This window comes from Diadema antillarum, unplaced genomic scaffold (genome assembly GCF_040938485.1).
Source record: "Diadema antillarum isolate AM-2024a unplaced genomic scaffold, OU_Dant_1.0 seq00001437_RagTag, whole genome shotgun sequence".
Lineage (NCBI taxonomy): Eukaryota > Metazoa > Echinodermata > Echinoidea > Diadematoida > Diadematidae > Diadema > Diadema antillarum.
The window spans coordinates 415,350-537,561 of NW_027272187.1; the positions used below are offsets into that span (position 1 = coordinate 415,350).

The 122,212-nt window shown below is 37.9% G+C and overlaps 1 protein-coding gene and 1 pseudogene across 1 annotated transcript; both read left to right on the forward strand.

Annotated features, from left to right (window-relative positions):
* LOC139709465 (sushi domain-containing protein 2-like) overlaps positions 1 to 9,500 on the forward strand; it is a 20,241-nt pseudogene extending 10,741 nt beyond the window's left edge.
* A 13,687-nt stretch (positions 9,501 to 23,187) lies between these two features.
* On the forward strand, positions 23,188 to 119,528 carry LOC139709466 (TBC1 domain family member 1-like). The gene is made up of 19 exons (XM_071621428.1): positions 23,188 to 24,040; positions 59,247 to 59,921; positions 84,397 to 84,495; positions 89,653 to 89,776; positions 99,040 to 99,131; positions 99,993 to 100,118; positions 101,676 to 101,780; positions 106,670 to 106,747; positions 107,466 to 107,893; positions 109,288 to 109,436; positions 110,210 to 110,398; positions 111,178 to 111,339; positions 111,833 to 111,991; positions 112,703 to 112,854; positions 113,477 to 113,569; positions 114,209 to 114,368; positions 115,087 to 115,256; positions 118,033 to 118,263; positions 118,825 to 119,528. The coding sequence occupies exons 1-19, from the start codon at positions 23,366 to 23,368 to the stop codon at positions 119,260 to 119,262; spliced, it is 4,305 nt and encodes a 1,434-aa protein (XP_071477529.1). The 5' UTR covers positions 23,188 to 23,365; the 3' UTR covers positions 119,263 to 119,528.
* Positions 119,529 to 122,212: the final 2,684 nt, after the last annotated feature.

The following is a 122,212-nucleotide window of genomic DNA, read 5'->3' on the forward strand; positions in this document are numbered from 1 at the left end:
CTACCTCTCTTATATTCTTCTCTCTCTCTCTCTCTCTCTCATCCTGCATACGCTGAAAACATACATGACCAAATATGTTAATCTCTCGTCACCTAATAATTCGTTTATCCTGTCAGTCAACGCAACCGGGTTGACTGCCGTGGCTATTCGAAGCGCCGAGTCGTCGACAATCCATGTGGAGCTGAACGAACGTCGGACCATGGACGCCTGGGTCCGTCCTCCCTCGCCCAACTCTACGTGGGACGCTGTGGACTTTCAGCGGAGCAATTATTGGTTGGACATTGGTACGTCAGCGGGATATTTTAACATATATTTATATATTCATATATTTGTATTTATATTCATATTTATATTTACATTGATATACATCTGTATGAATATATAGATATATGTTTGTTTGATTTTTCTATGGATGTATTTACGTGTAATACATGAATTCAATTACAGTAGAATACAGAGAGAGGAGAAACATATAGCGAGGTACTCAATGGTACACGTCTTGATAACAGAAAGTCAAGTTCGTGGGTCAGGGTGAAATCAGTACAAAGCCGTTACGAAAAATAAAATAAAAAACAGATGAATAAGAAAAAAATGGCTGTCAGAAGCATGTTAAACAATGTTAAAAGTAAAAACAAAAAGAGGAGAGAAAGAGAGAGATGAAGATAGAACGTAGTGATTACCTTACGATGAATCAGCAAAAATAAATCTGTTACGTAATGATTGATTCCTAGCAGTAATAATTTTATCGCATTATTCTTAATGAATCAGTTTGCATGGAAGATCGAGAAGAAGTGCTCTCACTGTAATCACATCATTGTACCGAATCTAGAAACCTGTGACCTGTTAATTCCATCATAATTTATATATGCCTCGATACTTTGTTAATTGAAATGCAAAACAGACAGGCATACAAAAAAAAAACGTATACTTGGGTGACCCGCACCTCGTCATAGTTAATATCTATGCATATTTGAATCACATTTCTTCTCTGAAATGCTATGAAATCCCTCTCACATACAGGAAAAATGCTGAAGATTCCAATAGAATCACAAGTTCACTGATCGATACCGGAAATTTGCAGTTATCGTCGTCAAACGCGAACGCGAATAGTAGTTTGTGCTCTAAGGAAGGGGCCCGCAACTCGTCACCCGCGCTCCCATAGACAAAGCACGTAAAAGACGTGTGCGGGTGACCATGATGCTCCCATAGACATATACGTAAAAGATGCGTGCGGGTGACCGTAATATTACTTAGAACACGTATTCCTAATATAAATTTCATATTTTCGCGAAGGACTCTTCGGTTTTCACCACAATTTGCTTGGTTGTGGTAGTCCTGTCAAGTTTCAAGCGTACAGAACACAGTCCCCGGCATAAATTATTGTTCAGTGCGCTCGTAACAGTTTTAAACAGGATGACGCCGGGTATTCCGGGCCCCTGGCGAGGTGCGGGCACCTCACTATATAATCCATATTCACATGTTAATTCTTCAGGGCTAGTGAAGTTACTTTATCCTGTGTCTTCATTCTACTTTTCATCCTGTATCCACCGAATTTGCTGTTTAAATGAAAATTGATGTCTTCTTTCCTGTCTTTCTCTCTCTTTCCCGATTGGTAAATAAGGTTTCACCATTGAGCTTTCCCAAACCACTGACGGCCGAAAGTCGTTCTCGGTGAACTTTGGCGATGGGATCGCCGTGGAGCTGGAGCAGCCGCCGGAGAGCACGGCGATGGCAGTGCGTGTCCATCTGCCTCCGACACTGAAGGGAAAAGTTGCGGGGCTTCTTGGCACGTGGAACGACCGCCCGAGTGACGACTTCACCGCCCCGTCAGGACGGGGTATATCGGGCTCCTCTCCCAGGACTCTCCACCAGTTCTTTGTAGAGGAGTGTAAGTGTGTCAAACGATCTGCACTGGAAATTTTTTAAAAGAGACAAAGAAAACTGTATGCATTCCCTCATTCATTTTGTCCCCGTTTCAATTCATACTTGCTGAACTTATCATTGTGACAGCTAGGATATCATGCTCAATCAAATTATTATATTTCAATATTCATGCCAGTCATATCAGTATTGAAATTTTCTTCGTTATGACATGACGCAAAGTGATATTTATTCTGTTTAGACGCTTACAATATACCGTCAACATTCCTACGCATACAGGGAATGTGGCCGAAAGCGAAACGCTCTTCCGGTACGAAATCGGCTCCAGTTACTCCATCATCAACCAGCAAGACTTCCAGCCAGTCTACGACCTCCCCAACTTTCAGACCGAGGAGGAACTCGACGACGCATGCGGCGACGACCACTTCTGCCGCTACGACTACCAGAAAACCGGCGACCCTGATTTCGGAAGGGCTTCTGCGTACGCGCACGAGTCGTGGAAACGCGCGCGTGACAACATGCAAGACGGTAGGCCCACGAGACGTCAATCAAATTGTTGTTCCACGCATTTATTTTTTACCCAAACTCAGTGGTATAGTGGTCAATTTCTGTGCTATACATATTGTGGATTCTGTTGAAATATCAGGAAGGAAAAAATACAGACAAATTTGGTTTTGTTTTTTTTTCTCTCTAGAGATACATTGACTAGAGATACATTGACTAGCCAAATGAACATTTTACAACGCATGTATAGATGTTCTGTATTGTCGGGTCGTACATTATTTTCAAAGTAGGTATGAGTATAAAATCGCATGATAAATAAAAAGAGTTCTCTTGTACTCATATAATTCTCTTTTTTTTTTCCTTAGGTGATGGAGAATAATGATAACATACATTCAACCAGAATGTGAAGCACCCTTTTCGATCCCCCCCCCCCTTTATTTCGTCTCTCGTGTATCTCTCTCCCTCTTACTAACAAACCCACCCTGGCGCCCACACTCATGAAAAATATTAGATAAGTATCTATCTGTGTTTCTTCAGTTGGTTGTATGAGCATATAAAATTGTAGTCACGAAGATCCTTTTTACACCAAAGTTACTTTTTTGTCTTCATCTTTTGACAGTGATCAGTTGCGGATACCTGCCACCCCCTGCAGACGGTGCCAAGGAAGGAACAGTGTATCTGTCCGGTTCATTGGTCGTTATGATGTGCGACGCGGGCTATGAATTGGAAGGGACTAAAACTTGGAAGTGCGGGGCAAGCGGGGCCTGGATAGCCAATACGACCCGCTGTGGTAAGTCGGGTAGTTGGAATGAGCAGAGATTGAAAAAGAGAGAGTTATATTCTTCTGGCGTTATTATGTCATCACTCACACAAGATGGAATGGGATGATTAGTCATAGATGAAAACATGTGTGTTCAAGGATGCTGGGATCAACGTAATATATAGTAATCATATTGTTGTATCTTTATCTTTCACCTTTTACTTCGCAGAATCCTCGGGTTAATAAAAACGAACAAGGATATAAAACTGTTGCAACTATCATCACTCGTAGATATTTACAAGTTCTTTATGATCTCTTATAGATCACTTCCTATATTCTTGACTCACATAACGCTATACATTTTAGCAAGGTATTGCAAATTCAGTTGACACTATGAACAGATTAAAACATCACTGACATTAAAAAGCTTCAAGAGAGAGCATAATGGTCTAAGGATGAAGAGGCTAGGAAGAATTGATAGAACTATGAGAGCGGGTTTGAGACTACACTTAACTTTACAGATTTTATATCTCTCTTTTTTCCTCTCTCTGTCTTTCTATGCATCTACATATCTCTATATAGTTATACATCTATCTTTCTCTCTCAACCCTCCCTGTCTCTCGCATACTTTCTGTCTCTCTATAGTTTTTCATCCTCCTTTTTTTCACAAAGAAAGGTTATTCTCATGTCAACATTCAGGTACAAAGGTCACATTATAATCATGATACATAACACAAAATAATCCGATATGACAGGCAGCTACATACAGTCTATACAACATGAATTCGATTCCACTTAATATTGGATACAAAACCTTTAGCTTTTCCTGACATAATTATATTCATCTGCTTTCTTCCCTTGCTTTAAAAAAGAATGACAAAATTGGCAAAAATCTTAATGATTTCTTTTTGTTTCTGGCAGAAAATATGAAATAATTTGCATATCAAAAAACACACACATTGTAACACTTAAGGTTTTCTGTAGAACAAGGAATAGAAATACTTCTAATAATATTGAGTTTTATTCTGTAACATAATTTCCTGTATCTGAGAGACAAATCTTCGTGTAACACCACATCCCCAATGTACAATGTATGGATCCTCCTTGTTTAGTTGAAGTGGAGGACACACGAGATGAACTCATTCTCTACATCGTGACAGCCGTGCTCGCCTTCCTCATCATACTCTCCTGTCTGCTCATCTGTACCGTCTGCATCGTCAAGAGGAGGAGGAAAGATGATAAACATGACGACGAGCTGAGGTATATAAGCTAATCATTTCAGTGATTCCAGACAAGCCTTGAAAGTATTCCAGCGATTCTTCTCTCGAAAATAGATTTTGTTTTGTTTTGTTTTTGTTTTGTTTTTTGGTTTGATTTTGTTTTGTTTTGGTTGTTGTTTGTTTGTTTGTTTGTTTCTTTCTTTCTTTTTAGGGAGGGGTTAGCAATTTCATTTTTGCTGTTTAATAGTGAGTGTGACCTATCACACAAAACATTGTTTTTCAGTCTTAATATCAATGTAGATGAGTATTCCTCTGCAAAGATTTCCCTTTTGAAAGATCTGCTTGGATTATTTTTCAGTTTGACTGAATGACGCTTTTGTGATGATTTGTGGGTGTTTTGGGATTTTTTTTTTTAAATTGCCACCTCTGTGCTTCCTAAACTGCGTATTCGACTTCGAGTATTCTGCAATTCAAATTTTGCAGTTCCGGTATTAAAGCCCATCAGAATCACTTCTCGTATTATCTAAATGGCGAAGTTAATAGTAATTGGTGCCGAAAATATATGCCGAAACATATCATGTGGGTAGATGTGAAATGTTGGGTCTTATTTTTTCCTCATTTCATTTCCCATTCTCCCCACTTTATTTCTTTTTTGGTTGGCCGTACAGGTCTAAATCTAACGCCGGCATACGGGAATACCAGAACGCTGCGTACAGCTCTAATGGTGACGTACACGCCAAAATTGGTTCTAATGGCTCTACACCAACCGCCAATGGCGTCGGAAACGGACAAGTGGACGTCGTACTCACTGTACGCGACGTTGACGAAGCTGACGGACATCGCAGTACTGGAAACGGACACATCTACGACAATCGGAACGCGGCACAGTCAAACGAAAGTCCGTCAAGGGCTGGTAGGAACGGAACTGCCGTTTACGACAACGGAGTTGACGGAGCTGGCGGACATCGTGGTACTGGTAACGGACCCATCTACGACAATTCAAACGCGGCACAGTCAAACGGGAGTGCGTCAAGAGCTGGTAGGAACGAAACTGCCGTTTACGACAATAGACCGGCCGCTGCTCCTGCAGCCATCGAGGCGGGTGAGTCGTCATTAGCGTCCACAGCGAACGATTCCAGCCGTGCCCGTCCTTCGACAAGTCGGGACGACTCACCAAGGATGTCGAGAGATTCCTTCCGGTACAGTGGGAAAGCGCCGCCCGTCTCCAAAAGCCCAAAGAAAAAGGCGAAGGAGAATCCTTACGGTATGCTGCCGGCAAGCTTGAAGACAAAGATGGAGAACTCTGACTACGAGACGCTTTCAAAATACCGGAAACAGATCCCGTCACTCATGACGTAAGTATTTAGCACTTTCAAAACCATTAACAACCCATACGTGTATTTCATTTGCAATTTGAGATAAGTGCTTCTCGTAAAGAGTAAACGAATGTGTTTTTATCTGGATACACCGTTGCTGTATAAAATGTATTATGTGTGTATGAATGTGTGTCTTCTTCTGTGTGTGATGATCTGTGTACGTGTGTTTGTAGCGTCAATACAATACTAGTGTGTACTGGTAATTAATCTTACGATGTAACACTGTATCGTACTCATTGAAGTTCGTTGATGTGACATGATATATATTGGAATTACGACTTTTCAGCAAGAGCTATGGACTCACTAATATTTTCCAGAGTGTAATATTTTCCAATATCGAGTTTGTGCCACTGATCGAGTACCACGTAACCATGTCGTTCTAAAATCTGAAATTTCAAACTATTAATGTTTAAATGAACATTTTAAGAAACGACTGCTCTTTAAAAAAAGAAACTTCCTTAAATCAAGAATAAAGAAGAGAATGGAAGTGCTTAAAGCCTAATTGAATTTAACTTTGCTGCTTCTAAATGTTGTAAAATAAATGTGGGTGTTCCCTTTAACTTTTCATTTTCTCCTTTCCGTATCGATATTCAAAAGGTTTTGTTAAACTGATAGTTATTCCAAAGGCCAAAGGTAAGAATTGCGTAAGTGCAAATTCGCGCGCTTGCATGATTTATTGTTGTACCTTTGTATTCACGTGCACTCTAGTAAGGAACGACAGTTTGTTTTTTACCAGCATATTCATAGCAAAGACTATTTCCTGTAAAGAGAAAAACAAAACAAAACAAAACACTGATACATGTAAAATGCGTGATGTCGAATGCGTTAAACAGTATCATTGTAAAATGGAAGATTTTAATGATAGTCAATCCAAGTACTGTTCTATTAAAGAGAGAGTGAGAAAAAAGTGAGCTGCGGTTGATATGCGCTTTGAATGGCTGTATATAGAGGAGACTTGTGCATGACAGAGCCTGTACTATTCGTTATAGGTGATCAAATGTATAATTCATTTTTTTTGCAAGAATATGTAGTGCATAATTATCATTAATTTAGAATAGCTTTTTTCAGAGCATGCTAACGAAGGCAAAGAATGCCATGTTGTCATAACCGTCCAATGAATATGCATACTCCTATCAAATAACTAACATGAGGACATTGTAAATAGAGTGCACTTTGGTCATTCTATGTCATAAAAGAGATTATGAGCGCTTATATCCATAAGATATGATATTAGAAAAAGCATGTTCCCGTTGCGCAACTTGTATATCGTCAAACATAGTGGAAGGGTACCCACTTGTCATAATGTCAACTATGGTATTTGTATCCAGGGAGGTATCCTCTCACCTCCCTGTGGTATCCTAATTTTAATCTGTGTCCACATTGAAAAGCGCATGATAATGGGTGAATGTGATATTTGATTACGTAGATGATGAATTATTTGAATGCTACACATTCCTAATAATTTAGGACTTTTTAAAGAATTTACAGCAAATTCATACGAGAGAAAAGTGGCTTAGAATGTTTTGTTTGCTTTAATTGAAATCCACGTTAGTCCATGCTATATATTTTGTGATATAAAGTCTGTTTTGCATGGTAACAAATTATAAGTAAGTCATTTTTGTACTCTCTACGGATTAGATGCCCATTTATTGCAATGGACAATGTTGATATTTATTTGCCTGTAATCTTGTAAAGTGTTGATCCCTGTGCGAACTGTATTTTTAGGAATTTTTTTTCCCTTTATGCCACTGTTCCCATGTGTGTCTTGTGCCCTATTCTATGCAGTCTTGTATGGGTGATGTTGACGTCATTGGAAGCTCGCTTTGTCATGATCTGATGATATGAAACATTTCTTCTTCACCTCCTCCATATTCTCGTCTTCTTCTTCCTCCTCCTCCTCCTTCTCCTTCTTCTTCTTCTTCTTCGTCTTCTTCTTCTTCTTCTTCTTCTTTTCTTCTTCTTCTTCTTCTTCTTCTTCTTCTTCTTCTTCTTCTTCAATAAAGGTATCAACCTTTCGGAGAGCAATAATTGGCAAATAACTTGAATTAAAAGTACCGTACAATTTATTCTGCTGATTCCAATTCGTAGTTGTTGATATATTCGTTATTAATGTAATCACTTATGGGCAAGGGGTGGTATAAGTACAAGATTTCGGGTCTGAATATTCACACGATGCAAATAATTTGCTCGAAGATTTAGTGTGAAAGAATATACCAGCTACTTACATGAATTAGAAGATATCGCAACCTTGCAGTCTATACTACGTTTTGATTATTTTGCGAAATTGACTTTTTCCATCGAAGTTTCTTCTCAGAACATTTGAACTCACTCACCTGTTACACATCCTATTCTTCCTACAGGGACCATGAAAGCGATGAAAGTGAGGACGAAATCGCAAATATCAAAGGTAATCCTAATTGCTAGATAAACCATTCAAAGACCTCATAATCATAATCCATTGTCGAAATAAACTCTTATACGACGGACATAAGAATTATGTCTTTTTCCTTACAATACTACCCACACATCTGCAAAACGTATGGGCCACATAATTGTATTTCCCTTTAAAAGATATATTTGAGAATATGTTTAAGTGTAAATCATCTCTTCATACTTATAATACAAGGCAGAAAATATTGTCACAAACCAATAGTACATACGACTCAAGCATTGAAATCATTACGCTACGCAGTAATAAACATATGGAATGATTTAAATGAGAATATAAGAGCATGCTCAACTTTGTCAAGTTTTAAAGTATTATGTAAAGGGAAAATATTTAACAAAATGTGGATTTGGGAAGTGAAATTTATATTGTGTTGTAATCATGCCGCTGATGTTTATACATTTTACTACATTTTTAAATATAATCTGTTTATGTATGATTTTCATTCAGTTGTAAACTGTGTGTGAGTGGGTGGGTATGTCTGTGTAAAACTTTTGAAATGTTTGTGTAATATGAAGTTTGGTTTGTGTCAGAATAAGATTTTGTTACTGGGCTCCATCGATACAAGCCCTGCTTCACAGGGGTCCATGACCTTTCAATGTCTTTCATGTTATGTACACTTTGTATGCTTGCATGTGTATACGTATGTTTTTACAAAATGGTTGAATAAGATATAATATAAAGATAGGATAATAAGATATAATAAGAACTGAATTGAATTGAATTGAATTGAATTGAATTGAATTGAATTTAAAGATCTTGAGGGATGCACGTAACTAATTCAGTTCTCAGGACATTTTGAGTAGAAGATATGAGAAAGTCATAACTCTCTGATGGATGGAATCAAAGTTCTATTTTGAAAATCATTATATGAAGAGTTTGTTCGCAAAAACCGATAAGTCCATATTTGCCAAATGGAGATATTTGCGATTAAAGGTCAAAAAAATAAAGAGAATAATAAGAAAATTTTTGCTTTTTTGACCATAACGTCAAAAATGCACCTTTAATGTAGTGACCAATATATCATATAAAAGGTATTATTTTGTACTTTATGACAGAGACCGTACTTCAAAATCTTCAAAAATCTACTTATCGGTTTTTGCAAACAAACTCTTCATATGTTAACGGCCATTTGGAATGATATAAGTTTAAGCTTGTTCAAATGAAGTTTATTCGCCTATTTTTCAATCGGAGTTGAATTAAACAAATTAATGTGGCATAAGGATATGTATTTCTCGCTTTTTTCTTCTTCTTCTGCATTCCCAACAGCACAAGTAAGACGCGAGATGGAGAAAGAGAATGGACAGTACTAGATGCTTGGGTCTACAGTCATCGTCTTCAAAGACACTTAAGACGTTTTGTTGATGTCAATGATCTGTTCGCAAATTATATATCTTATGTTTCCTTCGCTTCGCTATCTTATGTTTCCTTCGCTTCGCTATCTTATGTTTCCTTCGCTTCCTTTATTATTGTTTCGTTTCTGGCTTTCTGTTCATTCATGCGATTTTACTCTGATGAGTGCATGTCGAAAAGCTTCAGTATGTGTGTGTTGTATGCCATTTTCTAGCAAATCATTATATGAATTTAATATGTTTTACTTCGCTGGTGAAATACAACAAACATCTCAACGTTCTGCGTATTTCTTCTGTAATTATTGTAGTCCTAGGCCCCTATAATGAACTTATCCTTACAATATTGGACCATGATATACTGTCCAATAATTAGTTCAGTTCAATTGTAGCCTATTAATCTCATCTGTCACTATGAAAATTTTCAAGATTTATAACCTGTGAAATCTCAGATTCATTCCATTCTTTCCCTCTCTCCTTGATGTATCTCACTAACAAATGCTGCACATTGTACAAATCGAGCCCACTAGAGGGCGTGTAAGATCTATTCATTTTCCGTGCACTTCTGGTTTCACACCTGTGAATGGACTACCAGGTTAGACCAGTTCAAACCCTATATCTTTTAACACACCAAAGATACTTAATCCTCATTTTGCACTCAAAAGGACTGCATTTCTTTCGGCTTAGATTCAGAAGACACGCATATTTTTAGTGGTAAAATAGTTGTCTTCCACCTCAAAAGGCCTCTAGCTGATCGGATAAGTTTAAAGGGATGAATCCCCATTGCATCATTTTAGTGCAATGAAACAAGGTGATTTATTGACATATCAAACACGAGAGGCATTGAAATTTTCTTGTATTTCATGAAACGTTCATTTTTGTTTTTAGTACGTGTGTCTGGAAATGATTGCTTACAAGTGTGAGATATCTATAGATCATAATCAACATTCTTGCTGTCATTATCATAACCTTCCTTATACAGTGCACCTATTGTTAAAACTTACTCAAAAACAATCACGTGTGATCAAAGTATAGTGTTATCTATGGCTTTATGATTATGCTATTTACAATATTTTCATTATTTTGCTTTATACGCGACTCATTACTTAATTTTAGTTACTTTTGATTGTCATTGTGTATTGGAGGTTACATAATATTGTATCGTTTGAAATGTAGGATGCCAGTGCATCTAATTTTCGTGGTGTGTGTTCATAATTGGAGCACTTTAACGATGTTGGCTGGACCAATCATATGAAAGAATCGATTAATTTATCTCCGTCAGTTTGTTCCTGCAGAGAAATCTGTCGCTCACTTTTTGATTCCATATGGGACCTGCGTCCCAAAATTTATCTATTTTAGAGATGTAATAGGGGTAGGTTTTACATAATCTAGAAATAAAATGGGTATATAGCAAAGTAGACAATTTTGTACTGTTAATTATTAGCTGGATATTCTGCTCTTTGTTCTTTCGCTATTAACAAACCTGTATAACTGAGCAGTAATCAGCTTTCTTCGCGGTAAATCGACTTTAAAACAATGAGCTGAAAAAAAAAATCATGTAGCATCGAATAGTGAGCTCTGCATTATTTTGTTTCATTATACTTAATGATTTGATGCCCTTCCATGAATAGTGCCGTGGTAAAATACTGATCGATCTTTGAAGTGATTTGATTACATTTTTCTTGTTAATACATGTACATCTACTGCATGACAAATTCCCTGGAGGACTATCACAGTTAAATGACTTGAAAAGTGCATAGTGAAATTCAGACCCGTGCAATATGATTGATTCAATTCAATTGAAGTAAAATGCCTTCTTCGATCAGAGTGATTATATGATTATATTATGAATACCTATGAATTGATATACTTGCTTTTTCTTAATCTTATTATTTCATGTCGTGTGAAATGACACATGGTAAACAAAGCTCCCAGTAAATGAAGCAGTGGTCTTTTCGGAGTCAGTATACGTCCATCAAAACTCAGCCTGAAGATTGAACAATATTAGATATCATGACGAGTGGATGTATGGCACAGAAGTATATTTCATATGAGATTTCAGCTCAATTATACTCTCTCAAAAAAATCGAGTGAAAATATTCACTCTTAAAGGAGTGAATACAAAAAAGAGTGAATTTAGAGTGAATTGGAGTGAATTTTGAGTGAAAATGTTCATTTTCACTCGTTTTGGAGTGACCTCAGGGATCACTCCTAAATCTTCGAGTGATCCCTGAGGTCACTCCAAAATGAGTGAAAATGAACATTTTCACTCAAAATTCACTCCAATTTCACTCTAAATTCACTCTTTTTTGTATTCACTCCTTTAAGAGTGAATATTTTCACTCGATTTTTTTAGAGAGTAAGCTGCCCCTGCTGGGAAGGAAATTAAGATATTCTATCACTTGATCTGTGTCTTTTATTTGTTCACAAGTAATATTATATGTCTGTGTGTTTTGCTGTCTGTTAGTCTGTTTGTTTGTTTGTTTGTTTGTTTGTTTTTTGGCGCAAAAGCTCGAGACATCCTCCGGCCTCCCGAAGATAGTTGGTCTACATAGTTAACGAACTGTCTTCTCGGTTAAAAGGAGGTAATGTCTCGTCGAGATCGAGATCTTCTCGATCGTATATTGAAAGATAATGTTTTCTATCATCTTATACCAAAAGGGTCAACTAATGTCCGTAAAAGTAGAATATACAGTCATGATGGTCTATATACTGGCCAAAGCGAGGGAAAGGGATATCATAACATCTTTTGTATCGACGACTGAATTGAAAAGCATGTTGTAAGCGTGTTGCAAAGGCGCATAGACAACGTTTGGAAGAGAGGTAAATGCAAATAGCTTACCATTTTGTATATGGCTCAATTTGACCCCATCATGTCCATTGGAAAAAGTACTGCATCGGCAGTGCTGCTGAGAGCTCCTGATATCCGTGTGTTCCCTGTATGGAATCTGATATAACATGAATACATACACACTTGTCTTTTGATAGAGGTTCGGGGCAACTTATCTCTTCATAATACCTTTTTTGTAAAACTCGACTTTGTCGCTTGTTGACACTATAACTAATTGGTCTCTTGTTGACGGGTTTCTCGTATGCTCTTATACCAACGTATACCATGGCAGTTTAGATGATTATGCTAGGAACACGTTTAGGTGTATTAACTCTTTTTTCCAGTTCATTATGCCAAATATTAGCCTGATGTAATAGTTTGTGATTGATATGGGTGTAGGCAGAACTGAATTTGCCATGAAATATGACACAACGTAGAAAATAAAATATTTTATCATTAAGGAGATGACTGTGTTCTGCGTTTGATGTTGTGTGATGGAATGTCTAGAATTACACCAATTGATCTAAATCGATTTGGTATCCACACGCGCACACACACACCCATGTCTTTGTTCAGCATCACAAAACACCTGAAATTCATAAAAAGTAATCCACTTTTTACAGCCCAAATCTTTTTTTAGGTAATGTACGGGAGATACGTGTCTTGAGAGTCTTGTGTCTTTCTTGTCCAGGCGTTGCTTCACAAGCTTGTCAAAGAGTGTCGTTGTAGAATGGAGATAAAATAATGAGTGAAGCTTTAAAAAAGATTGTGTTTCCACGAAGAAAACTAGCTTTTATTTACTACTGACGTGTGGTATGTCGATGTAAACCATTGCTAACGCTATCGTCGTCTTCGTGGTATTTGTTGTTGTGGAACATTTTTCCGAGAATTGTAATTATCGAGTACTTAACATATGTGGTTATAAACATCGTAATGGAGCTTCACGAAAGAGACAGATATTTATAGGCAAGGCCTTCTGATGTTGATGTGTAGCAAAGCACGGAAGCCGAAGGGCAGCAAATTGGATAATAATAATAATAATAATAATAATGATAATAATAATAATAATAATAACAATAATAATAACAATAATAATAATAAGGTCTTAATTGCCCAGGGTAGCCTCTTCATGATTGTGTTGCCACTGCTCTACCAGAGAGCCCTGCCATTATCAACAACCTATTATAGCATTGCTAGGTACCTATTTATACACCTGGTTCGAGAGGGACATGGTGGGTAAAGACATCTCTTCCAAGGACGTAAGCACTGGGCTGGAAGCGAACTCGGGTCTTCCGATTAGGAAGGAGTCTGGATTCTCACAGCCACCAGAGCCCTATAGGGCTCACACGGGTAAATAATTCCCTATAGAGACGTGTGTTAAAATTCAAATTAAAAAAAAAAAATAAATTGTAAAATAACAGGGAGAAATGAGGTGTTTCAGCTTCACTAACCTGGATAAGTGAGATATACCCTTTCATCCGTTAAATTTCCAGGGTGGGTTCTTCGGCTCAAATTCTGTCCAAGGGTCCGCAAAGCCAGACTGCGAGTTCTTGTCACTCAAAAAATTACCTATTTTCCGTACACGTACCCAATGAAATATAGTACCCTCAAATTCCATCAGAAAAGCTTTCATCTTCCAACCAAAATGCAATATAGTTATTCAGTTTTTTACCAAACTACATCATTGATTTTTAATTAATTTTTTTCTTCATTTATTTTGGTATCTTTGGTACGAATTTGTGAAGGGGTCTGGGACATTCCATTTTATTTACAGGTGTGAGCCCTTTATTGCAGGCATAATAAAGGGATTCATTATCCTTCATGCAACAGCGCCCCCACATGAAGTGTAAGTTTATTAGCTGATGCTTTTGTAAATTCAAGACCCCTGAAATGAATCCTCGTACCAAAGGAAAAAAAGAGGAAATGTTAATGAACAAAGAGCAGGCAACAGCTTGCACATCTCGCTCTATGTTTTATTTGCGTTGTGCTCCATAAGTTTTATTATCTTGCACACATACGCGTATTTAAAAAAGAGGATATAAAACAATGAGATACTTCCTTCAAAATATCGTGTTTCTGCCTTAGCTTTTTATCATATTCTAGCAAGCTTGCAGTATAGTATCACAGAACACTTTTAAAGAGCTTGAAAATAGAAACAATTATCTAAATGAAGACTCAAATACATACACTGAATACAAAATAACTTATCTATCGAAAATACTGTAGTATTTTTAATGTGCACTCTTGTGATTCCTTACTCAGCGCCATCTATAGTTGTGTACAATCCAGGCGGGTCATATCTGGAGGAGATGACCACACACTGCCGATTATGATTAATCTCACATGACACAACTGGTATTTTTATTTTTGATACCAACTAGTGCAAATTTATTTAGGACGCAATTTCCTCAAGAGGAGCCGGGGGAGCTAGAGTCACAGAGAAAGACAAAGAAGGAGGAGGATTTTTGTTCATAAACAAGGAACAAAAAAAGATTATTAAACATGTCTGTATAGAAATAAGATGAAAGCCATATAACTTTGCGTCAAGTGATTGTTGAGAAATGCATAAAAAGAGGTTTTTGGTCAATTGCAATCAATTATCAGATAGCATCGTAATTTCCAAATCATCAAAGACCATTTTACATCAGCTATAACGAGTTATTTGCTCTCACCACAATAAACCATCATGATTTCTTCTTCTTCTCCCTCTTCTCCGTCATAACTTTTTTCTGTTATTCTTTTTTTTCTAATTCGTCAATTTCTTTTCTTTCTTTTATCTTCACAATCCTTCTCTCCTTTTCTCCTATTTTTGTCGCATTCGTCTTATTTCTCTTTTGCGGCAAGACCTTTACAATACCAGAACCAAAACTGTCATCGATGAACACTCTGGAACAGAACCGTATAGGCAACAACAGGTAGCCTAAATATTGCATGACACATGATAAGATGTTCGATGTGCAATTGTTATAGGATATGATTACCTTCAAATCACTGTGTTTTGTGTTTGTATTTTGCTTTTCAAGTATACAACAGAAGACTTTGAATGAAAAGAAAAAACAGATAAACGCCATGTGTACAGTTTTTTTTTTTCAAGTATATCAGGTTATCATCATCAAATAGAGAAAAAAAAATATTTTCGATGACACCGCACTCGTAGATAACGAGAAACTTTTGAATGTTAAGATTATCACTTATATTGTATTATTGTTCTCTGTCTTCCGGCAGTTTTTCAATATCAAATATCTCAAGTTGATAAAAATGGATGTAGGTTTTTGCATGGAAACTCTTCAACTCCATACACTATGTTTCAGTTGTACATATAACGAACAGGATGATAGCAATTTCACCCAAATCAGACATGAACATAACAGTTGTGGCATTTTCAGCTTTCTCAGTGTTTTCACCAAATACATAAAAAATTGGCAATTAATCCCATTCATTCACTCATATCACTTATTTCATTAAAACATTTACTTAGTCTGTTATACATAGTTTTACAGGATCAATTCATTGATTTGTAAAGAAAATTGTATCACAAACATGATCGCTAAGTTAGCATTATAACCTCTTTTTTCACCTTGTATTTGTTGCAAAGTCACTGCAAGACCCGAATAATGTTATGTGCGAATGATAATTTTAAAGGACAAGTTCACCTTCATATATACATGTGAATGGAGAGAATGCAGCAATATTTTGACACATTAGTGAAAGCTTGAAGAAAATTGGAAAATCTGATCAAAAGACGTGAATTTTTGAAGCTTCAGTGCCGCCATCGCTGAATGAGAAGACTACTACAGGTTGGATGTCAAATTCTAAAGAAAATTTACCATGTTTTCACTTTTGCCACACTTTTGGAGCACTTTGACTTACATCTTCCGGAAGACATGGGAATCACTAATTCAACATGCATCAGTGACAAGTGGAGGGAATGTGTACTTCTTAAAAATGACATTTTATGAAATTCTCTTTATAATTATTTTCCTTATATCGTTCTACACAATACATGTTCATCATCAATATAGTCTTCTCAACCAGCAGTTACTGCGCAGAAAATTCAAACATTCATAACTTTTGAACGGATTGTCCGATTTTTCTCAAACTTTCACTGATGTGTTCTACTTATGGTGCTGCATTCACTCAATCCACGTGAATACGAACTAAAGTGAACTTGTCCTTTAAGTCTGATCGATCTCATGTCAAAGAAAAGGAGATTGTCTGTAGCTGTGATGACATCCTCTCGTCAGTTCGAATAATGTGGTTGCATTTCCAAACTTATATCTTGGATTCATGTAAACATGCGGAACTTTACATGTCCTCACGTTTCTTGTTTCTGAGTATGAAGGCTAATGTATGTAGGCTAATATTTAATTTTGATTAAAAAACCTCTTTTACCGGCCTGATTTTACTCCAATAAAAGCCAACTTTATCATGGTGCTGTATCTCACTTCAATTCACAAACCAATAAGTACACAGTTGTTGATAGAGATAAGTGTCAACGCGAGGAAGGGGGGGGGGGCTCCTTTATGGTCCAATAAGAAGGTATTATGTTTCTTTTCTGCTTGTTTCAAGAAAAATACTAAATCCATCAATCATCCAAGTTGCGATGTCTTCACCAAGGCTCGAACGTTGAGATAATTATACCAGTAAGAACGTGGAAACCCTATCACATTTCGATGCACGCTTTCTCGGCATTTAGAACAAGAGGAAACAGGCTGATACGGCTTTCCGGTTTCATTCTGTGGAGATGGCGTTGCACAGGGCGTTCAGTTAACCTGTTTTAAACTGTTCCATACTGAATTCTGAAATATCCATAGACTTTATACGCAGGCCACCAGGTTCCCGTAAGGAACGGGTTAAAGTTTGCCAATGTATCTTACAGTATGCGATGATTATAACTCTATAGCTCGGAGATCATGATTTATCATGTTGCCGCAGCGGCATGTTCATGATAGCTTTTGAGGTCCGTATAGTATTCTTGCATGGACGTACTAACTACCCGAGTAGTAGGTCCATATGATTCTTGTCAATCACAAACAAAACAGAACAGAACAGAATACACACAAACACCTTTTTAATTATCATGAAGTCACAGACATCCTTACCTCTGTGTTATTACAACTTTATTGAGAAAATAGCTCTCTGCTGAAAATTTATCAGTCGAAATCATGTAATTCGTTTTGCTCGTTTATCGAAAGGTATAGAGAATGTGTTATTCCCGCTCTGAAGCAACCATGTTATCGTCTCTTTTTTCTTTTTTCAGACATGCATGGTTGCAAATAGTTTTACGGCCAATATTTTCTTCATCAAAATTTTATCATTAAATGATTGACAGGCAGGTATAGGCACCACTGACACAATATCAAAGTGCTCCTCACTGCGAAAACAAACAAACAAACAAACAAGAGCCGTTAAAGATTCAAAAAGATTATTAAGTTCGCCATTGAGTAAGATATACATGCAGACCATTAAAGGAAACTGTCTATGTTGTGCTTTGCTTTGTTTTGTGTTTCTATAAGTAAGTATAAATCTGTATACTCGTCCAACTGTTTACAAACCATGTGTATATGCGTTTGAACAACTTTCTGTTGTATAATGTCTAGTAAGCATCACTAAGAATGTAATTTCATCATTACTAATTACCTTAATTGTCTGTTATTTTAATACCATCATTATCAATTCATGTCGATGGAATATTACAACCGATGTTCACAGCGGGTTTTTTTTCAACAGAAAACACAAAACAACGTAGAAGCGAAATTTGAAGGCACGTTAATTGAGTCAAAGTGATTAAGGCATGGGTTATTGTTATGTTGGTAAATCTTTCAAGAAGACAATTTATTAATGAGCATTTTGTTCATCAATTTTCAATGTCTAAAACATACCAGGTTCAAAGAATGTCTACACACAAAACACACACAAAAACACACCTAAGCACAAGCAAACAAACATGCCGATGTAAAATGTGGAAAAGCAAAGGAAGTAATGAAAGTCTATATCGTTCGGACGCTTTTATTAGTCAAGAAATTGCAGTGAGATTAAACATCAACAATTTAAAAGAAAATGAAGATAGCAACCCATCACTGAGCTGTCTATTCATCTTAATATAACCTTGTGTATTTTGTCCGCAATGCCCCATATCTCGCCGTCCTTGTTATCCCCAACGTCCTTACTACATTCCACATACATTATTATGGTCTTTCCTCTCAAAAACAAAGTCCCCAAAGGCCATCGCTTTTCACGAAAACAAAAGTGTAAAATGAGCGAAGCGGCCATCATCCGCACTGCCCGCCCGACAGACGATCAAATTTGGGTCACCGAATCACCCGCGTCTATTTTTAAGCGCGACGTAAAGATCAAAAGGTGAGTGACAATAACTATTTCTCGATGCCCACTGCAGTTTTGTCAGCTACAGCAATTGATCATAGAGAGGGACGGTCGTATACATCATTGCAATATAGAGCTCAGACTGCTCAGTAATTGTCTTTCCCACAATAGCCATATGCGTGCCTCGAAAGGTAATAGCGTTTCCAATCCATCACTAAATCACAGTCATTGTGCAAAATAATGATAGAACCATGTGAACCCTGTTAAGTGCGATAAAGCGGTTATTGAGCTATAGTATATAGTGATTTTACATGAAAAAAAAGAAGAAAAGAAAATGATGATATCACCAGTGAGATACAGAGATAAAAGTATTAGAAAAAAACTTTGTATCTACCCCTATACTTTTATCAGTAATCATCAATATTTCATCGGCATAATATTATGTTTCCATCGTGCATTGTTTGAATATCATTTTTATGGGCTCAGGATGCTGCTGAGGTCGCTTCACTCATTAGAACTGACCTAGAACTCCAGCAAACTCATCCAGTGTCAGCTGTCCCAGTCATGTCCAATTAATAATAATATTTTGTTATAGTGGCATGTTGTTATTCAAGCCCCATATTTTCACTTCATGATATACGACACACACATGTAAACTAACAACAAAACAAAACAAGACAAAACAAAACTCTTATACTATATACTGTATCTCCCATTATCTCTTGAGATATTGCTTCGGCTCAATATATCAGACACGATGAAGATGGGAATATAGAATATTAAAAAGTAATAAAAAGTTAGTGTATGGAAAAAAATTGAATTATATCAACTAACGAGACAAAGGCTGTAAAACTTACATTAATCCTAATCCCCGTATGAATGATGGCAATCTTTCTTTCTTCAATTTAATGTTTTATTTCCATCCAACAAAACGTATGTTCAAAGTTTACATTTGACAAATCAAGTTATTTGACAATGAAAGAAGTATATAATATGTACAAATAAATGTATAATGAAAGAATAAATGCATAGTTTGCAAGGATGACAAAAGAAAATAATCAAATACTCAGTAAAATAAAATCATGGAAAAGAGTGATCAACTGAAAAGCAGAGCTTGTAATCACAATCATTATCATAATCCTCCTCTTCATATCCTACTCTCCTCTTCTTCCTATTGCAATCTCCCCTTTCCCAGCGTTAGCTGTATACAAGTTATAGGGAACAATAATACTATAGCAGGGCCCTCTGGTAGAGCAGTGGCAACACTGAAGAGGCTACCCTGGGTAAATAAGACCTTATTATTATTATTATTATTATCATTATTGTTATTATCATCATTATTATTATTATCATCATCATCATCATCATTTATCATACCATAGTTCTCATTTTGTGTCTGATATACAATCATCATCATCATCATCATCATCATCATCATCATCATCATCATCATCATTATCATTATATCATATAGTTCCCATTTTGTGTCTGATATACAATAAATTATTGTACCAATACGATTCTTCATAATTATGTTATAGAAGTAGTGTATAGTGTGTACCAATGATTTTAAGAGAAGTAAGAAGAAAGAACTACGTATAAGAAGACAGAGAAAAGGAGGGGGATGGTGAGGAAAACTGGTGTAAAAGAAAATGTGGTGCAGAAGTGAGAACTAGCGAATTAGTTTCGTTTTAACCCTTTGCATGCTCTGAGTGCCGACTGGCACAGACAACTTCATAGCATTGTACACACTGTCCAAAGTCCCTGGCACACAAAGGGTTAAAAAGAGCTGATGAGGAAGGGAGGGGGGATAAGAGAAGAGATGATTAGGAGTGACGCAGGACGTGAAAGAGGAGGAGGGGATGAGGAAAGAGAATGGAGTACCAGAGGACAGGTGGAATTGAATAAGAAGAAGAGGAAATAGAAGAGTGCATGGTGATTATTATGAAGGACAGAAGGAGCAGACACGGAGAGGGAAAAGGAAGAGCGGGAGAAGCATACCAGGAGGAAAAGGGGAGATGGCAGGAAGAAGAGGAGGGGAATAAAAGAGTGAATGTGATAATGATAATAATTAAACTTCTTTAGTGCATAATCAATGTTCCCTTTGCGCTTTACAATAACTATTATCCATTTTAAACTCATGCACGTTATCACAAAAGCAAGTTGGCAAATTATTAAAAACAAAGAAAATGACACAACATAAAGACTAGTACTCGTCAATTCACGTGACTTACAAAAAAAAGAAGAAGAAGAAACGATTTACTTTACAAATTAATATAATAAGACTTCAATGTAGAGGACTGACGGATATAGATGAGTTCCATAATCCTATATGGGGCAGCAACCAAAAAGTCCTATCACCATAAAATTTTGTAGTAACCTTAGAAAGAATTAAGGCGTGAGAAGGAATAGATGCTTTGTGATCTGCGATGACATGTGGGGACAGGTGGGGTAACTAATTTCCTGAGGTATTGTGAACTGATATTATCATTTTGCACTTTCGATGGGAAGCCAGTGAAGTTGAGTATAAAATTTTAAAGGTAAATACGTGAGATTTCATTATGCCTATAAATGAGGGAGCTTTTCAATGATGCGGGCAGCAGTGTTTTAAAGATGAAGGAGAGGAGATGAAAGAAGGCGAGAAGGACAGACATACCATGGACATACCAAGAAGAGGAGAGGAATGGGAGAGAAACCGACGGAGAAATGCAGAAGGAGGCATGAAGGAGAAAGCCGATAGGAAGCATATAGCCAGAGGATTTATCTTTTGTATATATATACGCTCTATTTACACATTAAAAAGACATGCATGCAAGTATAGGCTATTTGCATCATGGTGTGAGTTAACATAATCATATACATGTTACGATACACCATAGATATCACAAAGGGAAAATCACAGGATTGGTGATAGAGGATGTAGGAAAAGCGTGATGTGTATTAGATAGACGAGATAATAGAAGAGGGCAAACGAGATGAAGGAAATTGTGTATTTTGTTGCACGCTAATATACACGTGTATTTAAGTATAAATACATTAATTACATAATGTAGGCCTATACACACTGATACATGCGTATCCCCCCACCCTTCTAGAAAAAAAAAGAGAGTAAAATGTAGTTCCCCTCATCGTCATTCATAACTTTGCAAGTACATATTTGTTCATCATGTATAATGGTTATGTTATTAGAAAACATTCTGAGAGGTTTTCCTCAAGTTTCAATCATTATTAGCTTCACCTTCACCCCCACCTCCTCCTCCTTCTTCTTCACATCCTCCTCATTCTGTGCCTATTGTCGGGCCTCTTGATTTACTGGAGTATCATTGACTACTACATCGGTCAGAGATAAGTATTGCGCACTAATAAACCAGAATCCAAGAATAGGCGATATAGAAGGTCATACACAGACAGGCGTTTTCATTGTGGAAGGTATAGGTCCTATTGAATCTCTGTAAGGCTCACGACACTGGATGCTCTTGTACAAAGTGATTCATCTTTCCATTGTCTGGACATCAAATTTGACGTTCTTTGGTTCTGAGCCTTAATCATCATGCAAATATCATCATTAAACGTCATTTTCTGACCATGAGTGTTTATAAAATTGTTTTCAGCTGAGGTGTCTTTTTTATTAGTCATATTTTTTCTGTTCATATCCCCCTCCTGCTATTTTAGTAATCCAAATTATGCGATGCATGTAGTTATGAGACTCTTTATAATTTAAATCCAAGAAGACATCTCATGCTGTGTCAATTGTTCACATCATACGCGGTACATAAAATATGCAGAATATTATAGTAAAATGACATCATTATCGAAAGCTGTTTTTAATACGACGCTGAACGTCTGGGTTGTTGGAGGAGGGCTTTACCTACGCACTTAGCTGAGTCACTTCAGTGTTTTTTCATCAGACTGAGAGAGAAGGTGGAAAGGAGACACTGCAATGAGCTTCCATTCGTGCGCTCAAATTGTCCAGATGTGAAATATTTCCCTGTCTCCTCATCAATTTCACTGTCAGGGGGGAATCCCACTGATTTGCCTGTGGTGAGCTGTCCCCTGCCAAATTTGTTGAGTGACTCACCTCATAGCTATTCTTCGGCGCGAGACATTCCGCCCAATCAATTATTAGTCCGTCGAGTTACATTGCTTGGAGAGTCGAACCGACTACTGACACAAAGTTTCTCTACTATTTAATTCGATTTAACTCGGTCAATAAAGGATTGAAATAATTTTTTTCATAAATCATATTGAAATTAAATTTGTTGAATATTATTGCATTAGATGTTGTTTTTTTACCATGAAATCTGACTAACTCACTTCGTAAGCATATCATCTTCTGCCAACAGGCAATATAACAACTACAAGTATCGATACACTTATTATCAGCTGGCGGAAATTTCACGCATGCGTACTGCCTTTAGGAGCTAAGATACGAACCAAACTCGGTCGGTGATGCGATCCGCCGCGGCCGCTGCCAATCAATCCACTATCGTGTTGCACGACTAGCGCCGCGCCTGAGCTGCTCTGGTGCTGCATGTAGATGCCCGCTCGATCCGTAGACGTACTGGTAGCAATGCTATGTTTCTGTGCTGCTCGAGACACTTTTGTTAACCCAACATAAATATTTCCCCTAAATTACTAACTACTCTGTGGTTTGGAGACCTTTTCAACCGTCACTATGAGTTCGAGCAGTGCTGTGGATAGAGACCCGTCAGTTGAAAGTGGAGTTGGAATTGCTGAAAGTGAGCCAGATTCACCCGCACGAGCAGGAGCTCAGCCAACTTCACCGCCCGTTGTTGTCGTCGCTTCGGGAGAGGAGCCCGCGATCGCTCCGTCACCTCGCAGTCGGCCTCCGTCTGCAGCTGGTACCACAGCTACAGCAGAGCAGACTACAACTACTAGATCTAGATCTAGATCTTCTTCCCCTTCTCAGTCTTCGGCATCAGAATCTGGTAAGATGTCAAGTGTTGACGGCAAATCTTTATCCCCTCTCCAGTTTCCAAGACCACGGGCCAGCACTAATTCGAGAGACAACTTAAAGCCAATCGTGTATGAACTGACTTACTACGGGAACGTGGTGTTAGATCGCAGAATCACACAGCCAATGCTACCATGGATTGTTACGGAAAAACGACGAAATGGCGGATTGGGACATGCTCTGGTCTTACAAGTTTCTTCCAAGGGTGCACTTGGTATTTCAGAAAGGAAAGGCTCCATTCTCTTTGAACATCGTCTGCACAATATTTCAAGGTTTGCAAGAGGACATGACAAAAAATGCTTTGGATATTTATGGCGACCAGACAGCAATGAGAACTTCAGATGTTTTGTATTCCGTGCAAGTGATGATGACATGGTGAGTTTCAATTTATATTACTTTTGTTATTCCTCTCTCCTTCTTTAGATTTGATTGTGTTCATTAAAACATGCTTGCGTAACTGTGCCTATCAAGAAACTGCGATCAGCCCGAACGTGAAACACTCCCACAGAATTTCTTACTTACACTACAGATTACAACTGTGGAGTGCCCCGGGGTTAGGATAGAGAGTGCCTGCTGCAATCCATCAAAACCTCAGAAAGTATCTATGAAACAATTTCTGAGCAGACAGAGCAAATATTTCTTAGACAATCCCGGGATCTAGGAGGCTAAATTATACGCTTATAACTTCAACACAGGCACAGCCATACAATACATAGCATCATGTTACCCTAAAAACCCTAAGGTCACACTTTAAACTCTAACCCTAAACCCTGTTTCCAAGTTTAGCTGGGGTACATATGAACTCTTGCCTGGCTTTCCATAGTCTGTATGTATGGCTGTGCTGAAGTTAGAAGCCTAAAATAATTTAGCCCCCTAAAACCCAGGATTGCCTCTGAAGTATAGTTGCAATGACCAGATGAAACTTCTCTGGCAAAACTTTGAGAAGTTTAACTTTGAGAACACTTTCTGAAGTTTGACCCTCTAACTATTTACACTGGCAGCCAAACTTTTAGTTTCCGTTCTTGATAAGGTCTCAAACTTTTGATCACTGGTGCCCATATGCAACAAGAAAGAAAGCATAATTGTGCTGTCTGACAGCTTACTGATGAATGCAGTGACTAGATACTACTCGCAACTAGTCATGTGACAAACTTCACAAAGTTCCAACATTTCAGCTGTGTGCATTCAGACAGCACAAACTTTATGAAGATATAATTATGGTACTACTAGCTAGTATGGGGGTTCAGGAAATTTTCCTGGTTTTAGACTTGGGAAGTTTCTGGAAAAGTTTCTTGAAAAGTTTTTCGAGAAGTTTGTGTTCCGACTGGCAAAACTTTGATTAAGAGTTTTTGTGAGTTTGACTGGGGCTAGTGAGTTTCAGTTGTGCCAGGCAGTAAGGTTTTGTCGCATCATATACCACGTGGTAGGCAATTGAGACCAAGAACTAAAGTGCTGGTAGTGATGTATGCAAGTGAAAACAGACTGAAATGCATGCTCTTGCACTGTTACAATGTTTTTAAGAAAAGTATGTCAGCAACAATAAGCAGTGCAGACCATATCATACAATGTAAGTGGTCATTCCTTGTTAATGATAGTGATAGATAATACGTACAAAAACACATCTTTGCTACATGTTAATTATTGCTGTATTGTAGTTTCAGATTTTCTGTGGATTTTGACTTCACTGTAGTTTGAATGCAACTATGATTCCTTTATTGGTACATGTATCGGTATTCAATTCTTCTTCCTTAATACAGTATAGACTTGGGTACATTTTCCTGTGTATAGGTAAAAGAGCTAAGAGTAATGCGACAGTACAACACTTGTTTTTGTTAAAATTCTAACATGATGATATTATTTGTTTATCAGATTTAAAATGCATTTTATAGACAAAGTAAGCTTTCTCACATACAGTGTATGCAGGCAACTGTATACAATGTGTAAACATTGTAGATGTGTTTGAAGTTCTAAGGCCAAGTAAAAAAAGATAGTAGTTTCTCGTCCGGGTTTTTTGAGCAAGGCGATGAGGGAGGTCCTTACTATTTGATATCTTACTATTTTTTTCAAGGATTGTCAAAATGAAAGTAATATGTGTTTCTCGTCCGGTAATTCTGAGAAAGGTAACGAGAGAGGGCTTTACTATTTTCTATATCCAATTTATGAAATGAAATATCACTCTGGTAGCTGTGTTATAAGAGACCAGGTCCCAAGTGTATATCTTGCCTGCACTCTGTGCATTTTCAAACAAATAGATTATGTATACTTGAAATGAAACTTCATGCATGCAGAAATACATTTGCTTTTTCTTTCCACTACAGATGTCAAGGGAAAATGACCATCTTGATAGTGGTATTTAGTGTTGTAATGGCATTTCTGATACCAGTGTACTTGCAGTTCTGATGTATTGTGCTATTAAATGAAACAGGTATAAAACATGTCTTTCAACAAAGAATGTACGACTGAAATAAATTGCATGATATTCAAAACACTGCTTTATTCATCATTGGTGTTTGTGACTTTTTGTGTCCACACAGCTGGTATATGTATCTGCATTTCTTCACAGTACAGTTGTAGCACATTCAACTGGAAACTGGCTTGTACAATTGCAGATGGATGTCAAAATGATACTGATATGGCATTATAGCATTAAATATTTAAAGATGTGTCTTCATGTTCTAAAAAGACATTTGATAATCACTCATCATTTGGATGATGAATGATTGTATACTACACTACAGATGATACGACTCACGGCCGTGTCCGTGAATTTACATCGTAAAGAAAAGTATCCCGCAGAAATACGAGACAAACCAGAATCCGTGGAAAAGTTATTTATTTTATTTTGTAGATACACCCATTTGATAATTCTACATTTGCTGGAAAAGCGCATTCATTTTCTCTTCAAAATAGAACGTCACCGGTACCATCCCCTGGTCTGTCACGACGTACCGAGTGCGCTGTACATCACAGCTAGCCCAGGCCCGCCCGCGCCCATCCAACTACAGTTCGAGCTCACAGTGTGAAATGCATGCGTTATTACATACGCACTACAGACGCTACCGAGTGCGCTGTACTACAGCTAAGTAGAGGACGCACGCAAGGCGTAATTAGAAATGAGACATCACGATTGGTAGGTGAATTGTCGATTTTTTTTTTTTTCGGCGGCCGAAAAAATAGTAAATATCAAAAAAGTCGATGCGGCAACTGAAAATCGATACGGGCGGGGAGCGGGCTGGGACGAGAATTATGAATTTCTTGGTATTTTCAGCGCCATTTTGAAAATAGTAAATAGTAAAAAAATCGATGCGGCGGCCAAAATCGATGCGCGCGAGGACGAGAAACTGGTTTCTTTTTTTACTTGGCCTAATTGTATATTTCATAATTAATATGCCAAGCCTTCCGTGCAGCAAAATAAATACTAAATGGGATAACATACAACGTGTATACAGTACGTGCATTTATGGCAATGAAAAATGCCATTACTCTGCTGTAACAATCACCTTGATCAACACTATGACGAGTTACAAAGTGTAGCATATGTGTGAATTTGATCAAACAAAACTAACCCTGTAAATGCAGAAATTTCCACTGTACATTGATTTTCGTGTATTTCATACTGCTCATGGGGAGGAATTCTTAAACCACTAAAATGTTGTCACAACTTTCTCTGCATAACCATGGGTTGACAATTAAGCAGTGCGAATTCAAGAGCCTGAGAATATGTTTTTAGCTACTCAGTGAGAAAAATTAATCACACAAAAGTATCAATGTTTACTGTATTCCAGACAAATGTTCAGAGAGTAGAATTTTGGTGGTGATTTATTCAGTGTGTAATTACTGTATGCAGTCATACTCCACACAAATCACCTTCTGATGACTCTATTGTAGGCATCAAAGCAGACATGTAGGTGTCATTTTGTGAATTTGCCGTCATTTTGACTGACAAAATTTTTTTTTTTTTGGTTCAATTTGTTTTTGCTACCACCATCAATTATCTTGAAATAGACTAACAGTTCCAACATGCCATAACGAAACTAGAAACTTAATGCTATGACTCTGCGCATTGCCTGTTTACGTGAATCATTTGTGGGTCAGTTTGGTAAGTGTGTGATATGCCAGTTTGTTTGCCCTGGAAACAGGAACTTACCAGCAGCCCATTTTTTTTTTTTCTTGCTTGGGAGCTGCAAATCCTTCTGTGGGCGTGTTTCTGGTCCAGACAGCCATTCATTGGCACTCTGTTTACCCGCTGGTTTAACATTTACAGGCTATTGGGAGACTTCCTCATACAGTGTTATGGTCTGTAGCAGTCTATTTAATCTTTATGTAGACAACAATGGGCGACATGCTGTGTGGGCACTTTTTTTTTTTCTTTAATTTTTATTTTCCTTATCCAATATTCCCTGGTGTCTTCGTCATTTCTTTTACTTTGTTATTTTCTATTATTATGTGATAAACAATAGTACACAATTCTATGACTGATTGAGGGCTTGAAGGAACCAGTCCTGACCACTTAGGTTACCAAAACAAAGTTTATATTTTTTTTTTCATGTTGTGTATATTACAATTTGTATAGATTGTATTTTCTTTGTATGTTTATACATGTACATAGTAGTTTACCTGATGTCACAAAACAGAGCCAGTGTCAATATGTGAACTTACATCTGTACTACTGGTAAACACAATCTGACACTAAGATACCGTGCCACAGTCTGCCTTTTGGCCAGCTGAATTTGAGATTGAGATTCTTATACACATCTCTCTTACAGTGATATATTGTAGTTGTGCTAATGCAGGCTTATTAGCATTCTTTGTTCGCATCAAGATTAAGTAATCCATGTCAAGCTGTTTTCAGTATTGAAAGCAGTGTGCAGTGCTCTTCATGTTCCTACTGTAGTTCATTCTTCTCACATTCTAAAACGTGACACAGAAGTGCATTTACTTTGAACTTTATCAATGTCTTGTGTGACCAGGAAAGCACTCGTGACAAGTAACAAGTGCCTTGGTACGAATGTATATAGTAAACTTGCATGGATCGATGTGGTTTGGATCTAACACAGAGGAGTACTCTCAAGTTTGCTTCTATTATATTTGTCTGCAGTATACATCTTAGTCACGTATTTAGTTCTAATATAATTTAGAAATCAAATGAAGTACACTTACTGTATAACATTGGGGCTGCAGTTCACATCATTATATGTACATGTAGGTACACTTGTAGAACTTTTTAAAATAGGAAAATAGGTGAACTCCAAAGAGTAAACTCCACTTAATTGGCAAATACACCAAAGTGTAGCAGAAGATGCATAAACTTGATGATTTTCTTGCTGGTTTGCCCAGATATACGGTATATAAGAGGAAAATGCATAAAAATGCTGGCAATTTTTGATGGTTGGATGCCAATTTATGTGTAGGGCACAATTCAAAATAGGAATACAACGTGTATATGGAATGCAATGTACAGTTTCATGAGTTTTCATTTCTTGTGTAACTGGTACTGTACTAAGGAAAAAAAAAGTAAAGAAGAAAAATGGTATTCATGGTCAGAAGGTTTGAATGGATTCTAGTATTTGATCTATAGTGTACAGGTATATTAAGTGCTTAGCAATAGTATCCTAGCGATGTGAATATGACAGAAAGGCATGAATAGAGTACTGTAAGTAGAACAATATGAATTGATACAGAAGAATTATGAAAATGGAAATACATGAAAACTCAATCCAATGAAATTTGTCATGGTATACACAACTGAAGAAATGCATGGCTTGCATTTACAGCACATTGAATGCAAATTCTATACAATATGTACATTGAAAAATCTGCTTTAGGAGTTTTGATAATTGGTTGTCTGATCGAAACATCTGCTACTAGTCTCTTTTATTTCGCCATGCACATCAACTTCAAGGAGATAAACAGAACATTGTGTGTGTGTGCGGTAGCAATACACATGTTGTACATTTTGCATGGTTCCAGGAACATTGTTAATCAACAGCTTTATCCACAGTGTGCTAAGCTGATGCATTTTTTTTTTTAGGTCCTACATTGTATACATGCTACGTGTAGGAGGATGTGATCTGTTACCCATTAATCCAGTGATCAAATATCACATGAACCCAGTTAAAATTAAAGTGACACCATCTGTTTTGGATTTTGTACTTACCAATTAGGAAGTGGAATTTGGGATTTTCAGCTTACCTATTAAAAAGACACAAACAAACTACAGTATGGAATAGAGAATGCTACAGGGACTTGTGCAATGAATGCTGGCATACATATCATATAATGAAATTAATATGTGAATTCTGAATTTTTGTATGAACTTAGGTTGTGGAAAGATGTCTGAATTAGTTATCCATGACATTAGTACTGTGTAGTACTAACTGACATTCAGAGGATTCTTCCTTTTTTCCTTCTTTTGACAGAAACTCAGTTCAGCTCATGCTTTTACTTTTTTGAAAGGACAAAGAGTAGCAATAACAAGAAAATCAGTCCAATTGTCAATGATGGGAAGAAATACAACTGTAGCTTGTAATGTTTGTATAAAAGAGGGGAAAATTAAAGACAAACTATTGTGTTATCATTTAGTCAGATAATCAAATTAACAAGGTACATGATAAAATTTGTATTCATACCAACTCTGATCACAATTTTTGGAGCTTCTATCGCATTTACCAATTCCAGTGCAGATACATTGTACTTCAAGATTTGTGTGATCACTTTATCACCATGTGAGAAGGAATAAACTGAACTGTATTAATTTGGAATAGCCATTTCACTCACTGTCATTAAACTAGTACATTTGTCAATGAAATGCACAGAGTGTACTGTAGCCAACGCATTCTACAAGGTACCTATGGTGTTTGTTTCTGCCACTCTTTCTGGAAATTAATGTAATAACAATGCCCTTTGATACCCTCCTCATGTGTACTTATGTAATACCTATCTATTATCATCTCATGGCGCATGTTGTCTTTTCACAAGCATTGAATACCTTTTCAAATTTATGGCAATCGCATTGACTCCACATGAAGAGCTCATTTGGCAACAATGCATGTCAGTTCCTTCAAACCTTTTGATGTTGTGGGTTTGAAAGAAAAGAAAGAAAAAAATGGAATGAGTCATTGTATACATACATTGTATGCATCATCACCTTTTCCCACAATCATTGATTTGTGTCATTGTTTAATGCAATAATCACTCTAATTTGCACATATGTGGACATGACCCAAACTAAATATGTGACCCTGCACCTCAAAACAAACAAAAAGTCGCCAGACATGAATTTTTAGTTAAGACCATATTCTGAAAGAGCAGACTTTAAGCTTTAAAATGATGTATAACTCAAATCATATGGACTCTCCTAACCTATCTAAATATTGGAAAGAAAGCACAAACTCAGGAAAAGTGTGAACTGAGAAAAGAGGCTCTGAAATACAGTGTCTATTCAAGCGCTTAATCTTTACCAAACCGTGCTGGCTGTGCAATGAATGAGACAAAAAACAGGAAGTAAACCACCAGAGTAACAACAATGAAGGGATTATCAAATTGAACTGAAATTAAGCATGCCTCATTAACACATTCTGTCCATAATCAATGCCAACTTTCAAAGCAGTAGCACTATCCTTTCAAAAGTTATTAGAGTTGAAAGTGAAGAGTGAGGACAAGGTTTTTCAGAAATGAAAAAGGGATTCTAAAGACACACCTAATCACACTATTCTACCAAAAATGTTCGAGATAAACTGCTAAAAAAACACACTTTCCTGCCCGTTTTATGATACCAAATTTTAGCATAATGTAAAAGAAGACCCGCTCTTTCAGAAAATATGAAAAAGTCAAGTTCGGCTAGGTTGACCCATTTCACTTATTTTCAGTCCTCGCGCAAAATCAGTGTGTGCGACTTTATGTTCGTTTTGAGGTGCATGGTCACATATGGTATTATCATAGCCTAAAAGGAGGTTGTGGTTCATACACCGTATCAACATGAATTTTCAAATATGGAATTTTTTAACTTTTTTTTTTTAATAAAAGGAGCAGACTCAATTAAAGAAGACATGGACACTATGGTTACAGCTCGTTATTCCGAAGGTTCGTTATTCCGAAGGCTCTTCAGTCCGAAGATTCGTTATTCCGAAGGTTCGTTATTCCAAATTTCATTTTCGGATCAGCAAATCTTCGGAATAACAAATCTTCGGAATAACGAACCTTCGGAATAACGCCACAAATGTTCTGATTAACGAACCCTTTTTCATTTTCGGATTATTGAACCACTAGGTATAAGGAATTTGTGTGTTTCGGATTAACGAACCTTCGGAATAACGAACCATCGGAATAGCGAACCTTCGGAATAAGGAACAGCACCCGGACACTATATCCCCCAAGCGAGGTCTGCTGTATGTGAAAATTTCAATGAAAGACACCAAAAACATGTTGACAATTCAGTATCTTTCCTGATATCTCATCAGGAAATGACTGCAGCATTGCAAACATTATTTGCATTAGGTTCTAAGGTCTCAGATAAAAATCGGAGATTACTTGATATTCTTTTCTCTCAAGGTCAAAATGTGATCACAATTATATCAAAGATATCAATGACATCATATTATGGGATCCTTCAAGCAAAGCTAAATTGAGCCTATCATTTGATTATAAAAATACAAAACAGATTATACATTAACTTGTTTTGTTTCGTACATCGGATCAAAATTTTACTGCAACAGCTGTGTATAGTGCATTGACTCAAGATCAAAACTGTTGTGTCAATTTGTCTTGAGTACAATGTCATTTTGCATGCATGATATGCCTGTGATATCATACACTCTTAATCATTTGGATTGCTCTTCAATTTGCTCAAATTTTGATTGATCTGTTGCCGTGATTCATTGATATAAATGTCATTCCTATTTTCAAGCAGGGTAACCATATTGAAGATTATGAAAGTACAATGTACAATGTATTTGTGTTGAAAAGGCAATTAATGGATTTGAAAAGTTAAAGATGGTGATAATCTGAATACAAATCAAAGCTTTTGTGCTTCTTTTATCCAATGTTGATGTTGCTGATTCACTTCAGAGAAGAATTTTAAGTATGCTGCTGCAAGATAAAGCAATGTTGAAGCAATGTGGTGTGTGTAGTCGGGGGACCATTGCTGCATACATTTTTCTTTCACTGTTGTACCTATACTTGCATCGTTTGGAACACCCACAGATATTGCAATAAAATGCAGGTTTATGGATCCATGACTATCATATTGTCAAGTGCTATCAGATCCAATTAAATAAGATACTGTGAATGAACTCTCAGATGCATATTACACAATCAATCAAAGGTTATATTGAACAAGTCTGAGAATACAATGTATGTGAGCCATTCAATTCCCTGTTGCAACATATTCTGCTGTGTGTATTGAAAATGCACCACAAGCATTGTGCAGTTGAATGCAGCAAAGAGAACTGGCACAATATATGTGCAGGTGGCACATTTACATTTTCTTAAAGCGTATGATATGCGAGGCCAGGTTTCCTTGGCGATTGCACATCCACTGTGGTTTGAGAAGGGAGAATGTTAAACAGCAAATGTGTGATGGGTGGAGCCATGAAGTTCAATTCGAAGATGGTTCTTCGAAAGTGCTGTCATGACAACGAATTGAGACCCTGTTGATGGAAATGTGTGCCATGTTCCTTCGCACATCCTAACCTTGGGCATAAAGCAGAAAGGCGTTAACTCCACAGACTGCTGGTTAATGCTCTTCAAATTTTCCTCTGATGATATTTCTTGACTCTGCTCTATCCCCAACCCTCATCTGCATTGGAGTAGATATTGTGTATGATTGGAATTGTAATAGCACATGCTTTATCAGTGTGTTTCCTTTGTATAAATGCAGCATGAGTTCAGACAGGAACCCTAGCGAAATAGCAAAAATCTTGCTAATTTGGGGGTAAAGTCATCTCAGCCTGAATGCGTAATCAAATGCTCACTCAAGTATAGCAGGTCATCAATATGAATTTGCAGGGCCTGCTTACATATGGACTTTTGCATTGTAAATATAAGGCGGGGAAGGAGGACCCATATTTTGCACTGTTTACTTGCAGTTTGCAAGCAAACATTTAAATTCATGCACATTTATAGTCAAGCACTCAGCTCACTGTTCATTTATGCATAGTAGACTTTGCTTAAGCCAAGCCATTTATAATGCCCCCCCCCCCAAAAAAAAAAAAAAAAAAAAGAGAAAGAAAAAAAAAATCAGCTTAACGAGTGTGAGACACTTTATGTATTCAGGGAGTGAAGTTATCTAGAGTGATAATGTAACAAAGATGAAATCTAATGTTACTTTTGGGTCTCATACGTACTGCTAGCCTGCATGCAGAATAAACAGGTACATGTTTAATGCATGACATGATTTTCTAAGTCTTTCAGTGCTGTAATATCATTATGCCTTGTCTCATGTTCAGATCAAGATTTGATTCTGACTAGCTACTACTGCTATTGATCCGTCCAAATATTTGATGATTTTGCCAAATAAAGGCAAAAAAGTATATTTTACACCCGTCTCAGTCTGAGCTACAATGATATTAGAATGACACTGTTTTAGCCTCATATGATAGTTACAGAATGTCCATCAGCAACCTTTTAATATAAAAAAAAAACACATATTTTTTGGTTGATGTCATTCCTACCTTCTGCTTTGTAGCAATGTATGTGATTGCCACCCAAGAATAATATAAAGAAAATCATTCCAAATAAGATATCGACAATGTCTGGTTTGTATACCATCTTTAGGTTTCTGGCACACAGTCTCCATTTCACTTTAATTGCTTGTGATTACTTTTTGTCTTTTGCCGAAATGTCAAGTTAGCAGAGTAAGAAAGTTGTACTGGGATGAACATGCATTATTTGCATTTTAAATGTGATTCAGATAATGCTTCTTGCTTCATTAGTGAGCAAGACATGCTTTGCATGCGAGAATATGGTTGTCAGAATAATTTTTTTTTTAATACTTCCTGTAGGGAGAGCAAGGGAATTAGCATTGCTCATGAGTCATAATACTAATAGCTTATAACAGATCTCTAAAAGAGAACAAAGATGTGGCTAGTATGATTCTGGAATTTCTCCATTCTTTGATCAGTGAAGTTCTATAGCTTATCAAAATAATACTGTAAAATGCACCATCAGTTTGTAGAAATTATGAAAGTATTCATTGTCCAGTGCTCCTCTTGGATGTACAGTTTGTAACTCAAATGTTGAATCTTCTTCGAAATATTTGATTTAAAAGACAAAACTACAGGCTTATTCCCTTTTGAAGTACATTGTACTGAAATTGTGGCTACATGTATGTCTTAAGTTGCATGCAGTACATCACATGCATGAGTGGTGTATGTATGTTGTGCTTTTAAGTGTCTTCATGCTTCTACAATTCTAATAGAAATTCAGTCCGTCGCATTAGTACTCTGAGCCAAAAGTCATTGGCCTGCAGTGAATGACGTCAACACTTTCTTTCTTTCTTTCTTCTGTTGTTGTTGTTTTTTCCAGTGAGCCTTAAAATACCTTGTGACCATTTTCATAAGTCAGCTATAAATGTACCTGAGAAAGAGTAACAAACCAGTATAGGAATATGTGCAATGACAGAAATGGCATAAGAAAGCTACATGTATATTAATTTAAAAATAATAATAGTAAAATCATATTTTGATAGCAGCCAACTTTTGCAACTTTTGTGGGATCTGTACATCTTTGAAAGCAGAGTTACATGACATGCACACCTGTTTTCTTCAATTCTTTGATAATTGTTTTCATATTTTGTTCCTAATGCCAAACTCTGCCATTTTGTAATGACAAAGGGCTGTTCTAGTGTCAGTGACATGACAGGTATTTATTGTGATGTAAACATCCAGTTGCAGAATTCTTACACTCTTTGAGTGTCTGAATAATGTACAGTTGCATATTAAATTTTAGATTGGATCATGATTGCCTTTTACTTTCTCACACTGAGAAAGCAACTGAATTTTCCCCACCTGTTTTATATTTAAACCAAATTCATATCTGTGACATATCCTTACCAAAAAAGAAAGAAATTAACAAAGATGACAACTTTAAATCTAGAGGGGAAATATCTTGCCAGAATCACAACTTAATAATGCAGTGAAAGCATTAAAATGCAAGTAATCCAATTATGCAGCTCAGTGTAGGGAGAAAAACCTGCAAATCCAAACATAACTCATTGATTAGATTACCAATCAATTGAAATAGTGTTAGATGAAAAGGAGTGTTTGTGAGAACACCATTAAGAGCAGTGAAAAGATCTGTAGCCTTCAGATCACTTGTGTAGAACATGTGGTTTATCAGCATCACTTCCTTCTTGCCAATGATTTTTCCTGTTCAAAAAGCAGATTGCACATGTGTAGGATCATGCAGATAATCATCTACACTGTGTTGTAGGTAGGCCTATACATTAGGAGAGACGGGGTGCCCAGTATTTGTTCTCGGCATATTGAATTAAACATATTCATGCCAATACATATTTTTCCTGAGGACCTACATAGCAACAGCTATATCATTGGCTTGCTCCTGATGAATGCACACTTTCTGAACTTGGCAACAAGGTGGTGTGTGTTCTACTGGAATCGTAGATAAGGCCAAATGTTGGCAAGTTTGTGATCATCGTAAACAACTTTATTATTCATGATATGCATAAAATTTAAAATGTTTGTGTGATGAGATTGCATTCTTTCTTGTGGTTTTTTTTAAATCATCCTAGGCAAGAATTTTTTGGTCATGTGTGTATCCTTAGGATTTAGCAGAAATTGCGTTGAGCTTGACACTGTAACATTCAAGAAATCGACTTTACAGTCTGGTGTGGACCATGCCCACATGTCAACATAGATGAATTATACCCTGCTGAGCTTGGAAGAATACCGGTATATTTTACACAGATCCTGCATACAGAGCCGTGAAGCCACCATGTTGATATCAAGGTAACGGATGTGGTCGAATTAATAGTGATAGCTGTTGAATGATTATAAATTGATATGTCAGATCATCTGTGATCACTGCCCCAGGGGTTTGAGCTGTCAAGGCAGTATGTACTTCCTCTCTTCTAGAAAACATTGCAAACTCAGTTGTGAGGATGTGTAATGATGTTCTTGTCAACAAAACTAATATCTTTTGTGACAGGTTGGTGTTAGGTCTGAATCCCCCCTCCCCCCCCCCCCCCAAAAAAAAAAAAAAAAAAAGAAATGACTGATAAGGGTAGGGATCTTACTATATACAGTGTAGATGGATGCTTTAGTTTCAGTGTGCATCAGTCATCATACAACTTGTACCTGCATAATACTTGAGCCTTTCCCCTTGTAAAGTCTATTGCTTCGTGATGGATTGGCCCACATGTTAATATGTGGTTGCACAGTGATACATTGAGGTGCTGGGAATGTGAAACAGCATCCTGATCAAATGGTGAAATTTTGCCCTTTGTTTACAAACAACGCACATACCCTCACTTCTGCCTGGCTGTCTCAGAACAAACCGAAATCCTGACTGATTGTGCTCATGTGACTGCATGCAGCCACTCAGTGGTGAACATTCTTGTTCCTCGCTCATGACTAGAGTATTTCTGTGTGACTTCAAAATTAATATCCATACAAGATTGCTTGCAACATGATATCATAATGATGATGATGATGATGATAATGATAATAATAATAATAATAATAATGATAATGATAATGATAATAATAATAATTTACAAAATTGATGTAGTCCATTATTACATTAAATGTCTCAAAGCGCTAGCAAAAACAAAATATTATGGAGTTTGCTGTCTTGCACCAATGTTTTGTATAGGTGCACTCACATTTCTAGAATGGAATTTACATTTATGATATCAAAAGATATGAATTTGATTTGCTTCTCTTTTCTTTGTTTTTAGTTTCTTCTCCTTACAAGTGAGTTTGCCCCCCACTCCCCCCCCCAAAAAAAAAACAAAAAAACAAAACAAAAATTGTCACTCTGTAGCGGTCTCTGTTTATCCACCAAACATTTGCCATCAGTAGGATGAAGTTACAGCTGTAGGCACGAAACAATTTATAACCTGACACATATATGAGTCTGTAGATAGAGCAATGAATAACATCAATTGGCAGGTGAAAAGGTTGATTATTCATGATTCTTGTTAGGGGTGTGCTGGAATCGCCTGATGGGTCATGAGTGCATTTTTGATGAGCGTGTACTCATTTGTGCGAAGTATGAGTCATTCCAGCACATACAGTGGCGTATAATGTTTACAGATTCTTTCTAGCCAGTGGCAATTCAGCGTAAATCATTACCGTATTAAAGGGGATATTTGTGCGAGTAGTTTTTGGCATTCAGCTAGGTAGGATGAATTTCATATGTTTTTAATTCAGCGGAATCAAGACATTATGATGAATAGTGCAACATATGATGGGCAAAATATTCTAGCATGTTTTTATTTTTACACTGGTTTCTGGTCTTGCAAAATGTGTGACAATTTCCACTCTGCAAACATTTCCACTTTTACAGTTTAAGTTCTCTCTGTTCTGAAAGATTTAGGAGCTGTTTCATGAGGTTTTGTAGTCAGATATGTGCATGAAAGGGAAGACTGGGGTACTCTGTGATTAAGTTATCGCTTGTATACAAACGGGATAGTACAAGCTTCAAAATATGCAAGTAGTTGGAAGCAGAATGTTTAAGAAATGGAATATCAAAGTTTGATACTGAAGTGTAATACCCGGTATATTAGGGTGCTGCAAAACCACTTGCCCTGTCATTCAGGGTGACCTAAATTTGTTGTTGGGCGAGTGAAAATGAATGGGTTTTTGCCTGCTCAGAATATGGGGCATTTGCTCAACTGTCCATTTTAGAGCAAGTGGGAAAAATACATTGTGATACCCTGATGAAGAGAAAAGGTGATGTTCTGTACAAGTGATGGCTACAATGCAAAGTAGGGCAATGATGCTGTGAACCCACAACTTTCCAATTTGTTTGTACAGTGGAATATCACATAATCATTTTTCTGGTCAATAAAACAGCAACCTTTGTCACCCCCCCCCCCCCCCATACAGGGTAATAATGGGATAAACAGTGTATATCTGTACCCATTAATTTGTTTTTCCATATCCTGTCTGTAGTTAGTATGTTTTCACTTGTGTTTGCAACAAGTGAGCGAGTTAATTATTGATTGAGTTATTGAGTTAGGACTAGAAGGGCATTCAATTTCAAATTGCATGACGTCAATGACGATCATTGTCCTGCTTTTATGGTGACATGTGACATGGCATGCTGTGCAGTTTGCTGCATCTCACTGTGGAGAAGGCTGATTATGACTTGAATGACTTAATATCACATGTGTATGCCAAAGATATCTCGTAATTTTTCACAATGCCATACAACATATCTCATTTCAAGGAGTTGTTTTGTGAATGGTGTGTATATACACGTACAGTAGCATGTTGAAATGCAATTACCTGATAATTTGCTATGTCGGCAATGAGTGCACTCATTTTTTAATGTTTTTTTTTTCCACTAGCGTCTCTAAAAATTCAAAAGAGAAGGAAAGGAAAGGCGAAAGAATTGGAGAGTCTCTATAACAGTAACTTTCTTTTTTGTGGTGATGTGCTGGGTTCATTGACAATAATGTTTAGAGTTTGCTGTTCTTTATTGTCCCTTGGCAGTATGTCAAAGTACCTTTTGTTCTGTGCCATACTTTTAACAAATCTATGGCTACTACTTGTATGCTCGGCAATTAAGAGTCTCAAGCAGTGGCTTCGTGTGATTCAAGTTTTGTGTACACTACTGTACGAGCTGAAATTTTCACGTACAGATATTTTTGCGAATTGCTACTTGAGGACATTTTCACGTGTTGTTAATTTCGCGGTTGCGAGGGTCTAACTGAACTTACTTGAACTCCTTCGTGCATTTTTGTTTTCACGCATTGTTATTTTCACGTGTTGTTATTTTCGCGGTTCAAAGGCGATTCGCGAAATTTGCGAAAATAAAACCACCGCGAAAATTTCAGCTCGTACAGTATGTACCTCTTTCTATTGAAGAAACAAGCTGGCAGCAGTTACCGTAACCATAATCCTCTCAGAACCATTAGGCTGGACATGTAAAGATGCCACACAGTGGTAATGATCAAGTTAATTATAGATGCCACTTTGAGACCTGAGGAAGATGATAACCATTCATTTCAAAGAGATAATTTGGATATTTTTATGTAATATTAAAAAAAAATCTTGAGTACCAATGACTTGGATGTGTGGCTAGAGGTAATGGTTCTTGTGTGATGATTCATTCCATGAAATTGGGTCGTTCTGCACTATGTCAGCCACAAACACCCACACTATTATGCTTCTTGGTGGGGTTCCATGCACAACTTTACTCCACAGCCCACCTATCAAAAGCTATCATGGTTTGAGATCCCTCCCTCAGGCTTTGTTATGGCAAGATGATTCATCATCTTAAAGGCTTTTCTTTCTTCCAATTCCCAGTCTCCACACCAATAAGTCTCACAGGTTGTGCAATGGCATGAATAAACAAACATTAAGGAACAAGAAATGTTCAATAAACTGTCATAATTGGAATTATTGGTTCTCTGTTGGAGTGATGTTTTGAAAGTATTTTCTCCACAACTTGATGTAATGATTATACAAAGTTTTCATTCAGCATATCCCAGTGTGAACCCATTAAATGTAATAGTTCGGAAGATGTTCCATGGTAAATCTAAATCATGATTATTACAATGTGCATGAGAATAATAGTCATATGTAGTGAATTAGTCCATGTAAAGCATGAACAGGTAATGGGCACATATGCTAGCATTTTCTTACTCATATTTTCAAGATGTATACATGTTTATTACTCATAATGACTCATTCAGCTGTCTGTAGAATGGGCAGTACAATTTTGCATTTGTCTACCTTTCTTTGTTTGTGTGGTTGATCAATTCAGTCAATAGGAGGCTCTTTGTGCATAAGTTCTACAGTGTAGGTGTGCAATACCATGAAGGCTCAGCTGTGTCAGTGTTTGCAGATGATGAGACAAAGCTACATTGTGTACAGTTGTAGGATAATTCCACACAGTATCAGGGACTCCACTATCTAAAGGGGATTTGTAAATTGATAACCTTGTTTGACAGTTTTCCTAAAAGGCCTATCATGTGAAATATATCCAGCCTGTGATGCAGAGTGCTGTAAACAATACAGTCAAAAGTTCATTTGAGATTCAAAACCAAATCAGTGGAGCATTGATCAGCAGAATTAGAGTTGAATAAATTTCAAGATTTTGCATAGATGAAAATATACACTGTATTTTGGAGCTTTTCCAGATTAACTGTAAATTAGCATCACACATTCAGATAAGACTATTATTATTAACGAGTAATGTGTGATCTCTTTAATATTCCACATGGTGTGTGCGTATACAACTGCTTGCCATATGTTAAAATTCCCATGATCTGCAGGCATTTTTTCCTTCTTTCTTCGTCTTTGTTTTTTCCTAATTCCCTCATGAGTAGAATGCTGAGCCCGCCCGTTCAATTAGTCAGTGCCTCATGTTTGATCTCGTCTAGACACCGTGGAATTATCAGATTTGGTCATGTCGCGAACTCCCCTGCAGCTTGCTATGCTGAAATCCTCCGGTCCAGCCTTGCTGCAGCAGTAAGCACAGACGACAGTGCTCTAAGTTGAGCGTGATTTGTGGTGGCAAATATGCCAATCATGAACTCAGCTAGGGATTCATTTCATTTGTCAATAATAGTCAAATCTCATCTACTTCTCTTATTCTAATTCCCTTGAGGGCATAGCCTAGAGGAAAGTTTAGGCCCCTCCCCTCAAAAAAAAAAAAGAAAAAAGAAAAAAGAAAAAATGAAAGCTTGCCTTGACTTTACCTAAATGATCAATCAAAACAACACAGCAACCATCATGCTGAGCTAGTATCCGGGAACAGAAGTTTCTGATCAAAATTCAAAGGCATTTCAACACTGACACACACAGAGAAATTTAATTGATATGACATTAGCCTTTAAACGTACAGAAATTGTATTATTGTATGTGCAACATGCATCTATATGTACTGGTAATTCGATTAGGAGGGAAAGAATTTCATTGACATATTTTGCTCATTTTGAAATAGCAACAAACATTACGCCGAAACTACATAAAACAAATGGGTGAAATTCTGTATTGCACAGTTTGTGCAACTCAAAAAGAAAAAAAAATGCTTTACAACATACAACAATATATTTCTGAATATTTTGAGATTCTACCCACATGGTTCCAGCAAACTAGTGATTTTTGCAATAGCATGTTAATCATTTGAATAGGCCAGTTCACTAGTTCATTAAGGATATTCTCCTTGGGGACTGACCAATGAAATTCTCAGTACACTTGTTCTACAATAATATATATTGTTTTAAATAACATATTTGAGAATCATATTGGCATACATTATGTTTATAGCTATGATTGGCAATCAGTTATTTGGTAGTTGGGGACAGTCTTGCTGTAAAGGTTTCATGCAACTTTCTCAGTATGTAACATGCACATTGCTTGGATCACTTGTTATACAATGTGCATGCATGTATAATGGACAAGCTTGAAAGAAACCTCTACATGGCCAGAAATCGAGCTACGTGACAAGGGAATCCTATTTGATGCAACATCTAAATATACCATCAATGATCTAGTGACATTTCAACTGTGAGCAAGCCTAATATTAAAGGGATACCTCAGTCATGATTCAAGCCCTCATGTGCATGGGGTTTTTTTTCAGTGAAAATACAGTACATCTGTGAAATGTCACTTTGCTGAAGTAGTTGTGAGCAAAGTGAAAATGATTGTGACCCTAATTAGTCGATTGCCCAGGCCTGCTCTTGTCAGTCAAGCTACAGTAATTGAAACCATGTGTTGGCTGATTGTTATGAAATAAGTACTTTTTTATACTAGTGAGTATTAATACCTTTTGATTTTGGTCAGTTGAGCATTGTTCATAGATATGATTGTGAGTGTGATGAGATGTAATTATAGGTCTATAAACTAGACCATAAATGCTGATAGAATTATAGTGAAAAGTAATGACATACAATGTGTATGTTGAAAGGTGATATTACAGATGCAATTCAGTTGATGGACAGTTTATAGACAACTGTAAATATTCTTTAAAGTTCTTAGAAAATAAACTTTCAGGTGTCTTTTGTGACAGTACATGTACATAAACTTTCCATTCATTCATGGCAACCTCCACGAAACAGAAATGATTGAGAATGGTTTCTACAAGTGTACATGTAAATACATACTTTTAAGAGTAGAGTGTTTAATGTGTTGAATTTATGTCTGTTGTTTGTAAGTAGTATGTAAGGTTTATTTCTATGCATTAAAGTGGTATACTACACTTCAAATCTAAAGGAACTTAAGTGACGATAGTTTCTACATATCATATATGCAATTCAAAATACAACTGTATGTTGTTTATTCCTCATAGGGAAGTATTTGTTTGTTTTATGTGCATACATGTGTCGATTTTGCAACAATTACATACTGTTGAGTCTCTTCTTATACTATTACAGACTCAGTTGCTCATATTGAATGTCATGGCTGTGGGTGAGTCGTACTTTAAAGGCACTGTTGCAGATGGAACAAAAACCCAGCTTTAGTGCTTCGAAATAGTTCTAAAATGTGAGTTAGGGATAGAAACAACTAGTGTAAAAAAATGTAATCAGTATAATCAATGTTAAGTATTGTTAAATATACAAAATGTGAACAATAGACTAAACCATCTATAGTTATGGTTTGGAGAGAAAAATAGTGATATCTCCCTATATTTTAGGCTTTATTGCAAAATGTGTATACTGTAAAAGGAGGAATGTTCGCGAGCATTTTAATTTCGCAAATTTCGCGAGCGCCAAGGTTTGCGAAATTAAAATGCACACAAAAGATTTTGTCTACACTATATGCATTGAATGCCAGTGGCTGTTCCCGAAAATTTCATGCCGCGAAAAAGGCCGTCGGCTCCAATTTACGAAAAATTCATGCTGCGAATGTATCAAGTTTTACAGTATATGGTAGGATGTTTTGTAATGCATCTGGCCTCCACATCATGCATCAAATGTGATAACTTGAACATTTTGTAGATAATTGCTCCAAGTGGTAAACAGTACCTTTAAAACAATTTTATTAGAGCCTACACATACAATCTGTACATGTACACTTGCGAAGGCAGCTTCCATTGTTTGATTCCTTTCTCATTTGACCTCAAGATCTGCCAGGATGGCTGATAAGGATAGTTGCTAGTGTAATCAACACAGGGATGCTTCCTTTCAGGTGGAGGCCATTTTAGTCACAATATGTCCAATGACAGCATGGAAACCCATCAACATGTCATTTAGTCTTAGCCCAACAGTAGTGTAAAGTGTTGTCAGTTATATCAGGAATATTGTCATTTGAGAGAAAGTTTGACATACACCTGTACCGCCAAATTTGTTGTGCATGATAAAAGGAAATAAAGAAGTTGAGGAGTGCATGCAGACTTGATGACATAATTACAAGGTTTTAGAATTCCGCTGCTATTATGGCAAAGACTCTAAATTGCTCAAATGATTCAGCACGCTGTACACTGGGGTACCATCGTAACCCGGGGTATGGCATTGTGTAGCGCCATCTCTTGTCCATTATCATACAGTTGTGCGATGTTGTAATGGCAACTATTTTCTCATCATCAGTACCAGCATAAATCGGTGCTGCGATAATGACCCAAATGCCGATTTTCCTTCCATGTCAACTTTTAAACATTGAAGATTACACCAGAGTATGTAAATGAGAAAGAAAGTTATTATTTGCATCTATTTATTGTTGCATTATCACAAACAAGAAAACATTTTTAGTTTTATTATTTTTATACATTTTTTGGTAACCCAGGGACAGGGTACAACGCTGAAAAAAAAAAAAATAAGTGCAGTGTAATTCAACAAAATGGTGAATTTTCATTTGGTACCCCAAGGTGCCAAATATTGCATCAAATGATGACCATGGATAGGAACACACAAATTCCTCACTGAGCAACAAATCAGTTGAACACTGTGTTTAGTGGTTGCTGTCTAAAATGGGAATTAAAAGGCGATCATCTAAAATTTGTTTAGTCTTTTTATACGTATGAATGACAGTATTAGACCCATTGGAGAAACAATATAAAACATAAACTCTACAGCTTTATAGTTGTCATGCCTTCAAATTTTTTTCGTAGAGATTTAAGAAGATTTTAGTTCAGAATTTTAGAAATTTAATAATTTTCCATCATCCACTGGTAGGATAAAAATGTGCTTTATGCTTTCACTATCAGCATTCTTTGATGTGCCAAAAAAGTTAGAACAATGCAGACATCCTCGCTCAGACCTATTTGAGGAGTATTTTCATTTTGTTTTATAATTGTTATTAATATCTCCTGTGACTGAAGAAAGTTTAGACAATTCAGATGCGCTTGCAAAGATGATGTAAGGAGTATAATTTTTTTTTCTTATTTTTTCATTTAGGGAAAACAATTGTTGTTGCATAAGTCCAAGATTTAAATGTATGCAATGTGTGCCCTAAACCTTTTGAACACTCTATCAACTCTCTTGGAGAGAACTTTGAACTCCATAGAGTCCTATTTATTGACTTGCAAATAAGTTTTAGCATTGTGTACATTTGTGTCATGGAAGTGTAAATTTGCTTTCAATGTCTATGGTATATGAAGTTCGTGTAGGAAAAGTTCATTTACTGATGTTTATCAGGGCTGTTTTAAGGGTATACAGATTTTATGATATGTTTTAATGCTTTAGCAGTTTCAACCAAATATTTTCCAATATTGTATCTCACTTCCTCACCAAGCTAGAGCTGATAAAGAGGTCAGCTGAGGGGTGAAAAATTAATGCCACCCAAGCTCTAATCAATCACAGGAAAATACTCATCATGGCAGTGATTATTCACAACTGTTGCACAAGAGATGCTGGTACTGCTCACATATAATGAAAAGAATTATTATATTATTTTTTTTTTTTGTGTACCAAAAGAGTATCTGCAGAGGAAGTTTTGCAAACTGAGTTATTCTAAATTTTAAAATGTAGAAAGAAATTTTTATGCCTTAAGTTGGAATTCAATGAGCAAAGTGAAATCCATTGCATTATGAGCACAATATCAATCACAGTTTGAGTAAAAGTTGGATAATGTCTTGTGAGGTCATGGCGCGATGAATATTTGTACGGTATTGATATGATTGTCCTGAATGTGTACAGAAAATCTTCGTCATGCGACAGACGTTGCTATCATAAGACCTCATACGCCCTTTTCATGATGTGTTGCTCAGTAGAAATGTTTTCTCATTATACTTAACATAGGATTTTTCCATGTAGCTCATCATTTAAGGTGGAAGAGGGTTCTTCTTGTTTAATTTTGGTTAAATTGAATAAAGCAAACGAAGAGTAATTCATTACAGTTATGACATCACCCAAATGGTATCCATGCCATGCTATGGTCAGGTGATGTGCTGCCAAAGAATGATCACACCTGTCCATGGTGATTTAGTGTACCAATCAGTGTTTTGAATTGTCTGCTTCAGTCCCATTAACAGCTATTGAAGTTATCAGATATTTCTTTTTTCTTTCTTTCTTTCTTTTTGAGGGGAGCTTCTATTCATCCTCCTACAAGTAGGGAATGTACACATTGTATTACACCTTTCCATTCATTACAGTCTACGAATGTAATTTTACCACCTCATTGGGAAATAAAGATGGGTGTTTGTCAAAGCTTTGCAAACAATGCGAAGTAGCTAAGTACACAGTTGGAGGTTTAGCTGATTGTAAGCTGCTTTCACTTCAAATGATTGTCATTCTGACTATATAACTTCCAACAAGAGATGGCATTATGCCAATTTGTTGCCAAAGTGAGTTCCCAAAAAGGGCATGGTAGTTCACATCCCATGGAGGATCTGAGTAGCACAGTCACCAGTAGTGTGAATGGGTACACCATTCCTGGGCGTGGGATGATTCTTTTTTTTTCTTCTTCTTTTTTTTTTTTTTCCTGGATAAGTCTTTACCAGTTTATGTTTTCTACTGTAGTATGTCACTGCATTAAGTTTGTCTAATCCAGTGGTTTTGGCTTGACCAAAGTCTATGTGTGAGATAAATCAGTAGTTTGCTGGAGAAAAAAAATGCATGTGTGGATGATACAGCATTGTATTGTGCTATTATTGTCAAAGCAAGGAAAGCCATTTTGTATGAAAAGATTTTTGTACATACTTCAATAGTAACTGTTGATTGGAAATCATAAAAATGCAAAAAAAGTATGCCAAAAGTTTGTGCATTTTTATAACAAATTTTCTTCATACTTCCTGTATAAAGGCCCTATCAATGTGTTTGATATATTTCACTGTTGTTGTTGCTTTTTAGAATTTTGCAACTTGACAAGTACTTGCAAGATTAAAAAACTGTGTTTTGTTTTTCATGTTCAAGGTAGGAAATAAGTAATATTTCTCTGTAAAACATGATAAGACTCTCTCATTCCGTTCATGTGTTTCTTGATCGTGAATGCAACCATTTACATTTTTTACATTTTTACAATTTGCAAAATAATTACACAATATTTGCAAAATATACAATTGTATGCCATTTACTATGAAGTATACCTTTGAATTTCAATGGCAGAGTGCATTGAATAACATAACCTATCAATACTTGTGTCTCTAGGCACTTGAGTTAAAGGGATTGTATAGTTTTGGTTGAGACCCACCTTTTATTAGGATCACTTTATTTTACTTTGTTTTTGGATGTCTCAGCCATTCCAATACTGATTTTCATCAAATAAACTTTGAATTTTTCTTAGAATGGTATGCTCTGTACTATTTCATGAGCGGTTTCTTGGTATCTCGCAAAAAGTTAAAAGCCCAATCCTCGCCTCCACCAATACTGTACCATCCCTTTAACTTTGATACCAAGCTTTTTCAAAATCAGCATTCAATAATCCATTCCAAACTTGACCTAGATGTACAGTTAGCAAGCTCACTCAGGTAGAGCAATGTGTCTCAGTCTCAGGGTGCGTTCGAGCGCTCTCCTAAAGCAAACTGTACCGTACCGTACCGTACCGGCGCCAGAGGAGCGCTCGAACGCTCCTAAAGTGTACCGTACCGTACTGTGCTGAGCCAAAAGTGGACCACTCCCCGATGTGCTCCAAAAGCGTACCAAAGCGTACCAAAAGTTCATTGTAAAGCACGCGCGTATCAAGCGCATACGTCACAATGCAAGGACATCATTCTCTTTGTTCAGGACAGCTGTAAGTAGTTCAAGTGCCAGGTGGATGACATTCTTGCTACAAACAAGTGTGACCTTTTCTAAAAATAACTTGTGAGGTACACTTTCTCCATAGACCGCTCGAATGCTCCAAAACTGGCACAGTTCGGTAGTGTACGCTTTGGTTCAGTTCGCTTTGTTTCGCTTTAGAGCGCTCGAACGCACCCCAACAGGAAGACAGGATGACACAGTAGAGATTAGGTACAGTAATTTGTATTTGCTGACAATTTAGTTTAATGACAAACTTCTTTGCCACTCGATAAAGAAAGGGCATCTCCACCATTCATGTCAGTTGGCAAACAAAGCATGTGAACAGTTAACCGTTTTATATTTTTGTATAGATTTATGTTTTTTAGGTAGTAGTTTCCCGATTGCATTATCATTTCGACACCTGGCTGTTTGAACATACAATGTAGAAAAATTCCAGTAACCAATGAAGCAAGTTGCTGCATATTCAGAAATTTTGTTCGCAGATTGTTATATTTCTTGTTCTGCAATACAAGTTTACTCTAGTACTTGTACCATGGACCTACAACTTTGTTGTACAAATCAGTCAGCCAGTTATAGTACAATGTAAGTGATTTTTCCCCCGTAGTTCATTTGGGCCAAGTAAAGAACAAAAATTATGTAATTAGGGCCTACATACATACATACTTTTCAGTTTCTCATCCCCACCCAGATCATTTTTGTTTGTTTGTTTGTTTGTGTTTTTTTTGTTTTTTTTTGTTGCTGCCACATCAAAGAAGTGTGTATTTTTTTAAATGATAAAAAAAAAATTTTGATTGATTTTTGCTATTTCCAGCAACTGAACCTCAAACATGCACAGCCTACATATCGTACCGTACTTACAAAGAGGCCTAACTGGAAATTTGATTATCCGAATAGCATTGTGTATATGCATCGGCCACTTTTGGAAAAGGCCATAACAAATAGAAAGTGCCCTCTTCCTTTTTTTTTTTCAAAAAATTTGGTCAAGAAACTAATATTTTTTTATTGAGCCTTAAGCCTGAAATGAAGACTAAACAATATATTATGAAACTGATTATGATAATTTCAGAGACCCCATTATTCATTGGTATCTGTAAATAGAATGAAGGCCACCCCACCAGAAAACGTACCTGGATAGATATCCAGGTGTTGGTGTCAGTTCCAACCTTGACATGGCCCTATTGGTCACAGAAAAAACAAACGCATATTGGATATGATATTATACTATAGTCAACATGGTGGTCACAGCATGAGGATACTGGTGTGCTGTCTTGACCAGAGGTTATGGATTGAAAAAGATGACCCCATAACTCACTCAGCCAGGAACTGGTTCACCAATGGCCATGCTCCCTGCCCCCAGGTAATGATAAGAGTAGATCAAATACCAGCCCCAAGCTTAGTCTGGTATCTGGATCGATGGATGGATGGATGAGTGAATGGATGGATGGATGGATGGATGGATGGTTGGATTGATGGATGGATGGCTGGATGGATGGATGAATGGATGAATGAATAAATTACATTCATGTATGTCCTGAGTGGAAATTCATCATTACAGAATATAGTACGTGATTTACACCATAAAAGTATATGACAATATAGCTATCTTATGCAGGGTTCGAAATTGGCGATGGTCCGCTGGCCATTGGCCACCCGAAATCACGTCGGACTAGCTAAAAATCGTAAAATTCTGAAGTTACTAGTCCGTCTGGCTAGCCAAAATATTGCTTCAGTGTCAAAATTGATTCTAAGTAGTCCGCCTGGCTAGTTAAAAAAGAAGTTAAGTGCGACCCCTGCTATGTATTGATACAATTTAGCAAGATTTGTGATACATTTGCACAATCAGTACAAGAGAATACATTGTTTGTTAGTCATGATTCAATCATATTTTCTTGCTAATGTTTATAGCATGCATTTTTCTGTGAATTTGACAGAAATGTTTTTATGAAGAGCATTGCCTAATGACCAACTTTTTTTTTTTTTTTTTTTTTTTTTTGACAGGAGGAGATTTGTAGTGGTTAAGCAATAAATGCCCAATAAATCTACACAGCCATAATCAAGATTCTCTTGCTTGGTTTCTCAGTATTGTCACCAGAAGTTTCTCACAAGTAATGGTATAGTTTTGGTTGAGATGGAGCTTTAGGTTTATGAGAAAACACTGATGAAATATTAAAGAGTGTACAATCCTAGTCCAGAGGAATTTAAACTTTATTTGGTAAGATGTCAATGGCTTTGAAATGGCTGAAATATACAAAAACAAAGTGGTCAAGTGCTCCTAATAAAAGGTGGGTCCCACCTTTCATTAGGACCATATTGTTTAAATATCCAAAAGCAAAGTAGGTCTGAACACATTTCTAAGAGTAGCTGTTGAAAAATAGTTTTCATCACTTTAATATAATGATATATTATATCAGTTCTTGGGTTTTGATTACATTGAAATGCAAATTAACTACCCAAATAATATTGGTACTTATATTTCAAGTGTGAACAGCACTTCAGGTCCCTTGAATGAAAAGAAACTGTTCATTAAAAAAAGTAGATAAATAAAAGCTGTCCAGAATATAAATCATAAGGGAGAAGTGACCTTTTGTACATGCTATATTGCCAAGATCATAGACATAGTTTTTGCATTATGTAAGAACCTTCCAAGGTTCATAACAAAGCACAACAAAGCAAAATAAAGCTGTAAAAGTTTTCTCCTGCTTGAAAAGCACTACAAAGATTTGTGTTTCAGTACTGGAGGCTTGTCAAACATAGATATTGCTATTGTATTCACAAGTTTGTTTGTTAGTGCCGACTTCTCATGTTTATTTCATGATGTGTTGACATACACATTTATATCGTTGAATGGTTTGTTGATGGGACTCATTTGTTTAGCCTAGACTTTGTATGCGCAAATTCTGTGCACAGCCTTGAAATGTTCTTGTGCATGCATGTGTGTGTGTGATGTTCATGTGTATCATGATCATCGCCTACAAATGTGCGGTTCATCAAAAGAAAAAAAAATGATATTGCATCTTTAAAAGATTACAATCCTGTACAGGTATTTGTATGATGAGCTAGGATTAAGGTGCCAGTAAGTTTCATGCATTTCACCTTGACTTTGTAAATACCTGTTGCAGGAAGAGAGAGAGAAAAAAAAGACACATAGATGTGTGTGTGTGTGTGTGTGTGTGTGTGAGTTTGTGCAGAATGTGTTTGAGTGGGTGAATTCACCTACAATATGTACAAGGTGCTGACAGTAATAGCAGGGTGTTAAAGGTGATTGATGCCATGTGGTGTCTGAAGAGGAACAATAAATCAGACATAATTTCCCGTTATGTGATTACGTGGATTAGCTATCATAGTCTAGAAGGATATGAACAAGCTGTATGGATCAAATCCCTGTGATTGATATGAATGTTACCTTTGCTTGAGTTTTCACATATATCCCATAATGCACCATCATCGAGTGTCACCACCTTTCCAACTGTTGTGCTGTCTGTCCACAAAATATCATGGCCACTTCGGTGCACCTTACCTCCTGCTTTATAATTAGGCCTACACTGACCCTAACACAGTTCACACAGTTAACATGAGCAACTGTGTTTGTCATATAATATGTAAGCATAATATTTTGGAAATCTGGACTTGAAAGACAATTTTGTGAGTGGTTGAATGAATGATATTATCTGGATGTGGAAAAGACATGAAATAAAGTGACACAACGACATAGTGAAGAAACATGATATGAATATTCCAAGTCTAATCCAAAGACAAGGATAGTGATTTCCTACCTTTGGCACATTGTAGCATGCACTTTTCAATATGGAAGGCAATCTTCATTTTGTAGTCTGGAGCATTTAATTTTGATAATTTTGCAAAATTTTGGCAATTTTGCAAAATTCTTTTTAAAAAAATGTGCCATTTGCACCAAACTTGATGTAAAGGCAGTCCCTGTGGAGTTCACAGTGTGACACTCAGAAACTTTTGGAAATATAGAGACAGTTCATTTCCCTGTCAATCTCTTGGGTGAGGGTTTTTTTTTGTGATAAAGATAGTAATTGTCAAGTCAGTTGGTTCTGAAGTTATGTGATAATCTAAGTTCATCAGTATGATCATACACTGAACACTGAAAACCGTAAAGGGGGGGGGGGGGGCACAACAAACATTTCTGGTGCTACTTCTGGGTTTCATTTCATATTTTTCTTTTATTTCTTTTGTTTTAGCAAAAAATAAAGAGGGGGCATACATGCGCCTGGTGCCCCCCCCGGATCCGCCGCTGCTGAGCATATAAAAAGAATACTTATTTCAAATTGTGCTGGCCGCTTGATCTTCTAATTGCCATCTTATTGAAAATTAGTAACTTCCTCCCTGTTTTGTATTTCATTTTTTCATTCTTTTTCTGCATAATCCCATGCTATGAGGTAGTCTGCGACTGCCTTTAAGTGGGAAACTGCAGAGGAACTAATGAACTCATGCGCAGAGTCGCATGGTGAAATCACAGTCACGTTGCACCTCAGCTGCACGAAGGCACTCTGGCGTGTAAAATGCATGACAGTCACAGGAAATCAGTTTAATGTGCTCCTTTATTATCTTCCCAGTAAATAGTCTTGCTACAGCTGATTCTTTCGGCCTGCCTTTCTGGTGAAAGATTGAAATCGCTAGGTGGGAAAAAGCTGTCCCAGTGACGTCATCAGAACATTAATGGGGGTAAAAATGGTGTACAAAATACCAATTTTAAGGGTATGTGCATACAGGAAATAAGTTCCAGTGTCGAACAGAGCACTGAATGTAATATTCATGTGATTGTTTGACTGATACAGTGAATTGTAGACCACTCATTTCCTGGTCTGTGCATTTTATTTTCTCACAGAAATGGAACAAAGTCCACATTAAGTTTGGATCTATTTCCACTAGAAAGGAACAAAATACTAACACAGATACCTTGTTTATAATAATGATAATGATAATGATGATGATGATGATGATAATAATAATAATAATAGTAATAATAATGATAATAATAATAGAATTATTGTTATTGTTACTACTAATATTATTATTATTAATGTTAGGAGTAAGGATTTTAGAAAAATGTGGTACACTGGAGCTGCTGAATGTTATGAATTGAAACTGATTATCGAAACTCAATGCAAGGATGTTGTTTCCATGTTCTTGTGTACATGTACATGTGCTCGCAGCTGCTGCCACAAGTTAGTTTTGTACATAATATATTCAAAGAAGAGGTGATTGATAATTACACTGTAATTCTGTCACCATGATGCAGTATCATTGGTTGCATTTGTCATGTGCATTTCTTTGTGGATAAAACAAATATTTATGTATTAAAGTTTGCACATGGTCTCATTCTGTATTTCATCACGTCATTTTCGAAACATGCTTCCTTACCCCATATTCCATTCCCTTTTAATGAATTCAAAACATTTCAACAGCAGCAAAAAAAAATAAAAAATAATAAAATTTTAAAAATAGATGGAAGAAAAATACTATACTCATATATTGTTGTGGTTCATGTGAGTAAATGTCTAGAATGGAATACTCTAACCAGCTTCACTCAAGAAATATACTTAGTTGTCAGTAAAGAATACAAGACAAAGATGTGTCGAGTACATTATTATCATTGCCATTTAGTTCAGTGAAGGTAGTGTGATTAGAGGCTCATGTCTTGGCAGGGCACAGGAAGAGCCAGGAGGTATCACACACCGTATGTGTAATACCTCGGTAGAAGTCAAGTCGACCTACATGTACACAGAATAGTGGTATGAGGGAGCTTTGCAAATAATGAATAGCTTCCCGTACAGCCTTTTAAATAACCAACCGCAAACAAATCAGGATCCAATTAATTCCCATGTGGGATGAGATAAAAGTTATTGGATCAAGGGAAATGCTTTCAAGTACATGCAATAAAGCAACAGCAGGGCATTTAACAAAAATGAAACTGATTGCATAGATATGGAAATTGTAATTGTGATCCGATTAACATGAATATGCATGACATTACAAACTGCCATCAGATTTAATGATAATGATAATGATGTGGAAAATTTGTATAGTGCCTAAATATCACAAAATGTTTTAAAGCACCCTACAAATGCTGAACACCAATGAACATTTACAATTGACAAAAGAAACAAACATCTAAATCTATTACAAGTTCAAATAAGGACAAGGAAGATATCAGCAAAATTAAACTTAAACCAACCATATAACATTAATGATACAGCAAATTCCTAAATGCAAAACTTTCCTGTGATCACCTCATTTCGTTTATTTCTTTGAAATACAAAACAAAATGATTTTTGATCGGTCTACAAAAAAGGGAAATTAGGTATTCGCTTTTTTTTTTCCAGCATTGATTGTGGGCAGTAATGTTATGTTTTACACATAATTTTGTTGTATGGAATTGTTATAACTCAATTTGGAAAAAAAGAGAGAGAAACCGGTAAAGTCATCAGTCAAATATTAAAGGGGATGGCTAGTAACTGATCAGTGGGAATCAGTGGGAATGCTGGGGGATGATTGTTCCGATCCTTGTGGGATTCGTGAGACCATTCTGAAGCAAATAATTTTCACACAACAATAGATATATAATGTACTCTTAAATGAATCCCACAAGGATTGGAACAATCATCCCCCAGCATTCCCACTGATCAGGTATTAGCCATCCCCTTTAAGGTTGATTAAAGCTTAATTTTGTTGTGATACCATCATAGAGTAGCATGACATGACTTTGCAAAGAGCTCTTTTTTTACCATGATCTTATAAGGAGTTCTGTTTTGACACTGGTATGATTGGTATATCAGCTTTCCACAGTAACCTTCAGCAACCTTTCATATGTCAGATTCAATCTTGACCAATGTCCAATGATGACGCTGTTAACCAGCCCATAAGGCATAGGATTGTGTATTTTTGGTGGTCAAGATAATAAATAGGGTAAGGACACTTGACCTACCGCAGGGAGTCAATCACACTTGGCCAAAGTGTCGTATAACAAAACATTCAGCTAAATTTGTCTCAAATGAGAATGTTGAGTGCATGCCTTTTTGTATTTGAGTACATCAGCTTCTTTAGTGTAGATGTTCCAGGGCTGACTCCTGCTGTTGTATTTGGCTCAGTGTTTCAAGGCATGAGAGGTCTTGTTGTGTTAAGATCTTCTCACGTGAAAAGACAGTTCATTTCCATAATATTCACAGAAATCATGCAGTGTGCACTGCAGCGCCTGTACATGTCACGAAATAATTTCAGAAGTTACTCTATGTGAAGACTAGTGATGCTTTCCTTGAATAATGTGGAAGGAAGGATTTGTTTTGAATTAATTCAACACACACATCTGCCTGGGCAAGTAGTGTGATACCTGTTCATTTGTTAAAAGAGGTGAATGATTAGTATGGCCTCTCTTTTCAGTTTGCTTCAGTAATCTAATTGACGATTACTCTGAAATTACTAAGCTTTGTTTCATGATAATGGGGGAATAAAGTGCATGATCATTTGTTTAATGATTGTCATTATTTTAATCATCACTGTTTATTTGAGACTGTGCTTAAGTACGTTCAAGATTAACTCCCATCACCAAAATCCACTTGATCTTTGAGCTTCCATAGGCAGGGCATTTGACATTTGCAGAAGCATATATGATTGTCGCAGCAGTCACAACAGTTTACAATACAGAACTGACTATATAGGCCTACTGTAGAACTCTGCACACACTGAGCACACTGAGCACAGAAGGGAATTCTTGGTTGGAATGTTTGGAACAGGTAGATGAGATTTCCATCTACAGCAGACATGTCTTAAGCTGGAGCAAAGTGAAAGGGGGTACTGTAAAAGTGGATATTTTCGCGCGACTAATTTTTCGCGCTAGGCCGGGTCAGAAGAGTTTCGTGTGTTTTTAATTCCGCGGAATCAAGACATCACGCACAGGAACGTATGGCAAGCAAAAATATTCGCGTGTTTTTATTTTCGCGCTAGTTTCTGGTTGCGCGAAATGCGCGAAAATTTCAACACCGCGAAAATTTCCACTTTTACAGTAGTGTGGGCTGCTCATCCTTGAAGACAGACCCCGTTCACATCGGTAAGTTAAGGATGTTCTTGCGGAGACCAATGCAGCAGATCACATTCATAGCCATTTCACTCATTATCATCATCTTAAGCAATAATAGTTAGTTCTGCTGCAGTGAGAGCTGACACCTGTGCTTTCAGACGAGTTTGTGATTTCATCCCCAGACTAGATGGGGATTCCATGTGCTTCACTTTATTTCTCCTCCCCACCCTCTTCATGCAGTGGCATGAACGAGCATTCCATCATGATATACCCCCTTCTTACATTAAACATGGATCTGTTTCATATTTAATTTTTGTGCAATAGCCATATACTGTAAACGTGGAAATTTTCGCGGTACATTAATTTTCGCGGATTTCGCGCTACGTTCGGCTAGCGCGAATTCAAAAACGCGCGAATATATCTTCACAATTTTCTATGCACATTTTGAACGGGATGAATTGTGTGCGCTTCATCGATGATACTGCTACGTAGTACAATGTACAGGCATTGTTTACGCTACTAGTACTGTGCGAAGAGACGATAGATTGCTGTGTACTGTAGCATGCAGTGTGCACCGCGCGCACCGATGCTACATTCCCCCGTGACTACGGTACTACAGTCACAGCTGTACTATGTATTTGAGTGCTTGTACTCGCAGTCGAGCCGCTCGCTACGTCGCTTGTCGTACGCTGGCATAGCAAGCTATGTAGCAGAGGCTTTGGATGAAAGCAGTGAATGTGTACTACAGTAAAGTAACCTGCTGCGGAGCGCGAATTTAAGAACCCGCGAATACGTTTTCGAGCCGTTCAGCGCGAAAAATTAATCGCGCGAAAATATTGACGTTTACAGTAAGCCAGTAACAGAAGAACAGTTATTTTGAATTTACTAACCAGTGTGGTATTGTGACATTGCTTTCAGCCTCCTCCCAGTATCTTGTATAAGCCACACACTTTTTGTTTTTTTTCCAAAGAGTAATTTTCTAATTTCTCTGCTCAAGGCATACTTCTTCAACTGTTTGTACACATGTTCAAAACTGGAAAAAAGACCCTACATGTTATTCATTTTAGGTTTGAGAAAAAGAACCATTTTACTACTATTGTTTTACTGTTTTCATTTGAGTCCACTCTTTCTCTAGAGCGATCCCTGCGTGAAATAAGAGTCTCTTTTGCTGGGAGGCACTTTCTTTAACTCTTATTACCGTCCACAACCTTTTTTTTGTGTGTATGCACAGCGTCCATGACAACCTGATGTTGTGGTGCTGAAAGGGTTAAATGACATTGGAAAGGCCATGAGTGTGCTCTTGAGTTTGACTTGGGGTCTTCACTCCAGGGACCAGGTGGAGAAGGATTCAGACAGCTCTGCTGACCTGAGCTGCAACCTTGCTTCACGTCTACCATGCCACTTCCTGGTTCTTGAGTTCTCTCCCTAACCACCCCTCCCCCCTTCATTTTTTTTTTCTCTCTTTTCCTATATTCTCTCATTGACTCCCTTGAAAAAACTATATGCGTGGTTGCAATGTGATTGGTTCCAGTGAAGTAAAGTGACCTTTGTTTGTCTCTGTGCCCAAACCTACAATAAAAATGGCAGTGAGAGATAGAGGGATAGAGAGAAAAAGAGAGAGAGAGATTTATAAAGCCCCAAACAAGTCATTATGTCTTGTCACATGATAAAGCAAAATGACCTCATGCACCAATTGTTTAACCATCTCCCCACTTTTTTTTTCATCACAATCGGTGGTTGCAGGCAAGGAGAGATGTGGGTGTTTTGCAAGGGGTTAATTGGTTCACTTTATGACAGGTGCCAGGGCGCTCAGAGTTTACGCTCAGCAGAGTTGGTGCTGGTGTTGGAAGAGCGAACAGTCTGTTTGAACTGTGGTAGCTGGCTGATGGGAGTGAGGGCTCCTGCTCGATCAGGCTCCGGGAGTAACGCTTAATTTGATGCCATTATGGTCGTCTAATAGCAAAATAGAAAATAGGGTAGAATTATATATAGTGCTCCCTGAGAGCATTGACACAGTCACTCCAGGGTTTGACTTCTGCTCGTGAATCTTCTCTGCCTGTGAGACTCACTTTATCCACCATGATGATGGGATACGGATATACATCTACCTCCTTTCGGACTCCATTTTACTATGGACGCATCGATCGAGACTTCAGCGATGTTGTATGTACTTCTATAGAACATTTTGCATATCATCTGGTTGTAGGTAGAATCTATCAAAATGATTTAAGTTGTGTTTTTCTCTCACTGAAACTGCACGAGATTCAGCGAAAGCTGAATGCCATCTGCTTCCCTCTCTTGGCAGCAATACATGGTAAAATGAGCGAAGGAATCTTTCTGTAGGATTCCTGCTCTTTGTGATGGATTCAGTTCCTTTCAAGATGTTGCCACGATCATGTTAAGTCTGTTTGCCACTGTGACATGCAGAATGATAGTGTATGCCACCTGTTGAAAGAGTAAACAGACACTTTTAAGTATTGCCATGATTTACCCCACTTGTTTGTTGTTTATTATATCAAACTGGACATTTTATCTGAACCTCTAGGATTCAGCAGCTTGATGACTTTATCAAGGGGAAGGGGGGAGAGAAAGCAGAAAGCATACTTCTAATCACAGAGGAAAACACTTGCTCTGAAATATCGTCTTTTTAAACTGCACTCAGTTGGGTCATTCTGTATATTTCTCACTTCATTCAAAGATAACATGTCTGATTCAGGTGCAGGGAACTTCTAACCCACTAGGTTTTCCGAATCCTTGGCTCAGCTAACCTAATCTTTGACTTGGTGTTGTGTCAAGTTTTTGTCAGTATTTTCTAGGTCATCATTCGAGTTGTGACTTTGCAGATTGTATGGTGTTTGCCAGATTTGCCAGGACTCCTGAAAAAAAGGTGTCATGGACTTGGTCATATTCTGTATTGAGAGCCGCTTGGTGGGCATGTACACGTACATTTTTTTTTTCTGTGTGTGTACTTCTGTGCAGTAATCTGACACTTGCTCTGTCATCGACCAAGGTAGAGTCATCTTTGAAAGGTTATGTCAAGAATACCAGTGTTAACCCATTGAGGATGGGCTGATTTTTCTACAACACACATTTCCCATCGACACTTGCCCGATTATACTTGGGACTTGTCCTCAATGGGTTAAGAAAGTGACTGTGATTAAATTCACTGTCTTCACACTCCCAGAATACAAAATTCAAAATTTTTGTCTTGTCTTTCTGATTTATCTTGCCAGGTACACGCTGTTGTGACCAGCATTCGAGAGTCAGACAAGGAGAACATCCCCCAGTCCATGCAGCAGGAAGGAGTGAATAACTCAGAGGCAATGGAAAATGTGAAAGAGTCCAACTCTACCATGTTTGAGGTCATGTACTGTGGCCGGATATCTGTCAGTCACAAGCGTGCCCCGCCCACCTTCATCGATGAGTCCATCGAGAAGTTCAAGGAGCACGAGATGGCCATCCAACGCAGGAAGCGCCACTTTTCCTCCGACGACAGGCAGCGCTCTGCCTCCGATGGGGCAGCCAAGGTACCCTTCCACTCTCACTCCCTGGACATTGTCCAGGAGGATGAGGAGAAGTCGCGATCAAACCTGGACCTCCCGACGGCAATCCGCAACCTGCAGAACAACAACTCAAATGACTCCTCTCGGCTTTGTACCGAAACCTCGCCGCTCTCAGCCCTCACCAACCCACAAAGTCACACGGACGTGGAGGCGACCACCACGGGGAGGCAGTTTGGGACGTTGCCGCGCATGGACTCTTACACCAAGCTGATGACCTCGAAGGAGAACACCCATAACAGGACTATGGTGTTTCAGATAGGCAAGAGTGTGCTGACCCTTATCAGTCTGGACAAGAAATCCTTCATGATGACCAAGAAGTTCAGTGAGATCTCATTCTGCTCTCAGGTATGTTATATATTAATTGCTTATGCTATCTGTGGTGTGATATAATCGTGAAAGTGTCTCAGGCTATGCCTGAAGATTTTGCATCCCTGCAGATAAACCTCAGCCTTCTTTCCAAATTCATGATAAGATACCCTGAAAGGGAAAGTTCTGTACAGAAGAATTTTTTTTTAGGTTTTAGAAGATACAGATGATTTCTTTTCACTCCTGCTCCCATGTTACTTTCAAATTTATTCTTATTTTTTCATTTAAAACACTTTTGCTATGAAACAGCTATGATGGGAATGTGAGTAAGATATTTTTTGTGTTGTTTTTTTGTGTGTGTTGATATAGAAGTTTTGATTATGACTATCTTACAGCAGTAAGTTGTGTTTCATGTTTCCTGTAGGCCTTTATGAAATGACCTGAGTACCCTACTGTTGTTGATGAATTGGTAAAGAACTTATGCCCCCCCCCCCCCCCCACATATTCAGTTTAGCTGAACAAATGACAATTATAAAAGGAACTGCCATAAATTTGTATAATAAAAAAATATGGACTATATGGCCATTTTACAGCAAGGGAATAGAGTAGGAGAGAGTGAGCAAGAGAGAGAGATATGGGAGAGCTAACCCCTGGGCGAACTGTGGCTCAGCGTTCATTTCCACTCATGGGCTAAAATCCATGCAGCACCATATCTCATCCAGCGACGATGATGAGGAAGATAGAATTACAGCATCAGATAGGTTGTTGTTCTACCTATGCCCCGGTGTTGACTTACCATTTGGCGATATTTACATTATGCAGTGACATTTCCATGGTCAGTGCCATAGTCCCTTCGCCTCACCCCGACCACTCTCCTCTTTGGTTCAAACTACTAAGTACTCCTTTATCTGCTTTCGCTATTAACCCCTTGAAGACGAACCGGAGCATACTCACGCAAGTGTCTATGGGAAATGTGTGCTGTAGCAAAATCAGCCGGTCCTCAACGGGTTAATGTGTATAGCTACAAGGCACCTTTAAACCTTTCTAATTGCATGAAGGTGATAAAGCGTAGGACTCCAAAAATTTGTCCTAACCTTCTCTGTTCTAGGGACTTTGAACAGTGTATACAATGCTGTTGGGTTTTCTGTGCCATTTGGCCCTCAAAGCACATAAAGGATTAATCACATTTGCATTGAATTGATCACTTTTCCTAATTATGGACTACTTTATACACTTATTTCCTGAGGTGGGACCATATCGCACCAGTTGAAACTGACTGCAGTGGGATTCAGGGTCAAATGCTTTACAAGCAAGCTCAATTCTTGGTGGGGTAATGATATTGATGGCCAGCCAATATTATGATCATTGTTTATGCTGCAGTACATAATTGGAAACCAGCAATGGCGGAAGTAGAATTTTGTAGGTGGTTTGTAGTTTCTCGCTGTTTGAATATTGCCTAAATGCGCTAACACAACACTCACAATTTTTGGTAAGCACTGTAAAGTAAGAGCAGGTATTGAAAATGCATGCAGTATCATCTGAAATGTGAAAAACACAAATGTGACAGTCATTTGGCACCATTCACAGGAAGGGGAAAAATTAACTGATATTGTTTTGAGATGAATCCATGCTTTCAAAAGAATATGACTTACAATTGTATGACATTATCTATGAGTGACCAAGAAAGGAGCTCTTTAATGAGCTATTATGTGGGTATAAATTTTATATTGTGCAAAGAGAGCAGAATTTTCCAACAGCTGGTTAATGCAGCTATGACAATAGAGCAGCTGAAGCTTGCTTTGTTTGTCGTTGCCATGGCAACTCATATATGAAGTGCTGCACCAGCCTACAGCGAGTGTGTGCAAATTAAGAGCTCCCACAGCCATAGCGAGAGAGGGGAAAGGATATTAATCAGTCAAATATGGCCTGCTAACTCCTCTGAATGTTTATTGAAGTGCATCATATGGCCTTGATGTGCTATATGGAGCTGTAGGGAGAAACTATTGCTCACCGTTTCCCCCTGTGGTAGTTAATACCAACTATATTTAGGCCATCTCTTTGTGTGCAATATGTGTGTGTGTTTGGGTGTAATTTCTTTACAATATACGTTGAAGATCCACTTTCAAATTGTCTTTTTTTATATTCTTTTTAGTATTTGAGGAGAAGCTAAGTACTTCTAATCTCCTGAAAGGGGGCAGTGACAAGTGAAATAATGTCCTTGCCTAAATTCATTTTTTTTTCAGGTTTATCATTGTTGCTTTTTGTTAATGTTTATTCCACCAATGATATGTTTATATCAAAGTGGTGGCAGCAGTTTGGTGTAAAGCAGTCAGACCTAATGCAAGTCGCAACTCTACAAAGAAACGTACACTGTGCGTATATGATGTACATGTTCATACAGGAATGCACATTTCTCTCTCTTATATCTGTTTGAAACATTGCAATATCATTTTTTTATTTTCTATTTTTTGCCTGCATTTGCCCAGTTTCTCAATGTGCAGCTCTGTAGTAACTGCTGATCAGGGTATGCCCATTCTACGCGGTGAAACCTACAATCGTATCTCGTTAGTTTAGAAAATAGATAAAGGTGCTACCACTTAATGTGCACTTGACAATTATTATGTTTCATCCTCGCTCATTGTTTCAAGTGTAGTTCAGAGTCCCAAAACTCAATTTGCATGTAAGCATATATCCACTCCAGTGTATATTTATATCTTACTGGACATAAGTTGACAAGATTTAACCATGGAGCTACTAACAGAGCTCCATGATTTAACAGTCTCAATTGTGATGCAGTACCATTCGACACTGTCTTGTGACAGTGTAGGTACTTGAAACTGACATCCAGTATTTATACTTAATCAAATGTGGTGAGCTTATCACAGCCTAGGTTTTCAACGGCATGTAAGAGGTACTGTACATGTAGCTAGTGTAACATGTTTAAGGTGATATCATGGAGCTACAGTAGCTCAACCATGCAGCAATGGTGGTTTTTACAGCCCCCCAAAAGATTGATAGAGATTTCTGTTTTGACTCTTGTTTGATGACATTAGTCAAGATGAAAGAAGCAACACAAATCAAAGGCTTGCACATATAGGCAAACGTCTGACATTCTCCTCTGGTCCTCAGGTGCTTCTGAAAATCCACCTCATCTCTTGCTCCAAGTGCTCAATTTTATCATTTTTTCTTCATTCCCTGAAAGTACTGGTACTTCTCTGGGGCCCGAATGTTTTTCTTTTATTATCTAAAAGTATTGGACTGCATTTGGAGTCTTTATGTGTATTGCCTAGTCTGCCTCCTGGTAGTTTTTATCACTGCTGTCATCACGCTTCACATTAGCAATATATGGTCTTGTCGATAGGGTGAGCAGGTGTGCGTCATGCCAATGTTGCTACACTGCTAGATTGGATGACAGCTTCTCAGAGGGATATTCTCATGCCCTTCACTTGATGAGTTTGCAGATGTAGCACCTTTTACGTGCAGATTGAAGCCAACTGTCTCATGCGAGGAAGTTACCTGTCTATCTGACTTCAAGTCTCCGTAAAGATTAGAGGACAAATGATATTTGTGGTTTGACAAATCCAACTGAGTGTCAAAATTTTGTAAATATGTCCATATGAATAGTGTTGTTTTTTTTATAGTCCACAGAAGATATATCACCACAAATGTGTCAACTTCTATGTCTATCTTTACTGCAATGGTTTGTTATCCTCTGGTTTTGTCTTCTGGCTTAGTTGGTCATCAAATTTTATACCATACTTTATATATTCCAGTGGTACTATTTTTGCTGTTATTCATCACCTACCAGTCAGAAAGATTGTCTGTTTTATCAGTAGTACGTATGCCACTGCTCATAATTGCTCTGTTGAAAGCAAGAAAGCTATACTTACTGGTTTTGTGTCATTTCCATGCTCTTCCAAAACAGTAAGAATAAACAAACAAACAAACAAACAAACAATCAAACATCAACATAATTTGTTTATCCATTTCTCTTCCTCATATTCATTGTGACATCATGCTCAATTGAAGCTCCATGAAGCAGAGGAAAACACACACACAAAAAGTGAAGGGGCTGCAGGGACCAAATTTGGATGTCAGAATAGGTCACTGGATGTCAGATGGCTCGTCTGTAGGCTGGACAGAGCATCTGATCAATTTCTGGATACCAGGGAGGCTCATGGTGTGTGACCCGTTACATTTTGAAGTGTTTACAGAATTTTGACCATTCCTAGAAATTGCAGACAAAAATAGAGACTTCTTAGACATCCCCACGCAGGTCTTGACCCTGTTTAGCTGTTGTTGTCTTTTCCTTTGCTCTAAGCAGTTTTGGGTTGTTGTTGTTGGTTGTTTTTTTTTTCAACATGACTACCACACAATGCATCTATAGGCAAGCGGGCGATTAAAAGGAAGTTGTCACAGGTAAACACATGATAGTCACACGAGGGCACACTGCCACAGTTCAGTTTTGTTACTTGGATTGCTTGGGGTTAAAGACTTGGCCGAGGACACTCGTGCTGCTCATAAATTGCACCAGTGGTTGGTAACCACAAAATCCTTTGTAATGACTCTTTTGATCCACAGACATCCAAACCATATCCTACCACTGGTTGTCAATTAGATTTCATATTAAGGTGTCAAAGAACTGCCAGTTGGGTCAAGCTACATAGACTATAGATACATTTTGAATGGGTAGAATGGACTATTTAGTGGCAGATGCTTTGAGAAAAAAAAACACACCCAGAAGAGAGGAAAAGTACCTCACTTTGAGCTGTTGAGATGAAGAAGATATTGAATCTTCTGTAATATGTGTGTATTTTGCATCCAGGAATTCATAAAACTGTATTAAAAGAGCGATATGAGCAGCAGGGGGATTAAACATCAAACATACTGTGAGATACTGGCACAACCACCAGTCTAAAGATAGATTCTTGAATTGCCATGTTGTATCACAACATGTAGGCCTATTTCTTTGTGAAGGAGCTCCTTTTCTTAGCCGCCAGAGCCATCCTTTGCACATTGATCAGTAAGCAGGGACCCCTAGAATTAACAAACAAACAAAATTCTGCCCCTCAAATAAAAAAAAAAAAAAAAAAAAAAAGAGGTGTGAATAGAATCAGCATGTATTGACACGTGCTACGCACATAACTATTGGAGGTGTGTCCTTCTTCCGTTGAAAGTGCTTTTGTATTTGTTCACTACCGGTGGCAGATAGTGTGACCCCAGTATTGCTTTGCAGCCAATTTGGAAGTCTTCCCAGAACGTTGCTTGAATGATTCTTAAACTCTTTTTATTGCCAAGATTGCCATTAATGTTCAATGATTATTTTTGAGGTGTTTGATATGGGCTTTTAATATCACGCCTTCAGAGTTTGTATAGAGCTTTTAATATTATGCCTTCAGAGTTTGTAGAACTTTTGAGGATCTGATAGCTTGCAACCCAGCAAAATCAAAGCATTGTCTGCAAAACCAGACGAAGCAGCAATTTACTCAACAGTGGACAAAAACAAATAAACAAGCAAACAAGCAAAAAAAAAAAAACCACAAACCTCAGTATCCGGGAAGAAACTGCAAACAAAGTGCTTTTGTTGTTTACACACTGTATGCAGTTCTAAATGAGTATTTATCCACGTTTGCAAATCTCTTGAAAGTTTTATCCCCACCCCCAGCTTAAAATACACCCTGGCGTACCCTAACAAAGGGCTTGCGGTATAGAGACTAAAGAGAGGAAGGTCATAAACTTTTCTAGTCTGCACAGATATCATGAAAACAAGATCCCACCATGCATATACGCATAAGGTACATGTAGGAAATTGTCTATCCACTCATTGAGGATTGGTTACAGATATACCTTGAGTGACCACACTGGTCTAGATAGTCTAGACATTATATGATTAGGATGCACTTGGATTTCATATTTATTTTGCAAATTTGTTTTGTTAGGAGTTCTATGACCTCCTCCCACCCCCACCCTTATTAAGTGCATGTTTGAATCTAAAGAAGGCTTTCAAGTTAACAAACAAAATGCTATGTTTTTTCCTTCAGTCATCATATTGGAGTGAATTTGCAACAGATCATTTGACATGCCGTCAAAGAAAAAAAAAATACAAGTGGAAACTTTAGCCACAGTCTGGTGCACTGTAGCAACAGACTGTTTTGTATGGTATAACAGCACACCTTGGTACACTATACATGTATGTGGTTCAGAATCTCATAAGAGGATACACGTGAGGTCTTTTCTTCTTTTTTCCAAATAGTTTGTTAATCTCTTCATCATGCCAGTTGAAGCATGGTCAGTGGTCGCCTTGGTGTGTGTGATTTTCTGGCAAACAAATAGCAGAAAGTATGTACAGACACAATGTAGACTGACACATGTTTGTATGATCTGTGTTTTGAAAGCATGTATGCATGATTTCAAAGAGAGAAAGAGATTTACTTACAGTTCATATAGTCTGAAGGAAAAATTATCAATGAAACCAACAAGAAACAAAGCGGGACCAAGAATGAAGTAAACAGTGAATAGGAGGTTTTTTTTTACATCGATGATCATTTGATGGGCAATTTGTCAATCAGGTGCATTAAAAACAAAACAACATAAAAACAACATGATATCCACTTTTGCTGTATATACTAATCTTGTGGTGGTCTTGGGTGTAAGGTACCAAACACAGCATGTTTGCATAGAGAGTGTCAAATAAGACCACCAAATTGTTTTCTGGCCTGCCTAATGTTAAAGGGGCATAGTCCCGGTAGTGTAGAGGGCGCTGTTGATGATACTGCCAATCACCGTTAGCATTGATACGAAGATTACCGAAGTTGAGCTGTCATGAAGAGTAAAGTGCGTAGGTATTGCTAAGTAACGTTGTCTTTATTGTCTTCTCTGCGCATCGCGCAGTCTGTAGTAATGCCAGAGTGCATGCGTATGTGCTTGTTATTATGACATCACAAAAGAAGTTTGCTAAAGCTGTCATCCCCCTCAGCCGAATCATGAGCCGAACTGTGATCAGACCACTGACTCCAGTGGATCGGACTTCTTCGGACTCGGGGAAGTGGGCCAAAGCGTAAGCGCTAAAGAGGAGTCGATAGCGTAGGTCTCTATAGGAAACTTGCGCCGTGCGCCCACGTACGCATTTGACTAAAACACCGGGACCATGCACCTTTAAGTATCTCAGACAAACCAAAATTGTTGTAGGAGATGCAACTCCATGAACCCATGAACATGATGATTTTTTTTTTTCAAATAGTCATGTCTGCACATGAATGTGTATTTTATCATTTTCCTTTCTAAATTCATCACAGGAAAGAATGCAAAAGATCATGAACATCAGCCATCAGTACACATTAAAAAATAGACGAGCATGAATTGTTGGTTGATTTGTGACTTAGTTAATTGAGTTAGCTATATTCCAATAGTAATTCAGAAGTATTTATTACTAATATTGATTATCATGTAGTCGATAAACTCCTGGCACATATGGCATTGCATATATATCGCATTATGGATCATGAACATTCCATGCTGAGTGGTGCACGCATGTTTATGCATGAAAAATGGCGACCGTGTTGCTGTCAGAAACTTTGCCTTTACCACAAATCTGTTGCCCTCTGCATTTTTTGTTTATCATAACCCATAAAGCTAATGACATTCTGAGAAAAGACTAATTTCTATGAGCTTGAACATTCTGAGAAAAGCATAAAGTTACCGGTAAATAAATAAATGAGCGCGATAACTCTTTTCATGAGATGTCATCGTTCTTAACTATTAAAGTCATATGTCATAGCTCTATCGAAAATCCCCTGCAAGGTCTGTCATTGCTTCTCACGTGTTATGGCCAGTCACACACTACTGCTGTTTCCAATCATTAAGTTTTCAAAGTTGTAAGCTTGAAAGCCCCTCTATACTTCTTTCATGGTCATCTGGACAAATTTCTAATCACCTCCGCCTAGGAGGTTATGTTTTTGTTGGCATTGGTTTGCTTGTGTGTTTGTTTGTTTATAATCTGTATCTCTTTGTTTGTAATCTCTGTGCAAAATAACTCAAATAACTCCCAAAAAAATAACTAGAAAAAAAGTTGTGAGTGATTTATATGTGTATCTCAGAATTGTAAGCAGGGTTATCATTTACTTATGAAAATTATTTCTTCAAGTTTAGGGGAACAGGATGTAATCATCAATGTTATATTACTAAAAAAGCAAATATTTATACAGTGCAGGATGTCATATATCATGGCTGGTATGAGAGCGTCGCTGTTTTTCATGTGTTTGTTTGTTTGTTTGTTTGATTGTTTGTCTGTTTAGTCCTTGTGTAGACTCTGGGCAAGTGTTCTGGTGGACAGCTACGTGCTGAAGTCCATCCTTCTTTCCATACCAGGATCTTTGTGACATCGTTCATGACTTAACTGGCCTTGCAGATTCTAACAGAGTGCTTTGCTACAGTCTTTGCATTCTTTTGTTGCTTTTTCCTATGTGAGTGTGTGTGTGTGTGTGTGTGTGTGTGTGTGTGTGTGTGTGTGTGTGTGTGTGTGTGTGTATAAATCTTGGCATGTCATCAATCAAAGAAAGATATGATTTACCTTGGAGAGATATTATTGGACCTTCTGCCTCCGGTATGGCTTAAAGAGCATGAGTTCTTATTAAACCTGTTTACTCCAAAGGTCGTGAAATGCCTTTGCAGTCTTTTCTTGTGGCTCCATCCTGAAGGGTACCAGAGAATGTGTGTGTGTGTGTGTGTGTGTGTGTGTGACAATGCGTTGGTTCAGGGAACAGAGATTGTTTGATTTGCATAAACGTACCCATCAACTCATCCTTCTCTTGAAAAAACATCACATATCATCAGTGTCTGTAAGAAAAAAAAAGGAAAAAAAATTGTGTGCATAATTCTCCATACCACTCAAATGAAAATTTCTAGCGAAAATGTAGGCTTGAAACAGTCAAAGACAGATTTTGTTTTATCTTAATCAGAAGAAAAAAAAAAAAAACTATTGATACAAACCAACATGGCAAAGTCTATGTATTGGGGCACCTCCAGTAGGGAGTATAAAGATAGAGTAACCCCAAACAAAATAAATGGCTGAAATCTCATCAAAATGATTTTTCTTTGAGAGAGTTACAAAATTCTTTTCCTGTCATGTCGTCTTCAGTGCTTTTTGTTTCTTTCACCGAATCTGTTTTTCTGTTCTAGTTATAAGTTTATGACCTTTCAATAGGGAAGGAGAAAGAGAGAAACTAAATATCGGCAACCTTTTTGTCAAACATTGTCGGAGGCCTCAACCTTGATTGAGATGTTATTGATCACTGTAGACAATTTTGTAAACAAGAGATTTGTAGGCATGGGTGTGTTAATACCATGGACTCATGCTTGTGAAGTATTAAACAACATTAAAAAACAACAACAACAAAGCTTCCTCCTTACTGGTGCCTCTAGTGTCATCTGTTTTGATTTTGGTCTTTAATTAATGGTCTTTGTGTGTTTTTTTATGCTAAGGGTTATTAAATACATATAATGCAATTTCAAACAGACATTAGTGAGTTAAAACTTAGAATTGGTAGCCAAAAGTGAAAACAGTATGATTTAAATGCAGTGAAACAAATTTATTAGTAATGATTATTGCAGTGAATTTGTCATGTGTCTGAGTGTCAAATTATTGTGACAAGAAGAATTTGATGTCCCGCAAGTTGGTAATTCTAAAGTATAAGAATGCAGGTCTATGGTATTACACCACTTAGGCCTATATGGTATATTAACAGCATTTAATTAAAACACACACACACACACACTCACACGCACACACACTGATGTAATGAAATAAAACACAAGTAGAATTTTTATAAAAAAATGTTGACATTTTCATTAAGACCATAGGATATTCCGCTTAGTAGCTGCAGTTGCATTTAGTGCGTCAGCAGCTCAGACGTACACCTTGAGGGAATTACCCGACGTGTCAACAACCTTTGCATTTGAAACAGACTCGAGATACCGGAAACACAACAAAGAAGAAAAAGAAGAACAATTAGAATAACAAGAAGAAAACGAGTAAACAATAACAACCATCTTGCCTATCCTGAAGCAATCCGTAAAAGGTGAAAATGTTAATCACATCAAGAAGGTCACCAGCAATGCAGTAAACAACATGACTGTGGGGATCTCCCAGAACAGGTCCCCTATGATACCCAATCCTGAGTACCAGCCTGAGATGGTTGAGCATGGCAGGTTGCACAACATGCAGGTATTCATCAGGGCATGGGGTAATAGTGCAACTTGGTAACATCAAAATTGGCTAACAGCTGGTAATAGCTAACTTTCATATGAAGATGTAATTTTTAAACCTGCATGGTGCACATAAATGCGCATCAAAGTGTCGTTATCACTACCCCTTTCTCATCCAGTGTAGTCTCCTATTTTATGATTGATATTTCAGATTGTAATTGAGGGAAATCCCCACCAAATGTCCCAGTGTGTTGAATGTGATCCTCTAATGAGGTGCTAAGCTGGGGCATGGCAAAGGTCACAAGGCATGTAGTGCTTCTTGTTCATGTTTGAGATGTACAGGAATTCCCTGCTTGTTCCGGCTGACTGCTGTAACCAGTTATATTCTGAAGATGACATCATCTTGGAGCCCACAGAGGTACATGAAATTAGCTGACAGTCATAAACTGTACCTATCAGGTGCACCTTTCTGCAAAACACTTGGTTCTGATTGGTCATCAAAACTGGCAAAATTTGCAAAAATAAAAATGCAAAGAAAAAAGATACATAGCATGTGACACATACAATATTTTCTCCTTTGACGTTTTTCTTGTTTTGTTCTGTTTTCTTTTGTTTTGTTATGATTTCTTTTTGGTGGGTAGGAGGGTTGTCGTCAACATTACAAGGGCATTAGACATAAATGTCAAATCGTAACTGAACAACTTCAGAGTAAAGATGATTGTGCCAAGATATATGGAGTCAAGCCCTCATTTACAAGGAAGTTACTTTGAGCAGATACTGTCTAGCAAGTTTCTTGGTTGGAATACTTCCTGTACCACACAATTGTCAAACTGGCCCATGCGTGACCTGTCCTATACTGTGACGTCTGAGCTGTTCAAATATGAAATGCAACCCAAGGTGAAAGATGGCAGAATGAAATCAGTTCTTGAGTTTTGCCTAAATTTGTGATTATGAACAGTTTTTCTGAAAGCTATTGTGCTGATTAGTGTTTCTTAGATACCGTAAAGTTCCGTGTATAAGACGCACTATTTTTTTGTCGGAAAACATTGAAAATCGGGGGTGCGTCGTATACACGGGTACAGTCGAATCACGGAAAAAAAATCTGTCAAGTACACCCAATTTTATAAGGCCAACTTGGGGCCATGTATGCCCATCGACGTTTGGAAGGTAAGCAATCACTAAAACTTACGGATAAATGAGCGATCTTTCAATCTGGACACACACAAAAGCTGCAAATACGAGATAAACTTACATCGGCCTTGTGCAGTAACGATGTATCAATCTGGCCATAGACAACACCTGTAACAACACTGCTGTATGCTACCGATGTCAGTCTACCAAGCTACCAACAGCCAACCTAGTAGCTGGAATACGCGATGTACAGGTATCATTACTAAATTACCGATACCGTAAAACTTATCAATGTACAAGTATCAATATGGCCATAGACAAAAGCTGTAAAATACGGAGTAGGATCGACACTATGTCACCGTAAATATGAACAATGTGTGAAGCATGCATGCATATCCATGTCGTTCGTTTGCTCTTCATTTCACGAGGCCAGCTAGGATAGCATAGCTACACTGTAGCTAGCTAGCTAGCTAGCTAGAGGCAGCAGCTGCAGAGAGGCTTTTGCAATGGACTCGCGTGCACACAGCGATCGGATCGAAGAGCGCTTGCCCGTTGCGCGCTGTGTGTGCAAGTCCATTGTTCTCTGTGTGCTTGTGCTGAAATTATAGCGAGCTGCCTTTTGCAAAAGGCTAGCACTGTGCATACAAGCATGGTACAAGAGACACACGTTACTGGTAGTGCAGGAGTGTACTACCGTACGCACCGTACGTCCTGCCGTATGATCCCTCTGCTACACTTGTTGATGTTTTTCTTATTTTTCGTAATGAACCTTCCAGTCTGACATGCGTCAATATACGAGACACCCTCTGCTATGTATGACAGCAAAGATCGTACTGTACACTCATGAGTACGATATGCATGACACATGTACCACGATTGAAAGGCGAAACAATAGCAAGTGAGTACCGAGACAAGTCTCGCATTTTGCGTCTTCCACATTTTGCCGATGTCCGATGAATACCGTTAAAAGAAAATATAAAAGGAAACGAAAAATAGAGCAAATACATGCTGCATTCTAGGGAAATTTTGAGCTGAAATAGTATGTATGACACACGCAATATTTGCGAGGAAATTTTCGTGTTTTTTTTAAATTTTTATTTTAGGTCCGAAAGTAGGGGTGCGTCCTATACACGGGTGCGTCTTATACACGGAACTTTACGGTACCAGGTATGACATGTGATTCCTTTCATATCATTCAGGCATAAATTATGCAAGTATCAGTAAGGCTTGCAAGTCGGACTGAAAAGACATTATTATTTCATTTGTGTGTTTGTTTTTTGTTTTATTTTGTTTTGTTTTGTTTTGTTTTGTTTTTTGTTTTGTTTTGTTTTGTTTTGGACCAAGTAAATTGCAGTTAGTTGCAATAGTTGATATTCAGTTTTGTTTTTGTTTTTGTTTTTTGAATGGTAATTGATAAGCCTGTCTCATTTGGGGAAGTGCGTGTAGACAGACTTTAAAGTCCCGGAAGTGTGGAGATTTGTTCAAGTATTGGAAAGACTGGCCAGCTCCAGATATGAGGAACCCTGTAACGAAATGTGCACAGCTTTATCATGATCTCTGTCAACGAATCTTACATTTATATGCTTTGATGCAGACATTCACTGATGGGCAATTCTATTCTAGCAGGTAGCATTAGTCTGGGTTTTCAAATATACCCCAGTGGGCAGCAAATAAAGATCAATTCAATTGGTCCACCTGTCTCTCCCAACCTAGCGGGTCTTTAAGAATGGAAACTAGGTAAAGTTTCATCTTTAAACAGGGATGTGATGGTAAAGTGGCTCCTCGGCCATCGTCTGATCTTTTAATTCTCCAGTTTCTAGTTTCCATTTTCATATGCTATTTAAATCCACATGCTGTCTTTACACAAAGTGGTAACATTCATCCTTGCAATTGCTGTATTTAAAGTCTAGACATTCTACTTTATTTTTCTTGTTATGCCAGTTGTTTGTTTTGTTTGTTATTTGTTTTTTTTTTCATGGGGATTTATTTATTTATTTATCTATTTATTCTGTGTTCTTTATACAGGGTAGTCTCTTCAGTACATAAAACTGCTTTACAAGAGAGCCCGGTATTACATGAAAATACTAAAATACAATTTACAATTTGAAGCAAATAGTACAATGTTACAATCTATAACAATGTATTACATAAGATACAACACAAAATATGGTCCGAATTTTGGAGCTTGGATATTTGTTCCAAGCTCATCTTGTCACTGCCAGCAACCTGGGATAGCCTGGTGGTAGTGTTGCTGCCTGCAAAGCAGTAGATGATAGGTTTGAGTCCCACTGGTTCCTTTTTTCCGACATGTTTGTCAATTCATAGATCAGCAGTTGCGATCTCAACAAATTTCATTTGTAGAGGGGGACAAATTGAAGAAACTCACACCTGAACCTTTACCCCTCAGAATAATATCCCTCTTTCAACTTCTGTATTGTTACTCTTGTTTGAAATTCTATGGAAACATGGAAATTTTTGCTATGTGAAAAATTTTTATCCATAAAAATAAAAGCATGCAAATACTTTTGCTTTTGGTCTTTAACAATATGTAATGCTTTGATTATGCAAAATTAACAACATGAAATCTATTATATGCCAAGCTGAGCACAAAAAAAAAATTACTGTAAATGTGGAAATCTTTGCACATTTTGTACAACCAGAAACTAGGGCAAAAATAAAAGCACATAAATATTTTTGCTTACCATATGTTACAGTAGTTGATGTCTCGATTCCACGGAATTAAAAACACGCAAAACTCTTCTTACCCAGCCAAGCGCGAAAAATTGGTCGCGCAAAAATATCCACTTTTACAGTAATATTTTCCATGGTTTGAGTTTTGTGGTAAGTGCAATTGTTGGAGGCAAATTTGAGAGGTAAAATTGTGCTGTCTCATCTATGAAAGTAAGTTTGATTTGTGGCATCAGGAAGGAATTTGGGGTGACTTCCTACTACAGGAACAACATTGGTATTGAAGATGTGCACATTGTACACTTGTTGAGGCTAATGGGTACGTGATTGTTATTATGGAAGGCGAGTCATGCAATTGTTCTGGATCTGCCGGTATAACCTGATATTCCACAAGGCTTACTGCCGGTAAATTTCTAATTGTTGCTGGGTCATTGGTGTGACGTACATCTGTCTCTCACTGTGGTCACACTCTGACTGGACTTGTGTTATGATGCTAATGAAGTGTACTGTCGCACTCTCATGTACTTTGACTGTCAGTGACTAGAAGCCTTCCCACCATTATACTGGCATTGTACATCTTCGAGAGTTCACATCTTGACATAGCAATAATGTGAGCCAGCTCTTCTCGAAGTTTAAAATCTACTGAACAGGTAGGTTGTGACTGACCACACCAGCTTTTCTTTTGCTTTTTTAACCACTCTTCTGCTACTTCTTTATGAACATACTTTGCTTTCAGCTTCTGACACTTGAAGTGTGTGAGGATGATGTCGTGGTATGCCATGACGTCACAGTTTGTCGTCAGTTTACATGATTTTAGCAGGGAGAAACGATTGCTTTAAAAAAAAAAAGACTGCAGTCAAGTGGAAATTTAAAAGGTGCTAGGTGGTGTGTTTTGCAGTATACTTGAGGTCGGATGTTTCAGATAACTGTAATAATAATTCTGCACATCCTTTACATTATATATATCCTGTGGTGCCCTTTCTCCTACGTTTCATTTTCTCTTTGTAGCGTTGAATGTTTTAGTCTATCTGGAATTGATCAGGAGTGCAAGTTGTCTTTAGAATAGACTGACGAAAAATGTGACGGCCTGCCAAGTAAATGAGCAGCAGCATGCACAGCTGTGTATCCGGGTAAAGGTTGTGACAGATCTGGGAAATCCACTGCAGCTACTGGCTGTGATATAGTGATCACTTCAGCGTCTGAAATGAATTCGTAAGGGGCGTTTCCACTGAGAGCATGTAAACAACATAGTGATAGCAGCAGCATGTAGAAGAACATGAACCCTGGGTACTGAACCAATGTTATTCGTACCAGTGTTTATTAACAAGGAACCATTGTTTCAAGACTAGCTAGAGTGTTGAGAGCAAAGTTCATGCACCATGAGTTGTAATTCTATATTGATGTCATATTGAATATGGCTTTTAGAAGTGAATTTTCTCTTAAAACTGAAATTTATTGGTACTAAATCACATTAAGTTGCGAAGCAATGCACATCATTTTCAGAACTTGATGGTCTTATCAGAGGTTCATTGATTTTATTTTTCCACGCCAAGAGAGCTGTTCACGAACCGCTGAAAGTGCATATCATTTGTCTGGTTTCTCTTTGGCTCAGGAATTCTTGGGAAAGCTTAACAGTCGGTTGCAGAAATTGATATTTTGTTATTCACAAATTACTATGCTTCATACAATGCTTCTTCAAAAAAGACAACCAAAGAAAAGAACTAACAAATGATAAAACAAACTCCCAAGATTTTACAGTAAACTGTGAAATGTACCACAGGAGGAAGAAGAATTGATTAGGATCTAAGATACAACAATCTTTCAATCTGGTGACTGAACAACCTATATGTCACTTCATCTTCTCCCTCCTCTTTTAAAGATAATAGCTGCAAATAAGTTTTCACATATCCTGCAAAAGTGAATAGCAGCCTCATCAGGCAACATTTACCTTTGGGATGTGTGTAGATGTGTGTAGCCATTATAGCACTGAAAGTAACTGAAAGTATGTTACAATGTGTTGTGTCTGTTCTAGATTATGAGCTCACAGTGAAATTGACATGGAGAAAAGTATGAAGTATGATGTAAGTAGCTTTATTCATATTAATGCATGTCTTTATACCATCTCCAATACAATTGATCATTACAGTAGTTGTAGTATAAGAAGAAAAAGAAGAAATAGTAGTAGTAGTAGTAGTAGTAGTAGTAGTAGTAGTCTTTGTCATCATTTTAGTAGTAGTAGACGTAGTAGCAGCAATGGTTTTTACCAAAAAAAATACAGGAAATGAAAGTTACTAGCAGTAGTAGAGGTATTGTCATATTATTTTACAACTGTGCATAGCTTCTGCTGTTACTACTAGCATCAAATTCAAAATTATCATTATTGCCATTGTCCTTTTGAGGATCAAAATCTTCAGCAATGAAGAAGCCTCACCTCCACATTTAGTGGGATCAATGAAGTGCAAATGGGTTTGATAAGAAAGTCAAACAAACACACAAGAAAAGAAAGAAATCAGCTTTCACAAGATACCAGGGTAAGAGGATGAAAAGCAATGGGAATGTGACACTCGTGGGGTTTGATCATTTTGAATAACACATATCTTCCCTGCAATGCTTTTTGAAGAAAAATTCATAATTTACATATTTATTTTTGAATTAGTAATAGATATGTTGTTTTCATTTCAGCCACAGCAAAGAAATATTTAGTATCTAGAGCACACTAATTAATTCCCCCCCCCAAAAAAAAAAATAGCATGATACCATGTTCTCATTACAGCATTGCTTCTGTGATAAAGAAACTCCTTTAAGCACAGCCATAAGATCAGAAAATAACAGCAATGCTCATCAGTAATTGGATTGCTTTCCAAACAAGTGAATTGCATAATGTTCACACAGGTCTATCAAACGAGCTAACCAATAATGGGCACTCTCCAAGTCTAAATGAATCGCTGTTGTAAACACGAGTGCCTGTTGCATCGATTTTTTTGCAAGACGTAACCGGTACAGCCTAATAGTGTAGTCTTTGTCTCAGACTCTCTTTGATTGTTGAAATCACAATTCCAGCTCCTCACAGTCTAAGTTTATTTTGAATTGCTCTGATAAAGTCATAAACATTAAAGCCATGACAGAAGCTGATAGGATGATACAAGTAAAGAATGAGAAATGCGATTGTTTCACCATATTCAAACTTCATCTGCGATCTTGTCCAACAAGAAGCCATCTTCTTTCATAGCGTGAATACAATGTAAATGGTAGGCTTACAGGCTGTTCCAAATGAATTTGGACAACATTGATTATGCACCATCATTTTGAAACTGGAAAACGTGTAAAACCTAAAGTCAGGAAAGGGATGCGTGATTAGATATCAGTCTTATCTGATGACTGGTTTGTAGAATGTTGTGTGTGTTTTGTTTTGTTTGTGAATCCCTGTTAATATGTCGTCCTTAGCAACAAGTTAATGTGGAGTTGCTATTCCAAAGGCAGAGTGAGCGTGTTTTTCAAAATCATACAATGTAATCATGTGGTTGTAATGAAGATACTGTAGATATGTGTAATGAACCCCCTAAAATTAAGGAATCTTTACAAATCTTCTCTAGAACCAGAAGTGATAGGGCTTAGATAATACTTTGAGTTAGTACATTGATGACTGTAGTTTCAAGTTTGTTCATGGGGTTGGCGGAATCAGGGGTGCCCCCCTTGGGACCCAGGAGAGGGGATGGAGAGAAGTCCTACAGTGTTGTAATGGAGCCTGAATTGTGGTTGTATGTTCATCTTCTTCTTGAAAACCTCATGATGAATTTTGACCAAACTTAGCAGGTAGCATCCCAAGGGGGATAGAATCTCAATTCCTTCAAATGGGCACCAGGTCCCCCCCCCCCCCCCCCACATCAAGGAATATTTAAATCTTCTGCTCAAGAACCAGAAATGATAAAGCAAAGTTAATACCATGAGTTTGTACATTGATGGATGACTTTAGTTCCAAGTTTGTTCATTGCAGATCCAGAGGCCCCCCCCCCCCCCCCCCCCCCGGAGTTTGGGGGGGGGGGGATCCATATGCAGACCTAAGTTTCCAATGTTCTCAGGTAAGAGTGTGCAAGAATGCATGGAAGGTGAAATTGCGATACTCAGGTGAGCGCGTGACCCCCGGGTCTCTTGTTATATTAATGATGACATTTTTAATGACCTCCAACTCATCTTGCTTTTATAGCAGAATACAGGACATATCTGCAATACCAGTGATACTATAGAGCTGCAAGTGATTGTGCTTGCCATGATGCTTATGAACAGTGATGACCCTTTGCACTGGACTGTGCAAAAATGGAAAAATGAGCAATGTTCAGCATGGGATGGAACAACCATGGCTACTTTGAATGCCTTAGGAATTGCTTGCATTTGGCTCATGCAGAAGTTCTTGCAATATAACCTCACATTTAGTAAAACTGAGATGTGCAAATTTATCCTCACATGTAGTTTTAACCAGTGCCTCCAAGCCTGATTGGATGTCTGTATCATATCCCTCATCCAGACTATAGATGGTTTGCTTTTTAACATGATTTTAGAAACTTGTTTCAATCTTGTGTTTTGTTTTGTCTTAATTTGTTTTTAAAGAACAAAATATGTTAGTGGCATCAAACTCATTTATGAAATATGTTTGCAAATGAGAATTTAATGTCATGCAAGGAGCCACATGGATAAATCTTTACTTTTTTGTTATTTAGGATTAGAATTTGACATTATCTCTTCACATGCTCATTTCTTTGTCAGGCATATTGGCAGCTTAATCTGTAAAATCCCAGTCTAGGATCTAGCAAACGGCTGCTTTAAAAGGCAGCTTAACTCTGTGGAAGACATGTGCTGAAGTGATAACTCAATAGGGAGGGACTTGTCCTTCTGCAAATTACGAGAACAGCTTCATTAAGTATCGTTATCCCCGCCGCCCTGTCGAGATATCGAGGGTTAGCCGGTCCAAATTGACTCAGAATTTCAGATTGTGATTACAGTACTACCCGTCTGTGGCAGGTAGTCTTTGCATTCAGACTCCAGTCACTGTTTTTCTTTGATTTCAGGAACAGAACTTAATCCTGAGGAAGAGTATGATGATTCCATGAGCTAGAGTAATGATTCCCCCCCCCCAAAAAAAAAAAAAATAGTTAAAGCCAGCCAGTGGCGTCATTTTTTATATTGCGCTTTGATTTTCTGTAGAGAAATGAATAGTATTATCATGTACAGTTTGAAATGGATCTTCTGTCTTTTAATACCCCCAAAGCAGAAGGGTGTTTATATATGTATATATATAAAAAATCGTCATTCAATGCAAGGATTGATGTTATCACTTATTTGTATGACCTTCTTTGATTCATTTTAGTGATATCGTCACTGGATAATTTTATTCATATCTTTATGAAAGCAATTACAGGTATTTGTGTCATATCAACCAAAGTAGATATTTTTTCTTCTGTATAGGAATATATACAAACCTGTATGTAAGACTTAAATGTTACCCCTGAGCAGATAATCCATGCAAATTCCTGAAAACTTTATATCTGGGCTTTTGAAGGTTTAGTCATATGTCGCAGCATTAGGGCCAATTTTTGTTTTCTATACCAATTACCATTTGAATGTGTGGGATATTTTTTTTTTCTTTTTTACTCTTGATTTCGAATGTTATCACGATAAATATCGTGTCTTATCGTACTGTTGTAGGTAGACATGGGGGAAAATTGATTCACAGAGTGAGGAAAGATAAAAGAAAAAGATAAGATGATTAATGAAAGAAACAAGATTCAGGGCAGTCAGCAGAGAGATGTGATGATTTGCCGACCGACTCGAGACACTTGCACGAAAAGGATCATCGTAATTAGCGCGCTGCGGTGCCGACCAAAGTGACTAAGAGTCACATCCATGATGTCGTTGTGGGGTTTAACGAGATAAGAGGGGGGAGCTCATGATCTGAATCACTCTCACCCTGATGCAGGTCAGCAGCAAGCCAGAGGGAATGATCTGTTTTACATAGGACTGTTTTTCAGTTTGTCAGTAGCACATGGTCCTACCCTCACATCCTGCATTGTTTTATGGCAAGGAATGCAAGATTAAACCTAACCTGGAAGGATCACTGAGGATAACCAGGAATATTAATATAGTCGTGGAGATGACTCTCCTTGTGTGCTTGGATGGCCTACTGGTGTGATGGGGGTTAGTACAATCATTTTCATCTACTCTGTATACATGGCAGAGAGTTCCTTGGCAGCATAAAGGTATAGAATTAATTGATTTTGTGGTTTTCCCAGATTTTTAGCAGTCGATAGTGTATGAGTGATACCTTTTGTATATAAATAAGTGTGCAAAGCATATCATCTTCAAGGAAAATGAACCTGCGTGCCTTAATTTTGACATATTTGTAGTTATGCTCTTAGTGCATTATGATATGACTAATACAACCACTCCAGGTCCTTGCATTTTTTGCAATATCAGCTGCACAGCAAGAACTTTCCGAACAACAGTGGGGCTGCCCATTGTTCCCCTTCATCATAGAGCCTTGGAGAGTGTGACAATTTGAGGCATAGAACTTTGCTTGACAGCCATCCAGTGAGCCAGGGAGGTGGGAAGAGATGAATAGGGGGGAGGGGGGCGGCACCAGGGGGGCCCTTTAATGTATTTTTACATGAAAGATATAGATAAAAATGATAACTGAAAGGTAGCATGTGTACCCCCTTTGATTTTTTAAAGAAACCATCTTTGTTAAAAAATTGCATGGGAGCCATTTTTTTTCTTTTTTTTTGGGTGGGGGTGCTTATCAGCTGATTAAACCCGGAAGTGCAGAAATATTCCCTCCCCCCCCCCCCTTTATGGAATTCCTGGATCGGCCCCTGCATGAGGATGATGTACTGTCAAGCATTATACAGTGTAGTACCAAGTACTGAAAGAGTGGAAATTTTCGCGGTGTTGAAAATTTCGTGCATTTCGCGCAACCAAAAACTAGCACGAAAATAAAAACACATGTGTATTTTAGCTTGCCATATGTTCCTGTGCGTGATGTCTTGATTCCGTGGAATTAAAAACACGCGAAACTCTTCTTACCCGGCCAAGCGCGAAAAATTAGGCACACCAAAAATATCCACTTTTACAGTAGCACCAAAATCCCTCTAGTAGCAGTTTTTCTTCTCTTTTTTTTCATGGTACTAGGTCTCCCAAAAACAGACAAAAACAAACAAACAAACAAACAAACAAACAAACAGAGCTTTAGAAAATGGCTCATGTTACTAAAACATTCACTATAACATGTTGCCAAAGCTTACTTTAAGACTTACAGGTCCCTTTAAAGCCAACAAAACTACGAAAGTGCATTGTACAATAACATAAGGATTGCAAATCACAAACTTAGTAACAGCTTGTGCCACTAGGAATCAAAGAAACATGTAAGAAATGATGCATGCTGTGTTCAGCCTCTGTTTGTACACAAAGGAGGAAAAATGTCCAAAAGGATAGCAGAGTAGAAATTGCTCATGCAGAAGCAAGACAGGTAAATCGCAATCCGCCAGTCGCGGAGTGTTTGTGCATGAATGTTATATATGAAGCACATTGGCACATTACCAGAGTGTTGTATTCATGTTAGTCTGGGTCTATCAGACCCATTTATGCCATGTAGCATAATCAACAGGAGAAGCGGAAAAGTCTGATTGCTGTTGAGTTGTCAGGTGTAGTGTACACGTTATCAATACAACGGCCCTGCCAGTAGAGTGTGGAGGCTGAGCCTGAATGGCAGCAACTAAGTGCAGAATAACACATCACATCTACCTCTGAAATGTCTTTCAAAGTGGCTAGCAGATAAGATCTTGAAGTATAATTTTCTTTTTTCTAAATGGCCAGCCAAGACTTGCAAGCTACTGCTACCTTTGATTTACCGTAATTGTTGTAGATCTGCAATTACTGCACCCAACATTCTAGCACTCTTTAATATGATATTTAGAGCTGATGCTGTTCCTTAGGTACTGTGAATTAAGGAGATTTGTCACCCAGAAGATGTTGTTCACATGCCCACTCACAGGGAACAAAATTTAATATATCCTTTTTTAACAGCACTTTACTAGCAATTTGCTGATCAGTATCAATTACTTAGACACATTGGATACGGAATGCAGCAATTTTTTTTCCTTTATCAGTCTTTTTGATTATGCAATTAACAAAGACATGATTGGACATAATAATTCATCACATAGTCTTTCCTTTTAATAGCTGTAAGGAACAATTTTGATAAAATTTCAAACAATTTCAATTTGAAGCATTTAGATACAGCCTGTAGAATTCAGTCTTGAAAACATACAGAATTGAGGAAATTGTATTGATGTGGGCAAAGGGTAAGAATGTAAAGAAGTTGTGAAGTTTCACCTTTTTTATTGTATGACAAATTGATAATATTGGCCTCCAACTCTTTTTGGCACTTGATGAGATGGTGATTTCATTGCCCTCGCATCTTCCAATGGCCTGCAGGTAGATTAACACAAAATTTGTTTTCTCCAATTAGAATCAAGGGAATGTGGATTATCATGACACTTTCATTTTCAAACCAAAAGGCAGAGTCATGAGACAGTGACATTACTTTGCCTATGTGGTTTGCATTTACATTCGCTGCTTCTCTAAACATACTTGAGACATTAAAATTCCAGACAGCTTTTGTATCTTTTAATGAAACTTGTACTTTTCTGTGTGTTTGAGAGACTCTATTCATCATATTCAAAATAAGCATGGCGCAAGTTTTTACTTTAGGCTTTTGTAAATTGTAGTCCTTGCATGGTCTGCGGTTCTACTATTTTGCCAGGTCTTGTGTATTTAATTCATTGCATCAGAGCAATGTCCTGGTTTGCCACCTGTTCAGAACCATTTACTTAGATTGTCTTTATCTCCACTAGACAACAGAAAATGCACTTCCATGATTGAATAACAGGGGTCAAGTCCTACATTATGTACAAAGTGTATCAAGGCTCTCACAACATTTTATGTCTTTGGAGTGAGAGGGGGATTTTATGTATCATTGTCAATCAATCACTCACATTTTTGTTTTAACAGAACTTGACTTTTGAAAGTCTGCAGGGCTGAAATAAAACACAAGAAGTAGTTTGTAATTTGATGTCATATGTAAAATGTTCAGTAGTGTGTCATTCCACTGTAACTATTTTTAGGTTGATGTGAATAATACATTATGCTTAAAAATGTTTGATTCTAGTGTAAAGTGTTAATATCAATAGTTCTGGTGATCGGTCCATCCTGACAGTCAATTGCAAGTCCCACTTTATTTATAAGGATGTAACTATTGATGTGAAAATGAACATTTCAGTTCCATTGCGTACATTTTTTAGTTAAAAAAACAACAACAGAAATATTATTACCATCTAACCAACAGCTCTGTTCTCTTTTTATATTTAATACTTGATCCTCACACACCCATCATTTTATTCTTGAAGTCCCCTGCACAGCTGAATGATTCTGTACATTTTAGTGTTTGTGCGACATTGTAATTATCTTGTATGTTCACTGGCAATGCAATCAGTCTGAAGTCAGAATCCCAATCAAATGTATAACTGTGTCAACATAACCTATGTTTGCTCGATGATCACTTCTCAGAACCGTATCATCGAAAGATTTATTTTCTGAACCAACCTGATATAGAAAGAGAAAGAGAAAAAAAAAAAACATTACTCATAGTAGCGTGGTTACCAGCCTGTATACCTGTTTTTCATATTATGTAAATGTAAATACATTATACAGTTGCCTCGACCGTGGCTAGACACCACTTTGTCATGTATATGCATATTATCTATTGCTTTAGGACTTAATTGGCATTGGGATGCAAAATGAAGTGCCCCAAAAAATTGTGTTAAGTAGGGCTCAAGCCACCTATGCTTCAGTGCATAGAGTGCATAATATGTAAATGATGCACATGTTCATAACTGTCTAGCTGTGCATAGCTATGAAAGGAAAATTGCGGTTTGCTGTAAAGAAAGCAACATGTATCAGCTGTTTGGGCTTATGTTTAATGAGTTTGTTTGTTTGTTTTCCCTTGTTGCATGTATATTGACTATTATTTGGATTGTGGTATCAGTATGTATGGTGAGATTGCTGACGGAAGGAAAGTATCTTTAACATTTTCTATGCAGTGTGCGGAGAACCAGGAACTTGTGTAATATATGATGCATGTGCGTGATATGCCTCCCAGAAGGCAGCATGTAAATAAGGCAGCTTGTTTGGTACTTTTGAATTACATATCTAAATATTATAGGGTTATATGATTTCAACTCACTGGATGAACAAATGTAATTCAAGTGTAGGGGTCCCATCTTCAGTAGACAGTAGGCCCTATGTTTTGATAGTATTTCAAAGGGTTATAATTTCAGCATGTTGGATGAACAAATGTTAATCAGATGTTTGGATCCCATCATCTGGTCTTCATCTCTCCTAAACTCTTCCTTCCTTTCCATCTCTCCCTCCCCTCCCCCTGCAGGGCATCAAGCAGCCAGAGTACTTTGGCTTCATTTGCCGGGAGAAGTCCGCCAGCCTCAATTACATGTGCTATGTCTTCAAGTGCCAAAGCGAATCAGTGGTAAGTAAAGGAGCGGTGAAGGGAGCTGGAGGCCAATGACAGTCTGCAGAGAAGAAATCATATTTCATACTATATCTTTCTCTCACTCCACAGTAAAGAAATGATATTGTATAATATATCTTCTCTCTCTTCACTGTAAAGAAATTATATTGTAAATATCTTTCTCTCACTCTACAATAAAGAAATGATATTGTAAATATCTTTCTCTCACTCCACAGTAAAGAAATGATATTGTAAATATCTTTGTCTCACTCTACAATAAAGAAATGATATTGTAAATATCTTTCTCTCACTCCACAGTAAAGAAATGATATCGTATATATATCTTTCTCTCACTCCACAATAAAGAAGTGATATTGTATATATCATCTCACTCACTCTGCAGAGAAGAAATTATAATTTCCATTCACTCCTCACTGTGTTTGGCATTACATAGTAATTTTCACAAGGACATTTGAATTTGTATAATGTGGTTTCTGATTTTCAAATATTTGTCTGCAATGCATTGAGGTCATTTTGATATCTATTCCATGAGAGGCCTAGTGAGAGAAAAACCCATCCGATAGGTTGCAGGGTGTTTAAGCACAGAGCAGTTACAAATCTTCATGTAGGATGGAGAGAGAAAAAATGTAAAACCTATCAGCATATGTTTTAAAGGTACTTGCAATATATACAGTAATGATGTACCAAGTTGATGCACATTCTAAGAAAATTACAGTATTTGTATTAATGAAGACAGGACAGGTGATATAATTAGTGTGTGAACTGCCAAACATAGAAAAAAGGTTTGGAATACTAAAAACTAACAAACAAACAAACAAACAAAACACAAATGAAATTCCCAGACCACAAGCAGACAGACAATTAAAAAAGAAAAAGAAAAAGTAGTCAATCTTTAATGCACATGTGTCTTGGGTATGCAGTGTACCACAGGAAGCAAGCTGACTACTACAAGAGTAGTAAGGAAACTAGACATTGCAAACAAGGATGTTGAGAAAACATTGCAAAACAAAACAATATTGAAAGCGGAGATACACATGCTGCTGCACACTTTACAGTGCATGATCTAAACATTGATTGGCGACTGCCCGTGTTGTGGAATATGAACTCGGGCAAGGGATGTCAATGTTGTATGTTCACTCGGTCCTTCAACTTACAATGAACCAGTTTTAAGCGACTGGTTTTTAGGATTCTCTTCCCCTTCTCTACCCTTCCCTCCCCATCCCCCATAGATATTGATTCTGTCTAGGGCATTTCCTCTACGTTCCATATTCTGTTGTTAATTTTGCATGCTGCGTAAAAGTCATGAACATGTGGAAGCCTGTCCTTCCTACTCTTTTATTTTTGGCGAGAGTATACGTATACCGATGATGTATCATAGCATTCATAATGTACATTGCATCATGCATCTTTGCATTTGCGTAATGTAATGCAAAATTTAATACTCACACACACACACACACACACACACACACACACACACACACACACACACACAAATGCGCACACAAATATATAAATGCACAGACAAGACTCATATGAGATATCTCTATTTCCTCTGCAGCTCTGTAGAAAATACTGGAGGTGGCTTAAAGAGATGATAGAGTTTTGGTTGAGATGGGGCTTCAGGTTTCCACCTTTTTTGTGAGATAGTGAGAAACCTCTTATATGATATAAATGAGCATACAATTTTAAGAGGAATTCAAAGTTTATTTGATAAAAATTGTTTTTGCAATAAAGCGATCCTAATAAGAAAAAGAGTGGGACTCGCCTTTAATTATGATCACTCTGTTTTGCTTTGTTTTTTTTTAATATCTCAGCCATTCCAAAATTGATTTCATCAAATAAACGTTGATTTTCTTTTTTGATTTTATGTTCTTTAATATTCCATAAGAGGATTCTGATTGTCTTGCAAAAAGTTGAAAGCTGAATGCCCATCTAAACCAAAACTATACCGTCCCTTTAAATGATGACAGATGACATATCACTTTTAAGTAAGAAGAGCAAGAGGAAAGACAAGAACCAGGAACATTTGTACAGTACATAAGCTCGCTCAGACACGATTGCTGTTTTGTTGTCATTTTATTTTCGAGGGGGAGGGGAAAGGCTTTCCTAAATCTGTCCACTCACAATGTAAACAATGCTTTAATAGTTTCATGGAAAAGACGTCCAGGAAGTACTTGGCAGCTCTTAGCAAGGCTACCCAGACTATCTATTTATGGCTTGATGGTACCCTGTGCTTCTCAAATGAAAGGCTGCAATGCCACGCTTGATACTTAAGGGCTCACTGGGTATATAGCATGGTAGGGATACACTGCTCCTCAGGGGAAATGATCGGAAATCATTCTAGTGGCACTTTATCCCCTTAGCTACCCCCAAAGAGAGCTTCATTGCAAGCATCTATCAGACGTCGTATTTTCTAGGATGTCAAATGGCGTCACCCTGCTGTTATCGTTTCTCTCCAGTGGCTGGTTATATGCCTCAAATTGATGATTGAAGTCTGAAATATTTGCTAGTTTGTATTCGTAATCATCCACAGTTTCTACATCCTTTCACTTACTCCAAAGAAGACTTCTAAGCTATGTGCTCCATCATATTCACTAGAACTGTGAGATAGATGATTCTAAGAGATCTCTTTAATATTCTGAGAAGATTGCTAATACAATATTACATTCAGGACAATAGCTGATTCATGTAAATATCAGTAGGCCCTACACAAGAGAAGTTTTCTATATTTACTTTAGTAAAGAAAGCCTGACTGATTCATAACTAACATTCTTTTTTTTTTTTTTTTGGGGGGGGGGTATGTTTAATTTTGATGGAATTGATAATTTTAAATAATAAAATTGAAATTAATCATAATTGATATGTAATCCCCCAACACTTCTTAGTGTGACTTGTTAGGGGAAAAAATAGGCCTACATTTCAAGGTAATGAGATGACATCATATTGTTCATTTTAGTGGTCACAGAATAATTTTTGAGATCATTTAAAACTCCCAACACCTACAAGATGGATGACATTCATAGACAGCTGTTCAGGGGACCGTTTCATAAAACTTTTTGTCAGTGATTTACACTGACAACTGACAAAAGCTACTGAAATCCTTGCGTCTGATTGGCTGATAGCAAATTTGTCGGTGAAAACCTCCGACGAACTCGTTGATGAAATGCCCCCCTGATGTCCCAGCATCAGTGATATGAGTGTGAATGTGAACAGGTCTCAGTTAAGCACAGCGAGGGACTTAAACATTGTATCTAGTAAACATTCTTGGGGCTTTTTTTTTCATTTCTTCAAAGGTACAGAAAATGAAAAACAGGAGGACATATCTTTAGCTGTCAGATCCATGATGGGATGATGTAGCAAGAAGCAACCAAAAAAAAAAATAATAATAAAGATAAAAAATAGAGAGATCTGTACAGGGTTAGCCTGTAGCAGTGATCAAGAAAGCCATTAGACATGTATCAAATGACATTTTGCATTCATTATCTCCTATCGTTTCCACTCATCTGCCTTTTGACTGATGATTCCTTTTAAATGCCACACTTGGTAGAAATTAGATACTGGTATTCGTGCATTGGCGTGCAAAGTTCTGTGCACCGCTTCTAAAGGTTACACGTCCGCCCAACTGCATGGAAATGTTACATGTTTGGATTGTAAGAATACTACCCCATCTCCCCCCCCCCCCCATTACATTTCAATTCCCATACAGTCTTTCAGTCTTCAGTCCAGCATAAGCTTATAAAATTAGTTCACATCAAACCATTGCTGTATTTGTATTCAACTTGTGCCACTGTTTCCAGCTCCTCTTTAAATGTGATCTTTCCCATCAAGGGGGTCATAGATCCTATCTAAGTTTAAATTTCTCACAACTTGTGAATCTCAGTTCCAAAGGCAAAGATGTAGACATACTTGCATTTTATTCAATGGACTGTCAGCATGGTTTTGGTTTTAATATATTGATAACAAAAAAAAAGAAGCTTTGTGTGTCTTTCTAATAACGAAACTGTAGCAATCATATTTACAAGCATAATGTAATGATATGAACAAATGATATTTGCAAGTGGAAACTTATTTAAGTGGCAAAAGCAAATGCCAGGAGAGCATCAATGTAATTGGATCAATCATTGCAATTTCTTAATAGACAGATAGATAGATAGATAGATAGATAGATAGATAGATAGATAGATAGATAGATAGATAGATAGATAGATAGAGATAGATAGATAGAGATGATAAATTTACAGACAGAGAGAGAGTGTGTGTAATAAACATAATACTGTATAAGTGGATATTTTCGCGCGACTAATTTTTCGCGCTAGAGCGGGTGAGAAGAGTTTCGCGTGTTTTTAATTCCGTGGAATCAAGACATCACGCACAGGAACATATGGCAAGCAAATATATTCATGTGCTTTTATTTTCACGCTAGTTTGTGGATGCGCGAAATGCGCGAAAATTTCAACACCGCAAAAATTTCCACTTTTACAGTAGATATGAAATAAAGTACATGTTGTAATTTGATAAAGTGATAAAGCGCTAGTTTGTGGATGCGCGAAATGCGCGAAAATTTCAACACCGCAAAAATTTCCACTTTTACAGTAGATATGAAATAAAGTACATGTTGTAATTGGATAAAACATAGTTAAAACCTGAAAATGTTCATGTCTGACCATTAAAAATGGAGTATATTTTGTTTGGACAAGCCAGTGGGATAGTAGTCTTCTTATATGTCCACTGTAGAGAAATCTGTTATTGCGGTGTTTGTGCCCCTAAGGCAAGAGACGTTATTCTCATGGCCAAGTCTCTTTGCAGGGTATTTAATTAAAGCCCTTGAACACATGATAGCTTGTTTGTAAGCATTTAAGTGCTACCTTGTCTAGTGGCCACCTAAAATAGATTCAAAGATAAACAATCTTCTGCTACTCCTTTAATGGGTTGTCATGAACATTATTATATCTTTTTCTATTCCATTTATTTGATCTCTAAGCTCATGTGGACAGATAGCCCTTTCAGCTACAGGCTGTTTTTCACACTGGTTCGATCCAAACTACAAACATTTACATTGAAATTCTTCATCACTGTCATGTCTGTGTTGGAATTGTGCTCTGTGTCAAGTAATGAACTTTACTTTTGATATCTACTTTGCTTAATTTTCAGGTTGATTGTATTATGAACACACTGAGACAAGCATTCAACGCAGCCCTGCACCACAGCAAACTGCACGTAATCTGTGAAACCTGCCCCATGCACCAGCTTCACAAACTCTGCCAGGAAGTTGAAGGTGGGTTATACCCTGAACAGTGGTGTTTTTGTAATTGCACCACCTGACTCATTGTATGCCTGAAGAAAAAAAAAAACGAGAAAAAATAGCGGTTTGATATTTCGTTTCATTTCTGCTGCCTTGAAGGGAATCAACCCACGCAAGGTTTCAGACTGCGGCTAGAAGGACATTGGATTGATTCAGGGATATCTTCCAACCATTCATATTACTTTACACAACTTTCATTTCTGCCACAATGTTGCTTTGAATATCAACCATTCTGTGAAAAATGTGTGACTTCAACAGAAAATATGTGTTCAAATCCCAGATAAAACCTATCAGTTTCATCTACTTCCATTATGTATCGTAATAGCCACTAGTAAGTCTATTTTTCGTGCTGTGGTTTCTGCTTTGCTTTTGATCTCTTTTTTTTTAATTAAAAAGATTGAATTGATGTTTGCGTAAATGGAAGCAAATGCCAGGAGATAAATTATGATATTAAGTGAAATTAACAATGACATTTTAGGGGAAATGAAAAAGAAATTAAAGAAGAAACTTTACATCGTCTGCTTTTTGAGTTGCTACCTCTCCTTGATCTCAGCAAAGGATGTGTTAGCTGCAGGTCAAGTTATGAGCATTATTGGACGTATATTTATTACAAAATTCTCAACCAGAATTCAACACATCTACAGAAGAAGAAAAAAAATGGTGTCTCCCTTCAGCCTCAGCCAGCCATTTAGAGCAAAATGATAGGTATTGCAAACTGGCATGATATGCATTCCTTAATTCATTTATTCATTCATTTATTTACATTCTCATTTTTCCTAGAAAAAAACATAACACAGAGTACACAAGTAAATCAGGAATTATATTATAAGCATACATTAGAAAGTGTGAAAAATAAACAAATGTCAGCAAATAGAAATATGCATACATGCTGGATTCTAGCAGCATACAAACATTCCAGAAAGCTCACGGAGATCAGACTTCATGTCACAGGGAAGACGTACAATTATGCACGGATGTATTATGCTTTATAGATATGGGACATTTCCATGTGTCTGAATAACCGTATGTTGATACATCATATAAATATCTTTTGTTTTTTCATGTCTGAATGCTCGATCCATATCCATGCGTCATATACTCAGTAAGTAAGGGGGGGGGGGGCTTATTTGCAGAGCATGCCAATGCTAAAGCAAACCACCAAACGAATCTAATTCAATGTTATAATGCAATGTGCAAAGCCCGCCCAAGTTCATGCTGCACAAGGGAGAGAATCATGCATATTCATGAGCTTCCCATGAAACATGACAGTGCTGAAGGTCTGAGGCTTCCATACGATTAGCAAATGTCGAGACGTTGTGTCTGAATGGTCTCACATCAATGAGTTGTATCCACACGTGGTATGAATATACAATTACCTGCTGTTTGTCACAAGTTAGATGAATATCAATTGAATACTGTTCAACGACCTTCACTGAGCAAAGGCAATTGACCAGTCAAGGTGTAAACTCTCTTTCTTATAATAGTCTGCAGTAGTTTCTGCTCACATGATGTACAGTTGTTGTGATAGCAACTCAAACAGTAACCAATGAACTGCAAGCAATTAACCTGTTGCCCTGGTAGCTGCAAATGGTATGGCTTACAGTACTTTTGGAAAGATATCAATTGAAGCTCCAATTCAGCTATGCCACACATTGCTATACATAAGTCTGTTTGCAAACAAAATGTCATGTCTTCGATTCCAAACTCAATTTTATAGCACTTTAATCTTAAATGCAAAATATTAATATCAGTATTCCTTACACGTGGAAATCTGTCTGTCTGGAAAACTGTCTGTCTGCTGCGTTAACTCTCCTTATTGGTTGCATTCGTGTCACGTTCACACTCCCCTGAAGACAGCATGCTTGCCATATGTGTGTCTGTTTGGGCATGATTAATGAGTCTTATGCCGGCTGATTCACAAGCAAGTGCTGGGACTATCAAAGCATACGCCAGGGGCTGTACGTAAGTTCTTAAGTCACAAACAATCCGCAAAAGAATACGACACTCAAATATCATGGAGACCTTTGCCTTCAATTAGATGTAATAGGTAGCAAAGATACTCTTGGGTCATTGTTGTGCATACCAATGCAAAATCATTTAGTTTCTTCCTATTCAATGTAGACTTAAGTACTTCTCAGGGTCCTAAGTGTAATTAATCTTCATGGATGATTTTTACTGTTGGCTGGTAAATGATGCATTATGTTCTCTGAGTCCCTGCATGAAAATGAAAATGATATTCCCAGCACTGAAGGCAAAATATTATTCCCTTTGCCATTCTGTTATATCTGTTACACTAGTATCTTATTTGATCTCCTGAAGACATGGCTTTCCTTTTCCATAATGCAGTAACTACGTCATCTAAAGTATGTATTTAAAAGAAGGGAAAGCTCTTGTCTTTTTACTAATCTTTTATGAAACAAAGTAGCAAGCCTGACATATAATAGATCCTGGCTAGTGTTTTGTGACACAAATGGCTACCAGCAATGATCGTATTATAGACTGCCCTTTGTTAAATTAAACAGTGGCAAAGGATTTCAACCTGTGATGTTCTGGTAGCCATATGCTAAGTATTGTAAAACCAGAAACATTTGCAGCATGAAACTTTCGGGAATTGGAGCCGACAGCCTTTTTCGCGGCATGAAACTTTCACGAATGGCCACTGGCATTTACTGTATACGCCGAATATTTCGTGAGGTTCTCGCGAATTTTGTGAGTCAGCTGCTATTTGCGAAATTAAAGACACTCGAAAATATTGACTCTGATCCCGATATGAATGTGACGTACGCGTATACATTTCTCCGTTCAGTACAGGACTCCATGATCGCGAATTTAACCTCTCGCAAAATCGTTGGGAAGTCTCGATTCGCGAAAATTTAAACTCACAAAATATATGGCATATACAGTAATGCATTGTGTCTACAGACAAACACTTTCGCATGCATTCTATTTTTGTGAATCTTGACTTCTCGTGTAATGAATGAATTTTCATGCTTATGCAATATGTGTATTCATACACTCAGATATACAGGCATTAGAAAGGCATTTAGGGGGAAGTTAGTCATAAAAATTGTATTAGATGACAGGGAAAGAGAAAAGAAGAGAAAGAAAAGAGAAGATGATAGAGAAAATGAAAATGTGCATGTGTTAGTAGTAGAGAAAGACAGAGGGAGATGGAGCGAAGGAGGGATAGTTGAGTGAAATTTCTGTCCGAGGTGCTAGTGTTTGTCCATAGCTGGTGTAGTCATTCTATTGCTATTCTCAAGCTATAAGAGTGACATGAATGATGGCTGTGTTTTTGGAAGGATCATGATACCATCTCGCAGAATTTGCAGTAGATTCATTCACATGTAGACGTTGATGAGGTCAATCTTAATAGGCTAAGACAGTACCAGGACCAGAGATAAGGTTAGAATTTGTGTATGCATGCAGTGGAACCCAGATTTAGGGCCCAGATTTAGGGCGATGGTATTAGCACAACGTCCTCCTTGTTGCCAACTTTTCTCAATCAACACATTCAGTCATCTCAGCAATGTACAGTCAAGTCACCAAGAAGCGAGAGCAGCCGTGGGTTCAGATGAGCAAAGTAAGCATTGTATCACATACTGCTTGAATGGTGTAAAACCTCTCCTCAGAGCAATGGGGACAGATGTTGTAGTGTATGATGAAATCGAGAAAAATTTGCATTGCTCTTGTTCGTGCGAGTTGCATGAATAGTTTTGGTGCATCCCCACTGATGGTAGAACTCATTTAAATGGCATTCCATTGTTACAAGCAAAATTAAGATAAAATAGAACTTACTATCATCCACATGAACACTTATGTCTGATTTCAGCAGTAATATTGCAGGGTGTATATAGCAGTGAGAACAATGTTCTTTACTTTCTTTACATTTTCTGCCAAAAAACTTGAGCAGCATCCCTTCAGCAGGATTAAGATAAAGAGGTTGTTTATATAATTACATTTGTGTGTGTGTGTGTGTGTATTGGCTCTTCAGAAATACGAAAATGAATTGAAATTGAAATATTATTTGATATCACAAAGATGTTGCATTGACAACATAAAGTGAATAAGAACTAAAGTTTACCACTAAAGAGGTCTACCTTGATTAGCAATGAAACTGAATTTTCTGAAATCATAACAACACATTTCCAAATTAATACCAAAAAAAAAAAGTTACACTAGCCAGGGACAAGTAATCCAACTTAACTCCTTTGAACGAGAAAACAAAAAACTTCAAGAAACATCAACAATTTTTCAGGTTTACAGATATGTAAAATTGTAAAGAGCAATTGAAGTGAATTTTATGTAGTTGTAGTTTATGCTATGCTTCACCCTCTCAAATTTTCTGACAAATAAACTTCCTAAACAAACTCAATGGCGCAGTGGATGTCTTCTAAGATCCCTTCAAAAGACACACATTTACACACATGGCAGAAATGTACTAAACGTTTATACATTTGAGAAATATTAGACTCACCACAAAGTGGAAATGTGTGGTATAACCGATATCCGCTTCCAGGATGGACGCTGCATTGAATTGTACGATCCCATTATACGGGGAGAGCACTGTGAAAGACCTTAAGTGTAACATCAAGGCAGCTGACTGATGACGTAGGTAAATTCAGCTCTCATGGCTGACAGATTCCGAGACTCCTTGCCAAGAAAAGACACTGTCCTATAGGTCAGCCAAACAAACAGGGGCACCAGACTATGTATCGGAAGGCACACCTTTCATAGTGCCTCCAGTGTTCACTGTTATGGAAGTTTAAGGTGCAATTGGAGTTTGATTATTGAAGAGTTTTAAAGGGATGATATGAATTTGGTTGAGATTGGGGACTGAGATTTTTTATCTTTGCGAGATAATTAAATACCACTTAATATGAAATATTAAAAAGCATATGATTCTATTAAAGAGGTATTCAGAGTTTATCTTGTAAAAATCTGTTTTGAAATGGCTGAGGTATGCATAAGCAAAGTAAAACAAAGTTGTCCTGTAATAAAAGATGGGTCTCATCTTTATTAGGACCTCTTCGTTTCTAGATATCTCAGCCATTTTAAAGCAAAGTTTCCTCAAATAAATTTAGAATTCCTCTGACATTTGTATGCTCTTTCATATTTCATGATACAACATTGCTCATTGGCACTGGTCCGACGGTCCCTGACCAGTAAAAATCACTGTCAGACCAGCAACTTTTTCAGGAATGGACCAGCAAAGGATGGAGATACTGGGCACCTACTGGTCCGACCGAAGAGTCAGACCAGTAGAAAAAATGGGTTAGTGTGCAGCCCTGCATAAAAGGTTTCTCTTTATCTCACAAAAAAAGTTGGAAACCTGAAGCCCCATCTCAATCATAATTATATACCATCCCTTTATTAGAGCTGTCTTGATTCTGTATGAAATGAATGACAATGCAAATGCTGATTAACACTGATATTACACAAAACTCTAAAAGAAACATGGGAACTCTTAAAGAAGAGGTTAAAAAATTCCATTGTCAGATTGTGGAAAAAACCATGTAGGACCTGAAATTGTGAATGCATATGATATGTCTATGATATCATTCTCAAAATTGTTTCCAGAATATTACATACATTGCCTAGAAATTTGTGTGCATGAACAAGCCATGAAACCTGATGTCTGCTTTGAAGCATTTATGAAATATTAGATAAGCATTACCTTTGTTTTCTTGTATGGTATCTCAAAAAACCACATAATGCTGTCTCCAGGCGCATATTTTCATTACTTTTCTTTGCCCATGATAACAAGGACATGTACAGAATGGCATAAGTAGTGCACTGAAGGTTGATCAAGCATCCTACTTCTCAATTCTGCAAGCAATCTGACTTTCAAATGCAACGGGTTTGAAATTTGCAACTTGTAGGCTCATACCAAACAGTCAGTATTTAATGAAACTTTTTTTTTAACATATTCAATGAAACTTGATTCTCTACTCCTCATAACAAGGACATCTAAAGAATGACATAAGTAGTGCACCAAAGGTAGATCACGCATCCTACTTCTGCAAGCAATATGACTTCCAAACGTCACAGGCTTGAAAGTGAGCAGGGAAAACTCATTGGTTCATTCCATCAATTTTTTTCAGTCAGTATTTAATGATGAAACTTGATTTCATTGAAAATATTATTCTAAACATTAAGACTCACTGGCTCTTTTCGTTCAGTTAGTATTTAATGAAGCTTGATTTCTTAATATTACCTAAACTACAAATATACTTGGTGGAGTACTCGGTCAAGGAGTCTGTTTCTGAGATGCCTTTGAAGAAAGATGGAGCATGCAATGTGGGGACATTGTGGCATTGTCTGAACTTAGTCACAGGTATTATTGATTATGGGATGATTCCCTTTAAGCCAGCGGGCAGGCCGCCAGCTGATGAAATAGTAATAACTTCACAATTGTATTGTGCCCCATATTCTCAAGGATTCTTATTAATCAAATGGCCTTGCTCGCAGAATCCTTACTCAATCTCCTGTTCCCTCCCCCCCCCCAATCTGTCTGTCTATCTGTCTGTTTCTATGTCTGTCTGTCTCTCTATCTACTGTACCCCTTTGATTGATTGATTGATGATTGATTGATTGATTGATTGATTGATTGATTGATTGATTGATTGATTGATTGATTGATTGATTGATTGATTGATTGATTGATTGATTGATTGATCGATTGATTGATTGATTGATTGATTTGACTGATTGATTGACTTTATTTCATCACAGATAAGAGCCTGCTTTCAGCTGTTAGCTGGTTTTCAGCAAGGCTGTGAACATTGATAAAAAGCATGTGTTTACTAACAGATTAACAATAAATAAAATATAATCAGAAACATGTAACATTAAAAGTATACACAATGAACATTAGAAATGAAGATGAGAATTGAATAAAATGAATAACATACAGAAATATACAAAGGCAATCATTATGTCACAATGCAAATAGATAAAGAGGTTTCAGAATGGTTGATGAGCAATTAGCAAGACACCGGGTGGTCAAATGAAATGACTTACTTGTCTGTGAGGAAATATTTGAATATACTGTACAAAAATTAGCACTTGATTATAAATTGTTACAATATTACAGCTCTTTCCTTTATTTCTGTGATAAATAATTTGATTTCATGGAAGCCTCAATCTTCCATATTTAGGTTTCTATTCTTGCTTTTCCATGGAATGTTTGGTTTCCTTTTCATCGAGACAGTGCATTCGTCTTCAGAAGCGCTTCTCTCCTCCCGACATAGTAACCTCATCTTTCTTTAACAGGATCCATTGTGTCTGCCTGCCACCCATCCATCTCCATCCCACGCCTCATCGCTGTGGTGATGAGCGACTCCGTACCTCGTTAAAAATTTAATCCCCACTCCATTCCTCGTGACTGATCCGCATGGTGTGTTTGCCCCCGCCGTGGTCCGTATGGATCTGTGCATTTGTTTGTTTTGGTTTGGTGCTTTCATATAATTGTATTCTAAAGTTCAATCTTCTGCAGTGTAAACACGAGGGAATTAATTCACCCCTCTCTCTCTCTCTCTCTGTCTTTTCTCCCCTCCCCCCCCCCCCCCCCCCACCCCGTTTTTTGACGGCCACAGTGGAGTAACCAATTCGGGCTCAGTATATCTAATTTTACCTTGACCTCCCGCTTCATTTGATGTGGAGAGGCACTTGTTTACAGCGGTTAGCCCATCCAAGTGGGAACTGCCATTTCTAAGCAATCAGAGTCTGCATCCATATGCATCAGAGTGTCCATTTATTTATTTATTTATTTTTAGCCATTAACTCATCTGCTGGCAATTTAAAGGGGCAAAATCACAAACAGATGATACCGGTCAGTGCATTGATTTGTTAGGGGTGTGGAAAACAGACATTGTTTAGGTGTTAATATTGCCATTCTGCTCTACTTCAGTGCTGATCCACATGTGGTAAATATGATGTCAGCAAATTTATGCAATTTTTTTTTCATAGACCAAGAGAATACTTTAGCATATACACACGTGCATCAAGATGTTAGCTAATTTATGCAAAGTTTTTCATAAACCAAGAGGTTATCAAATACTTTATTCTAGATATGTCTAAATATAGAATGCCCTTAATGCATACCACTGCACCACATGACATGATCATGAATTCATTGCAATATATATATGTGTATATATGTATATATATATATATATATATATATATATATATATATATATATATATATATGTGTGTGTGTGTGTGTGTGTGTGTGTGTGTGTGTATATATATATATATATATATATATATATATATATATATATGTATATATATTATGTGCCTGGATTTATATCCAGAGGCTTACAACTTATTTTTTTAGTGATCATGAATTCAGTGATCGTGATGTTGTCTTACATTGGTAACCCTGTTTTGCGAAATATATCATGTTAAAATAGTATGTTTTCTTGTATGTGACCATTCTGACAATTCTGGTGGTCAAAGCAGTGATGCTGCATTGTGATTGCCATTTTGTATTCCCTCTAACATTCCCGTTGACTCACAGTAAACACAATAGTAAGAAAACCACCAAGTCCATATCTACTGCAGATGACAAATAGGGTCTACTCATTGAACGTATCAGTCTTGTATCACAATAAAAGAGTCTATCACAATATACAGTTCCTGCTTAGTGGTCACTTGCCAGATGTAAACTGCATTTGTTCCCATGAAATTGTATACAGCACTTCCCAGGGCTATGAGGCACTATGTATTTCTTGTGAAATGCTTATGGTAATGTTGTAAACAAGACCACCTGTCCATAATGTCATACCCCCATGTACCCTCAGATATTTTTTTTTTTTAAGAGAGGTGTTTGTGTCTTTACCTCAAAACATGTTTGTTTCAGAAGTAAAGATAACTATGCATTTCAGAAAAATCACAGGACTCGAATATCACTTTGCTGTCTGATACAGTAAGAGACACTTGGGACTCCTTGCCTGTAACAGCTGCTCCTAAAGAGAGAAAAAAAAGACAGACAGACAGAAATCTATAAATACAGACTCTTTGACTTGTCCTTTTTCCCTCTCACCCTCCCCCTCCCATTCTCTTCCCCTTTTCCTCTCTCTTTCTTTTCTCTTTCCCCTCTACCCTCTGTCTGCGCTCACTCTTTTTCTTTCTTTAACTCTGTTTGTGTCCCTTAAGGGAATAGTCATATGATAATATTGCCTGACCACTCTTCTTGTGTTTTTTTCCCCTCTTATTATTTCAAGCAGGTCAAAGTGAGACACAAGTGTGGCACACCCTCACCCAATACATCGCATCCCTGGGGGTCACGTCCTCTAATGCCTTCACTCTTCAGATGAAAGTGAGTGCTCAGCAGTGCCTGCTTTCTTTAATAGTGTGCATGCCCTATCATATTTTTAGATGTTTTTGCAAATTTTGAGATGACTTTCACATCTTGACACAAGTCAACTGATTTTGGCAAAATATTCAACCTTCGAAATAGTGATCCGAATGGGCTACCCTAGATTGTAAGCTTGCTTAGTTTTCTTCTGAAGTGGGAGAATACTTATTTCTTATTCCGTCCTTGTTCTTGATTAAAAAAATACAACCACTGGAGATGTTGTCTTGTAAATCCCTATTTGAGAAATATCTGGCATTTTATACAGTATATTATCATGTAGTTAGTGAAAGAAGGATGCTCACTTGAAATCCTTTTTCTAAAAGAAAGAAAAAGAAAGCTGGTTTTGATAATTTCTCATAGCTTCTCTACCCTGTTGCTTTGGATGACTATAACTTCATGTGAATGAGCTATGAAGACAATCGGTATGTTATATAAGAAATAAAGAAAAACAAAATGCATGTCCCAACCACTGCTGAGAGAGCAGGTGAATAAAAGAAAGAGAAAAAATTCTGAGTCCGTCTTTGTTTGCCTCAATCCCTGTTGCCTGAGCTGATGATAGACACTAGTTATAGGGCTGATTGAGGAAAATATTGCGATATATGGTCCCAAGGAGGGCAATATATTGATGTGACTTCCCCCCCCCCCCCCCCATCCCACCCCATACAAATGCCATTCAATGTCATCATTACATATTGCTGGCCTGTAAGATACAATGTAGAAGGGAATAACATTCCGATTCGGTATTATGGCTCATTTTGGGCTGTATTTTATTCGTAAATTGGATCGCCTGATACATTTTGTCATGTGACTCGCCTCCCACAGAACTGTCAGGTGGCCACGCAGCAAGAGCAGAACCACCTCGCTATGATGTTTCTTATGAAGGTGTGTGAGCAGCAGCAGCAGACACACATTCACATCAGTGACAGCAGCCATCACGGTGGAGAAAAGGTAAGAATGGTACAGCAAGTACAAGATAACATGGGGGGGGGAGGGAATGAGGGGAGACAGTATTAAACATGCATGAATACATTGATGAATGGACTACTAGTAGATAAGTAACGGTATGCTGCCTCAATGTATTGATGGATAGATATCTGCCTAGATTGATCCATGCATTCACATGTATGTATAATCATATGCACAGAGACAAGAGACTGGAGTGCAAATGTGCTTACGCCTCTGGATATTTTCCCCCTCGGGACATCTTATTGAGCTATTCGTGTAACTTGTTCCTGGAGAATAGCGATTTCAGTACAGGTACCCGAATCCTGCTCAATGTACTTTTAGCTATTGCTGGATGCAGAGAACACACTTCAAGCAAAACTTTCTGGGTTTCAGGAGCTAAGGATATGCTTTAGATTTGGATGTGCTACAGCATTCTGTATCCAACTATACCAAAAGCACATTCACAGTTTGAAAATCTTGTGTATTACAAATCATAGACAGGGAATAAGGGTATTGTTGTTGTTGTTTTTTCACTATTATTATCATTAGCTATTGAGGCATAGCTGTTACATACTAAAAAAGGAATATGAATTCTTCACCGTATCAAACCAATACATTTAAGGTATCAGTGGATATATATATAAAGGCTACTAGGGTGAAGAAGATGAAAGAACTTTTTATGTGGCATGTAGTCCACTGAATCTATTAGCAGCTAGTACCAGTTTTATGTTTGGGCAATATTAACATATTTACAGCACTGTGGATTTGTATGACATCCGACATAAGATGTTGCTTTCCAATCCTCTGGTCTTATGCACTATAGATATATTCAGTAGTGAATTCTGAGTCATTACTGTTTCAGTCATACAATTTGACCAGGATTTAAATCTTGCCCGAATTTGATATCAAATTAATAATGATATTCACCAAGTGGTAACATAGGCAAAATTTGCTATGAAAGAATTTGATCACTTGTCTCCCTCTGTGCAAATGAAATTGTATGGTGGTAACTGCTGATCTATATTTGATCAAATATGTTAGAAGAAGGACCTAGAGGGAATCAAACTTGTAGTCTAGTCTATATTTTGACAAACATGTCAGGAAAAGAAACAAGTGGAAATCAAACCTGCCATCTACTGCAACATGGCAGGTCTGATTCCCACTGGTTCCTTTTTCTGACATGTCTATTAAAATATAGATCAGCAGTTACGATCTTACAATTTCATTTGTACAGAGGGAGACGTGATAAAAATCTCTCATAACACATCCTCGCCCCTCAGCTTTAATGATATCTTGCCCCCATAGGCAATATTCTCAAACAAGGCAGCACTTGCCTATTAACAAGACTTGTTTTACTTGTTTGTTAATTTGGCTTTTTGCCAACAAGAATGTGCACTACAGAAAATTGCCAGTCACAAAGAAGATCTCAAAGAGCTGGCCATGTATATTGTACATTTTGATCAAATTTCACTTTATAGGTTTGGTGTGATAGAAAAAGGTTTCAAGTGAGACTGTGTGAGAGACTAACACCCACACCTTGATACCTCTCTCACCTTACAGGACACCCTGAAATCAGACCCAGCCAGACAAGGTGGATCCAAGCTGGAGTCCCTAAAGAAAGCCAAGAAGTCTCTGGCCAGTTCATTTGAAAACCTCTTGTCAAGGGTGAGCTTTCATAATTACTGGTAATGCCTTTCCAATTTTCACATTCCCCACATTTCCCTTCCCCATTATTTAGTTCATTTTGTGTGTGTTGTGTGTTTGAGTGTGTGTGTAATCTTTGTTTTCTAGTTCTTCTTTTGTTGGGGGGGCACCTTGATCTGCTTGCATTGTAACCTTAAAGATATATGTATATAGTATTTCTTTTTCTTTGTTGAATAGGATCACATGTACATATGGTCATCAACAACATAGGTGCTTCATGGGGTGGGGGGGGGGGGATTCTCTTTGCCTTTACTTCAGGCTGATGTGCCAAAGGCATTTTTTTCTCTACAGTTGTTTTGGTGTTGTGGTTAAAATGGTGGTAGTGGTGGTGGTGGTGGTGGTGGTGGTGATGGTTGTGATAGTGGCAGCTTTCATGCCTGTATGCATGTGAAGGAACAGGTACCATGGACATCTTCAGACTGTCCACACATTTACCCCACATTATGTTAACATTGTTTTAACCCGTTGAAGACGAGTCCTGAGAATACTCGGGCAGGTGTCTATGGGAAATGTGTGTTATAGTGAAATCAGTCTGTCCTCAACGGGTTAAAAGAAAAAAAAAGGAAATCTTTTGACAGACTTTCCTTATGATTGGCCCAGGTATACTGAGTGAAATAGATGTTGATGATTGTGTTCATGAGATTTTTGGCAAGATATCTTGTGCTCCACCCACAGTTGCAGCAAGGACCGGTTGTATTATCACTTCCTATCTTTCCTACCCAATCATAAAACTTGTATGATTTGGTAGGAAAGATAGACAGAAATGTTTATCTAAAACGAATTGTACCAGCGACGAAGTAAGGTCAAGGTGAAAGTTCATCACGATTTATCTATTTCAATCATGAATTCAGATGGTATTGTCTAAATATAATATGATTTGCTAGGAAGAATGAAACATGAAATTTTTGTAGATCATGGCAAACGTAGCACGGAAATAAAAGCGCATGAATATTTTTGCTTGCCATATGTTCCAGTACCGCGTAGTTGATATCTTGATTCCATAGAATTAAAAATTCTTAAGAATTCTTACCCGGCCGAGCGTGAAAAATTAGTCGCGCAAAAATATCCACTTTTACAGTATTCGACAAGATGGATAAAAATAAATGTTTGATGTGTGAAGTGAGTTGAGAGCCAAGGTCAAAGGTCAATGAAGGGTCATATTTATTTTCACTGGGGTAGGGGAAGTGAATAAAGAGTTATAATGTCCATGTGCTACAAACTCCAACTTCACATTTACATTTTTCAAAGTATCTATTCCAGAGATAATATCCAGATTCAATATTTTGTGCATAAATGTTATTCTTCTTTATATTTTGATGCACCCATTCTAATCCACACATAATACACATACACCTGTACAAACTAGAGATGCACAGTTCGCATGTTTGTCAAAATTGCAATATTTGCAACAGTTCATATAATTTCAGGAACATGCAGCAACTTCAAGTAAGAGACAAAATAAGGAATAAGATGACATTATGAATGATGCTTTGCAGAATGACTGTAATGTGGCATGGATTCATGTGAGGACTAGAATATTTCAATTTGTTTTTAATTCTTATCTATGCTGTCATACTCTGATGGATATGAGAGCACATTCGAAAGTAAGAAGATCGATTTGACCTTGGATAAACTTGCAACTATGCAAGTCATAAATACTACCATAGTATCTTGAGTGTCAAATGAAACAGAACTGATGGCTTTGAGTGGCCTCTTAAATTCACTTACCTCATTCCCAAGGCTTAGGTTATCCATTAGCACCCGTCCTCGCACTGTTGATTCTGATTTATGTATTTTCCATTGCCGCCACTAAGAGCCTTTCTTCTGTCCTGGATGTGTACGAGTTGTTTTCCCCACTGCAAGTATCTCCTTCTGAGTGAAATGTGGAGGGCTGTTGTGACAGTCGCCCAAGTAATGGCAAACATTTCAGCCAGATTGGTAGAAGAACTCATTTGCAAGAGCAAGCAGGGTGCTCAAAAACCTACTGCTTGCTTGCCCGGGCAATTTTAAACTCACTCTGGGGCAAGCGAAATCAATCGGCATGACATTTGCCTGTCAAAAGCTCACCTTGGACAAGTGGGAGAGATTTTGTCCACTTTTTCCACTTTTTCCACTTTTTAATTAGACTGCCTATAGACACTGGAAGGGTTTTTGTTAAGTATACTCTACCTTAAAGCTGAATAAGTCTGTTATTCCATGATTAGAGTCACTTGGCAATTCTTTGAAACCTTCTTTTGTCAGGCAGTCTCCACATCAAGTGAATTCCAAGTCAGAATCACTGTCTATCTAGTTCATTGGGCATCATTTTCATGAATCACATGGCCAACAGTTTATCAGGGGCTCTTTACATAGAGCAGGTACTGAGATTTAATAAGACAGATTCTAAACTTGGCCGATTGATTAGTTTAATTAATGATTAGTTTAATCAGGTAGATTTGAAACTGCATTGATAGCTATTGTGTAAGGAATCATAAGCACATAGTAGTATGATGCTTGTCAATTTATATCCCATCCTCTTTATGTGACTTAGAATAAAAGAATAAAATCCACGTGAAATGCCCCCCCCCCCAAAGTCATACAATTTCTCATGCAGCTGTTGGCCTTATTGTAGATGGAATAATTATCAACTCGCATATTCTAGTCAGCAGAAAATTAAGCTCAGTGACTCCTTTTCTTTGTAGCTCTCGCTCAAATCTGGTCATAGAATTCTGTTTTGCACGAACATTGTAGATGCGCAAGGCTAGCTTTGATGCTGCCAAGTTCCCTGGGGCTCAGGTGATTTAAAATGCTAATTTGTCGCTGAAAAGATGTGATCTGCAGTTCCCACAGCAACACTCAACTTCACATTCACTCATTCTCGGTTCTCTCTCCTCATCTCCATCTTGTGGTGTCTCCCTTCCTCTCTGTCTGTCTGTCAGTCTGTCTGTCTGTCTGTCTGTCTATCTGTTTGTCTGTCTGTCTGTTTGTCTGTCTATCTGTCTGTCTGTTTGTCTGTCTGTCTGTCTGTCTGTCTATGTCTGTGTGTCTGTCTGTCTGTCTCTGTTTGTCTGTTTGTCTGTCTGTCTGTCTCTGTCTGTCTGTCTGTCTGTCTATCTGTCTGTCTGTCTGTTTGTCTATCTGTCTGTCTGTCTGTCTGTCTATCTGTCTGTCTGTTTCTCTCTCTCTCTCTCTCTCTCTCTCTCTCTCTCTGTCCCTCAATGTTTCCTTCCCTCAGATATGCAACATGGAGAGCAGTGTAAAATATCCCTGTCAGGAGATTTGCATGCATACGAGAAAATCCAATTCAAGGAGACTAATAGTCGATCAAGTCAAGGAAATGAACGAAATAGATCAGTCAAATTGAAATGGAATGAAGCCAAATATTGTATGAGAGTAATTCATGGCAGGTCAATTGAGATGAAGTTGGCATCTTGGAAGAGACATATTGGTCACATGGCAAATGGGATATTTGTTTTATATGTATTTCAAATGTACCTACAAAATTCCCCACAAAGGTAATGAGATGGGGAAATGTATGACCAAAAGGAGAGCAAGAAATGATAGAGTTGAGAATTGAGGTTATGGCAACAGATACATAACAAATGAAAAGGTCACAAAACTGGACTCTGGCTGTGAGGTTTTTTTCTTTTAATGCTGTATGATGAGAAGAGCATCATATATTACAGACATACATTGAAATCTATACTTCCACCAAAGATTGAATTTTATTATAATATGGAGTAATCTTATAACACTATTCCTGTAGACTCGCTTATTGCCAGTAGAACCCAGTGAAGCTCATATTTCTCCACCTGACATGTCATAAAATTGCTGAATAAATGCATTCAATTAGATATGATATTACACTGCAGTACAATATTGATATCCAGCTATAAATTGCTCAGTTTGGAGATGTGTGAAGTCGCATTCCCTCCCAGCACCACCTAGCTTTCGAGGATGGCGAGCCAAGCGTGGGGATGGAAGTATGCTGAGCAATACGCGTTTGGAAAGATTTTGACATCTATAGTCTGCCCTGGGGCACAGACATGCGTGACCTTTCAGTGGTATTGATCTGGGAATTGTCGCGGTACAGTCGTACAGCGACATCACCCAAAAAAAAAAACGGTACCAGAGACAAGCAGGCATATCTATTCATATCTTGAACCCCTTTTCCTTCAGCTGAGATGGGTAGCAGACCATTACTTCCAAAATCTATCTCATTTAAAATCATGAGAAAGAGAAGAGTACCTCTCTCACATACTGTAAAAGGGGAAATTTTCGCGATGTTGAAATTTTCGCGCATTTCGCGCAACGAGAAACTAGCACGAAAATAAAAGCACCCGAATATTTTTGCTTGCCATATGTTCCCGTACTTACTGTCTTGATTCCGCGGAATCAAAAACCCGCAAAACTCTTCTTACTGGGCCGAGCGCGAAAAATTAGTTGCGCGAAAATGTCTACTTTTACAGTAGTTCCAGTTATTATTTTGTTAGCTTCTTTAATAGTTACTTTGCTTTGATTGGGAATATAGCTGAAAAAAATTAAAGGGGAGTTGGGAAATCCGTGCCACATTACAGTCATTCTGCAAAGCATATTCATCATAGTGTCATGTTCCTTCTTATTTTGTCTCTCAATTGCAGTTGCTGTGTGTTCTTGAAATTATCTGAATTACTCCTGTTGCAATTATTGCACTTTTGACAAACATGTGAACTGCACATCTCTTGTTTGTGCAGGTGTATGTGTATAATGTGTGGATAAATACGGTAGATTTTTGTTGGTACAGAAGACATGATAGAATATTGCAACTTGATTTTACATTGTTTTTTCTCTCTTTCTTTTCTTCTTTGAATATTCTCATAATATCTCCACAGAACAAAAACCGCAGCAGCCCAGAGAAGCTGAAGAATGGGATGTCAGAGGACGGCTCAAGCAGACGTCGCTTGTCTGGGGTGAGGATCACAGACATGCAGTTAGCTAGACCGCCTGAAAAAAAAAAAAAAAATTATGTAGTGTGAATATGAGGAAGAATATCACCCACAGAATGTGGGCCAGCTTTGCTCAAGATTGTTCCAACTATAAAGTTTGTATGGTGTTTGTGAGAGGGAAAGAGCAGAAAGAAAGATAGCTTCTTTTGATTTGAGGTCTCATTTTGTGGAGAAAAAATCTGTTGGATTTGAAAAGCTAAGAGTATAACTAGTGCAAATTCATTAGAGAAGGTAAAATGCAAACAGGAAATAAGTTCAGCAGGGATCATTCTTTTTTTTTTCCAAGCAAATGGCTTGTGAATGACTCTGCTAGATATAGATAGTTACTATGTTTTTGCAGTTTTCTGGCAGTGAAAGGAAATGATCGCTTACATGGTGCTTCTATCCCATGCTAGATTATAAATTACCCCCATTGACCATACTTTTTTTTTTCTTCCAATGTATCATTTCTGTGTTTGGGGGTGTGGGGAGGGAAGGGCAAGTCATTTGAGTCCATAGAGTTAACATTGTTTTGTCAGGTCCTTGCTTTGTATGGCCATATTCCAATACCAGTAAGTTTTAGTTTTTATGTCATCCTTAATGCCACAGTGAAAGTGTCTCAAAGGGACTGCTATCATAAACATACAGAGTAAAAGATGGAAGATGAATATTTTTTCAAAGTCATTTTTCTTTTTTTCTCCAGAGCTCACTTGGTGATTCTCCCTGTCCGACTCCCCCTGTCCCTTCACCAAACTCCGGTACCACCACCACCGGCACCACCTCAGCCACCACCTCCCCCGTCACCAGCCCGTCCACCTCCTCCTCCACCTCTTCCACGGCTTCTACCTCCAGCGATGACTTCCAGTCCCCCGACACGGTGGAGGGCAAGGGTCCGTCACAACATCACCCTCACCACCACCTACCCACCAAGCAGGCCTCGGCCGACTCGGCGGCCTGTCGCGTCTCCCCGCTGACGACCATCACCCGAGAGAGGAGTAAAACACTGGGGGACATACCCACGACACCGACCACGCCCAGCACCCCCACGAGTCGGGAGCGCACCACCTTCCAGTTTGAAGGGGACCAGTTCAAGGCCCTGAGGCCAATTCGACAGAAGCCACCTCTTGTCAGGTAAAGCTTTAATCGGATCTGATGGTATCGGAGAGTTTCCCTCCCCCTCCCCCTTCCCCCCTCCCCCCCCCCCCCCTCTTCATGCCATATCCACTGTAACAAAGTGTGAATGGGTAATGTTGTGCCAAATTCTAAAATCTTTTGTAACAATGAGTTGAGGTATCATAGCATCAGACATCTGCAATGTGTCCTCTCTCTGTTAATACCTGTCACCTGCAAGAAGCAAAGAGTGATCTCGGAGATGACAAAAGCCAATGCAGCCATAATTTGCCATGGCAACACACAGATGGTGGATGTTTTGTCATGATCACAGAAAATGGAGATTTGCAAGAAGATTATAAATTTATTGTGGTTTATATTATCAGCACTACTTTGACTGTCTGTCATTCTGTTGTGGCTATCCACGTTGTTCTGAAAAATGTGATAACTTATACAACATTTCCTAGTGATAAATCAGTAATCAATATGAACATTTTTATTATTGGTCAAGTGTATTCAGTTACCATTTTGCAAATGATGCTTAAAGCCAAGTTGGTTCCCCTCTCCCTCCCTTCCTACCTCCCCCCCTCAAAAAAAAAAAAAAAAAGAACATTGTCAACAACATGCAGATGCAGACTTGTACTGTGTAGAAGCACATCACTCCTGCTTATTGATCGGTGCTAGCATGTAAATATAAGTTGGGTGGAAGGGGTGATAAGTAAACTTACCGGTAGGCAGAATTCTCAACACATTTATGCATGCATACAATGGCTGATGTTTGTAACATGAGAAAAGCCATTGCCCTCACTGAGAGCTTGTGTTATTGCTTTGCAGAACATGCAACCAAAATAGCCACCATTACAATTCTTCAGACACTTTGTTGTCCCTATCTGGTTACCAAATGCCTTATGGCAAATGGTAACCTTAAAGCTTAGCTGATGTGAATTGTGGTACCCCTTCCTCAGAAGACATGCTTGATTTGTGTATTCTCTCTCTTTCCATATCTACCTATTTCTTCATTTCTTTCTGTATGTATGTACTTATCTATCTATCTCTATCATCTGTCTATCTATCTGTCAATCTATTTATCTCTATCGTCTGTCTATCTATCTATCTATCTATCTATCTATCTTTCTATCTCTATCGTATATCTATCTATCTACCTATCTCTATCATATATCTATCTATCTATCTTTCTATCTCTATCATATATCTATCCATCCATCTATCTATCTATCTATCTGTCTATCTATCTATCTATCTATCTATCTATCTATCTATCTATCTATCTTTCTGTCTGTCTGTCTGTCTGTCTGTCTGTCTATCTATTTATCTATCTATCTATGTACCTATCTATCTGTCTATTTGTCAACCTTTCTGTCAATCCATCGATCTCTTTCTTTGTCTGTTAACAGAGCCATGAGTGTAGGCGGCAGAGCACACATGTTTAGTCCTGGCCAGAGTCCACGGACACCCAACCTCACCCCAAGCTACCGTATGTCCTGGAGGCAGGCCATCTTCAACCGGGTCGTGACCCCCATGAGTGAGAGCAAGGCTCCCCCTAGTAGGTTTCAGAGGCTTAGCGTCTCAGTTCAGGAGGCATTCCTGTGCTGCATCAATGAACTCTTTGCATACAACTTCTTGATATTGGGCTGATTTGCCACATTACGCTTCAGATGCAAGACAGATGTAGAGAAATTTAGAAAGTTGCCCTACAATTCTTTACAGGCACTATGTATAAAGGAGAGATGAGCTCAACTTTAAATCTTGTTATCCCTGTATCATGGGTCATTGATAAGTTTACACACCTGACCACTGTGTGTGCATGTTATTCATATTTACATATCTGCTCTTGATTTGCTGTCTATTTAGATGATGAGAGGATCATAACACATTTGAGGATTGATAATGTTAGCTTTTGGTACAAAATGTCAATTTAAGGAACAACTATGCTACTCGGATGTGGGCTTTAAAGCTTTGAGGTATTTGTTATTGTTTGATATAATAACACAATACAATGCAAATGAATCTCTGACCACATTTGCTTTTTACTTCTACTAATGGTGTGTGGGTATTTCCCTTGCATTTCTTGGAAAGATTTGCTTCTTGCACATGTTTCAGTCGTGACAGTGTTATTTTGACCCAACTTTTATCATGCTCTCTGTTTTCACATGACCATCAACAGGGTTGCATGGTCAAAATATTGGTATCTGTGCTGTATCACCCAAGGTATTTGTATACCTGGTACCCAGAAATGATATACTCAACTAGTTACACATAAACACCATTTCTCATTCTAAACTTTTCCCTTCCTCCCTCCCTCTTATAACTACGCAGCCTTCGAGGAACAAGATGAGTACGTATTTGAGGAAGCTGAAGAGAGGGAGGGAATCAAGGCGGAGATCAGCCCGGTGACCAAGCCGAAGCGGTTCACCTCCAGACTGGCCGTCAAGGCTCTCTGGCAGCGGGCGATACGAGAGCAGATCATTCTCAACAGAATGGAGAAGGAAAACAAGAGAAATCAAGGTACCATGACATCTTGTGTATGTCTGTGTGTCTTTCTGTGTCTGTACGACTGAGTCTGTGTGCGTATGTCTGTGTATCTCTCTGTGTCTGTATGTCTGAGTGTGTATGTCAGTCTGGGTGTATGAGTCTGTGTATCCATCCTTCTTTCCTTACTCTCTGAATTTGGGAGTCAATACTCACCTCAAAACAGACACATACTCATGCAGTTTGAAATCTGTTTATGCCCCTACCACAGAGTGTTCCTGAAGGCATTATGTTTTCCAGTTGTCTGTATTTTCACTTTTGGTTTTGTGTACAGTGCAACTTTAGAACCTTTTGACCAATAAAACTTGTAATATGTATGTACGAGTAGATGAAGCTGTGCTTATCAACTTGTAGGTGCTTGTGCTCAAGGTCAAAGGTCATAGATTCTCTAGGGGAAAATTTTGACCATGGGATCAAAGGTCAAGTGAAAAAGTGTAGATTTTACTTTTTACTCCATATATCTGGAATGTCTCAAGGTATCTTCCATGTGACTTACAACATATACATGTACAGTGCCTGTATTGCCTGATAATGATTCACTTAGGAAGGTCTTTTTTTTCCTTTTTTTTTTTAAATTTATTTATTTATTATTATTTTTTTTTTTTGGGGGGGGGGGGAGATCGTGTGATCCAAGGTCAAGAGTCAAAGGTCAGGTCAAAGTGCTAAAATTACATATAAAAATACTATAGGAAGCCTTCCATTGATGATGAGTACAGCTAGACATCATCCATCCCCCATATTGTCTTTCCTCACAGCCCGCCTGGATGCAGTGAATGAGAAGAAGATGAAACTGAACTACGAGGAGATCACACCCTGTCTCAAGGAGGTCACCAAGCAGTGGGACAAACTCTTGGCTCTACCCAACAGGCAGCACACAGTCATCCCTTACGAGGACATCAACAAGCTGTACAAGGAAGGTGGGTACACATAAAACCCCTGCCGTGTGCCATCAAAAGATATCGCCCAGGGGCCGTTTGCTTATTGATGATAGTCTCCTCCACCTGTACCTTATGATGAGATGAAATATTAAATTTGCTTTTGTATACATGTTTACATATTTCTTTTAAGTACTCTTTAAGTATTTTGATATGAATATTATTCATTTGTCATAATCATTTCATTTACAGAAGTGGAATAAAACTAAAAATTAAAAATGAAAATATTCACACAATTTAAAGTTCATATTTGATCTTATGCAACAATATGTTTCCAATATTGCCGATTGTTGGCACGTAGCTGATGTTGGTGTAGGTATGACTTTACATGGACAAGGCATAAATAAAAGCATTAACAAAACATATGCGTGTTCTTTAATATTTGCACTATCATTAATGACATCAGAAAACACACATACGTATACACAAATGTATTCATACATGATGTTGTTGTGTTATCCATGCCTTGATACAGGAGTACCCAGGACAAGGAGGGGAGATATCTGGATGATGCTGTCTGAACAGCGCCTCCTCCGCCTGCCCCCCGGTGGGTCCCAGATACCGGAGTCTGAACCCTATCCAGAGCTCCTCAAGCAACTCACCACACACCAGCATGCAATCCTTATTGACCTAGGTGAGACAACAGCCAAAGAATTCTTTCATTTGACACTTATTTTTATCATCTTTGCATGTGCACTGTCTTTGTAAGTTGTTCATCTTTTACTCTGTGTATCTGCCAGACACTGAGTTTGTGGACAGTGGCATTGTCATGCTTTAATGCTGCTTGGCTGGAACTTAAATTGTTCAAACATAACAGTGTTCAGAGAGAGATTCCAACAGAGAGAAATATTTTTGATTCCCCGATGTATATTACACATCATGAAGCAAATTTGCTGCAGTATTAGATGTCTCTTCCACTTGAGGAAGACAAATGTGTTTCTAAAAAAAAAAAAATTAAGGTTCCCTTGATAACTTGTTATATTTTCCAGTGTGCACCTCAGGAAGTTATATCCTGTTCGGTGAACATTTCTTTGAATATTTGGTGTTGTTTTTTATTGAGAGTAAAAATTTTTGAGCATCTTGATTTGAAGATGTTGTGGCTCTAAAGACATGTAATTCTGTGTAATTCTGTTATTTTTTTAAAGTGACTGAGTAAAATGAATGAATGAATGCATGAATGAATGAATGAATGAATGAATGAATGAATGAAAATATGTATGTATGTATGTGTGTATGTATGTATGTATGTATGTATGTGTGTATGTATGTATGTATGTATGTATGAATGAATGAATGAATGAATGAATGTTGCATTGATCACTGCAACTTCTTTCTCACCCTTCAGGTCGCACCTACCCCAACCACCCATACTTCTCCAACCCCCTGGGGCGGGGCCAACTCTCCCTATTCAACCTGCTGAAGGCGTACTCATTGCAGGACGATGAAGTTGGCTACTGCCAGGGGCTTAGCTTTGTGGCTGGCGTTCTGCTTATGCATGTAAGTTCGGCTTTAACCAAGACTCACAAGATCTGATGTGGCACATATTGTGTGAAACAATTTATCTATCATTTAATATATCAATAGATGAGTAAATAATGTTCTTAGTCATTCTCCATATTTGACAGTGGTAGCACCTGCAATGCACCCTGGGTATTTTGCAGATTATATCAAATGCAGTATATTCCCATTTCAAGCTGTTTAAAGATATCTCTTGCACTGAATTTTTGAGGCTATTCGTGGTTATCCTCATATTTGAATAATACTGCAGCGCAGTAGTTCATGATGCATTCTGGGAGTATACTGATGACAGTAATGTTACATCCATGTAGCACATTATATAATAGCTAATGGGCCTTCATGTACAATATCATCCTAGCCACCGAATGGAATATTATCAGTGCTCACTTTGCAGACCACAATGCCGTACTATGGAAGTGTTTCCGTACATCTCTGCCTACATGGGTAGAAGAGACTAAAATGGTTAACTTGGTACAATGTATTCATGGCAAGACTGTCATATCAGTACATAGTGATTGGCAGGCATTGTGGTTGTCATGGCAACAATGAGGCATGATGATGCAGTCGCCCCTACATACTCTGTCATCCCCTGTTGCCACAGATGGAGGAGCAGCAGGCTTTCAAGATGCTGGAGTACCTCATGTTCTCCTGGGGCTTCCGGAGGCAGTACAAACCAGACATGACAGCTCTTCAGGTGAGTGAACCCAGCTCGGCCTGGCAGCAGGCAACCTCCTCACCCTGTGGCCTAAAGTAACACATGTTTATGTGCATCGATGAAAGGCAATCTGCCAATCAGTTGCAGTAGAAACACAAGTAGTGGCAATACGAAGATATTAGTGAGCTTTAGATCTGTGACACAAACGCTAAGACGAAGCAACCTCCTGGGTTGGATAATGGAAACAGCTGTCTCACGCACGTGGAGAACACCAAGGCTTAGTTTACTTTTGCTGTTGCAGTCCATTAAGCATGAATCCATTGTCAGTGAGATAGATGAGTGTCAAATTCTGAGGATAGGTAAGCTTTGTATTACATACACGTAGCTTAGAAGATATACCCACATTGTTCTGTTTATCACTCAATGTCAGCATGTTTGTGCAAGCTTTTTTCATAATCTCACTGTAGGGAAAGTTCATGAGAGTAATTTGTTTGATACTGAAAAGTTTACGGCATGAGAACTTTGATATGTAATTACAGAGCTTTTATCTGAGGTATGGTACACCCTAGTAAGTGCTCACTCAAAAATGCTTTTGAGGCAAGGGTTTTCACAATCACTCTTTTTGGTTTTCCTCCTTTGGTTTTCCTCCTCTTCCAAATATCAATTCTCACCCTGCAGATCCAGATGTACCAGCTCTCCCGACTGCTCCATGACTTCCACCACCGGCTCCATGACCACCTGGAGCAGAACGACGTGGCTCCTTCTCTTTATGCGGCTCCCTGGTTCCTCACACTGTTTGCTTCCCAGTTCCCTCTGGGCTTTGTGGCCAAAGTCTTTGGTGAGTCATATGTCTGATGCTGTTGAAGTGTGTAGACCATACACAATGGGGCAGCGAAGTGGCTCTCTTGGTATCGTATCTGCCTTTCAAATGAATTCGGGCACGGGCACAGGTTCGAATCCAAGTGAGTTTTACTGAGCAATGTTGTGTGTTGTCATACTATCCCCTCTAGTAACGGCAAAACACCCTGTCCCTCACATAGGACATAAAATGGAGGTCCCATATGTGAGAGAGTCACAACCAATGCAAGCAAGATATCCTGCTTCATTCATGCAGTGCAAAGAGCAGGGCTCTTAATCAGGCAAAGTGGTCTGCCCTAAGTACTCACAACGAGACCCCATGGGAGACCAACTAGTGCAGCTGAATATTGGCTGTCCAGCCATTTTGTCACATTTACAAGAGGTACTCTTGAAATCTATAATCATGCTGGCTTATATACATATTCTCTGTGCTTCATTCATCCAACTTTCCCTTTAAAGTAAAACAAAATAGTGAAAGGGAGCAGATTTCAGAGCAGTAATACAAGGAAAGCAGATTGTATATCACAGGAACAAGACATATGAGCATATAAAGGGCACTTGAAATCGACAGTGATGAATAACATGAAGACTATCTATGAACGGCAGATAAAGGTAGTCTGTAGACTGATTGTGTATGCCCGGAACTTCACTATTCATTCCTCTTTGGAATCTTTCTCCCACCCTTTGTTGCACCCCAGACCTGATCTTCCTGCAGGGCTTCGAGGTCATCTTCAAAGTGGCCCTGGTCATCCTGGGAAGCCACGAGGAGCTCATCCTCCAGTGTGACGGCTTCGAGTCCATCATCGACTTCGTCAAGAACCAGCTCCCATCCCTGGGCATCGTCCAGATGGAGAAAGTGATCAACAAGGTAAAACTCAGTGCAATACAATATACTTCAACAGGGCTCGGTTGGCCCTTTACCCTCTGAACTGCCTACATTGTGCATCCACCTTTTTGTTTTGTTTGTGTGTGTGCATGGGGTGGGTACAGGGTTTTTATGTGTGTATGTGTGTGTACACTAAGGAGGTATGGTGTCTACATGTTGGTGTGGGCATGTGTATGTGTGGGGTGTGTGTGTGTGTGTGTAAGTATGGGAATGAGTGAGGGTGTATGGTGATGTTTGAAGGAGGGGGTACAGTGTGTGTGCATGTACGTGTGAGAGTATTAAAGTGATGGGAGTACAGTGTGTGTGCATGGTGGGGGGGGGGGGGGGGTACCAGGAATTGTGTATGTGTGAGTAAGGGGGGTACAGTGTGCGTGTGTGAGAGTGAGAGGGTACAGTGTGTGTGTCTGTCTTTGTCCCATTTGTATCATCCTTTTAACACACTCATCATCTGCAATTAACTTTGCAATTTAATTTCCATAAATACATGATCAGTTGCATGCAAAATGCATATGACATTTACTGCTTCCCTCCAGTTGATAGTTGTTGAAATTGAGAGAAATTTGTTGGTGCCAAAGGGTGCACCATGCACCAAGTGGCCTCCTGGAATTGTTCATTAGTTTGTTTTAAACTGCAATATCACTATCTCCAAATAAAATGTCATGCATTGTCACCCCATAATTGTGGCAAAATTTATCAGTCTTTAAGGAACACAATTCAGGGTCAGTGTTTGTCCTTTGCTTTTCTGCCTGCATGAGATATGTTGTAATGGCCACAAGGTGTTTGACTTGTCCTGCTGTTTGTGTGTACGAAGACATCTCCTTGATAATGTGACGATGCTGTGAGGTGTCTTCATTGACGTGAATTAGATTTGCATTTAGATACTTGGTCCAAGAGTCGCAGAAGCAAAGTCAACAGCAGAATTTTTGCATTTAAATTTGGACAATAAATCATTTTACTTAAATGTGATAAAATTCAGTGGTATTTTGTACAGTGTTGAGGGGATTTCTATATGATTTGGACTGAATGTGTTAAGGGTCATATGACAATCTCTGATCCAATATAAGGAATATAAAAATTTTATGGATTAATGAAAATAATGTGATGGTTGTAACAGTGTGAAATGTTATTAATACTGTAATAATTAACTTTTAGAGAAAACTTTCAGCGGAAACTTAATTAACATAAACAAATTTTAGATGAATCTTAACATTTCCACGTCATTGAGTTCCAGAAAAAAAAATGTAAGACTAGGTGAGGGCTACAAAAATGAAAGAAAATTTGTGAGCATTTGTGGTGTGTTACTCATTTCAAGCCGCAAACTGCCTTGCCCCTGCTCATGCGCAAAATGTCACTCCAGTTAGCTTTATATGCTACATTTATGTATTCAAACAGACCCATAGAAGAGCGCCTCATTCTAAGCACACAGCTACAGCTGCTGTAGAATTATATTTGTGTTTGATAACACACCTCTACTTACAAGTACGCACCTTCTCTCCCTCTTGAATATTTGGCATAGCTGTCTGTGCACTCAGCAATTATCGCACCTCACCCAGAGGTTTCCATCCATTAACCTTTAACATGCCAAGAGAGCTGTTCAGCCAATGTGCAGATTCTTATCCCTAAGTGGAGACTGAATCTGAAGCAAAAGATTTACAGTGTAATCACAATTTGTTTGTTTTTTGTTTTTTGTTTTTTGTTTTTTGTTTTTTGTTTTTTGTTTTTTGTATATTCACTCCCACTGTTGACCAAACCAAATTTAAGGAATGGGTCCGTGCTGGGAACAATGGACTCATTTTTTTTTTTCAAAATGGCTCAAGGAGGATTTCAAGTTTTCCATAGTGTGCATGTTTACAAGTATATAACATGCCAAGGGTTTATCAGAACCTGCAGTACACTGCCAGATGAGTTTCAGTTTTTCAGCAGTAATCATGAAGTATTAGGGTTGGGCATTCATATATTTTTTTTCCCCGTATTGTAGGCAAAACTGTTGATCTTTCTGTCAATATTTAACCAAAGACCACAGAGACATGCTGCACCAGTAGACGTCGGCAAACAAAGCATGCAGGAAATGTAGTGGTTCCATTGTTTACAATTACTTCCTTCTCCCAAATTGGTGCATGGCATCACCAGGCTATGCCTTTCCTCTCTCACTTACATCTCGTTCGCCTGTCTGAGAGCATGTACTGCGTGTACAACCTTTTCTTGAATGGTATGCACCAATTTGAGGAGCCATCAGTGTAGAATGTAGCGTAGTCATCATCATCATCGCCATTCATTAACATTACTTTTGAGTTAGTGTGTGTGTGTGTGTGTGTGTGTGTATATGTGTGTTTGTGTAGTACAGAGAAAGCGAGAGAGAATATCAAAAATTGGGTCAGTATGTAGATATTGGTGGCCTAATCAATGTCATAGATATTTGTAGAAATGTTCAAGATTACTATGCTTGCTGAGTGCCTGATTGTGGAGTTCATTTTGGTGCTGTTCTGTGCATACAGTTTGATTGTCATACACTTTATATTGTGCCCTCCTTGGGTTTTTTTTTTCCCTTCTCTTTGTATGATATTAGTTATGTTCTCATCTTCGCATTTGTCTTTAGAATTCTTATTGTTATTGAGAGTGCTATATGAGTTGAAGCTAATCCAAGAACATGTAAATAGCTTGCATTGAAGTGCATTGTGATGTCGTATAAAAAACTTAGTGTGGTACGTTTACCACACATTTCTTACCAAAAAGTTTGAATTATTCCAACTCCGTACAGGCGTACAAGTTGGACATCTCAAAGCAACTCCATGCCTACGAGGTGGAGTACCACGTCATTCAAGAAGAGATGCTGCCCTCGCCTGTTCAGTCCAAATCCATCCAACGCGACATTGAGCAGTTGGAGACGTCCAACCGCAACCTGCGTCGCCACAACAACGAGCTGTTGGAGCAACTCCAGTCAGCACACAACACAATCCACAACCAGCGGTCCATGTTGCACAGCAAGCAGGTGAGAATTTTGTTCGTTTCATGAAAAGGTCGTCTTGAAGTTATTTTAGCATCTGTGAATCAATTGCACGGCCTTGAAAATGACAAAGAATACCAGGGCAATGTTTCATGAAACTTTTCAGTCATGGACAGCTGTTTTAAGCTACTGAAATCCTTGCATCTGATTGGCTGAGAGAAAATTTCTCAGTAAAAATCCCTGATAAAACGCTTGATGAAATACCCCCAGGTTATTGCAGTGTAGTCTGTCAGTTGTTAGATGAGAGCCCTTAGGAAAATGAGGTCATAATGACAAACAGAAACAAGTTTTCCTGTACCTATGTTCAAAAATGAATTGAAAAATATTTTGCAAACACACTCAACCACAAACTGAGAAGTGGTAAGCAAGTGAATGTAGTGACCTGCTTTGACAAAAAAACAACTACAACAAAGATTTTATTGTATTCGTCTAGAGAAGTTCAGAGTTAAATGAAAATTAGTCTCAAGTCATCTTTTCCAATGTAAATATCAGTTGCATGTTATATTCCCAGATATTTACAGTATCAGTTGTCACTTCTTTCCTCAGGAGACGGAGACCAATCTCCGCTCGGAGCTGCGGACGCTAAACCTGGAGAGGGCGGCGCTGCTTGACACCATTGCCAAGTTACGGGACTTGGTTCCCGACAACATCCTAAACCAGTCCGGATTAGACCTGGTCCACCTGACATCCCTCACCACCAAATCCAAGACCGACAATAAGGCCCACCACGCGGAGGACAACCCACAGCACCACCAGACGATCGAGAATGCCGCGGGCGACAACATCTCCATCGACGACGACTCAATCGAAGACATGGACAATGAGGTGGCGTCCATCACACGGATGCAGAGCCTGCGAGAGGAGCGCTCCCGGAACCACAGTGGTGGAAGCCTGGGCAGCGAACTGAGCGCCAGCACCAACACCAGCGAGGCAGACCTGCCTAGCATAGTGATCAATGACGCAAGAGCCGTGTCTGCCAGCTAGCTTCCTCGGACTACCGTGGTTGTTATGGTTACGCGATGACACTTGAGATTGTTGCCTCATGACTGATGCAAGGATTTGATGCCTTCCTGTTGCCACCTGTTGGTAGAGTGATGCCTTTATAGGACATCCCGATATGAGAAACGGAGAATTAGATGGCATTGTAGGCACATTGTCGACGAGTGATTGCTGTGGCAATGACGTATGCTATGCAAGACTGTCATGCCCAAGTGTCAACCCACTGGAGCTTTTGTAGAACTTTGTTTCAGCATGACACTGATTGATTGATGATCAGTCCATTAATTCTGTATTGAAATATTGAAAGAACAATTTGGATGTGATAATGTCCCATGCTGATGAATGTGTCATCACATTTGGATGGGCTGTTATGCTTTGAGAGAGAGTGCATGGATTTCGTCAGCCGTGTGAGAATTTATCTGGAGACGTAACAGCTACTTGATTAACCTGCCTAGTGAACAGTGAAGTAGGCAACAGCATCAGGTGAAAATGACACCTTGGAACTTGTATCTTCGGAAGACTTTGATTTGACACAGAGCTATTTTCAGAAGAGATTTTAATTTTTGTATGCCAGACAGCAAAACCAAAAAGTGTGCATGTTTTTGAAATTTGACAAGTGCAGAATTGGAAGCACAAACACAGCATCGCAAAGACTGTCTGTCAGATCAGTAGTGGTTATGGTCAAGGCATTTGTGTAATAATCTTTCGCTTAATATAAATCCGTGTAATCTGTATTTCTGTCGGTCAGTGAATTAAGTTTATCTTGTGTATATATCCTAATGACTTATTTTAGGTGGTGCTTGTACAATGTTTACTTGAATCTCGCCCAGGTGGCGAGATCACATTTTGCAAATGCGAAAAGTCGAAAGAAAAAAACCAAAATAGACACCTGTAAATTGTTTTGATGAGGAAATGTCAAGAATGATAGAAGAAGCTAAAGCTCATGAAGCTATTCTTTCACAGCATATGAGCATTGTCAATTTGGCACCATTTATATAATTATATCTATTATTCATTGTTTTCCCAGTGAGGTGATGTAAGGTGGAAAGTTCTGACTGTGATGAGACATTACAATTGTAAATGTGGCCTGTTATGAATGCAGACAAGATGCAACTGAACATTGTGAATCTGGAGTGGACTTGTTGGCAGACTGAGTAATGTCCGTCATATTTTCTTCATTGGTTCACTGCCCATATTGGGCTGTTTCTTTTGGGTTTGTTTTCAAAAGGAGGGGAAAGGCTATTTTTTTAGAGTATGTTGCAACAAATAACAAAAGCTCTTTAGTCCTAGACAATACCTTTAGCTCCCAAGTTGTACATGTGTATTCACTGTTTATTCACATCCCCCCCCCCCCCCCCCCCCCCCCCCCCCGTTTTTCGGTTCTAAAAATTTAGTCAGAAAAAGTAATGGCCTGTATTTGGATTGTGCTTTCTACATATTTAGACCAATTGTCAGAGGTTTATACCAATGGATAGCACAAATTATTCTATATGGCAGGATTTTTTTTTTTCATACATTGTTCTTATTGTCATGATACATATCATTTTTAGTGTATATTTTATTTCTCCATCAAATGCACCTATTGCATTTATACCTCACATCTTTGTATGTCTGTCAAATGGCAGGTTAGTAAATTTGATTGAGAATAAACAAACTTTTCTTTTTGTGAGAGATTGAAATGATGTTTGAAGCATTTGATAGTACAGTTTGTATAGTCAGGTGTGTACTATGTGAACATGCATTATCATAGTTCAGATATTTTGTTTGGTAACAATATACTCCTTGAGAATGAATTATAAAATTGTCCCAAGATCAACAAAATATGTATTCTTGAACTTTGCAGAAGAAAGGTAAGCAATTAAAAAAAAAAAAATTAACTACGCCTACCATCATTCATATCTCCTCTCAGTAAGAATATTTGTTTTAATTTTGAACTATCCACTGGAAAGCTTGAGAATATAGTTTGTTTCTCGTTGGCATAAGCCAAGTAGCTGTATCAATACATAAAAAGCAATTGAGTTGAAGTAGATATCAATCTTATTTTTTTTTTCAACCTCTGATAATTTTGGGCCATGATTGGAAGGAAGTATACTCACATCTCTTCTTAACCATCATGCAGGGGGGGAAAATGAACTAGAGAAATATAAAGTTTGCCTTTAAAAGTCACTTATGTTGTTTGAAATGCCAGTTGGAACATGTGATGTGGCCAAGGTACTTTATGCAGCATAAAAGCGAAAAACCCAAGTAATCTAAGTGAGTTGCAGTCATGGCAGACACTTGAAATGCAAATTCACTGGCATTAGAAAAAGAAAACAATGAAAGAAGAGCATACATGTCTTTTTTTTTTCTTTTTTCCACTGTTGCTTGTGTAAACTCATGTTATGTGTGCTGATGGCAAAGCATCCTTTATGAAACTGCACACTGTTTCCAATGAGCTTTGCATTGCCTTCTATACTCACTTGATATGTGATGGAAGGTGACCCCTTTCAGGGCCAACATTTCAAAATGCCATGAAGTATGTATAAAAGCAGATTGCATGTAGCATGATGAGAGTTAATGTCCCAAATAGAATCCCAAAGCAAGGCAAGGAATATGTATTGCCCTTTAGCTGTGTACTTGGCTGACTGGTAACCTACCAAGGTTTTGCAGTGTTTGTCAAAGAGATCATGTGCGGCAGTATTTTAGGCTTTGCTGCTATAGTGTGTGGTTACCATTCTAGAATGAGCCATGCTGTCTCTATAAATTCTGTGAGTAAGATGTGGTGTGTTATCTAAGTCTACCCATTATGACAGACCAGTGGGATATACTGTAAAGCTTTGAGCATTGAGTTGCTAAAACAAAGAGTAAGAAAATAAAAATTTACTATGCAGTTATATCCGTTAGGCTTTGTAAAGGTTATGGTTCCTCATACCAGATGTCATTGTGCATTTATAGC

What these genes read in the sequence shown, in the direction of transcription:
- LOC139709466 (XM_071621428.1), top strand. Translation starts at nt 23,366, where the DNA reads ATGAGTTCGAGCAGTGCTGTGGATAGAGACCCGTCAGTTGAAAGTGGA. An exon ending in CAGAAGCCACCTCTTGTCAG is followed by an intron (nt 107,894 to 109,287) that starts GTAAAGCTTTAA and finishes GTCTGTTAACAG; the next exon opens with AGCCATGAGTGTAGGCGGCA. An exon ending in TGGAGAAAGTGATCAACAAG is followed by an intron (nt 115,257 to 118,032) that starts GTAAAACTCAGT and finishes AACTCCGTACAG; the next exon opens with GCGTACAAGTTGGACATCTC.